This window comes from Rhipicephalus sanguineus, chromosome 7, assembly GCF_013339695.2.
Source record: "Rhipicephalus sanguineus isolate Rsan-2018 chromosome 7, BIME_Rsan_1.4, whole genome shotgun sequence".
NCBI lineage: Eukaryota > Metazoa > Arthropoda > Arachnida > Ixodida > Ixodidae > Rhipicephalus > Rhipicephalus sanguineus.
Window position 1 is genome coordinate 31,780,214 of NC_051182.1, and position 140,882 is coordinate 31,921,095.

At 44.0% G+C, this 140,882-nt stretch overlaps 3 protein-coding genes and 2 long non-coding RNA genes across 5 annotated transcripts; 2 read left to right on the forward strand and 3 right to left on the reverse strand.

Annotated features, from left to right (window-relative positions):
* Nucleotides 1-34,487: 34,487 nt before the first annotated feature.
* On the forward strand, nt 34,488-38,700 carry LOC119399366 (uncharacterized). The gene is made up of 3 exons (XR_005184817.1): nt 34,488-34,839; nt 36,304-36,438; nt 38,539-38,700. It is a non-coding gene; the product is annotated as an uncharacterized LOC119399366 (long non-coding RNA).
* A 10,596-nt stretch (nt 38,701-49,296) lies between these two features.
* On the reverse strand, nt 49,297-93,872 carry LOC119399367 (zinc finger protein 26-like). The gene is made up of 7 exons (XM_049417358.1): nt 92,497-93,872; nt 91,417-91,493; nt 85,047-85,706; nt 82,432-82,523; nt 82,122-82,318; nt 59,400-60,348; nt 49,297-49,477 (listed from the first exon to the last, which is right to left on the reverse strand). Exons 1-6 carry the CDS (start codon nt 92,954-92,956, stop codon nt 59,414-59,416), a joined length of 2,421 nt encoding a protein of 806 aa, XP_049273315.1. The 5' UTR covers nt 92,957-93,872; the 3' UTR covers nt 49,297-49,477; nt 59,400-59,413.
* Nucleotides 61,492-74,598, reverse strand: LOC125759266 (gastrula zinc finger protein XlCGF49.1-like). Its single transcript, XM_049417678.1, has 2 exons — nt 73,592-74,598; nt 61,492-61,956 (listed from the first exon to the last, which is right to left on the reverse strand). The coding sequence occupies exon 1, from the start codon at nt 74,245-74,247 to the stop codon at nt 73,606-73,608; it is 642 nt and encodes a 213-aa protein (XP_049273635.1). The 5' UTR covers nt 74,248-74,598; the 3' UTR covers nt 61,492-61,956; nt 73,592-73,605.
* Nucleotides 91,373-119,679, reverse strand: LOC119399368 (gastrula zinc finger protein XlCGF8.2DB-like). Its single transcript, XM_049417677.1, has 2 exons — nt 118,456-119,679; nt 91,373-91,493 (listed from the first exon to the last, which is right to left on the reverse strand). Exon 1 carries the CDS (start codon nt 119,428-119,430, stop codon nt 118,624-118,626), a length of 807 nt encoding a protein of 268 aa, XP_049273634.1. The 5' UTR covers nt 119,431-119,679; the 3' UTR covers nt 91,373-91,493; nt 118,456-118,623.
* A 15,659-nt stretch (nt 119,680-135,338) lies between these two features.
* On the forward strand, nt 135,339-138,221 carry LOC125759267 (uncharacterized). The gene is made up of 2 exons (XR_007416840.1): nt 135,339-135,502; nt 137,209-138,221. It is a non-coding gene; the product is annotated as an uncharacterized LOC125759267 (long non-coding RNA).
* The last annotated feature ends 2,661 nt before the right edge of the window (nt 138,222-140,882 follow it).

Sequence of the window (140,882 nt, forward strand, 5' to 3'; positions counted from 1 at the left end):
TCCAGCCGAGACTGTCCATATAATTGCTATCGCAATAAAAAAAGTATTTGTCACTCCATTTGGTGAGTCCAGACTCGCCACGCATATGACTCTCCTTCAATACTCTCTTTTGGAATCCACACTTCCGGCGAGAGTATAGTGATGTCCAAAGAGAGTTCGCGTGTCTCCTTAAAGAGAGTCATATACGTGGCAACTGGCAAGTGAGGAGCCACCGAAAAGAGCCGAAGGACTCTTTTCTTAGAGTGGCATCGCCGTTGTCTTGTTTAGCATGTTTATTCTTCCTTGAATACAATATATTGGTACGGACAATATTAATAAAACTAACAGGGTCCCTTATGCATTCACTTAAGACGACTCCAAGGCGAAAGCCATCTTCTGTTTCTTCCCAGTCGATGTATTGATCCTGCCGCGCAAGCCTTCTAAAGCTTTCTGCACCTGAAGTCGTTTTGCACTGCCTCCAAGATCGGAGGCACCTCACCTAGCTGGCTTTGCATTGCCCCCGTGATCGGACCGCCTTTGACCAAGCAACGATATCATGCGATGATGTCATGATGTAACGTTATGCCACGTGACGTCACAAAATCTGGCGATTTGTGACGTCACGATTACGTCATATGGTGACGTCATCACGTCATGACATTTTTGAATCACTCGTACCCGACGCCGCGGGACGCCAACGGTCTAACTTAGCGTTTGATGAGACATTTAAGGCTTTTGTCTTAATAAGGGCAATGAGGTGGCTTGTAAGGATGAGGGCTATCAGTGCTTATTCAAAAAACAATGCTAAGGGTGCTAATTGACCAAGTGACGGCCAAATGTTCCTTTGCTCACTAGGAAAGTGATTGCAGTTCGAAAAAAACTGAACATGTAAAACTTTTTTTCCCGTTTACTTCACGTGTTGGAATACCTCACATCTCACTAGTGTCGCTTGTTTTCTTATATTTGTTCAGCTCTCCAGTGTTTCACTCAACAAGTTCAGCAAAGCAGGCTACAGCGAGCTAGTTGGTACGGCATATGTTGTTGTTTACCGCGAAGCATCTATACGCAGGACGACATAAGACACGAGAACGCAACGGCACTGTGTCCCCGTATTTTTTGTCGTCTCGTCCTGCGTCGTTTCTTTGCGCTAAAACTGAAGATATGCGCGCAATAAGTGCCAGTTCATAGTGGCATTCAATGTTCCGCAAGATTCCAGCAGCACTCTTTGTTCGACGATTCTTTATAGCTTCAAGTCTCCATTGCCGTCTCAATCTCTGCCGTGTCTAGTGTTTATCTCTTCAGCAGACACTAGCGCCAATTATATTGAGTAGCTAAAAAAAGTAAACAACATTTATGAAAGCGTTACGCATTTGTTTGCCGTGTTTGGTTCAAAAACCAAATAAATGGGGTTGTGCATTAGTACACCTTTATTTCAGCGTATTTTGAAAGCGCCCGCCAAAAATGCGGATTAATCAACGAGAAAACAACCTGCATCGATAGCAAAGAATAGATAAGCCGGTGAACGGTTAATCGTTAAGTGATTATGAATGTTAATCGACCATCCCTGGGCCAGAACGTTGCCTCGATGTAGATCGCCGTGCTCGCTCTGCCTTTGGTGTTGTCGAGTTCACAGGCATCTGGTCGATTGCCCGTGAACGTTGGGTTTCGAACGTTGGGTTTTCGAAAAACCACGTGCATGCTCTCGGATAGGGTGCAATTTATGTTGCACTTTTCTGCCACGGATTTCTGACGACAACGGGCTGGAAATAATGTCAATAATTTCCTTGCGTTGAAAACGAGGCGATTCGGGGCACTACGTACACGGGAAAAGTAGTAACCTCTCTGACCGTGTGTGAATCATGTTTAGAAATATTTATTTATCACAGGCGGTTAACAACAATAACAATTTAACATGAAGTTTTCTTGCTAGAAAAAAATTTCATCTCCCGCTAAAGGGGACCATGAGGCGATGCGAAGCCGGAGCACTTGCACGATCGCGTTCCGTTGGCGTTCGTTGGGCATGCTACCGACCTCGCGTCGTGGAACGCGAAGAGGGACGCTACGCGCGTCGTATCTTCCATCTAGCCTGGCCGTTAATTCTCACAGGGCGAGCGGGGAACGCGGTCGACAGGCGGGCGAGAGGGGGGCAGCATAGGAAAGGAAAGAGAAGGGGAGGGGACGCGCATGCGCTCGAGCTCATCGCGGCGCTGCGCAGGAGAGAATTTCGGCATGTCTAGCCCGCGTTTAGAGGAATAGTGGAATGGGGAAGGGGTGAGGGAAAGTGGAGAGGGAAAGCGGAGAGGGGAAGGGGATAGGGTGAGTGGAGAGGGTATGCGCATGCGCAGTAATGGTGGTCACGCCGCACACCACCAACACCACCACCGGATTGAGCTCCGCCTTAAGATACTTCGCATCTAATACGTTAGTAGCGACGGAGTAGACAGCGACTGTCGATGGAGCCAAATGTATAAATACACACTTCGCTTACGTCATACCGAAAAGCCTCCGTGCTCCATCTGGTTACATTGAAGAGTTCGGCCGCCTATCCAAATAGCTTTACTTGTAACCTACGCCATAAAGGGTACTGCCAAAAAGATGTCACGTGTCCATTTTATCCTTTAAGCCAGGGGTCAGCAACCTGTGGCCCGCGGAGCAGTAGTATGCGGCCCCCGGCACTACGTTGGAACCCTCCATCCCTAACTGAAGAACACTTCCACGACTTCCTGCTTCTGTCGGTGAGCAACCTTCATGCACATATTTGCGAAATGGCTAAAAATGTTCAGCACCAGAAGTCACATTTAAAGTGTGTTTTACAGCAAACGCTGTTATGAGATCTCAACAACGGCGGTTTTGGGGCCGAGTTGTCCGCCGCCGCCGGTGTCCGCAACACCGGCGGCGGCGTAATCAGGTGAGGTGCCTCCGATCCTGCAGGCAGCAGTACTTTCTGCACGTAGGTGCAGAAAGCTATCAGAGGGTGGCGGGGCAGAATCAATACATTGACTGGGAAGAAAAAGAAGAAGGCCTTCGCCTTCCAGTCGCCTTAAGCAAGTTCATAAGGGACCCTGTGACTTTTATTTTTTTCGGGGAGGGGTCCGATCGCCTTTATGCATGTTCGTGCGTGTGTTTCTATGTGTGGGCATGTGTACACACATAACAAATATAAACATTTTGGGGGGAGGGCCCCCACAACTACATTCGTGGCTTCGCCACTGCTGATAACCATAGAAATGAATGAATGAATGAATGAATGAATGAATGAATGAATGAATGAATGAATGAATGAATGAATGAAATATACACGCGGAATCTCCTTCACCAGTTGCATAGTGATTCGGGTCAGCAGTCGAGCGCCATAACCACTAGACCACCGTGGCGGGGCAGAGCGCATGCTGGAGAAGAACGTCTATTAAAATTAGCGTCTGCACCCTTGAAAAGGTTAATAGCATTACACCTTCATCACTTACGCAGAACGCATACGGGGGGAGGCGTCGAGAACGTCTATTAAATTTAGAATCCGCATCCTTGAAACGGAGCGTCCGACCACGACGCCGTTTTTTTTTTTTGCCCACGCGTTCTTGTTTTGTTTTTGTTTTTTCTTTCTTCTTTTTTTTTTTGCCCACGGAGACGAAACCGTTGCGGGGCTTCGCTGTAAAAAAGTTTCCGCTTCAGTATCCGATTAACTTGCTTCGCCTAGCTTATCATATGGTAGTTTGCAGCCATCGCGGCGGCTTGTAACAAGGTGACGAATAGGCAGTGAACTCGAGCACAATGGGAAGCCCAGCTTTGAAACTTGCCCCGCAGTTTGATCTACCAGGCCAGCGAGAGGTCAAAGTCCACGGTTTTCTTAACTAAAGAGACTGTATTGACTGACAGCCAGGCTAGTTGGTTTGATTCATCTTGAATTGACTTGTCCACGCGCCGCGCTGTTTATTTGCGGAGAGGCTGCCAGGCATTCTCTCCGCATTACGATCACTAAAATGCGCAAACGCCATTCTCTAATCAATCCCCGGCCCCTTGCCGTCCATTGCGAGAATAACAATATTTTGAATGATACCGCTCCTTGGTGCAGCTGTAAGCTTATCCGCTTCACTCACAGTCGGCATGCACAAATAAGTGGTCCCGAACGTCGTACATAGCACTGTACCTAAACTGTCGTTACACTAACAAGCTTTTAGTCCGTCTTTTTCCTTTACACCCTTCTCTTTTTCTACATTTTTCTCTCCAAAAAAGAGCCAATGCACTTAATGAATATTGACGACGCGGCAACACTCCCGGCCTCTTCAGATCTTACACTCACGCCGACACGTAAAAGCATGCGCTGAAAGCCCTCAGTACCCACCCCACCAATTCCTTTTAAAACGGTAAACGTTGAGGAAGGACGTCAAAAATGCCACCGGAAGGTGCAATACTATAGACGTGCGGGTTCATTACATTGTCCGTTCAGGGGAAGGTGGGGGCGCAGAGACTGTATTGTCAAAATATAGCATCGCTTCCTAAAGTAACACATTGTTCGCGTTAAGCAAAATCATCCTTGCTGACCCTCTTGACATCCTGTTCCTTTCCCCTCTACTCTTGGTATAAGAGGACACACACACACGCTGTAAATATTGTTATGCCTTGAAGAAGAGTAGAAGACGGGGCTCCCGTCGAAACGTCGACAGAATAAACAGTTGTTTTTATGAAGGCGCATCTATGTTTGGTAAATTTAACGTTGCGCAACGTACACGAGGACTACAAAGGAACACTTAAACAGACAAGCGCAACAAGGTATATATAGGTCAAACGGGACGCTGCTACAATGAGAGGGCACGTGAGCATAACTGGACTGTAAATAACAACGCGGGAGGGCATATGTCGGAGCACTGTAAACGCTGCAACTGCCGACCAATTTTGAATCAGACAAAATTCTTAGCACGATCCAGTGATAGATTAGAGAGGGAGATCCTCGAAGCGTTTTACATTGCGCGTGCCGGAGACAACTGCATCAGCTGCGCGTCAGTAGCACTCCAAGAAAAAGAGATTACCTTTATGTCGCGATAGAGCCTGAGCATGTGATGATGTGACGTGTGGTTTTTACATGTATAAGTATCAGTGTTTCCTGAAATAAACTTCAGTTGATAGTTTGCGCTTGTCTGTTTAAGTGTTCCTTTCTAGTCCTCGTGTACGTTGCGCAACGTTAAATTTACCAGTATGATTCACCAACTCGCCCACATCAAGCTCCTTTTGCATCTATGTTTATACTTTATATATATATATATATATATGATACGTCTCGCAAGACGTGTATCAGTATCTGTATTTCCGATACATTGAAGAATGTATCGTATATCTTAAGATACAAGATACTGCGGTCGCACCACCACCGTGCGAAACAATAAACGTCGGCTGAACGCCGCTTTACAAGTTGATACTGCTACCACTAAGTTGCCAGAATGAAACTAATGGCCGCGACATTATTTCATCTTTCTACCAGAGTTTTCCAGCGAGGATAGGCGAAGAGCTTTGAGCGTCCCTATTGGTGGAGCAGTCACGTGGTGGCGCTCGCGTCGTCTCGACAGACAAGCGCGCGAACGTATGCCCAGCCGAGCTTTTGTTTTATCGCTTTTTTTTAATTGTCAGTGCCGCGACACTTGGCACTTAGCAACTGTCCTGTCCCGCGTACTCCTATGCGCGCTGCGTCTTTCGCACACATTCTGATGCCGCTGTAGTTTCATTATCGAATTTTCTCTTGCGTGGTGCCTCGTTACGAAGTCTGAAGAATGCAAGCATGGGGGATTGCTTTGCGTCTAGTGGCTTTCACACATCGGCGATTTCAAAGACCTCGTAATTGTAAGTTTGACTTACATGCGCTAGATTAACTTATATGCAAATAATATTCCAACAGATATAGCACTACCGGTACCGATGCTGGATCTAACAGAACAAGCATTCACATAGCAACCGCTATCTTGGCGTACGTTTCTTTTTTCTTTTACTCAAAGAGTTTTCAAAATCATAATTTGATTATTAGCAGAAGTTCTTTCTTAGCTGTCCTTTTCCATCCCATACATTAGATGTGATTCTATGTAGTTTTTTCTGGTCTGCTTACTGCAATATGCCTTTCACGTACTGCCAAGGTAAGCTCTCTGATTTATTCTTGCTTTTAACTGTCTGCGTCATTTCTGCTACTGTTTACATACTTATAGTCCACTTGCATTTACTGTTATGTAAAGGCGATGTTGAGAGCAAATATATAATAATCCGGGCGCGCCTGGCATATACAGTAACAAAAATTCTGCTCACTACTATGTAAAATAGCGAATTATTAGGAGCCACTTTAAATATGTTAGCAGAGGTGTTCGAGAAACATTGTTATACCAAATGCTCCGTTTTTTTCAGGAGCGTCCCAACGAGCCGTTTTACGCTGAATTATTTCTCATAGCTCTTAGAGGTTACCCGTCGCGGGGTAACCCCTGAGAGCTATGAGAAACAGCGAACCTCTTTGGGGTGCTGCCTGTATCGTGTTTCTACGCTTATTCGCTGTGCTTGATACGCAACCGCTTTTTCTAGTTTACTTAGATATATTTATTTTCCTTGTTTAGGCTTCTCTAAATTTTTTACTGTTACTGATCACCAGGTGGCCGGAGCTATAAGCGGCATTAGTCTGAATAGCTGCGGTGTCCTGTGGCACTTTGTGCCACTGTACAATACGTCTGAATCATTTCTGGGTGGCACATGTTCTTGGCGACGTACACCTGTCCGGTGATTCGTTATTGCGAAAACCGTAATACTTTTACGGGCAAGGTAGAACTCCACAGTCGTATTTGCACTATCGTGCGGAGGATTCTTATTGAAGTTCTGATTAAATGGCAACTTGCTAGCTGGTCGGCAATCAGAGCAGCGACTCCCATCAATTACAAAAGCGACAAGCAAAAACCTCTATCATGGAAGAGTATAAAGTGATTTCATGTTAACAAGCTAAAGCAACGCCAATAAGTTGTTTCGGTATCAAACTAATATAGCTTGAGCAAGAAGTACAAAACACTTGAGATACTAACACACATTCATTCAGATGAAACAAAATTGGTCGCAGTTCATCAATTTTCAAGTGAACATTTCTGTTCATAGGCATTTAGTGCTACATTACATAGATATATAATAACAAATTTTCGAATGTATCGAAGTATCTTAAGATACAATTCGAATGTATCGTATCGGATACAATCAGTGTTGTAGTATTTTGTATCTGTATCTCAAATACTTCTAGCCTGAGTATCTTGTATCGTATCGCGATACAATTTCAAAGTATCTTTGCCCAGCCCTATATATATATATATATTCATGAAGTGAAGTAGCCCACTGCATTTCGATGTTTGACGCATGACCTTCGTTGTCGCCTGTAGCAGCAGGTGTGTTGCGCTGCTAAGCATGTGGTTGAAGGTCGAAATCCCGGCGTGGCAGAAGGAAAAGTCAGGCGGGAACATTGCGCAATGCAATAGAAAGAAAGACACGCACACGCCAACCTTTGCTTGCAGGGAAAGGGCTCCCTTCAAGCTCTTTCAGATCAAGTACTGGCCGTCCAGAAAACCCACGATACGGCGGTAAGGTTAAACCTTACTGTCCCGACGTGGCAGCCGCCTGCGTCAACCTAAGGGTTGATCTTCAGGACCTGACAGGCCCATGGCAAGGAGGGGGGGGGCACCCCCGCCCTTCGAATTTCTGATATAGGGGGGTGTTTTACCGAAAATAAATAATGAAAATAGGTGTTTTTCTAAAATGGTCAAGGCCTTCAGCAAGTGGGCACTCCCCGAAAAAAATTCCTGGCTACGGGTCTGGAACCCGAATAAATTTCATCATACCATACCGTACGGCTCTGTTAAGTTCCAGCGGCGTTTTTCGATTGTACGTCACCACCAAAACAGAAAGAGAGACGCACGAACGTGCACCCTACGATGCACGTGCCGGAGAAATCGCCCAACTGGCCCTAATGATGGCGGAGGAGACCAGCGTTGCCAGAGTGAATTGAGAAAATTTCCCACTGGGCTCAATTATGAACCGCCTGCGTTATCACCACTTTGACCTGTCGTTTCACTTTTTCATTCTTCATGATGACCGAGGGCCCAGAGCTTCTACTCGTAGTTCCTGAAACATTCTCTTACGCTGTTCTTGAACAGCGCTTCACAATGCCCGAGGTCTCGGAGCAACCCACATGCGTTTTTGTGTGTTTCCCACAGGCCCGTAGCCAGGGGGGGGGGTGTTACCCTCCCCAAATTTTGGTGAAGTATGTGTTTTTACAAAAAATAAATCATAAAAATAGGTGTTTTTCTCAAAAAGTCAAGGTTTTCAACAAGTGGGCTCCCCCCCCCCCCCCCCGAAAAAAATTCCTGGCTACGGGCCTGGTTTCCCACGGCCGCATTAACGCCATAGATAGCTCTGAATGACTGTCAGTAAAGTTTTTATACACCATCAATCATGCTGGTACTCGTTTTGTACGGCGCGGGCATGAGCTGGCAGGCATGAGCTTTGCGTGCTTGCAAAAAATACTGCAACGAATCTTGACAGAGAACGGGTGACTTAAAGCTGACTTATATAAATTATAAAGTCTAGAAACGAAGCGTGACTCCTTTTCGAGACTCATCGCGATAACCATTAAGCGAAGGCGTCAAAAGACAAGTGCAAAAGGTGCGACGTTGGAGATTGTGTACGGCCATGTACGGCGAATATGATGATTGCGACCACGTGTAGTGTGAAAACACTTCAGTGGATCAAAAACGATATGGTTTTCCATCTTCACTTGCTCGCGTCCAGGTGGACGCTTATCCGATTTGCAGCACATAATGACGCGGCCGCTAGACTGAGTTGGCCCCATTATCAACCCAAATAATGCAACGTTTCTTTTTTTTTTTTTTAACGGAGTATGGGAGACAACTTCTTTGGCTTCAACTAGAGAGATTTTTTTTAATTACCCTCCAAATGGCCTTTTTTGCAAAAAAAAAAAGCTATTTTGAAAGTTCAGCGTTGTTGGTACATCACATACGTTTAAACACAATTTTGAAGTATAACGACGCGCGTAAAATTCACGAATTTTTTTTAAAAAGAAAGTGCGCATATCGAAGTCAATATGTACCGAGATTTACTATCGTCAGTTTAACTTGCATGCATGTATTCCGGAAACACAGGTATTTTGTTCCGTTTACCATGTTTGCGATTTTTTTCCCTGAAAAAGAACTTCGACGGGAAAAAAATAAAATACTCATAGGATTGCATTTCACTTGTTCTTTGATGGGAATATTGGGACCCAGGCATGTACCGTATTTTCGGTAGGTGCGCTAAAAAGTTAAAGGGGTACTGACACAAAATTTCGCGGCCGAGATAGCCTGCTGGATCGATTTCCGTGTACGTGCGTGTACCATCTGCAAAATATCGACAGCGAATAAAGCATGGAAGGTATTTTATATGAATTTCGAAGTTCGCGTGCGCGATCCAGCATTATAGGCCGCACCTGTTGCATTGACACCCTCGGAGGTGACCCGAGGTGACCGCCCTACTTCCCCTACGTAACCGTTGCAGCCGGTACAAGTTATGATGACGTCGTAGCCGCCATTTGTTTTGACGCGCTCGCCGCAAACGTTGCTCGCCGCTGCGCTGTTGGTGTCTGCTCGGCGGCTGCTCGTGAGTGTGTGGCCGCGGCGCACACGTTGAAAGTTTTGTGTTTGGCGACACTACCGCTTTCCCGTTTCCTGCTCCCAGTGGCTTCTTGATTTCCCTGTGCTGCAGGGGCGTAGCCAAGGGGGGGGGGGGTTCAACCCCCCCCGAAATTTTTCAATTTTGCTTGCGCATACATACACGCACACATACAAACGCACGCACGAACATACATAAAGTATGGTTGAACCCCCCCCCCCCCGAAAAAAATTTCTGGCTACGCCCCTGCTGTGCTGCCTGGGCTGCAGTGACAGGCCACAATGCCGAAATCCTTCTGCGCTGTTTCCTTGACGCGCGGAAATGCGTCACTGTTTTGCGTGCTCACGTGACTGAGCGTTTCACTCGCTAGGTGGTGATAGTTGCACCCGGCGGCTTGTCGTTTTTGGAGCTCTGTCAAACCGAAACTGAGGCTGTGTCGGTAATGAGGAGCTTGTAATTAATTATCTGCCGCGCACTGCAGCAAACGATGTGCCGTGTTATGACTAACAGGCCCCGAGCAACACATTGCAGCAAAAAAAAAAAAACGCGGGGCGAAAATTTTTGTGTCAGGACTCCTTTAAGAAATTGCGAAATTGGCGGTAAGTGTATTTTTGCGGTCAACTCTTTTTTTTTTCAGAGGGCCACTTTTTTTTCGCGATACTAACCTCGAAATCATTGTTCTGCGATTAAACCACCGCCAAAAATAAATTTCATCAAAATCGGGAATGGCGACCAGGACCTGTGTTCGTTCTTATCTGGGCACACTCAACAGTGAATTGCTATCTTCAAAATTGGTGCGCTCATGTGTTGCTTTCTCTCTTCTGATGGCCTAAAGATAATTAGGTTCATTCTATGAGCAACATATGACACAAAAGAAAGCCATTGACATCTAAAGAAAGCTGTCATACGTGCTTCCGATTGTCGAGCAACTCAAACTGCAGTTATTCATCTCGTGCCAGAACACTTGTGTCAGCCGGCTGTGAAAAGAAGTGTGTACAAGTCCTTTGCTTCATTGAAGAACCACTTTTACAATACTGTATTGTTGTGGGTCCGCAGATAGAATATTCAACGCAAGTCGAGCGTTTATCACGATATTATGCGGCTTCGGGCATAACAGCAGGGGAAAAAATACATCCGTGCTGTATTGAAGGCGCTCACTGGGAAATCGCCGGCAGTGTTTTCGTTGCATACTATGACATTTGTTGGCACTTAACGGTCTTTAACTTTCACAGTGATGCATTCCTTATCTCATTCGTTCTCTTAGCGTAGTTTTCACGCGCAAGCGGAGCTTATCCGCCGTCGAAGCGGCACTCATGTAATGTGAGTACTCGCAGCATCGAGCGGCCGCTGCTGCGGGTTTGTCAAGCGGCTGATCGCAAGACAAAGCTTGCTGAACCATGACACCGTGCTGCGCATTTGTTGGTGTGGAGCTGCTGATTTGTGATTATGACACGTACAAGTATTTCTAGCAACTTATATCCGAGTTTCAGCCCATAACGAACGACGCGGCCGCTAGGCTGGCATGGTCATATGTGACGCACTATAACTTGTTAGCAACCAAAATAATGCAACGGTTTTTTCTGCACAATGGTGGATGACGTCCTTGACTTCAATCAGAGGGATTTTAAAAAAAAATTAAAAATGGCCTTTTTGAGAAAATCATTTTCAAAGTTCGGCGTTTTTGGTAAATCACTTACGTTTCAGCCCAATTATCAAGTAAAACGAAGCGCGATAAAACAACGCAAATTATTTTAAAAGAGAGCGAAAGTATCAAAGTTAATTTGTACCGATTTTTATTAGCCTCACTTTAACTTGCTTGCAGCAATAAATTCCTGAAATACAGGTATTTTGCGCGATTTGCCAAGTTTGTGATTTTTTTCTCCAAAAGTGCTTCGACAAGAAAGTAAAATAATAGACTCATAAGATTGTATTTCACTTGTTCTTTAAGGGGAATAAATATTGTGACGAAGAAGTGCACCGTTTTTCCCCTAGGTGCGCTCAAAATTCAGAAATCGCGAAATTGGCGGAAAAGCGTTTTTCGCGGCCAAAATTTGTATTTTTTTTTTCAGGTGAACCAAATTTTTTTTCGCAAGACTAACTGCGAAACCATTGTTCTGGGTGTTGCGCCTAGACCTACAGTAAATTTCATCACAATCGGGAATGGTGACCGGGACCTCGTGTTCGATCTTATCTGGACACACCCTAGAATAGTTCCTAGAGAGAAGAAAATTTTGGGGTCACGAGGGGCCTTCCGAATTTCGGAGAATCATCGTCTGCGTGATGTTTGTCCGAAAAGTTATTCTGAGAGTATCGTTTTCGTTTCAATATCAAATTGGGCTTACATATAAAGCAAACGCGTTCCAAAACGTTCTATGTTTACATTTTTTTTCCTTCTAAGATAGTGTGTGTATAAATATTTGAGCAATCAATACTTACTCTACGGAAGGTATACTTAGCGTTAAAAATATTTTCAGACCACAAAAGTTTGTAAATCTTACGAGAAAAACATTACAAATATGAGGAAATCTTATTTTTGGCCCACATTGCGACGCATAACACCACGTCGTGCTCTACTTAAAAATCAGCTTTGTATCTCAATCGAAAGCAAATGGATAGTCTTTATGGAAAGTTTCATGATTAATTTTTAAGCAAGAAAATAATTTTTGAGTTCATTACTTACGGCAATGGGGAATTTAATGAGGAAGCTGCCGTATGAACAAATGGGAAGATAGCCGTCAATGAGAAATTTAAAAATTATCTCGTCGCTTAAAACAAGAAATGCAATCCTAAAACTTGCCATAGAAGACGCGCCGCGTATTTGCTTTTGAATGAGGTATAAAACTGATTTTTAATTGGAACAGCACGCGTTGCAAATGGCGTCTCAATGTGGACCAAAATGAAGATTTTCTCACACTTTATATTTACAAACTTCAGTGTCTGAGAATATTCTTAACGCAAAAAAGGGTTAAAGTGACCCTAATGCAAGGCTTATGGGTCTAAGAGCGGCACTCGCGCGGACTGTGTACTAAACTTGTGACTTCTGTGTGCCATCTTGTTTTCATTCCCAGTAGTTGTATTGACCCTTGCCTCCCACCCCCCGAGAGCTTTCTGCGCCTCACGTGGTTTTGCACTGCCTCTGGGATAGGCACACCTTCGACCGCGCGATAATTTTATGAGATGACGTCATCATGCGATGTCAGAAACATTGGCTATCAGTTACGTCGTGATGACGCCACATCATAATGTATGTAAGGTAGTATCGTACTGGTACACCGCAGAGCTCAGTTTGAGCATGAAGAAAAGAGGCAACAGCGAAGAAGGAAACGCAGGCAACAGGATGAGCGCTAAACGTCCAGTTTTTGTTTGTTATAATTCCGCAAACTGGTCACGTGTGCTGCGCCACATGCTTAGTTGTTTTTTGGTCAGGTTGCAGCGTCACGTGTGCTGTGAGGTGAGCCATATAATGTGCTGTAGAGTCATGCAATAAACAAGAGTCGGAAGTTTAGCGCTCATCCTGTTGCCTGTGTTTCCTTCTTCGCTGTTGCCTCTTTTCTTCATGCTCAAACTGAGTACGATATTATCATGCACAAACTTGCCCAATCTGCAGTACTTGTCGATTTCATATTTAAGGGGCCCTGCAACACTTTTCCAAGCAGCCATGGAATGGCTTCACTAAAGGAACGTATTGCCTCACGAATCGAACGCCGCAAAATCTTTAGGGATGGCACGGGGGAAGAAGGCACGTCACGCGCTCCTCCTGACCTTGAGCACAGTTTCTTTTTCTTTCTTTTTTCTTCGAACGCGTGGCGTGCTTTCAGTACGATCGCGCGCGCGGGCGAGTGGCGGCCGCAGTAACTACCGAGCGCGCCATGTTAAAATCAGACAATGGCCTGGAACCTGCCTGTGACGCCATAAGCATCATTCTTCGTCAAGAGAAGAAGTGCTTTTTAGCTGAATTTGCGAATTTATTGTAAATCCCAGACCGAGTGCTGCGCTATAATGTTTGGCTCGCGAGTTCTCGGGGGCCTCGACTACCGATCAGCGGCGTTTTCTGACCATGCTGAAAAAGTGTTGCAAGGCCCCTTTAAGAAGGTATGGTACCGTAAATGGGTCGTCGTAGTTTCAACTTTATATCTCAGTAACTGTTCCATATTTCATTTTGAAATTTTACGTGTTCAATAGGAACGCTTTTGGCATTCTCTCTGTGCACTTTTTACCCCGCAGCTTTTCCTACTTTTTGTATTTGAGTGCCAAATTTTAAACTGTGGTATAAAATGAAATGTACTTCTTCTCAGAAACAGTGTGACCATGAAATTTTGCATGCTAATTCCACATAGTGGCATTAATCTCTATCTATAACGGATTCCTACACTTATCTCCCAAGAAAAAAATATTGTCACTTGTCACGTGTTGTACGAAAGACTCTCTAATTAATCTTTTCTTTTAATTTTATTGCACAGATTTCAAAATAATTTGAGGTCCTAACTATTTGGAAGAGATTTAAGTAGAACAGCGGCGTAGCCAGGGGGGGGGGGGTTCAAACCCCTCCGGAAATTTTCAAGTTTGCTTGCGTATATATACAAGCGCACATACAAACGCACGCACGAACATACATAAAGTATGGTTGAACCCCCTCCGAAAAACATTTCTGGCTACGCCTCTGAAGTGTAACCTGATAAAATTTCAGCGGAATCAATCGGAAAGCTTTCCAGAAAAGGCACGTCAAGTCTGGATAATTTTTAAAAACTGATCGTCAGAAAAGGGCATTTTTTGCTTTTAAAAACGCGCGGAAAGTGCTCGCAAGACATCCCTAGTGCGACAATTCACAATTAAAGCTGATAAAAATGGTCGGAAATGAATATACTTAACCGATCTAGCCATTTTTGTTATAAAAAAATACATACACGCAGAAATAATGATGAAAAACATGTCAATAAACCCTCGCAACCTTCAGGATGCGCGGCCTTTGGTGACATTTTCAAATTTCTTCGAGCGCCCCTACGCGCTCGTCAATGCACGGTATTGCTCCACAGTGTGTGTAGTATTTTTTTTTACTAATAAAATAAAAAGTCACTTTTTTGGTCGATTTACCATACCATACCTCATTCAGCCGTAATATCCATGATCACGTGATTTTTTGCATCATTCGTGTTGACGCCGCCGACGAGGGTCACTTTTCTCGTTCGATGAGGCATCTAAGGCTTTCGTTCTAATATATTCATATGAGCCCAAACCATCAATTTCATACCAGTTTGCCGAAGCGCTGATACTGATTCCTTTTTATACTAATTATATGACTCCAATTTTTATTTGTGGCATACCGTAATGCTCACTCTATCACATACAACCCCTTAGCTTAATCCATCCACTCCATATATTTTTGTCTTTATTTTAATCAATGATTTCGAACACCTTAACGCCGGCGCTAGGCAGGGCGGTGAGGAAGCTAGCAAAGGGTGTCCGTCGGTACTCGTTGGTTGCTTGGTCGCAAAACTTTATTAAAGGGATACTGAACAAAAATTTGAAAAAGCTACGAAAACACTTACATTCGACTCGGACGACACGACTGTTCCTGTACGCAGCGTTTATTTCACGTAATTTCGAGCAGTTGGCCGTATTTTTAGTGGATTGTGAGAGCGCGGCGGCTGCATGCCACTGCGCTTGTCGGCGGACGTGACGTCGAGTGCTCCAGCAAGAGGGGGGCAACCGGCACGCTCTCTCCTGCCCTGCCACTTCCCTTTCTCCACCTCTCCTCTCAAGAATCACCCCCCCCCCCCTGGTGTGGCGCTGAGCAACGCTGAGCCTTGTCCTCTTTTCCCCACATAGGAAACAAAATAGCGCTTATTCCTCAAAAACCGCTACAACTACCGAGCGTGTCGCGAGAGCGCAAAGATGCAAGGTGCGAGTGACAGTGGTTCCACGTGCGGTCATTGCGACTCCGAGTTCGACAGGCCTCCAAAACGGATGCGCCGTTCTGCTGTGTCACGCGACAGCAAGGACGACGAGCCAGACGAGCCGCCGTAGCCCAACGTGGGTCGGCAGCCGGGACCAGCAATTTACACAGTAACTCATAATCACTATCCTCGAAGTGTTCGGAGCACAAAAAATCACGCTTTGAAGGCACCCACGTTGGCTGCGATGGGCGCGCAGCGCGAATCCATATCCTTCGAAGCTTCGGCTCTGTTGGAAAGGTATGACAGGCCACACCCTAGCGCAGAACAGCGTTGAGGCACTCTGCGTTGTGTCAGGTGCTTCACCGTTCACATCGTTCACCTTCACCGTGCGCGCGTCAGCGCGCGCCACACAAAAAAAATATGCTTCCGTGCAGCCAGGACGTAAATAAACATTCTAAAAAGACAGGGCGTGCAAACAAGGACACAAGAAAGAAGTCAGGACACCACAAACGTCGACTAACAACTGAAGAGACGCACAACGGCTGAAAAGAAAGAAGGCACGAAAACTTATCTGCGCATGCCCATGCAACAGGCGAACCTATCAATCCGGCACGCGTGGCGGTCTACGTTGAAGATAACTGTTAAGGCATTTGATTTCATCTTTATGCAAGTTAATCGACGGTTGACTCACGCATGCGTTACCACTATTCTCGATATGCCATGCTTCTATCATCAGGCGCGTTTCTTCATTTCTATGACGGTACAACACTGCGCATTCATCGAATTTTGGCGTGCACTTACAATCTCGACAATGTAAAGATAGATTAGAAGGTGAGCCTCCTGTTAGCGATCTCTTATGTTCCAACAATCTCTGGTTTATGCACCGGCCCGTTTGTCCTACGTAGAAGCGACCGCAGCTGAAAGGGACCTTATACACCACACTCGTACGGCAATCAGTGAATTTGTTGGTGTGTTTTACGAAACAAATATCGGCCCGCTTCTTGTCTTTTACTCGCTCATTCTTCCTCTGCACAGCGGCGCAAATCTTACCTAGCTTATTGGCAGCCGTGAAAACAACATTAACGCCGTATCTACTTCCTACTTTCTTTAGCCTGTGAGACACGCAATGAATGTACGGTATACCTACGACACGTTTCTTCTTATCGCTTTCTGCAACCATGCTCGGACTTAACACAATAGACTTCTTTAAACGTTCAGCGACCGTGGCCACTGCATCACGAGGATACCCTACATCTAAAAGACGCGTAACCTGTGCGTTAAAGCTATCACTCATTTTGTGCTCACACGACTTGGTGAGGGCTGATTTAAGGCAAGACATGGCGATACCGTTTTTTACAACCTTCGAGTGCTACGTAAATAAAGTTTTTCCAATCCAATCCAATCCGTGCAGCCAGTATTGGGTACTCAGATATTGGTTAGTGGTATTGGTTCCTCAGACAAAGAACACTTTGGAAAAATTTCTGGAGGCGTACATAGCAGAAAATTGCAGTAATATGGGCTTTTAGTTGGTCCGTATACTTTTTAACGTTACCGTATACCGGATTGCCTTTACCGTGTTACCGAAACGCATGTTTTTGCAAAGTTTTAGCTTTCCATGCGTAAACGTTTACGTACGTACGTAAACGTTTGCGCAAACCACTGAATGATGATGAAACTGCATTCAAACTATATTTAATTTGAGTGACTCAATCACCGCCGCGGCAAAATCGCAATAGAGGTTTTTAAAAAAGCATGTAAAGTGTAGCCGTACCGAATGGGGTTACCGAACGATGGTACCGACGTCCTGGGACGCTCCGTGTAACCACAATCATGGACACGTTTGTTTCCGCTTCGACAAAAAAAAATGCAGTGTATTCAGTTTCTCGCTGACTGCTTGCTTGCTTGTTCCTTTCATTTGGCTCACACCCACAACGGGGGATTGGCCAAGAAGCCGGCGGTTACAGTCATTTGGCACATTGGGTTAAAAAAGATCAGGGAAAGATAAAAGTGGCTTATTTCAAGTAAAATAAGGCGATTCTCGTGATACGAAAAAAGGAAATAAAGAAATAAATCAGATTTTGTTTAGGGGCGGGGGATGAGAAACAAAAGAAATTGATAAGCAATGGATTAGCAAGGTAATCTCATTGTGTCAATCAGGAATTCGCAGAGGGCCCCGCAGACGTTCATTTTACTGTATTCCAATGAAGCAGCCCCAAAGGAGAGGATATTTAGAGTACTTAGTGGTATTCCTAATTTTTTGAATAAAATTTCAAAGCATTTTTTCCTTTGATTTTTTAAACCGTGGCATCTTAGTAGATAATGGTCAATATTTTCGGGTCCGTTACAGTTGGGACACAAAGGGGATGGGACCAGACCAGACCTGTTTAAGTAGAAATTAAGCGGTGGAATACGACATCTTAATTTAGTGATGGATACTTTCAATTTACGCGTGGGACACCATTTACTATCCCATGCGAAGTGCAAGTGCGAATATTCTGAGTTCGGTATTTTAATCTTTTCTGAATCTTCAAAAAGAGAAAATTTTCTGAACCTCGCCGCTGTAATATAAGCTGTAAGAGGCATAACTGACAAAACTGGGCCTTCAAGGGATACTCTTGCGAGTGAGTCAGCCATCTCGTTTACAAATATACCACGATGACCCGGAACCTATATCAACCTCACTAGGCGAATGTTTATGGGGATTAATGATCTGAATGTGTTTAGAATAACTGACTCCGAAGTTGAAGTGAGGGCTGAACACACAGATAATGAATCAGTCACTATAACAGCTGTCGAATAATTTGCTGGAAGTTTTTGAAGGGCTAAAATAACTGCCGTTAACTCCGCTTCAAATATAGGAGTATAATATGGAAGGCATAAAGACCAGGATAATGATTGGGAGAAGATACCCACACCTGCTCTTTTATCATTCATGGATGCATCTGTTGCAATTACATTATTAATTTCTAATTGTAAGAGGTGATCTTAATATTTAGAAGGCAAGAGTTTGGCATTTGCTGGGAATATGTCGTCGAATTCTATTTTTACTTTGGATATGGATTTATCTAATAGAATGATTTCGGATATATTAACGTTTAAGGGTTCCAGTAATGTTTGAACAAACAAAATCTGAGGTTTATGGAGTCGGGACCAGTGCGCCTTGAAAAAAGCACTCGATTCAGCAAAAAATACGAATTGGAACCGTCTTGGAGTAGACTCATATAATTTTAAATATGTTTTAACTGTAAAAATACGGAATCTGCAAGCAAGAGTGGGTACCCGAGCTTCTTGATACAAAACGCTATTAGCTGTAAATTTAGGAACACCAAGACAACTCCGAAGAGCTTCTCGCTCTAAAAGAATCAAAGGATTAATCTTGTATGCTGGCCCACCAGAGAAAAGCACGCAACCAAATTCAAGAGTCGGGCGAACGTACATACGGTAAATCATGATCAGAGTGTCTCTGCGTAGCCCGGAACGGAGCCGACCAAGTTTAGTTATCATTCCAACAGTACGTGTAGCCTTAGCTTTAACATGTTCAATGTGACTACGCCAGCTCAGTTTCTCATCATATATTACTCCCAGGTATTTAATACAGTCCACTTGGGGAATTCTTTCTTGTCGGTAGTGAAGAGAAATATTAACAGGCATATTTAAAGGGAAAACAATTATGGCACTTTTGGTAACGTTTAGTTTTATTCGAATATCTTCAAACCAGGAGTCTAATGTTGCTAAATATGATTGTAACGTTGAATGGAGTAAATGTATGTCATAATCAGATGCGAAGAACGCAATGTCATCTGCGTATACATACACTTGTACCTTATCACACAGTGGAATCGAACTTAACAAGATATTAAATAAAACAGGCGAAACAGAGCCCTGGGGAACACCTCTCGTTTGACTATACTTAGACGTAGAAACGCCTCGTTGGGAGCAATAAAAATTTCTATCTTTTAAAAATTCGTACATCCAATTTGTAATATATTGCGGAAAATTTAATTCGTTTAGGGCATTGAGGAGAATGATATGCTCAACGCTATCATATGCCTTGGCTAAATCTAGGGTTACTACGATAATTGTCGTCTGTGCCGGTAAAGATTTATACGAGCCTCTAAATCGACATGCGCATACCATATCGAGCAACCGGGTCTAAATCCAATCTGGCACGCGCTCAGTATTGCATTATCTGTGATAAACTTCATAATTCTTATGTATAGAATTCTTTCTATTAATTTAACGACATGGGACGTTAGAGCGATTGGTCTAATGTTGTCTATATGCATTCCCGCTCCCTGTTTTTTAAGAAGGGGAACAATTTTTGCAAGTCTCCAGTCAGGAGGAATCCAGCCATTTCTAAGGGAGTGGTTGACGACGTTAAGGAGATCTTCTGGAGAAATATCAAATAATATCTTTAACACTTCTGATGTAATTCCATCTGGGCCTGGAGCTGAATTAGGGAGAAGGCGAATGACATGCGCAAGTTCTTCGATATTTACTTCGATAAAATCATTCACACATGAATGCTTTACAAACTTTAGCTGTAACTGTGATGTAAATCGCTTTTCAAGGCCCGATGCAATTTCAGTTAATAAATCTGCCAATTCCTTAGGCGAAAGAATAACCGAGTCAATGTTGACGGGCGCTGCAATAGCCTTACGACTACGAAGAAATCTAAACAGAGCTTTTTTATTACCACTCTTGGATAGAAAATTATATCGTTTTTCGTCATATTCATCTTTCGCTAATGATACAGTTCTTTTAAACATAGCTTTAGCATACAAATAATTTCGCCAATTAGTAGGACTTTGGTTTATAAGAAGTTTCTTCCAGGCAGCTTTTCGGCGTCTATAATCTCTTGCACAATCCGAATTCCACCATGCACACACTGAATTTCCTTTTGCTGACGATATAGTGAACTGTGATTTTGTTATTGTACGTTTTAAAACTGAACAAAGACTCATAGCTTTAACATTTCTCTCCATGCTAGACAAGGATGACAAAGTTGACTGTAGATTCTTTTTAAATTTGGGGTAGTTTACAAAATTTTGCGCCTGGTAGTCTACCGATAATACTGGGATCTTGACTTCAAATATAAGTGGACGGTGATCACTACTTGTAGCAGTATCGAGCACAGTCCAAGACGAGATTAAAACGTTTGAGCTAGCGAATGTTAAATCTAAGACGGATCTCGAGGTACATCGAACAAAAGTGGCAACTTTGGAATTTATACATATAAAGTTGTTTGTGTTAGTCCAGTCCCATAACCGTTTTCCCGATGTGTCTGTGCGGAAACCCCACGACACATGATGAGAGTTGAAGTCTCCCGCAAACAGAATGTGCTTTTTGCAGAAGCTCAGAGTGACATCAAGAGCGCTTTCATCTTGTATCCCAGCCGGAAAATAGTTATTAACTATGGATAGTGGAGCGCAGCCAGGAAGGTTTAATTCCACTACCAAAACTTCATAGTCAGACGATATTGCTTTATAAGCTATCTTCGCTCTATGGCAAAATTTTGAAGAAATGAAAACAATTAGTCCTCCACCACATGAGTTTCTGTCCAATCGAAAGCATTTATAGTTTTTTAAATAGAAGTTCTGATCAGCTGACAACCAAGTTTCTTGTAAAAGTACAACGTCGGGAGATTGCTGAGAAATAAGGTATAATAAATCTGTAGCTGCAGAGAGAATTGAACGGCAGTTCCACTGAAGCACCCTAAGACAGCCTATGATGATGATAGACGAGCAGCGGAAACTGCCTGCTCTAAAATACTTTCTTTCAACAGGTCAGTCCTACACTCTTATTCAAGTACCGTATAACGTCCGGCACATAAACGGCCCATTTTTATTCCACCACAAGGTACTGCATATAAGCGGCCCTTCAATCGCCATTAAGCGTGACAAGTTCTGCGGTGACGCGCTGGGCCCGCTATATGCGGCCGCGAGCGGACGCAACGCTTATATGGAGCCCGGTGTTTTTTGGCGCGAAAACGCCTCGAGCAGACGCAACGCTTATATAGGGCCCGTTGTTCTTGGCGGGAAATTGAGATCGGCGCCGCGGCGAGAAGCGAGAGAGAAACCCAACGTGCGAAGGAGGTTTTCACCTTTGACCGCGTTCTGGCGTTCTCTCCTTGCTCACGTTCTCTCTCCCATGCGCGTCGAGCGGCGTCTGCTGTCCGTATCATCTGTCTCTCTTGCGCCCGCTCCTTGCGTAGTCTCTTTTGTTTACGTCTAGAATTCGGTCCCGCGATCGTCTTGGCGTGCTCCAGCGTTTCGGCAGCGCCGATCAGGCCCTGTTACGCGGGATGTTCACCTCGACGGACGTCAAAGGCGTGGAGAGAGGCGCGTGCAATTATGATGGCACGTGTGAATGCGATGGTTACATCAGATTGCTCGCGGACAGCCGCCAGCCAGGGGAACCAGGCGTGTCCCATCAAGTGGCCTGGTGCTCTTACTGCGGGCACAGCCCCGTGAACCATGCCCGACTGGGTGAGTTTATTTCGATGCTCCCAATGTTGTGTTGTGCTGTTAGAAACAAACCACCGCTCCTAACGAGCCCTTATAGATCTGTGAAAGGCGCATCGGAAGAGCCTCTTGCTCGGACCTTTTCTTCGAAATGCATGAAGGTCGCACATTGTCAGAAAGCGAAACAATGTTGTTCACTATATTGTGGTTCGCGAATCAAGAACGATATAAATGAAGCAGCGGATCTATCTCTCATATATTGCTCAAAAACTTAATAAACAGTGTAACTATTTATCTGCGTTTAGGTACTGCAACAGATATAGCTTAGATATTTGTTTTCGGTGCAGAGTTGCTAAATTACACTTTTTCCAAATTTTCATTTATTCCATGTGTTTTTATTCTATGTATTATATTTATTGTCCGATTCCAAATTTTCATTTATTCTATTTATTTTTTGCGAGATTGTACTATATATATTGGTCGCAACTATTGTACTCTACCCGACCTTGCATTACTGAACTGTGTTTGCCTTTTTTACATTGTATTTGCATTATGTTTTTCCGTACTTGTTACTTCTTTCATTGTAGGTTTCCTTTGTTCATTGTACAAAGTATTGTATTTCCCCCCTATGTAATGCCCACTCTCGGACCTTTAGGGTCAATAAATGAAATGAAATGAAGTCTATAGCTAGCACATTCTATTGAAGAATTTTCTTTCGCACGACAATTTTGTCACAATTATGCAGCAATGTTCGGTGTAGCATATGTAAAAAAAAAAAGCTCTTCTATGTCTGACCAGACGACGAATACATGTTCGTCAAGACCAAGTTGAAAGGAGATATTCAGGGTAATTTCATGCCCAATTAAGTATGCTATATGCAAACACAAACTACTTTTGAATACAAAAATGTTTTTCTGTAAAAGAGCTTTAATTGCAATGAAAGAAATACTATATTCAATAAGCAGGTGGTGGCACCGCTCTCAGATGTGTGCATTCACAGCAAAAAGGATCTGCTAAGTTGTGATATTAGTCTCTATACAACAGCACCATTCACCGCATGCATCTGTGTCAGGCCCGTAGGCAGGAATTTTTTTTTGGGGGGGGGGGGCTCTTGCTGAAAACCTTGACTTTTTGAGAAAAACACCTATTTTTATTATTTATTTTTGGTAAAAACACATACTTCACCAAAATATCGGCGGGGGCCCGGGCACCCCCCCCCTGGCTACAGGCCTGATCTGTGTACACAAAGTTGGCCCTTTGAGTCTGCTAAAGTACCCTGACATTGACTTTTAATGTAATTTGTGTCATTCACTCAACGAAAGATTAGACGGTCAAATTTCAGTGTTAGAACATCCAAGTAGAATGAAGTTTGTTTCCTTGGTGCTGCAAAGAATATTTATACTAGCCTAATCTGTTTTTCAACTGTGTAGGGCCAAACCAACAGTCATCACGCACAGTAGCTGTGTCAAGCCAAGCGGGAGCTGCAGGTGTGTACAAGCATTGCCAGGTGTATGACTTTTAGTGTAATTTGTATCATTCACTCAACGAAAAATTAGACGGTCAAATTTCAGTATTAGAACATCCATGTAGGTTGAAGTTTGTTTCCTTGGTGCTGCAAAGAATATTTATACTAGCCTAATCTGTTTTTTAACTGTGTAGGGCCAGTCCAACAGTCATCACGCACAGTAGCTGTGTCAAGCCAAGCGGGAGCTGCAGGTGTGTACAAGCATTGCCAGGTGTATGACTTTTAGTGTAATTTGTATCATTCACTCAACGAAAGATTAGACGGTCAAATTTCAGTATTAGAACATCCATGTAGGTTGAAGTTTGTTTCCTTGGTGCTGCAAAGAATATTTATACTAGCCTAACCTGTTTTTCAACTGTGTAGGGCCAATCCAACAGTCATCATGCACAGTAGCTGTGTCAAGCCAAGCGGGAGCTGCAGGTGTGTACAAGCATTGCCAGGCGCATGGTGCATTAACATTTTGCTGGCTCTTGGAAACTCTGACTTATGCTGTGAATGGTTTGCTTCTATGGCACTTCAAATAAGTTTTTACTGTAACCTAATGCTTTTTGTACTTGTGCAGGGCTGAACCAACCACAAGTGCCCCCAGCAGCCCTGATAAACGAATCGGGAGAAGCAGCAGCACATGGTATGACCCTTGTCTGGATGTAAACATGTTGCTCGCTCTCGCAAATTATGACTGTAGGGTAAATGCGCTGCCCCTAGGTCACTGCAAACAACTTTTAGTGCAGCCGGGTGTTAACCCCTTGTTGGGCTGCTCTGGGCCACCAATGTCCAGAATAGTTCCAACTAATCAAAAAGAAGCCACTGCCCATGGTATGAATCGTGTCAGTATATAAATATTTTTCTGGGTCTTGCCAACTATGACTCATGCGGTAAAATGCTCGTTTGTAGGGCATATACGAACTTATTCGAGTCCTCAGGGACTATACTAAAAGAGGCATTGATAGTTAGGGGATACTGTAACAGCTACATGAAGTGTTGCGTTTGCCGAGGGGGAGAGTGTGCCACCGCAGTACTACTAACGATTAAAAAAATCGTTGGACTGGTCAAATAATAAATGGAAACAACTATGCACACAGGCAACTTCAAAGCCACCCATTAGTATCGAAAGACTGATTATTATTGAACATCATTCATCAATTCTATTTAATTACTCAAAAACACTAATGCATTTATGCAGCAGCTGCAGCTATCTTGTTGCAGCATGAGTGCAAAGCCTTCACATCCACCGTTCTTTATTCCTCGCAATTTCAATAAGCATTTATATTGATTATAAGACATTATTCTTATGGTTAACTGAATATTTAAAAATCACTCGTGGTGCGTGTTGCACAATTCTACTTATTGAGCTCATTACCCACAAAGGCAGACAAGTTATTCGGAAAGATACCTTCCATTAATGAAGGTACCTTAATAATTAACAATCTTTTTCTAGTAAGCTTAGAAGTAATTCTTTCATGGCACGTATTGAAATGTACTAATTGTTATCTGTGACTTGGAAAAGTTTACCCACAAGCAGTGTTGTATGCGTTACCGAAAAAAAAGTAGCTAAATACGTTACTCGTTACGCTAAAGAAAAAGCAACACGTTACGGCCCTGCGTTACCCATAAAAAAGTTAACGCGTTACTATTACCGTTACAGAAAAAAGTAACAGATGTTACTTCTGCCGTTACACCATAGTCAGAAATCTTAAAGGAGTCCTGACACAAAAATTTTCGCCCCGCGTTTTTTTGCTGCAATGTGTTGTTGGGAGCCTGTTAGTCATAACACGGCACATCGTTTGCTGCAGCGCGTGACAGATAATTAATTACAAGCTCCTCATTACCGACACAGCCTCAGTTTCGGTTTGAAAGAGCTCCAAAAACAACAAGCCGCTGGGTGCAACTATCACCACCTAGCGAGTGAAACGCTCGGTCACGTGAGCACACACAACAGTGACGCATTTCCGCGCGGTTTGTCGTCGTCGGGCTCATTGTCATCTGACGGCGACGATTTTTTTGCGGCGGGGATGGAAGGAATTTTCGACGTGACGAATCACTTCAGGTTTGACCCGCTGGCGAGGAGCGATTCCTCGGGAAGCGCGTCAAAACAGAAATGGAGGCTACGACGTCATCATAACTTGTACCGGCTGCAACAGTTACGTAGGGAAGTAGGGGGTCACCTCGAGTCACCTCAGAGGGTGCCAATGCACTAGGTGCGGCCTATAATGCTGGATCGCGCTCGCAAACTTCAAAATTCATATAAAATACCTTCCAAGCTTTATTCGCTGTCGGTATTTTGCAGATGGTACACGCACGTACACGGGAATCGACCCTGCAGGCTATCTCGACCGCGAAATTTTGTGTCAGTACCCCTTTAATCAGTGCGTCGTCGCCTCAAGAGCCTACAATAGCAACTTTATAAAACTCATCTTTATATGTCACATTAAGGTTGTCGCCCAGACAAAAAATTTACCCATAATACTGATTAAACGAGAATAATTTGCACAACTCTGCCTTATCTTCGCAGTACTATAGTGGCCTAAAGTAGCCTGTATGTGATGGCTTCTAACTCTGTGGTACATGAGAAAGCTATTTTTCGGAAGGAGTCATTAAACAGAAAAAGATCGATTTCATCATCAATGCTCTCCGCACTGAACAAATTTGCAGTGTGCTTCTACTATCATATGCGCAAATTTTGTAGCAATAAAGGAATGCTTAAATGGCATAAGTGTGGGGAAAATTATTTGCGCTCATAAACAAGTTTTTTTTTTTCAATTTGACCTGTGTAATTGTCGCAAATATTGCGACTGCATATGTGAAAGTGTTCAAGGTCAGCCTCGCTTGCTAAGGAATTCAATTACAAGAAACGTAGGCGCAGTTACAAATAGCAAAAAGCAAACTAATTTTGAATACGAAGTTTATAAACAGTGCTAGAGTGGTGCAGGAACAGTATACAAACCACTGAATATAAACAACAGCTGCGTTTCAAAGCTTTAATCAGACAGCTTGAGTCGCTTATTAGTGAACACGTCCGCACCTAAATAGGAGCTCGACGGACGCACTATATGGTATTCCTGCATTCACTTTTAAGGAAGAGCTGGTGAACGCGCGGAAAGTTTTCCTTGAGCCCGCTCATGGCGATGCCGTGCGGCATCAAAGGTACCGAGACAGTCGCTCATCTTCAGTTGGTGGCAGGGGCGTAGCCAGGGGGGGTTGGGGGCGTTCAACTGCCCCCCCCCAAATTTTTCAGTTTTGCTTGCGTATATATACACGCACACATACAAATGCATGCACAAACATACATAAAATATGGTTGAACCCCCCCCCCCCCCCCCCCCCCCCCCCCCCGGAAAAAATTTCTGGCTACGCCCCTGGTTGGTGGTTACGTTCAGATGGCATTTCTGAAGAAGTCATCCTCCTTTGTGCTGGAGCTCACACCGAGTCTTGATGTCCACAAGCCGGGCAGATCTCGACAGCTCGCTTCTGACGGTTACAAGGAAAGCATTACACTTCGTTTCATTAACAATCAACGGCAACTTGAACCTCGATAGCAAGGTAGCCGAAACTGTAGCAAATCCATTTAATAAATTTCGTGAATTTGTTACCCATTGCAATTTCCCCCTCGCAAAAAAGGACCCCGTGCGGTATCACGTTGTCAACGCTTGGCAGGCCGACAGCAGTTTGCCGCCACGACAAAATAACGTCGGGGCGGGCTCTGAGAAAGGCGCTCCTACAAAACGAATGAATTTTGTGTGAGATTGCGAGGCTAATTGGAATGAAAAGTAGCGAGTAACGTGACACCTCACGTTACCGAAAAATGGTAACGAAAGTACACGTTACAGTTCCGAAATAGTAACGAGTACGTTACTAAGTTACTGAAAAAAGTAACACGTTACCGGTAACGCCGTTACTTCTAACGTGTTACCGCCAACACTGACCACAAGTACCAACTCTCAGTTTCTGAGCCACATCTTTCCAAAGTTGGCTACATAATTATTCATTGGTGTCTTAGTAATTTTTCAGGCTTCAATACACAAAAATAAGTTAGGCTAAAATTTTTGTTGAGAAGTTACAACAGTGCATTGTTACTGCAACTGCAAAGCTCTCCAAGTACTCCAAAGGAAGGTATCTTACATTGATACCTCCTTTCACTGTTTAAAACGTTTGTTGTATGCACTCTTCTATTAAAGATATGTTACCATTAACATCAGAATGAGAGTAGTTGCACAGGTTTTAAAAGATGTTGAATCATAACTAGCTGAGTCAAATGACATATTAGTTCTTATTAATGTGACTTTTGTGCCTCCACAACTCTGAAAAAATGCAGATGTAGATCAAACTGGAAGCGCCACCGCTGTGGAGGAAGCTTCTACCTGCGGAGCAGAGGCCACAAGCAGACAAGAAGAAAAGGTGCGGCATTCTCTGACTGGACAGCATGTGTGTTCCGTTTGTGGCTTCTTTTGCACTGCATTCAGTGTATTTGCCAGCCACACAAAAACTCACCAGGGTGAAAATACAATTTTTGAATGTACATTGTGCAACTCTAAGTTCGCTTTCCTCACACACTACCGAGATCATCAAAGAGTGTGCAAAAGGAAGTGGGCAAGTCACAGCGACTTAAGCCAAGAAATCTTTTCTGATGAAAATGAGGACAACATGCAGATCACTTCTGAAGATTTGGCTGAACCTGAGCAAGGTGCTGTAGTGCATAAAATGTTGACGAGTCTTTGCAGGCGCCTTGAAGGCCATCACAGGTGCCCTAAGACGGTCATTGACAATGTTGTTGAGGAGGTAGACAGCATGTTTAATGCGGTTGGAGTTTCTGTCAACATTGACAACATAAAAAATGACCGCCTTCGGAAAAAACTCTATCAGACTGCAAACATTTTCGTGCCACCCACCGAAGTTATGCTTGCTGGAGGGGAAAAAGCCTGCATTATAAAGCTTCTTGATCTTTTACAAATCCTGCTGAGACATCCAGACATTGTCCCCCATGTCAGAAAAATAAATAGGACACAAGATGATTGTATAATTAGTGACTTCACTGATGGGGCAAGGTTTTGTTCACACCCTGTGTTTCAAAAGCAAAATGAAAATATTATCTTGCTCAGTGTGTACTATGATGATGTTGAACTTTCAAACCCACTTGGTATGAAGAGAGGTAAAAAGGGAAAGCTGAGCATGTTTTATGTGACTCTGTTGAACCTGCCACCTCAGAAGCGCTCCAAGCTAAGCAATATTTTCTTGCTTGGCACTGGTCATACAGCAAGTTTGAAGCAACATAGTGAACGGCTAAAATTTTTTGATGATTTTTTGCACGCATTGAGTTTGCTTGCAAGTGAAGGTGTTGTTTTCGAGACAGACAAAGGCTCTGAAAGATTTTTTGGTGCACTCATGACGGTCACAGGAGATGCACTGGCGACGCACTCATTGGCAGGATTTAAGCAGTCATTTAGCCCTACGGTTTACCGTTCCTGTCGCACATGTCTTGTGCCTACAGCAGAGTATGCACTGTACTCCCGCCATGGCCAGTGCAATCTCCGAACAGAGGGCAGCATCAGGACGCAGATGAAGAAGCTTAATGACTGCGAAAACCCCACAGAAAAACAAAAACTATCCAAAGAATCTGGCATCAACAGCGACTCAGTGCTGACATCCGTTCCTTTTTTCTCCTTGACAAAAGACATATTGCATGATCCAATGCATATTCTGCTAGAAGGTGTTGTGCCAAAAGAGATAGCTCTTTTTCTTCGTGTTGCTATCCGGGAAAAGAAATGGTTCACGAGGAAGCAAATTAACACTGCTCTCGCTAATTTTCAGTTTCACCGTGCAGTCTCCACAAGTGACAGGCCACGGCAGATTGAAAAAGATTTAAATCTAGTTTCTTCTGCAAGTGCCTCCCTTGTAATGATTCTGCATTTCCCACTAATTGTAGAGGAATTTATTCTAGAGGACACATTGCACATGAGATGTCTTATTCAGCTTGCGCAGATTACACAAATAATTTTGTCACCAGTTCTGACTGCAGAGGCTATTGGAGACTTAGAGGAGCTGATTGCCAGCCACCATAAACTGTACATTGAATGCTATGGAAATGAAGCAATCTTTCCCAAAATGCACATGCTAATTCACATTGTTGACCAAGTGAGAAAACATGGCCCAGCACGTCACCACTGGACAATGCGAATGGAAGCGAAAAATGCTTTGCCTAAATAAAAAAAAATTGTTAATTTCAAAAATGTACCTCTTTCTGTCAGTGATTTCATTCAGACCAACACATCTTATGTCCTTTGGAATGATGATGGCACACCAAAAACAGGATATGCAGATAGCAAAACGCCACCTGTATATGGCACACCTGTGGTACTTAGCCAGAAGTTTTGTGATGCAGGATTGGCTCTTTCTGATGTGGGACAATGTGGCCTGTCATTGCAGAAAGCACCAGTTGAAAATGTTGTGATCAGGGTGAATGATGTTGTTGTCACTGGGCGTGTCAGTGAGCAGCCGTGCTTTTGTAAAGTTCTTGACATTGTGTGCTTTAAAGACCGGGTTTTCCTGAACTGTAGACTTCTGACAACAACTTATGTTTCAAAAGTAAATGCCTTTGTAGGAGGCATTACAGGACATGAGGCCATTTTGTCAACTGAAAGCATGCTTCTCCCCTGGCCCGTGTTTACGTATGCAAAAGATGATAATATCTTATGCATTCCTCAGTGTATTTACACTGCATCACATGTTGAAGCTCAGTAAATAATTTGTGTAGCTAGCCAACAAGGAGAGAGAGAGGGAGAATGAAGGGTTTGATCAATTGCAGCTTCTCTGCAGTGTGCTACTGGGCATTAGGTTTGTTGCAGATTTCACAAGCAATGGGCTTCCAGGTGCAACAACAGTTACATTGACTCGTGTTTTCAGTGCATGCAGTATTCCTGTGGTACAGTGAGGCCTAGGCTTGTTGTAGTTTTGTTATTGCAACCATGTTAGACAATGCTGGTTCACTCAGCTACTTTTTTTAGAGTGTGTGGTCTTTTTGATAGTGCTTTTAGCATAAAGTGCCTGCTCACTGGCTGGGCAGCCCAAAGGTGTGAGGTGAGCTATCCCGAGTATTGTGTGCACGGTGGGTCATTTTTTTCCAGTTCGTAGTGCAGGTTCTTCTGTGTAGGTAGACTGCACATTTGAGTTCAGCATGTATGCCTGTAGCAGTGTTGCATACTGTTGCGTACTGTTCTTTTCTTTTCATGCTAATAATGTATTTTGAGGCATTGCATGTTGGAGGTTATTTTAATTATATGTGAGTGAATGCGTCCGTTTGCTGGACAGGAGGTCCCTGAATGTAAACATGAAATAATGTTCGCACCTTTTTTTTTCACTCAATATTGCAATGGCTAGTTGTATATTGACTGTTGTGTAGTATGCTGCAATGTGTTAGTCATATATTGATGTAGCATTGCATTGATGCAGTTGAGCAAATTTCGTGTTGAGTTCGGCTAGTAGGTATCTACGTTATCGAACTTTATGGGAAAACAGCTATAGAAATGGGAGGCAAGCTCCTGTGTTGCGGTGGTATAATTACCCCTGCTAATGCCACAATTACAGCTGTTCATGTATGAATAGGCCTTGTGCTTAGATATTCATTTCAATGTTTGTAGTTGGTGTTGTAGGGTCTATACACGGACATTGGGTCTGTGTAACTGTTGCATTTAGTCGCATTAGTTGTGTCTAGTTGATCATGTTTGGCTAGTTGGTAATATATTTTTTGCCCTGTTAATTTCTTCGTCTGTGTATCTGTGGGTCCATGTGCTAATGGTATGTCAGTGTTGTGAGCCATTCGCCACATTGTCGGTGGAAATGTTATTTTACATGTTTCGTCCGAAAGTAATTCAACATATGTAAACGTCCTGTCACCTTACTGAGAGCATCTGGATTTAATTTGGGATTTTGGGTAGACTAGTAATGAATGCAGCATCTAGAGCTGTTGCTGCACAATCGCAGCGTTTCAAGGAAATAAGACAGTGACAGACCACAAAAGCCACAAAAACTGCGAAGGTTTCTCTCTTTTTGTTTCACTTTAAGAAAGACAAGAATTAATTAAAAGAAATTAACATTTAATACAATGCTGCAGCTGTGATCGTAACATATTTCCTCCAAATTTACCATGTGATACATCAAAATCTTTCCTTCTGCCTCCAGTAGCCACCATAGTTCAATTAGCTGAGAATTTGTTTGAATATTGAGATTCTGATACATGACCAGGAGCACTGCAAGGACCATTTCTAATACCTTATAGATGGCCAGTTAACGTCGCACTGTCCACAGTGTTTAATGTTTTCTTATCCAAATGAAACAGATATACGAATGCAACAGGGGTAGTTTCACCGGTGTAACTTATTTGGTGACAATCAACGGTGCTGAAGTTACTTATATTATTACTATAGTATTTCACCCACAGTGTTGCATTCAACATTCTCTATGTGTACTGCTGTTTCTTTACTGTATTCTGGCCTTTCAAGTTCCCACCAAGCCCTGTCGGGATCTAAATAAAAAGATTGCTTGTTGTTTTGTTATTAGCAAAAAACAGTCCCAGAAAGTATGAGGGATGTGCAAGAAAGAACACTGGGACAGTCATGGGGCACCTTTTGATCATCCTAGTCTCAATCCTCATTTCTCATCCACACTGGCACTGTTTACTGCTGATTTATGTAACTGCTGTATCCCTGAACAGCTGCACTATATATATATATATGTATGTATATTCAGTGTTTGAACTGCTTATTATGTGGCATAATAAAAGAAATACAGAAAGCTACTCAAAGTTATTTTCTCATTTTCTTGAATAATATGATATTAATGTAGCAGTTTCATGTCCCTTTTAGGAGCCGCTCGCAAGCGTCCAGTGGTCAGCAGACAACAGGCTGCCCATTTTTTCTCAGGTTGTGCAACCACTTCTTCATGGTATAGAGATAACAGACAACATTCATCGTCGCCTTATGAAACAACTTCGTCATGAGTTGATTCATTTCCTTGAGTAAGTATAACAATGTTTCTTTAGTTTACACACCGAACAGGTCACTCGTTTACATGAGAATCACAAATGTACATGAGTTTAAAGCCTCACAGCTTTTCAGAATTATTTTTATGTATCAGGCTCCTCTTGTACAAGTGGCATCAAACATGTATTCAGGCATATCCTAGGGAAGGTTCTAAAAAATTTCCTTTTTGAATATCAATGTGGGGGGTTGGCTGCTACAGCTCTTAGTGAGATTTCTAAATGTGCTGCTGATATAATGTTGATGAAGCACAAGTTTGGGAAACGTAGGGCAGGAAGAACCATCCTTTTTTTGTGTGTGATTTCCAGTGAAAACAACCTTATTCAGGAAACAAACACAGCAATAAGGCGATGGAAGTACTATGCACTAGGGGAGACCTTAGCAGCAGCTTACCCAAATATGCTTTGGGAAAAGGCACAGCAAGACAAGCAAGGAAGAGTGAAATCCCCTAAGGTAAATGTAGTGTCATTTTTATCAAGCATTGCTAACAAAATGACTAAAACAACGAGCCTGCTTTACTGCGATGCTCTGCATCTCTGGATACCTTCCCTGTACAATAGCTGAAATAACTTGACCAATGTGATATCTTCAGCATTTCCTCTGAATATAAACACATCATTTCTAACATGTTTCGCAAATTTAAGCAGCAGTTGGTTTCAATTGTCCATTTTACTTGGCCTGAACTGTTATTACTAACTGCCCTTAAGCTTCTCAAGGGAATTGGGAATGTGCACTTTTATTAGCATTACTGATCCTTTGGCTAAAAATCTAGCTTATTTATGTAGCATGCATGAACAAGTGACACATTTAAAGGCTGCTGCAGTGTGACATAATAGAGCTGCACTGGCCAGTCTTGCTTTTGGTTTCGGGGTGCTCCAGCTACCTGCTCCCCTTGCTAGCTGACATTTAACCACTAATTCTTGCAACTTGTGTGCACAGACATGCATGCTGGTTATGTACATGCAAACAGCTGTTATAAGAGAGCAAAATTAGCTTTGCGGTTGTCCAAGGCTCAGAAATGACCTTTTGTTGGATGTGGATTTTCAGCAGTTGCAAACTAATCACAGGTGCTCACAAAATTATGAAGCTTCGAGGCTATATGGTTTTAATGTCATTTTGCTTGGAGTTCATACTTTGTGATTGTCGGACTATCATAAAACCAATTAATACCACCATGGTGGTGAATGCATGTCCTTTTTTGTAAGCACGGATCCTCAGTTCAATATAGCATGAGAGTGTGGGCCTTTACAGCATCATAATATCAGGATTGCCAGAACGGATGTAGGCTATTTGTGGCTGTGTTTGCAGCATTACAGTGAAGCACTCCCACCGCATATGACACATCCTGAGGCAGGACAGTATTTTATGGCATGCAAGGTTCTGAAGTGCACAACCACACGCATTCTCTCATGACACCATAACATATGCTGCGAAATGCTCATCATCCGTAACACTGCTGTCTAGTTGCTGACAGGAGCAGCTATGTTTAATTAATTTTATAGTGTACCGTGCACATAAATTTGATCAGCCCACTGGATTTTCCAGGTGCTGATATTCTGTCCTAAATGTGTATTAGCTATTGTCTACCTATGTGAAGGCTGTGAGCTAAGTGTACCATTTTTGGTTGAACAGGCATGTATTGCCCAGCTGTTCAAAATTTCAGCCTCACGGTCTTGGAGGCTACACAACAGGCCACTGGAAGCCAAACTCGACCAAGCCAACTAAAAATCCAACATGGCGGCTTTCAAAGTCTAGTGGAGTGGCATGGAGCGAGTGATTTAGTCCAAAAAATCTAACTTCACAGCGCAAATTCATCCAAAAATCAGTTGCGAAAGCGCATTAGTTCTATGGGAACCTTTACGGCGCATTTATGAAGTCCGAAATAACCATTAAGTCCGAATTTTTGGAGTCCGTAAAATCTGTCGGCGACTGTACACAGCATAACAGATCAAACTATAACAAGTATTATTTGATAGAGACATTTCACTGCACTTTGTCTCTTAGCGCACAGTTTGCTCTTGTTAAATTTTCAGTCTGACAGGAACCCACGACACGTAGCAGAGCTTTATTTGCACGCATGACAGACAACTTACAAATTCTCTTAATTTTTTACATTTTATCTGCTGTTTCAGAGCGTCTTTCTGTCACGTCTTGCTGAAGCAAGACGTCATAGGCGGCTACGACAGGTGCGGAGGAAGGCTACAAACAAAGAAACAACTGAGGCTTCAGTTGATGTGGTCGTTGCACAAAATGTCGATCCCGAATCTGCATTACAAGAACTGGCAGTAAGTAAAAAACTAAAGTCTTCAACTGCTTGGTTAGCAAATTCTGGCAAGACTGAGGAAGCTGTGGAACGCAAACAACAGGGAAACGGCAGCACTAGTGTTCTGTGATGTTCCATGAATTCTCTCGGTAAAAGCAGCAAACAGTAAATATTTAAGTAGTATCCTGCCTCAAAAGCTTCTCAAGTGTCACGTATATGCACACCAGATGCTATGCTGTTTACTGTCGTCATCATCATCGGCCTGACTGTACCCACTGCAGGGCAAAGGCCACTCCCATGTTCTGCCAATCAACCCGGTCCTGTGCTTTCTGCTGCCACGTTATACCTGCAAACTTAATCTTATCTGCCCACCTAACTTTCTGTCTTGCCCTCGCACGTTTGCCATCACTTGGAATCCAGTCATTTCACGAGCAGTGGTTATCCTGCCTACATGCTACGTGCCCAGCTCATGTCCATTTCTTCGTCTTGATTTCAACTATGATATTCCTAACTCTCTTTACCGTAGTCAATGTAAAGTTTCTTAAGCATCACGTATATGCACACGAGATGCTATACTCTTTATAGTCAGTGTACACATATCTGTAATTAGTATTTCTTGTGAGTTACCAGTTGATTAGCATCAATACTCTTTTAATAAACGAATATTAATGAACACTAACAGACAATAATGCCAAGGAAAGTATAGGGGATGTTATTAGTAGCAAATGTAAGGTAAATGTGAAGAAAGGTCAGCTGTCATCTATTGGTCAGCTGCAAGCTCGTAATAAGTTCACCTGCTACGTGACACCAACAGGCAGAAAAAAGAGTGTTCCACACTCGCCGTCATGGCTACTGGCGGCGCTGACTGACACTCCCACGTTTAAATGTACACATATACCCTATAAGGTGGACGGGGGGATGGCCGCCGCGGTAGCTCAGTTGGTAGAGCATCGGACGCGTTATTCGAAGGTCGCAGGTTCAGTCCCTGCCCACGGCAAGTTATCTTTTTCATCCACTTTTCTTTCTTCACATTTACCTTACATTTACTACTAATAACATCTTCTATACTTTCCTTGACATTATTGTCTGTTAGTGTTCATTAATATTGTGTATAACAAAGAAAAACGAGCCCTTAAAATTAACACTTCTTTCCTTCATTTAATAAACGAAGTGATCCTAGGTCATCTAACCTTAAACGGGTGACAAGCACATCAGCTAATATTCAAAGTATGCAGTGCTTTTTTTCGAGGCTTACTGTGATATTGTGATATCTGAGGTAAAAATAACTTGCAACAATGAAATGCAGGCAAGTTTATTGCTTCCGCCAGTATTTGGCACACATAATGAACATAAACTGCTCCGTTGTGTGCATTATGCAGGCAGCTTTGTAATTCTTTTAGATGTAAAGCGTGTCAGTTTTAATTATGCATTCACGTGTGACAATACTGAAGTCAGGAAATATTTGTTTATCTTTTTTCCCCATCAGGCTATGGAAGAAGTGCTTGGTCCTAACGGGACTTTTGATACCCAAAGAGTTGCAGTTCTTCTGCACAGCACACTGACCCAGCGCAAAAATGACCCTCCACTTACCCTGCCATGCTATTTTCTCAATGAGGATATTGTGAGTGCAAAAATTGTCTTCAAAACCAATATTATGACAAATGTTGAAGTTTAAGCAATGAAGCAGTGTAGCAGCACCTTCATCGCTTAATTTCTCATTTTTGTGTTGCCCGCTTTGTTGATTTTCTGTTGCTGTTGCATTGGTACAGAGGTTACAGTGCCCGGCTGCTGACCCAAAAGACGTAGATTCAAATTCGGTCATGGTGGTGACATTTCAATGGAGGCAAAGTGCTAGAGGCCTGTGCTCTGTACGGTGTCAGTGCACGTTAGAGAACACTAAAGGGTAGAAATTTCTCAACCCTCCATTGCAGGGTGCATCATAATCATATTGTGGTTTTGCCATGTAAGACCCCAGCATTGTGACAAGTTGAACTTAGCACAAATAAAAGCACACACAAAAAGAGACGAGGGTTACAAAGACAGGTGCCACTACAGGTGCGAAAGACACTCACCGATGTGTATATACGTTTTCACACATGCACAGAAGCATTTCTGAAGATCGGTGGGGAACCCACGAGAATGTCGCCCACAAATTGAACAATGATCAGCATGGAAAGAAAGTTCCAGGCCTATTGATTCCACATTAATACAGATTAACTTGTTCATTTTTTATGTCAGATGCTTCTAAAGCTAGTCAAGTTCTGCAGCTCTTACTTTTGCATAGCATTGCTGTCTCCTTGAATGGGGGCCTGCTATCAGAGTTTAGCCAATGGAGACCTTTGCATGTGACAATCGAATAAACGACTCCGACGGAGCATTTATTGAACGGAGACTCATGTTCTACAGTGCATGGCTGTCTTAGGGAGCATGCTTTAAAATAAGAAAGAAGATAACTATGCACATTTTGTTGCGCATGCGATTGTGAGCCGCAATTCAAGAAGACAATAATCCTAGGCAAATGTAAAAGCTGCACAACCTGGTTTGCTTTCAAAGCATTTTACATTAGAAACAATGAGTTAATCTGTATTATTGTGGAATCGATAGGTTTGGACATTCTTTTTGTGCAGACTGTTGTTTGATCTGTGGGTGTCAGTCTCACGGGTTCCCCACCTATCTTCAGGAAGTGTTGCTGCACATGCATGAAAACATATATACATATATATATACATTGGTAAGTGTCGTTCACAGTAAACAGTTGTTTGTGGCGCCTGTCCTTGTCTGCTTAGTCTCTTTTTGTGAGTATATTTCTTTGCACTAAGTTCAACTTTTCACAGTGCAAGATCAACTAGCCCAACAGTCTGGTCTACTCAAGACCCCAGCAGTTACAATAGCTGATTTTGTGTTACCAACAGCTTCTTTCCCCAGTTACTTGCCCTAACACAATGCACATTTTGCCTCATTCTGCTCATTTACTTCTTTCTCCAGATGACTATTTTTTAATCACTTTTTTTTCTTTGTAGCCACCATTTTTTATTTCCTTTTCTCCTGGCATTTCCCATTGCTTCTAATTGTGTTACTGCTATATCTGAGTGCTTACCCCTTCACACATATACCTGTTTTAGAGTAGTGGCTGAAAATGCATACATCAGCATACATCAGTGGCCCGTGGTCTTGCATGCACTAAATAGCATGTGCCCGTGTCTAGTTTGTTGAGTTGTCTATTCCAAAACTGTCTACTCGATGTACACCAAGTGGCCCAATTTGGCTTTAAAGGAGTAGTTTTGAATGTAACATTAACTGGAAAGAACAGAGTTCCCAAATAATGGCAGTTGCTTAAGGTCATATGTGCACTTCAATTGCAGTTAGCATTCTCTGGGTCCCTCATGCATACTTATGGGTCAACGTGTGTTTCAAAAAAATTGCCCGTAACCATTTTCCCATCAACATAGGCCACTGCGAGTGGGCAATCCGCTGTTGGATGGTTAGCACATCAGGCTGCTTTGCTTCTGCAAAAAAAGAATAAATCTCACACGGCAATATGTTCACTGAAATGCAGAGAGGGGAGCATGGCTGCATGCATGAAATATGCATGCTATTTGGGGATTGTGGTGCTCTGTGTTAATGGGTTCCATAATTCCAACTTTATGAACATTAGAATTTATTGCGAGATGAATGCTGCCTCAAATGTTTTCAGACCCTAACGCTGAGCTGCCTTTTATAGCTTACAGTGGAAGCTCAGCTCAGGTTTGCAACGACAATGGATGATGCCATTTACCATCTCAACAAGGCCAAACAAATCATTGGTGAAATGTGCAACCACCCGATGGACTTCTGTGACATTGATAACTACCTGCGTGGGACTCATGCAAAATCTTCATTGATAACTGCAGTGAGTGACGATGCTAGACAGTTCGAATGCTATTTAGTAACCGTGAATCTTTAAAAAAATTCACGTTATTTGGTGACCCGTTTGTTACAGTCCCTAATTGCTCTAGGTTTATAGGATGACATCCTCTGATGGAATTGAAAAAGTAAATGTGTACCTCACTTGCATTTTATGCTGCAAAAGCTACTAAATCTATTTAAGGAGAGAAACACTTTAACGGCAGAAATGCCGAGGGCTTGTCCTGAGTGAAAGTGGGGAAGGCTTCTAGCCTTCTTCTTCATGTTGCGCAATAGCTTTCGGAAAACAGCATGTGGGTGATCTTTTGAACAGAATGCAGAACACTTATAAAAATGTTCCGAGAGTGAGCCACATGTCTTCACAGATGAACTCTTTCTTAAGGTGGCAATAATTCCCGACTGCCAAAGTTGTGTTAAAATATCTAATTAACAAAACATTGTTAATTAGGTTTTCATTGTTTTCTTATGGTATGTGTTTATATGGGAAGGTTTAGGGCATCAGAACTTACGTTGTATTCAGTTTTTTAGAAATGCGAAGAAATTTGTGTAATTTTAGATATTCATCATCAATTCAAGGCCCTGATATTGAATCTGAACGGCCCGGGAACGGAGAAAATCTGGCCTGCTGCCTTACAAACATCAGACTAGAACTACGCTTGATGAAGTGACAAACTTAGAATGAAGGCACGTCCTGGCATTTTCTTGCCTGCCTTGCTTGCACCAGTGGATACTCTTGCATATGATGTTTGGTGCCTGTCTTTTTCTTTCACACTGCATGTTGAAAAGACTGTAGGTGTGCTTAATGTTCCCTTAAGTGAAGCTTTGGCTCTAGCCTGTGACACTATAGGCCTCTGAATGCAGGTATACACCACACGTGATTTTATTGTCGTTAATTGCAACATAATCAATAATCAAGTTGTGTTACTGATGTCATGACCTGTTGATCAGGCTAGTCATACATTTGTACCCTTCAATGGCGATTTTGATATATAACAAACAAACTAGGCGCAAGTTTTAAATATTTTTGCCTCGACTTCCTTGATTTATGTGTCAACCTTCTAACGATAAACTTATGGTTTCAGCTGAAAAACTGCGATTTCCATCCCTTCTTTCACTGCATAGTGCAACACTTGGGGACAGCTACTGCAGTGCTTCTAGTGACAGGAAAAAGAGTGCTTTTACACCTGCTTATTGTTTAAGAGGGAAACAGATCAGCACTACACATAACATGCACAGAAGAAATGGCCCACTGGTGTACCTCAGATCACCTTCCATTTTCCCTCACCACACTCTTCTGTGACATGCCTTCATTACAATTCCCATCACTTATTTGTCGCAGGAAGTTCTAGTCTGGTATAACTGAGCAGCTGCATTTCCCGCATTCCTGTGCCACTCAATTCCTACTCAACGTTATTGATCGCTGGCTTTAATCAACAATTAAAGGTAACAAAACAGATGTTTAGCCACTTATGCGGGTGGCTGCATTAGTAAGATATTTCAAGTACATCTGTACGCACAAAGGCGTACACACATAATAAATCGTGTAAGTAAGTGTAGGCAATCCATTTGGGCCTTTTTGATTGCCCCATGATACTTCCATTTCACAACAGAAACAGAAACCAGGTATTTCAAGGTTTGCACTGTGAGCGTGACACTACAGCACTCAAGTTTAATGCAAAATCACATGCCCAACACCCTATAGCATGCCATCTGTCACCACCTGTGATATGTCATCATTGAGAGGTGGCTTGAGGCCTCCATTTCAGCCTACTATTGAAGCAAGCCAAGGCTCTGCTTTCCATAAACTTATGGTCTCAGTACACTCATCTTGCTGTTGTTTTTACCAATTTTCATGGAACAGATATGCTATGAACATTGCGTGCACAACACAAAGAAATGCTTGCTTATGCACTTGAGAGATCTGACATTGTACTTGTGGCTGCTTTTCAATGCATTAGCAAAGTTTCAAGCAATGGCACCCTGTAGCTGCGTAACGGGGTTGCTGAAAGTGCTTTATTTACTGTGGCATAAACCACGCCCATAACAATCTCAATTTATGCACCATTTTGCATCTAGAGCTTGCAATATTTTAGTGCTGGCATTCATCCATCCGTTATCTCTGAATTGTTAGCGTTTTGTATAAAGATGTGCTATGCAAAACATGAAACATATATTAGTTTTTGTTATTTTTTTCCAGTCTCTTGCAGATGTCCATGGGTCACCAGGACCAATGATTGTTTGGAGCTCGCAGACCAAGGTTATTTGTTGTGCTGAGGACGAGCGTGTCATTCTCAGAGAAGATTGCACGCTTGAGAAGGCACTTTTTTTATGTTTAAGTGTATATTACATAAAGGATGTCACATACCCATCTGCTTTCGCCCAAACATTGGGACTCGTTCAGAGTGTGCTGCACAAGGTAGAGACATTCCCACGTTGCTGGGCAAGCAGTAAGCTGCTGAAGATCCTTGATAAGCTCAAGGACAATGCCTAATTTATGTTCCTTTTTGTGCAGTCTTATTTCGGTTGTGTGTTTTTGTTACATTGTTAGCAGGGGCGTAGCCAGAAATGTTTTTCAGGGGGGGTTCAACCATACTTTTTGTATGTTCGTGCGTGCGTTTGTATGTGTGCGTGTATATATAAGCAAGCAAATTTGAAAATTTTCGAGGGGTTTGAACCCCCCAACCCCCCCCCCCCCCCCCCCTTGGCTACGCCCCTGATTGTTAGGCTAAGTGGATAAGGATGCTGGGTAGATTTTTCTCAAACTTTAGAGACATTTAAGTTTGTTTTATGTTCATGCACTTTTCAAAGCTCTTTTTTTTTGGAATACCTGAGGAGCAGGTACACTACAGTGGAATCTGTGATAGACATCATGTGCAATAATAACTGTGTGTGTGTGTGTTCATATATATATATTCATTGTTCATTTTGTAGTTTTCCTCGGTTATACCATACACAGTCATCGTATTATTTCTGATGCATGTACTATGAAAAGTCCTATTTATTAGGGCATTATATTAGCATATAACTTGTCGTTCATGTACAGCTGATACCCATGTTTTGAAATTTTATTAGCCACTACCTAGAGAAAAGCTGTGTCCTCAAACTTCAGGCCTACTAATCTACAGGGTATCTAGTTTAGTCATACATTTGTGATATATTATAGTACCTGAGTGCACTACATAGCGCATGATATATTTTTTTCGCTGTGTATTCTAGTCATATATTGCAGATTAAGTGCCAGAAACAGGCAGGAAGCACACCTCAAGCACTTCGTCTATTTCCAAGGCTACATATTTGACGTCAATCAAGGCCCACTTACTTGCATTACTTCTTTGTTACTCTAGTCAATTCTGTGTTATGTTATTGTGTATAAGTAAAGTTATTATGATTTAGCAGGAATTTAGGTAGCTGCTGCCATTTATCTGGTGCAATTTTTCATGTATGTATTGACCTGCACTCTGCAAGAAAGTAGAGTTTTTTTCTACGTATAAGTGTGCTGAAATTCAGTCTAGGTCGTTATCAATACTAATCCGATGAGAAGGCCTGAAACCCCTAAAGTGCAGAAAAACAACAATCGTTCTGTTCAATTATTTGATCACCTTTTTCGCGGTTGTTCTTTTTTACCCTGTTTCTATAAAAGTGTAAGATTCATTTATTGGTTTACAAGCTCTGTATTGGTGTATACATTGTTGCACAGTTTTTTTTGTAATTGAAAATAAAATGTGTTAAACTACAAAAGTGTGCACTGTGTGTTCAGGCTTAGAGGTAAGTAGAGGTAAGTCATAGAGTAATAGAGTAATAGAGTCATAGGTAATAGTGGTAAGTCATGCTGTTTGGAAAAAAAGCTAGTTAAGTTATGCAAAACATTTATAGCTGTTGCTGTCTAGAGAAGGACACAGGTGACTTGGGAGATCACAGGGCTAGTGATAAGATGCATGATTAAAGCATTGCAGAATGCATCAATCCGTGCATGCAGATGATGGTACCGAGAGTTGCATAGCAAATGTGGTCATTACTTATAGAGAAACTGGTTAGGAATTAACTGAAGAGTTTGGCATGCATAAACTATATGCCAGAATGATACATCCATTACAATGCTGCATTAGTGAACTTGTAAGACAGTTCATAAAGAAATTTTTTACTGATAACCGATAGGCCACTGACTGTTCTCACCAGATTTAGAATGATGTGTCTTGTAGTTCATATAGTTTGGGACACAATCGCAAGGAAAGTGCACACGTTCAAGGCCACATTGCTAAGGTAGCTTGCTAGAAAACAAGTGGACTGCCCCCTTCTTTGTTTTGAAAGGATAAGTTCATGAGATTCAGTTAGCTTAATCTGATCCAATAACAGCTTTGAAAACCACTTCAGGGAAACTGCTGCCGAGAACCTTTAGGGGGCCATTATGTGCACAGGCGCTGAAGTGGAACATGTGGAAGTTGAGAATTGAGCAATAAGGAATATGGCATATATGTTAGGGTGATCTTATTTTTAAATTCATTATTTTGTTCACACAGTGCCCAATTACTCCAACAATAGAGCATATAGGTGAAGAACCCTTACAATGCATCCTATTGTATGTGTATTGACGCGTGTGCTCTGCAGGTGAGGAACACAATGGGGACATTAAGGAACATCAATGTCTAGTGGGTCTTTAGGATTTTGCCGAAGACAACATGTTTGTCCTTCATGATGGACCAGCAGTGCAACCATATGCGGACTTAGAAAAGAAGGTACACAACGCAGTGCTGTGTTTCGTGTACCTTTCCTCTGCCCGTGTGTGGTTGTGCTGCCAGTTCATCATGAAGGACAACCAACTAGCCCAAGTTTCAGTCTTGTTAGACATGTCTGTGCCTGCTATTTTTCTGTGTCAACAAGCTGTCCTCCTACATTTTTGTAGAACTTCTCGCTGTCTTGTGTTTGCGTTGTACCGTGACAATATTCTCTATATTTTCTCTCGTGGCTCTGCATCTCATTGTTCTGCTCGGTGTGCAGCTGCGCAGCAGCATAACGTGTTCCTTCATTCACTTAAAGCAATAAATACTGGCACGGGTACTCGAAGAAATGGCACAAAATGTAACAACAATTAGCGGTGCAAGATGAAACACCTAAATGCCACAGTTCTACAGTAATGGGTGAATGGAACGGCTTGGAGCAGAGAACAGAAGATCATCGAAATAAGGGAGCCATGCATACATAATTAAGTCCCAGGCTGGCAAAGTGATGGAGTTGTACTCAATGCCTGACTAACTTATTGTAAAGATATGTCTCAACACTGCAAGGGAAAGGTCATGTTTTGAAATGGTGCCATAAAAAGAACAGATACATTTCATGTTTCAACATTTAGTGAAGGACAAATCTAGTACTATATGCGAATATCCTTCATGTGGCACAGTGTCTGACAGATGGTGTGCCGTGGTAAATGCCACGGAAGGGGGCTGCATGTAAAGGATAATATAGAAGAACTGATCGCTGGGCGAGTTGGTAATCCATGATTATGAAGAACTGTGCGAAATAAACTGGCACAAGGAAAACGCTTGGAAAACCTTGTGCCAATTTCTTTCGCGCACTTCTTTGTATCAAAGAGTAATAGCTGCACATTTAGACGTGTATGTCTGCATGCTTTGGTGAGCCACCGCTACATGAGCTGCTAATTCTGAAGAAAAGCAGGAACACTTGCACTTGAGCTACTGTAGAATGTTTTTGTGTATAGCTAGTGTTGGTACTGGCAATAAATTCTGAAGCACACTTTGTATTAGCTGCTCTACTAGCCAAAGCTAAGGATGTTGCATGACAGTTGATATTTAAATAAAGGTGCACGTAAAGCTACATGGTATGGAACATAACGGAGGTTGATTGGGACACGTAATGCTCAACTTTTATGGGTGTGCTATTTGTGTGAAAGCCTGCTTTTAATTCTCAGCTGTTATTTGCAATTTATGACACCTATTGAGTATAAGAATCGTTCCTCTATACGTACTATTTAGTATTATACATTTACATGTCGTGTCCCATGATCTGAATCAAGCAGGATGCTACTGACTGCACATTTTTAAGACAGGCGATTATTTTTTCCTAGAAATCAAGATTACTGCCCGAGTTCAGTCTCTTTTAGCATTTGCTAGTTTAAAGTGTCGTTAAGCTGAAAGCATACTCGACTGGATGGTGAGGAGTGAAGTTATACTGGCCCTTTTCGCTCCGATCACAACTCATAGCCAAGGAAAGAATCACTTTCACTCGTCGACAACGGGTGGAATACGAAAACAACTTTCAACCTGCTATGTTTCCCAACACAGGGCCTCCACCAGATCGCTGTTTGGTGCTGCGATGAGGTCAACTGAGACACATTGTAGAGCTTAACGTTCATGAATCATCAAGGTGCAAAACAAGTGCATATTTATTTTGGGGTTGTTATTTACATTTAACAGCACCCAGTAAATATTAGAATGTTTCAAGTTAACCTTTGCATTATTCAGTATAATTGTTCACATGATCCGTCTGAATCCTTCAGGGCACTTCTGACTTTTAAAGAAATAGCATCGTTTTATCCTTGAAAGCTGGATCATATTGTGACTTCATTCGATTACAAGCATTGCTATAGCTTCTTTTGATGCGACGCCTGGCAGGAAGCATATGTTCTAACGGGTGATGCAAGCGATTTCATGCGTGCTCTTTCCGCGCCAGTCACGCACTACGTTTCATCGCTTGTGGAAGCCAAGGGGAGCATCACTTTCAATATGCTTTCAACTGTCACCAACGAACGAACCACGAGAACGAACAACCTTCGACCCGCCGTCTTCCCCAGCATGACAATTCCACGGCATCGCTCGTCGGCGCGGTCAGCCTCGAGCTCGGGAGACTGCATTTTTTTTCTGCGAAGGCTCGTTGTTATTTCGACTCAACAATAACGTTTGAGCGCGCCCGTTCTGAAGCTGGCCCGTCGCCCCGTACGCGCTGCACTACACCAAACCCATCTGTTGCGCGAATAAGCGATTATGTGTTTTAATCCGATTCCCTGAGATGAACCTCTGCACAATACTGTCCGTATAAACGCACCGACATCAATGCGATGCCCGCGAAGGACGTGGGAGACTGTACTTCGCCAAGTAGAGATGAGATCAGCTGACTTCCACCGCCTGTACTGCGTCAAACATCGCAGAAAACTTTTCTTTGGCGGCTGGTTGCACATCAGGGCACGTTCGGCTGCTGTATGATGCCAGCAAATGGAAATGCACTCGGAAACGCATCGTTCATTGTTCACCTCTGTCTCCGTGCGGGATGCGCAAGCCGTCGGACGAGAAACATAATTCCACACACAAACTGACTGTGACTGCCCGCGAGGGTTCGCTTAAGGTCGTGCACACGTATACACGCGCATTATACGCGAACGATGCCTCTCATATATGCAAAATTATAGCGTTGTAGCCGATCGTAAAATCGTCCAAGATAACGTGAAGTGCATATATAAAGCCGCGAAAGTCCACCCAGATCGTGTGGTGCGGTGGCGTAGTGGTTACAGTGTCTGCTTGTCACGCGGTTGGCCTGGGTTCAAATCCCCGTGGTGGAGTGTGTGTGTGTTGATACATGGTTTGTGACTCTCTGTGCAGTGTTCTTGTGATGTGTAAATGCATATTCATGAGTTGAAAGGCTGAAGAGAACAAAAGAAAAAAAGAGGTACACTGCACGATCAACTACAACGTAGAAGAATTTCTTTTTTTTTTCTAAAAATTTGCGAAAAGTACCGCATATATTTCGACCGCATATTGAGCCGTATATAAGCCGGACAGATTTGACCTGAAATACCGCTTAATCAAATCGACGGTATGCGTTACTTTAAGCGGTCACTTTTAAACGGCCTTCTGGCAACGAGATGGCCTCGCATATGTAAGAGCCGCATAAACTTAGGCCGCATAAGAAAGAGCCGCTTAGTCAGAGGCCGCATAAGGAAGGGCCGCATAATAGAGCCGTATAAGTAGGCCGCTTAGAGAGCCATTTATAAGCGCCGAAAATTTGACCTACTTTCCGCCTTATATGCGTTGTTTTAAGCGGTCGTTTACTAAGAGTGTAGTCACGGATTCCTTCACACACTTCTTTGTTTTTGGATTCGAAGAATTATGGAGCTTGTTAGTAGGCGATCTGGTGCGTTTGAGATTACGGGCATCCATATCAACGTCCCAATTGCCCATTGAATCTGAATCAGAGATGTAATCTTGATCAGTCTTCTGAGAGGAAGACGGCCCTGCTCCATAATTGGTGGGAGCAACAATCTGATGTTCAGCAGGCTTAGTGATTGAAGCGATAGGAGTTTGGAAGCGCTTTGTGATCGCCTCAGAAACACCAGCCAACTGGGAAGATATAACCTGGGTCAATGAGTCGGACAGATTTAGTAGAAATTTTTCGAGAACCTTTTCTGCCGCCTTCTCTACCACAGCTGAAATGGAGTGGAAGAATGTTGCGTCCATGCCGAGAGGCTGACGGGCTGTTACACCGGCATATCCCTGTGTCCTGCTTTGAACTTCTGCTAGAGCTGCGCGACGAGAGCATCGTCTCCTTTCAATAATTTCTAGCACCTGAAGTTCTTTCGATCTCGCAGGGCAGCTAGGATCGTCAGCAGAGTGATTTGCTTTACATAAGCAACATGACTCATTGCCTGACTGGCACTCATCAGCACTATGTTCGGCCCCACAGATGCTTCGCATTACATTGATTCTCACAGTGCGCGAGACGTGCCGTATTTTCTTTTCTCTCAAATGAACATGTGATTGTTAAGAACTCGGTTTGGCTCATTTGTTTGCTTTGACAAGTAGGTGCAGGCGAGTTGCTTTATTAGCAACGGCCAGTGATATAAGAACGCAAATGTCCCGCAGTATGTGACAAAAAGGCAGCAGATGAAAAAATCCGTAAACAGGGGGTGGGTGCTCGAGCCAACGTTTCGGCAAGTGGACTTTTCTTCAAGGCTGGAACTGATTTCCGTGTGTATATGCTTCGTGCCCTCTCCACAAGAAGGGAGAAGGGGTGAGGGAGGGGGGAGAGGCCACCGTGACGACTGGGTGAGTCATAAGGAACGCGAAAAAAAAAAAAAAAACAAATGAACAAAAAGCGGGGGGGGGGGGGGGAGACGGGAGGGTGTACGTTTCGCTGAATGATTGTCAATGGAAGCACGTGGCATTTTAACAAAAGTAGGTTCGAAATGTCTAGAAGAAGGGATTAACTCTAATTCGTTTTCGTTGTGTGTGTACCATACCGAATAGATTCAAGAGCCCCCTTAGAAACGTTAATACCTGCTGGCTGGAGTGTATTGAAATTGTGAATAAGGTATGACTGTATATTTTCTGTCTCTTGGGGACCGGAAGTTTGACTGAGGTATGTAAAGTTTGAGATCTTCGAAGTTGTGACCTGCTACATTAAAATGCTGTGCCACTGCTTTGGGTAACTTCTTCGCTGTGTCCGCGCGACGCCCGTTCAATCTAACATTAACAGGTTGTCCCGTTTCGCCAATGTACCGTTTTTGACAATATAAACATTCGATCATGTAGATAACGTTTGAACTAGTGCAGGTAAAACTAGATTTTATATGATGGACGTAATCACTTCCGGTGCTTTTAACTGTAACGTCATCTTGAAGGTGCTTACAAGTCTTACATCTTGGACGAGAACAAGGTGTTATGTGGGCAGTAGAATGGATGTTTACTTTTGCATGCACTAACATGTCCTTAAAATTCCTATTGCGGCGATACACGACCTTTGGTAGTCCGGGAAATGCTTTTCTAAGGCGCTCGTTGCTTTCCAGTATTGGGTAATACTTACGGAGGATATTTATGTTTGGTAGCGCATTTGAGTATTTGGTTATAAAATGCTGGCGGCTGGTTAGCCTGTGCTACGGGGGCCCTTTGAGCTAGTGATGATTTCCTATTTAGTTGACATGCCTGACAAAACCCCTCCCTCCCCCCGCTTTTTGTTCATTTTTTTTCGCGTTCCTTATGACTCACCCAGTCGTCACGGTGGCCTCTCCCCCCTCCCCCACCCCTTCTCCCTTCTTGTGGAGAGGGCACGAAGCATATACACACGATAGCTAAGGAAATCAGTTCCAGCCTTGAAGAAGACAAGTCCACTTGTCGAAACGTTAGCTCGAGCACCCACCCCCTGTTTACGGATTTTTTCATCGCAACTTCCATCTTCCACATCCTGCCGTAAAAAGGCAGCAGATATTTTCCGGGCATAGCCAAACAAAAAATATGAAATAACCGAATTAATGCATTGAGCAACAGGAAATAAGTGGCTTTAATATACCTTGAAGACAGCCGCTCAATCAAAACTCAGAAATATGTTTGTTTTAACCGATAGTTTCAATGATCAAAAGTTGGATTATCACAAGTGTACCGTATTGTGTTAAAAATATCTTTCGATTAATTAAAAAAAAATTAATCACAAATTTGAGAAAACGTGCATATTGGTCTGCATTCTAACGCAACTTAAACCACGTGGCGCCACATTTAAAACTCACTCTTATACATCAATCAAAAGTAAATAGCTCGTTTTTCTTTTATTTACAAGCTTTAGCATAACTTTTTTTTCTAAAGAAGACCATTTTCGAAGCTCCATTTGTCGACATCCCATTTGGGGATGTCAACGTCAATGGCAATCTTCCCATTTGTCGACATCACAGCTTCACTACATGCTGCATCCAGGTTGGCATGGAATGGGGCACCTCGCATCTCATCCAGCACAGTAAGACAGAGTCATGGAGGATACTATGCCTGAACAGAGAAAACAGCATCCTTCAGAGCTACAGTCACAAGCACATCTTACCTCATAAAAACTTAAATACTGCACTGTATGGTGAAATTCACGAAAGTGAAGTTTGTTTTAAACAACGTTTAACCCTTAACTTAAAGGGGTACGACGCAAAAATTTTGGCTTCGCGTTTTTTTTTTTTTTTTTTTTTTTGCTGCAATGTGTTGCTGAGGGCCTGTTAGTCAACATGGCACATCGTTTGCTGCAGCGCGCGACAGATAATTAATTACAGGCTCCTCATTACCGACCAGTGTCAGTTTCGGTTTCAAAAACAAGCCTCCGGGTTCAACTATCACCACCTAGCGGGTGCAGCGCTCGATAGCACACAGAACTGTGAAGTACTTCCGCGCGGTTCGCGAGCAGCCGCCGAGAAGTAGGCTGCTGGAGTACAGTGCCTAGAATATAATATTCTAGGAACGCCTCCTCTAGAAAGATGCCTGCCGCGTGAGCCAAAAACCACCTGCCCTACCCTTTCCCTCCTTCACCGTTTCTAATGGATGGATGGATGGATGGATGGATGGATGGATGTTATGTGCGTCCCCTTTATAACGGGGCGGTGACAAGTGTGCCACCAGGCTCGACAAAAAAAAATTTTTTTCCTTTTTCTTTTAATGTTCGCCTAATGCCTCTACTTTGATAAAATCTATCTTACTACAGGAAAAAAAAACGTAAATTCTCAGCCCAGTTATCTGCCCTTTACGGCAGACTGTCATTATTTTTTCCCAATATTTATTTTTGTCGTTTCTCTCTAATTTTCTGCCACCAATATTCTAACCGTCTCTTATTTCAATCGCGGGTGTGTTCAGCTTTCCATTGTCGTCTCTAAAACCCAAGGCTTCATGTAGGCTAGTGCCCAAACGTATACACCTGGGTGGATATCTCCACATTCAATCAGAACATGCTCCACCGTTTCCTAATCTTCCCCGCAGCACGTGCATTGTTCTTCTTCTTTACTGAATCTCGCTTTATAACTACGCGTTCCAAGGAAACCCGATCTCGCTTCAAACAGTAAGGTGCTTCCCCTTGAATTATCGTAAAATGAGTCCCTCCTTATTCCATTTTTGCCCTTTCGGCAGTTACTCAAAGCCGGTATTTTCTCCGTAGCTGCCGTCCAGTAAATCCTTTCCGCCTCTCTGACTTTTCGCTTAACGCTCTTTGTTGACATATTGCTTACACTACCAGCCGTATATTTACTAGTGAGCCTCCTAGTTCTTTTTCTCCATTGTGTGTCCACGCTCTTCCTATACAAATAACGGAACACCTTCTCTGCCCATCTACTCTCCTTCATATTCCTTAGCCTTTCTTCGAACCTTATTTTGTTCTGAGCTTCTCTCGCCTCAAATACTGCCCATCCCATATCGCCATTTACAGCCTCATTTGTCGTCTTCCCGTGAGCACCCAACGCGAGGCGTCCCGCAGTGCTTTGATTTATATCCATTCCCGATTGCACTCACCTCTGCCCTCATGCACACCACTGAGTTCCCAAAAGTAAGCCCCGGAACCATTACACCTTTCCACAGACCTCGAAGCACCTCGTACCTATTGTATCCCCACAACGCCCTGTGCTTCATTATATATTGCAGCATTCCTTTCCTTTTGCTGCCGAGGCTTTTTCTTATACCTCCATGTACCTGTCACCCTCATTTATCCATACTCCGAGGTACTTGCATTCGCTCACCCTCGATATTTCTTGGCCCTGTATTGACACCGCCTGATCACAAGGATCACTGAATACCATCAATTCACATTTTGTTACACTAAATCTTAGTCCTAGAGCTTCACCTTCCCTTCCGCATATATCCGCCAGCTGCTGTATATCATCTCGACTTTCAGCAAATAAGACAATATCGTCAGCATGAAATAATCCTGGAAGCTTCCGCTCAATCATCACGCCGCCCTGTTTGTGTGACAGATTAAAACCAAAGTTGCTACCTTCTAGCGCTTTTTCCATATTCACCATGTACAGCATGAATAACAGCGGGGACAAAAGGACATCCCTGTCTCAGCCCCTTGCTAATCTCAACGTTCGCTTTGCTACTCATCCCGTCCCATTCTATGCAAACTGTGTTTTCTCGGTATATCTCCCTCAAAAGCTGTACACAGTCGTCGCCTGTGCCCACTTCTTTCAATATATCCCACAAAATTTCCTGATTAACGTTGTCGTACGCCCCAGTGATGTCTAGAAAAGCCACGTAAAAGGGCCTATTTTCTATTTTTAAAAAACGGGTTATCGTCTAACCGCCTGTCGATTCGAAATCCATTCTGGAGTTCACCCAAAATATCATTGTGTTCTGCCCACGTTTCTATTTTCATTTTTACTGCTTGCATCGCCAACCTGTATAGTACCGATGTAATGGTTAGCAGTCTATACGAGCGAATGTTGTCCTTTTCTCCCTTGCCTTTATAGATTAAGTTCATTCTACTTTTTCGCCAACTATCCGCTATTTGCCTGTCCTTTAAAGGGGCCCTGCACCAGGGGCGTAGCCAGAAATTTTTTTTTGGGGGGGGGGGGGTTCAACCATACTTTATGTATGTTCGTGCGTGAGTTTGTATGTGCGCGTGTATATATACGCAAGCAAAACCGAAAATTTTCGGGGGGGGTTTGAACCCCCCAACCCCCCCCCCCCCTGGCTACGCCCCTGCCCTGCACCCTCAATTACGCACGTTGTTTTTATCGGCCGTTTGCTTTCTATGGGTCTTGATGATTGCTCTGGCACCAACGAAAGCGGCGAGAACGAAGCGTTTGATATTTTAATTTGTTTCCGAAATGGGTTTCCGCGCCGAGTGCAGCGTCGTACAACGACAATTTCTGTTACAGGAAGTGAGGTAGCGTGCGTGACTTATGCTGTTCGTTTTGATTGGTGGGAAATAAATAATATATAGTACACGCTTGCGACACACTCAGTATGTGGAATTTACTCATTTTAATGTGTTTAATGCTCGTTACAGCTGCGAAAAGGACACCAATTTGTGCATCGATTTTAACTTATCAGAAACTGCGACACAGATGGCGCTGCCGAACGGCCTACTCAAGGCGCAGCCTTCATCAATACACTGTGCTTTGCATTTCTGCCTTACACACATTTTCCATGTGCTCGATGTGTCAAGGTGTTTGCGTACCTACCATCAACTGCTGGTGTCGTCTTTGGTATTTATCACCTGCCAGCATTGTGTTGAGTAAACAGCATACATAGATACAGTCATCTGCTAACTTGTGCGGCAGCCGTCAAAAGGAGCGGCGCCCGCTTGCGACCAGAAGACCACCATGTGCTGCGGGGTTCCGGTATGGCAAAATGTAAGTCGCGTTTTGATTGGAAGCAGACAAAACTCCAGTGACACGTCACTGGGCGAGTGAAATACGAAAGGGTGCGCCAATTTTTGTCGTCTGCTTTTATTTTGAATTTGTAAGTTCAATAACTTCCGTTTCCGTGCGTCTATCTCCAAAATTCTCTTGGCATTCATCTCAGGACGATACAAGGAACGCGTTCCGATGTAAAAATTGGAGGGTAAAATCTACGTCTTTCAGCAGTGCTTCTTTACTGTTATGTCCTAGTTCGTTAATGAGGCTAACGGGAATCCCATCTATAAACCCGCGGCAGTGAGCTTTGGAATTTTTCCTTTGGCCTTTTTCCAGTTGAAATTCTCCAGTGCTAACTCTTCCACGGTTGCTCTCTCCGCAACACTTTTACTCACCGGGGAAATCCCCTGGATGCTCTTTTTCGACGAATCGGCTGTTACCTTTCGGATGTAACCTGGCGCTTCGTACCCTTCCAATTGATTTCCTCCTTCATCTACAATATGTTGTTGCGTTGTGACAGACTTCCTACTTAGCGCCTTTATGTGGCTCCAAAATATCCTAGGTGCGGCCTCCTTTTTTTCGTGAATTTCTGTCACCCAGCGTTCACTTTCACCTTTAAAGGGACACTAAAGAGCAAAACGATTTTTCTCGCATTAGTAAAGTAGTCTTCCACGATACCGAAAACACCACGCTTTCTGCGCGAAGACGCTTAATAAGCGAGAAAACGCGCAAAAAGAAAATACAGGTGGCGACGCCACCTTGGAATTCCCGCACCATTTGCCGTGACGTCACATATTTTTGACGGCGCCTGCTTGGGCCTACGTAGTTCCTAATCGGTTAAATCGAAGTACATTGTCCTCTGAGGGGGCCAGAGACTTGACATACCGAGTTTGTGGAAATTTCGTCGAGCCAGTGGCGCCAAAATACGTTAAATGCTCTTTGAAGTCTTTTACGTCACAAATTACAAAGTTCGGCGCGAAATTTAAAAATGAAACTTTGAACTTTGTTTTCTCCTCTAATAATAAACCTATTGTGCTGAAATGAACTACACAAGAGTTCTCCGAGCACACTTTATCAATCTAAACCAATTCAGTGTTTCTCTTTAGTGTCCCTCTAATTTTTGCCTCGACCAATTTCCGTACAATGGATTTTTTCTCTAAATATATTTCCCATATTTTGTTGACTTCGTCCTGCAGCCGCTTCTCCTTTTTTGCTCTTCTATGATCCCGTGATGCTTCATGCCGCTTCTCGATCGCTTCCCGGATTTCCTTGTTTCACCAACTTTTTGGTTTCTTCTTTCCTTTCCAGCAAATAGTTTTCTTCTCTCTCCCTATCTCTTTCGTCATTAGATCTAACATTTACTAGTGAGTCTCCTAGTTCTTTTTCTCCACTGTGTGTCCACACTCTTCCTATACAAATAACGGAACGCCTTCTCTGCCCATCTACTCTCCTTCATATTCCTTAGCCTTTCTTCGAACCTTATTTTGCTCTGAGGCCAGTAGCTGGCGATCCTTGCGGTGGCTGCTTGCAACACACATTTGCGCATGCGCACATTACCCCCCTCGACGTCACACCACGTCAGCCCCATTGAAAACAATAGGGCAGTACGTGGCGCCATCTCTCGACAAGCGACCACAACTCAAGGCAGGACGGCTACAATGGGATAGCCAGCGACGCCGCAGGTATAGACCAGATTTTTCTTAGCCTCGTAGCGCGAGTGTCAGCCGCGCCGCTACTCTCGACACCAGGCGCCGCCTGGTGGTGCAGACGACGGCGGGGGCTGCTGATGGCGGGAGGTGATAGCCGCGCTTGCGTCGCGTGTTCGCTTGTGTCAGTGCTTTCAGAGCTGTTAGAAAGTTGCAGTCTTAGTTGCTTGCTTGCCGCGTACTAGGAACGGCATTGCAATGTATAAAAATTCGTCCGGGTGGCATTGCGCCGTCGGGGTGCCCGAACAACGAGAGAAAAAGGAAACGGCTGATGCAACAGACCTGCGACGTTCACGGGAACACGAGCGGCTTGTGTTTGTGCAGCGTGTATTCCAGACGTTTTCAAGGCCCTTGATTTCGACAAGTAATAAGTGAGCTGGTGCTTTTGCTCAGGAGGCTATATTTTCTATTCAAACGGCTGCACTGCAAGTGTATGGGTTAAAACAGGACCACCTGCTGGATGAAAAAAAAAAAAAACTGAATTACTAGAACGACAACGACGAATCTTGAAATGAGAAAGACAGTATTCATGCACCTCACCAGATATTTTCTCAAACTGCGAAGCCAATTAACAAATGTCTCTTAATTTTGCCTGAAGACTTACAGGGGCCACCGCAGCTGCCGAGAGGAAACAAGCTTCAGTTATTAACATGCACAGAAATTTGAACACGCGGTTGTTTCATCTTGCTTCCGAAATCAAAATGCGGCCACCTTGGTTGTAAATTTGTTCAAAAAGGCGCAGGTAAACCTCGATGTAACGAACTGTTTCACTTTTTACAACTTCATGTGTATAGAACATATGTATTTTGAACCTCACAGCCGCGAGGTATGTCGACCTGTGGTTTCATAACAACGAAGTTTTACTGTGACAGCAAAGGAAGGTCGAGGCGATAAATCCTGATCCGGCTCAATTGTGATCGAAAGTGCCCGTGTGACAGGGATCTTGTCATTGCAGGGGCGATCCTTCAATTGCAGTTAAGTATATCCTGCACGAGGCACCTCGCGACAGAAAGCGCACGCGTGTGCGCCGCTTGGTCAGGATCGAACTAAATCAATATCGGACTCAAACGTAATCTTCGTCTGTTTTGATAGTGATTCAAAGCACCTGTGCGACGGTGTGTTCTTGCAGACTGCTCTTTAAGAACACAGAGGTTGGGGGCCGGCATGCGCGCTGCGTCTAGCTTTGCTACAAGAGGCTTCGGACACTATGCCAGGCCATCCTTTCGCAGTAATTAATGAAGCCGCACGTAATCTCCGCTACAGCGTTCTGCGTTAAAAACTGAAATAATCGCCTAATTAAATTCATCCCGTTGCATTTTGCGAGAGAGCACAAAACAGCCATCGTGCAGCACAAAGTCGGACGGTAGCGTGGCACGAAAATATCTGTCGCTGCTGCCTTTCAGAAAAAAAAAAAAAAGATACAGCTTACTAGGCTTCATCTGGCCGTTATCATACGCAAATGCGTAAGTTTAAAACGTTTCTTGATATGATACAGTTCTAAAAAAAAGAGAGAGTTGACAACTGCACGGCGTTGCAACTATTCAAACTTTCGTGACGATGTTGCTGAACGTTCTCGCGATGTTTGGCAAGCTCCCTGGCACAATTCCACTGTTCGAAAATGTTGTCGCATGAAAGAAGATGCACGTTCCGACATTCAGAGAAGACTGAGCGGCTGCAGCGCTCGCGAATCTGCCATCGCCCGCTACTGAGAGCCACAAACGTGGTGCACCGCGCTGTACGCCAGCGCGTTTCAGCAGCCCCCAAGCAAATGCTCGCACCGCGGCGCCTCGGTCGGCCAAACATGGCGGCCCCCTACGAGCGCTCTCCGGGGAGAGGGTACGTTGCCGCGGCGCAAAAAATGTAAACGAGTTTTCGTTTTCCTGAGTGCCCGCATGGCGGCGCTACCATCGTCAGCAATGGGAGCCTTCGCGCCTTCGCCCCGCTGCTGTAGGGCTGCTGCTGTGTTTCGTCGTCGCTGCAGGTTTTCGGCCGAGCATTGCTTCGTCAATACGTTTCATTTTTCAGTTCCTGTAGTTGTGAATAATGTAGATTGGTAGCAAGGCTTGTTCACGGGCTGCTTTTCATGTGAAGAACTCCATGCAGACAGCATTTTAGATGTGCTGACCATTGTGAAAGCAAGGCTTTGGCAAGAGGTTGGGTGCCGAAGCCATGCCTCATGCTCTCTCAAAAAATAATCCAATTCTATGTTGTTACGCGACTTCATTTTTACATTAAGGGGCTAAACACAGACAGAGCAGGCAAACGCCAAAAAGCAAAGCACTTCAAGATAAGCCGTTGCACTTAAATTTTTTTTCCTTGCTATAGAAGATTTTTTAAGTTTTATTATTGTTCCTGCGTTTAGATTTTACAAGTGTAGGTTAAACTTGAAGTATGAATCTTCTCTGAATATTCTTTTTCTGTTTCACTGACCCAAATACAAGAAAATGCCAGATTTGAAAAACAAGCAAGATAGTATGTTAATTGCCACTCGCCATGCATACTATAGCAATAAACCCTTAATTCAGTTGTGAATGGTGGCTTTGGTCCTTGGCGTACCATCAACAATGCGATTAATATGATCTACCAGAACGTCAGTAGATCTGTATAAAAATGCATATGTTTGAATGGAAATGTGTCTATTAGTTGTCATTTTTTTAGTATTTCTTCTGATTCAGTGTCTTCACTTATTGTGTGAACAATATGTGTTGAGTATTCATGTGCTTTTGTGAACTTTTTAAATTTATGCTATGCTAAGTATGCTATTGAAAATATTTAGCGTCTCTTTGTGAGTATTTTTTTAGCATCTATTGGGCTGTTTTAGAAGACATGCTTTTTGCCGCACACGCTGATAAGTACAAAATGGGGCAAGGCCCTCTTCAAGCTATTTCAGCTTTTTTCCATCTGTTTTCACTTTGAAAAAAAAAATGAAAGTGATTGATACGCATGGCTTTTGTGGAGTATATAAGGTCATTGTGCTGCCCCACCAAATAAACTTTTCACTTATTTCCGCGAACGATTGTTGTCTACATTTTTCCACACCTTCATTACAAATTCATTTTTCTAAATACAGGAGTGCGGACAAATAGTTCTGTAGAAAAGAGTGCATATGAACCTTTTAGGCATATTATAGTGTCAGCAGAATTGCTAACTGAATTTTGCACTCAACTGATAGCGGTGTTTGCATGCAATTTCTTACACAAATATAATTTCCAGCATGTGAGGGGTCTTCAAGAAGCAAAATCTGATTGCATGGTCTACCCTTACTTTCGGTCTTTTATTTCTTGGGCATGGTTAGGATAGGTCTTTCCTGCTGTGCACTCCCACACATTTTCTTGCACTTTTCAGGAGAATATATCAACTGAGAGCGCGTAAGGTGCTTAAGTTTGTAGTAATATTGTTTTATTTAGTGAGAGTATGACCTCACTAAAGAGACTACCGAGTACAAACGCTAGCATGAAAATATTAGTCTCTTTTATCTAAAGGCAATCGATGTCAGTGCACGTTAAAGAACCCCAGGTGGTCGAAATTTCCGCAGTCCTCCACTACGGCGTGCTTCATAATCAGAAAGTGATTCTGGCACGTAAAACCCCATAAATTAATTAATTATCTAAACGCAATAAAACTGCGAGATCTTTTTTTTTTTTAAGCGAGAGCTCGCTACTGCAATACAAAACTGGCGGTTTACAGCATATATTGCATCCGGCGCCCGCTGATGACGCGCTCATGTTTAGCGATACTTCATGCGCCAGAACGACGGCCAAAGCAAGAATATGCTCACGCAAAAGAAAAAAAGCAACGAAAATGGCTATGTACAGGGGTTGCACAAGAGTAGTTTGTGCTTGAAGCGCTGGCAAACTAACCTTCGCGCTAAGGGCAGCAACGCGTCGCTTACATTGCAGGTGGTGGTGGCGCCATCTACCAGGTGAGACATAAAGTGCGTCAGTGCACGGCCTCCAGTCAGCCCACTACCCCTTTCTAGAACACTTTACCGCAGGCATCTTTCTGCAGGAGGCGTTGGCTGAAGCCATAAAGTTTCCCAAAATTAACTATAATAGAGGGGACTCTGGCGCTGCGATCGTTCAGCCACCATGGGAATGACGAGTAGTACACGGTACAGTGTACTAGAAGTACTATAGTGTACTATTCTAGTTCACTGTGGTTAGGGTCAAGCGGGGAGATTTCGGCGCGAAATTTAAAAATGAATCTTTGAACTTGATTTTCTCTGTGGTACACGGATTTGCCTAGTCTTCGCACTTGCGGGCTTCGAACGCACTTGTGGCTTTGTTTATTGCTGTGTCTTGGTTTTCTCTCGCTCTTCTTCCGATTAGGTATCCAGACCAAATGCCATCTTCATGCTTTAAGTCCTGCAAGTGCCGTCTGAGAATAGGCTCCTGAACATCAACAGCACTGCTCATCGTCGACACGCAGAGTCGCATTACGCTGAAAAGCTAACAAGACTCACGCAGCCGGATGAGTGCTTTCGGAATCACTCGCGCCAAACCAGTCAAACTTGGTCGGTCAGGTGGGACACGGCGAGCGCGTGTGCCTCCCCCCGCCCCCCCCAAAAAAAGAACAAAAAAAAAGAAACTGCTGCCTCGCACGTCACACATGACGTCGCGGAGCAAAAGACCCGCCCTAGACGGGCGAGTGGTGAAAACAACATCTCCCGCCTTTGTCATCACCTCACAGCTATATGGATGTCACTCAACATTTATGAAATTTTCATTAACACTGACATATTTCTCACTAAGCAATATACTGTAATAACTATATTTCTGAGGCATTTGAAACAAACTGTTTCACGCACTTAAGCAGATACCTTCAATTTCATCAATTAACCGTTCTTACCCCCTCAACAAGCAAAGTCTGTATGCTACTCACCTTTAGGGCTTTTTCTACAAATGGAGACGGGAGATGTGGTCGCGTAGGTTGGCTTTCTTCGAAAAGCATGCATTGCAGTGGACACAGGAAAAGGGACGTTCTCCTGTGTGGGTCAGCAAGTGGTTCACGAGGGTGCCTCGGTGCGAAAATGATGCATCGCAGTGGTCACAGGAGAAGGGACGCTCTCCTGTGTGGGTGTTAAGATGCTGCATGAGGCTGGTCTTGTGTGGAAAGGATGCACTGCAGTAGTCACAGGAGTAGGGACGCTCTCCTGTGTGGATGCGCAAGTGGCTCGTGAGGTTGCTCTTCTTTATAAACGTTGCACTGCAGTGGTCACAGGAAAAGGGGCGCTCTCCTGTGTGTATGCGCAAGTGCTGTGTCAGGGAAGCCTTCTGCGAAAAGGATTTATTGCAATAGTCACAGGAAAAGGGACGCTCTCCCGTGTGGGTGTGCAAGTGGTCATTCAGCGTGGCCTTCTGCGAAAAGGATGCACTGCAGTGGTTGCACGAAAAGGGACGTTCTCCTGTGTGGAGGCGCAAGTGCTGTATCAGGGTGGTCTTTTGTGAAAAGGATTTATTGCACTGGTCGCAAGTGTAGGGACGCTCTCCTGTGTGGGTGCGCAAGTGGATCTTGAGCAGGGCCTTCTTCGTAAACGTTGCATTGCAGTGGTCACAGGAAAAGGGACGCTCTCCTGTGTGGGTGCGTATGTGGTGCACGAGGGAGCAGTTCTGAGTGAACACAGCAGGACATAAGTGGCACTGGTAGAGGGGTTTTCCCGCATGTTTGTTAAGGTGGCTTTCCATTTTCGTCCTTTCCTTCGTCATATAGGTGCACTGCCGACAGGTATGCCATCCGCTCTCTACGGTCACTAGTGAACTGTACTGCTCTGGAAACTCAGATGAGAAGAAACCTGCAAAGCCACACGATGACAAGGATGCAATGCAAATTATTTGTCACACACTACATAACAGTGGATTCCAGCACCAGGTAGTCAAGAAGCGTTGCTGTACTTCTATGTATGTCATAACCTTGGCCTACCCAAACCACATTTCACAGAAGTGTGAGAGTCCAGTCACACAGTACATATCCCACACAAGCTCCCAATTCTCTCTACATAGATACTATTCTTAAATCATCCTAACACCTTCTGCCAATAGATAGAGGTCTGATTTGTATGCAATTCTGGTACTACACTTAGAACCAATATTCTTTATGGACATGTCCCACTAATCATTGCACTGCTTTTTTGCACACATGTATCTATACAGTGCAGGACAGCAAAAGCATCATTTGATTTTTGAACACACAAAGCATGTGAAATGAAATGCAAGTGAGAAATGTCAAATTAAAACAATCTGCAAAATATGAAAAAAAAACATTTACATGGCTTGAAGTAGCACCAGTGCTTCTGGCTGTCAAAAATACAGGCACACTTTTCAGCATAACACAGACAATTATTGCTACATATATGTATTGGCAGAGTTTACACGTATCCATCTAATGTTTAATACTTCAATGAAAGAATGATGATACAATGAATTACTACAGGAAACTCATTCACTAACACGATCACCCACACGAGAAGATATTCCACTTTACCCCTGTATGGAACTGATTGTCCTTAATGAGTACGGTGGCTAAACATTGAAGCCACAATCGGAAAGTCATCTCACCATGCGTAATTCTTAAAGCTCTTTCAGTGTCTTACACTGAACAATGCACAGCATGAGCTTGAACCATTACATGCAAATTAGGCATCAACATATTCACAATATGAGCACACCAAATGGACCTAGCAATATACAAACATAAGAAACTGAATGAAAAAGTTCGTGCATGTATAAAAAAAATAGTGTCATGTTTAGAGGAGGACGAAAATGCAGCCACATTTCAGTGCATTCAGGTTCATCAGTTAGTGCCACAGTAGAAAGAAAGTAGACCGAGTTAGATGGTCAATCTAACTTTGGATATCCTGGTGATCTAAAAGTAAAACACAAAAACACAAACACGAAGAATGACAGGGCTGAGTGTATATTTAAAGTAACACAATATTTCCACTGTAAACTTTCGAAATCATAGTTCACAGACGGCAGTGCAAGCCAAAGTGCCACTCCACAGCGTTGTGGTAACTTGCCTAAAAACTCCTTCCCATAAGCTACAGTTTCATGAACATTTTCATTGTTGAACAGACTTGTAAGACGAGAATACGCATTACCCCGTTCCTAGCCGGAACCAATGCTTTGTAAAGACAGGCACAATTTGTTTACACTGATGACTGAAACTTACAACACCATAATGACAGCCATTCTTTTCTTCCCAATTTTATGAGACTAACAGTGCAAAAAGCAAATTTCCAATTTTACCCCATTCCAATACAACCAATCAAAGACAGCAGACAGTGGTCAGGTTCACACAACCATCCCAATCTGAAGGACATAACAAATCAAACTGCTACAGAATGGCCAACAAAGTTCTGTGAAGAGGCTCGTGTCGTGCACTTATGGCAATGTCCGAAACACGCAACTTCTTGGGTGCTCCATAGAGGGAACTAACACATCTGCAATAGGACAGAGATCCCTATTAAAGCCAGCACACACACACTCACAGTACACTAACACAAACATTTACCCTTGTCATAAACCAGACTTGCACGTAACAATTTACTTGTAATAAGTGACTCTTACATGTTGCCGGAATAAGTAGAGACGACACCCGAGCTCTACGAGAACACAACATGAACTGTCTATTCCTTTCACACTGCCGCAGCCCTGTTCTCCTCACTCCCACTTCCGCGTGCAGTAGTAGATGGCGCTAGTAGCCGGCGGCGCTACAGCTGGTGCAGCACACAGGATCAATTGGCACAGTGACATCTCTTGGTAGTTTTCTGATCAAGTTATTACCTTTTGGCAACCAAGAACATGCAATTATTGTCGGATACAACTTCAGAAGTATTCAGCATTGCCTCCTCAAAAGGCGGGTGCACACAAGCTTTCACCAATGGGCACGCACTTCAAATTGAAGTTAGAAGCCGGATGGTCGATGACACGGCCTTTGGAAAACATTGCGGGACTATTTCTTGAGTCACAGAGGTGATCAACAGCTGCACTTCGGTTATATGGGTGGGGCCTCTTCAGACTTCCAAAACTATCTCAGACTACACTTACATTTATCGAAGAAACAGACACGCTAGGCAGTACGATATTGAAAGCTTGAATATGGTGGGAAATATAGATTGCTCATGTGGGGTGCAGCAACATGTACAGTGGAAACTCAAGTATATGTTCCCCAGTTATGTGACAACCCACATTTTACAGCAAATCGGTTCAGTCCTGGCAAGAACTCTGTAGAAATAACCAGTTAAAAACCACCATTAAACAAAGCAGTTTTAAGCCAACCAGCCTCATAGGTCGCCTCTCTGCTACCGCGCCAAAAAAAAATTTATGGTATTTACTCGAATCTCACGCACACCCAACTTTCACCGGTTCAATATTAAAATTTACCTGAATGTAAAGATACCAGCTTTTTAATATCAAACTGTGATGGGCCCATGTTTACAATCACAAAGACAGAGGGAGAAAAGTACAATTTCCCTTGATAGAATCAGGAATTTGTTCTTGTGGAAGTTCACTTTCTGCACTGGTGCAGGTTCCCTGACCTTAAGGATTGCTTCTGAATACGCCTCTATCACGTGCGTATTCAAGGGTCGTTACCTATAGTCGGATACAACTTAAGAAGTCAGGTGAGGCCCCACCATGGTTACAGAAGCGCGAAAGCCGATGGCCCTCTGCGACTAAAGAAATAGTTCCACTCATCCACTCGGCAATTTTCTGTTCCAAAGGTGGGCTCACTGACTGTCCACGACGTCAATCTGTAATGATATCGGTCAGTCTGGACATCGGCGACATCAGTCTGTAATGCGCGCTCATTGGCGCAGGCTTGTGCGTGCCTGCCTTCGAGGAGGAAATGTTGCACACTTCTAAAGATGTATGATCTACACAGAGTTCTTTTAAATTGTCAGCAAGCTAGCCTTTGAGGTCTGGATATTTTCCGTTTTCGGCCAGTAAAATATTTTCCTGGTCGACATGCAGGTAAAAATCTCCTACCTTTCTTTGCGCTACCCACGCTCACGGGCCTCGAGCAAGCAAAAATGGCGCGCGCAGTAAGCTCAGTGTGTAGAATAACACTCTCTTAATGTGAGCTTTCATAATGAAAGCGTCTCATTACCAAATGCACTTAAACTGAGAACAGATAGACGCACACAGACTGCAATCGCGCACGAAATGAACGGACGTAAACGATATTCTAGGGACCGTAGCTAAATTACCACAGAACATTTATACTTGAAATTAATATGTGCTCCGTTAGCTATGGCGATCTGGCCCTTTGGATCAGCTCGCCTGCGCTCAAGGCACAGCGTAGCCTGAAAAATATTTTAAAAAGAGACAAAAAACAGTGAAACACCTAACACACAACCACACACTCAAAACGGAAATGATTTCACATTGTTCGATGAATCGTTCCAGTACGTCACTTCTCAGAGCACCGCTGGCACCGCCAAGGAATCACTGGAATCACCGCAGCACCCCACACCGCCACCAGTGTCACAACCATTGTTTGGTAATTTCCTCGTGTTCTGGTGCTTTCACGCTAGTCCTCACTTTTGACAAAACCAAGTGCAGTCCGTAGTGATGTTGTCTTGGAGGGCGGGTGAATACCCGGACACTGGATAACTACATGCTCCATTGTCTCCTCTGCTGCATTGCAAAGGATGCATTACGTCTGCAGCCCATCAACATAGCGTGCCCTCCAGTATCGAGTATGTAGTGCACCAAATCATGCCTCCACCAACAAAGCACTTCCTCAGTGAATTGTCGAAGAAACCTTCCTTGGCAGTGTCCCTCTTCCCCCTCATATACACAGTCATAAACGACTTCTTCTCGGCTGCTTCCACCCACTCTTTCGTTTCCTGCGGCTGCACCAGCTGCCATGTACTGACTGTTGGCGCTGCAGCCTTCACATCACCCTGCATGGGTTCTAAACAGCCAGTGGGGAGGTGATATCGGTCCCACAGGCTCCGTTTGCGACGTGCCCACGTTGTTCAGCGACTGGCAAAGATGGTGTGCACCCAGACCTGTCACGTGAGATTGGCACTGGGGAGGCGCATGAAACGCCTTTCGTACGTTGCCTTAGCCACCGCGTCATGAGCCATGAAGGAGGACCACCCCATACCTCCATGTACCGCTTCCATACGTGTCTGTCAGTCCACACCCAGGGCTATTTGCCTGGCCTCTCTTTGGCATACCGTAAAATGCCGAGCAAGCGCCCCCCTCCCTTTTTCGGGAGATCCAAAATAAGCACCAATGACCAAGCGCACCAATGACCAAGCGCACCAATGACCAAGCAAGCGCCCCCCTCTCTTTTTCGGGAGATCCGAAATAAGCACCAATGACTAAGCAAGCGCCCCCTCCCCTTTCCCCTTCTTCCCTGCGGCCACTTTTTTTTTTTTCAAGACTAGCATCGCCTGCATAAAAAGAACCATAAGAATGAGTACACTGAATGTGCATCTAATGTTTATAAAATTCCGTTGTCATGTGGCTGGTCATATATTGGTCAAACTGGTCGCTGCTTCGATGGTTTGACAGTGACGAGGACGAATAAAAGCAGTAATAAAGCATTTCATTAGAAACATGGATGGGCACTTTTTACTTTTAGCGGCTCTCCTGCCGTCATCTAGAATTTCGGTCCGGAACCGAGCAAGCGCCCCGCCCCCCTCCAAATTTGGTCGGATTATCCTTCACCGTAGGAGGGGGGAGGGGCGCTTGCTCGGCATTTTACACTATTTCCAGATATTGCCTTGTGCTGAATGAGATGCACAGCATCGTATTCCCATATGTCAGCTCTGCTACCACTACCATCTTCCATAGCCCCCTCATCACTCCATACCTGTTGAAAGCTCACAATGTCTGCTTACTCAAGATCCCCAGGCATATTGTTTCCTTCATCCTCATTGCGTGCTCATGCTGCTCAAGATGTCTGGGCCCCGTGTTCAAGTACACTCCAAGGTACTTCACACTGTCTGTGCACTGAAGGGTGCTTCGTTGTAGAACCCATGTTTCTCCAGAGTACCTTTCCGTCCCCCATACCACTGCACCACACTTTTGTGGATTGCACCGCAGATGGAGCGTGACCACCATGTCCCCATGTATGTCCAGTAGGGTCTCGAGCTCGTCCGGTGAGTGCACCAGTAACGCAACGTCAGCTGCATACATCAGCGCTGGGACCCGCTTCGTCACTGCCTGCCCCTACCCCTTGTTCTGCAATGAGTACCTGCCCTGATGCTTCCAGCCTTTGGGACACACCTACAATGACCTACAATGTACAGCATGAAGAGCAGCGGCAACAAAGGACACCCCTGCTGAAGTCTGCACTCAACATTCACGGATGCTGTCACGCGGACCCCAAGTCCGTCCTGGCTGTTACACCTTCATACAGTGACCTAAGGAGATCCAGATCATCTTTCTCAAGACCCAGCCGTTGCAGGATATCCCAGAGCAATGGAAGATGCACACAGTCATACACTTTCAATATGTCCAGGAAAGCCACCAATAATGGGCGCTGACTTTGTTCAGCGATTTCAATGCATTGTGTTAGAATAAATCAATTATCTTCTATGCGTCTACTTGTGCGAAAGCCCATCTGGGAACTCTCCCAGCACACCTGTTAGCTCTGCCCATCGTTGTAACCTTGCCCTGAGCACCTGTGTAAACATTCTGAAAAAAATTGGTGTCACTCCAGTGGGTCTGTAGTTCTTGAAGTCTCTTTTGTCACCTGACCCAAAGGGATCACCGTGCTCTGCTTCCATGATTCAGGGATTTCAGAGTTCACCATAATTTGCTTGAGGAGCTCTCAAATGGTCTGACGTGTTTCCTCACCTGCGGCCTTCACTAGACTCATTGGGATGTCGTCCCAGCCTGCTGAAGTCCCACTATCCGTGCTAGCTGCAGCACGGTCAAGCTCTCTATCTGTGGGTGCTATTCTGAGTTCCGCCTACCGTTCTCTCTCCCCGGTAGGTACTATGAATGACTGAGCCTCCTCAGCATCTCTGCTATCTTGAGTTTTGCCCTGTATATTGCACAGCTATTCCTCCAGCAGGGCAGGCATGCCATTCCTTCCATATTACTTCCCTTCCGATGTTGCACGTAGTACATGCTGCTGCTGCTCCCTGATTTGCCCTGCCTTATTGCATAACCAGAATCTTTGCGATGCTTGTGGACCTGTGGCCTTCAGTTCTTGCATGAACTCTCGGTATAAGCTTTGTTGCACAAGCTCGGCTGGATCCTTTTTCAGGGACAAGTAAGTGTCCCATGCCTGGAGAATAATCTTCTCATCCCCACCTTTGTTTGTTTGTCGATGGATTCGTTTCGCCTGGCCTTTATAGCTGCTGCTATTTCATGTGTCCACCATGGTTTTGCCCTCCATCGTTTTACAGATTTTTAAAGTTTGTGGTTCAGCACCCGTTTCATTTCCTCTGTAAGGGCCTCACAGGTGTCCACCTCCTGTACCATCGTTTCTAATTCTGCTGCCATCTCTTGCAAGTCCTGATCCGTTGGTCTTCGCCTCATTGCTCTATGTTGTCGTTCACAGTACCGAGGATCACTACCAAAGAACAAGCGTATTCTATTGTAGTCACTGCCGATGCTGCCCAATTCGTCCACATCCACTTACATTCTTCGCAAGGCCTGGAAAATTCTGGGCGATGCCAATGCATAATCTATGCACGTGTGTTGGTTCCGCCTCGCCCAAGTAATCTGTCCATGGCACTTCTCTGAGGTCTTCACGAATACTAATCCCTCTGTTGCAGCAAGTGTGAGCAAACGAGCAAACACTCTTTATTTGCACCTGTCCGAACGCTGCCATATTGTGATGGCGATGACACTGTATCAGAGAACATTCCTCCCACTGAATGCTCCTATGAAAGGCTGTTTCGACGTGGTTTCGGTTTCGTACTCGATCCAAACCAAAGCTCTATCCTGATGTGCGGGCATTTTTGGACTCGTTTTAGCAGAAAGGCTATTCGCGTAAAATTCAAATTTTTTTAAGCGTGAAACTTAAAATAGGCTGTTTTTTCCTAACCTAACTGAATCTACCTTCCTCGGAGCAGTGCAGGTTCGCGCCTCGGGTGCCTCGGGCTTATTCACGCGGTCTGTACTCATAGAGTTTTCTGCACCCGTTTATTTACAAAACTGAGTAATGCTTAAATTTTAGTTCTTCAATTACACGGCGCTAATATTATACGACCGTTTCATGTGGTCCCCTCAGAGCCGTACATAATCGGGGTTCGTCTGAATGATGCAATTGTTCTGCAATGTTAAGCTTTAGCGCAAAAAGGTGCACAGCAGAACAAGTAACGACGAGGACAGCGCTTGCCCTCGTCGCTTCTTTGTCCGCTCCTACTAGCCTGCTCCCACACCTTCCTTCAATGATGGTTCAGACCATTAGCGTAGCCAGAGAATTTTGGGGGGGGGGGAGGGTGAGGGGGAAGGGTCAACCATATCTTTTGTATGTTCGTGCATACATGCACATTCAAAATTGAAACATTACGGAGGAGGGGCGCGTTTGACCCCCCTCCCCCCGCGCCAACCCCTCTGGTTCCGCCAGTGGTTGAGACAAGCAAATCAACGCGATACTAGTATTTGTTTCCTGATCTATAGCACCCCATTTTTGACTATTTCACCGGCACTGCTTTGCCTTGTGGATGTTGATCCCAGGAAAAAAAGTGCAGACTTTTCACACTTTTCGCTGGAAATGCATTTAAAGGTACACTACGTAGGTTGTTGAAATAGCATTCCAGAAATCTTGTAGAGCGTGTCTCGTGCCACGAAAATACTTTGGAAAAAGTGGTGGCAGGTATACACACTGCAGTAGTACAAAGACTAAGGTATCAGCGGAGCGGGTGGCATTCCTTCCTCTTTTCCCTTCTCCTCATTCTGACTTCCCTTTCCCACCTCCTTGCTTTACCATGCACGGCTATGGTATGCTTTCTCTCTCCATCTTTCTGTTTCTATCTTGCTCGCTGTTTTCTTGACACCTTTTTGTGCATGTTTCCTTCTTTCTCTTCCTCTATGCAGTTATTTCTCTATCTTTCTACTTTTTTATGTCTTCCTTCACCTCTTTCTTTCTCTCTGTACTCATTCTCTCGCCGAACAGTTATTGCATCCCACGGTAGGCAAACATATATTCACCCAAGACCCACACAGCAACACTTGCCAATATATGATCATGCCAAAGCTACTTCATAAAGCTGGAGTACTTTTTTTTTTCTGCACCACCACCTGACAGTTGCAAACAGATATTTCTATCTGTTCACTGCCTCACACACAATGGGCCCTCCTTGAAACGCACATCTCTCAACAACCCTCTCCCACTCTCATTCAGTAGATTCAAGGTGCAGCGGTGCTTCTAGGTTGCCGAATAAGACATTCCACAGTAAATATGTCACCTGTTGGTAGATAACGAAAAACAACCCTTGAACGAGAATAGTGTCAGTTGCTGATCTTGGAGTGTGAACAAAGCCTTCCCTTGTTGCTGCTGTACGCATTTATTTAAACTACGACTTCTCTCATTCCTCATAAACAGTAAAAGAACAAAGCGAACTTGCAATGCCGTGATGGTGGGACACTGCAATGCGAGATGCTCCTTATGAAAAGGCTTCACATTGCTTCCACACAATGCTTGCAGAGTAGCATTCATTATCGAATGCAGATTTGGATTATTCCTCGTTTTTCAGAGTATAGTATTGTGGAAACCACAGCATATTCAAGGGGTAAAAAAAAAGCTAGGTGTGCTTGTCACCAGGCGACAAAAAGCAACAAATATTGCAAATGTGTGAACCTAACGCATATGTCAGTGCTATCCACTCTGTGTGCCTTTTTAGTGCTACAAGTCTACGAACAAATAGTATTAGACCGTATTTGATTCGGTAAAACACGAAATCAGATGTCGGGTAATACATGGTGAAGAGTGTAAATATGTCCTTCACAAATGCACTGCTTTCACGAGATTATACAGCAGGCAGTATAATCACACCAATTTCAGCTAGATACCGAGCTGTTCTGCTAACACCTCTTAGGACAAAGAGCCAGTCAATATTCAAATGAGTAAGGAGTCTGTCCACTGTGTGCTGCCTGTTTCTCATAAATTATGATTAAACCATTCCGTTTCATTTCGGCAACTGCAAAATTTGAATTTTACGAGCAACTGTGGTAATATGTTCTGAACTAAGGAAAAAGAGAGAATATTTTAAATGAAGCGTATTATGTCAAAGGAACTTCCATAAGACTACGAAGAGCACATGTGCATTATGTACTCTGACTGCATAAGGGGTGAAGGCACATCTAGAGTCTAAGTTAGGATTACAAACTTGGCAAGCCCCATTAGGCACTGACGAAACCATAAAGGTACACAGATATTTGAGTCTATAGCCCAATGAAAATGCAGAATGATAAAGAATGTGCAGGCCTAGACAGGAAATCATCATCACCATGAACCAACACGTGCTCTCTTCTTCCTCTTCTGCTCCGCCCCCAGAACACGTGTGCCGATTTGTCCGGCGTGGATGAGATAACTCTGATGAGCGAGAGAATTAATACACAGAGAGAGAAAGAAAGTTAGAGAAAGGAAATTGGACAAGAATTCTTCGCGGAAAAGTATTTTTTGAGGGGTAGCGGCTTGGGCTAGTTGGTAGGTCATGACAATTATTATAGCGCAAAGCAAGACGAAGACAAAAAAGGTTCACAAAGACGAGCGCTAACTTCCAACTGGGTTTATTGTGCAGAACACGAAAATATATAAGGTGGCAGAACCACGTGACAGAAGATGAGCAATGCAAAGAATACCAAAGACATACAAAGAAACCAAAGAAAACATCAAGGAAAAGCAAAAAGACCAAGAAACTGTACCTAGAAAAGGCAGTCACAGCTATAAGCTCCGTTTTTAATTGTTGTACTGACATTCGTCTAGCTAAAGTTAAGACGCAAGCGAGGGAAATGTGTCGCAAGCTTGAGTTACAGAACTTAGCGCAGCGAATTAGTAAAAGCGAGAAAAATGGGCTCAGTATGTTCTTTTCCGCAAAAACGCATAAAGTGAACATGCCCTTCCGAGTCATTGTATTGGAAAGAGAAACGTGGCAAAAACAACTTGGCTTGTTTATTCAGGACCATCTGAAGTGTCTAACAATTGATGACCCATTCCTAATCCAGAACTTGCAGCCATTGATTGAATTTTTTAAACAGTCAAATCAAACTGATGTGCACTTTTTTTCAATAGACGTAAAAGACCTATATTACTCACTGCCTCACGATGAATTATTAGAATGTATAAGGGATAATATAGATGCCTTTGGCGAATTGAATTTCCAATTAAAAACGGGTATCAGTGCACGCGATTTCCTTGACCTTGTTTTGATGTACCTTACCTCCACGTTTGTCGAATGGAACGATTGCATTTATCTGCAGAAAAAAGGGGTTTCAATCGGCTCGTGCATAGCACCTTTACTGAGCGATTTGCTGTTGGCTAAAATGGGCACTTTACTGCTCAAAAAGCTAGAAGGTACGCATGTCATCAAAGTATTTAGATACGTGGATGACTTTTTGGTTGTCCTGAAGTGTAATTCTTCCATGTTCCACTCGCTGTCCGCCCAAACGTTAAGCATGTTTGAAGATTGTTTCAAGCCTCTTTTGCTGACACACGAGATGCCCGAGAATGACAGTTTAAGATTTTTAGACTTAAGGCTGTTTTTTAGTGCACATCATATTTGTTGGCGTTACGAACCACGTGCGCAGAAACCATTGCTTCCATTTTCCTCCGCCCACAGCAAGCTAGTGAAGCGAGGCATAGCATGTACCTGCCTTGTGAATGCTTTGAACAGGTCGTGCCATCACAGTATTTATGAGAGTTTCAAAGCTCAAGTGTCCCGACTTATGGCTTCAGGATTTCCAGAGGTGTTCATCGCGTCTGTCGCAGAGTCCATCTTCCGGACTAGTAAGGCAAAGCAGAAGAAAGGACAAGCTCCGGGCAACACAGCAAAAGAGCGTGAAAAGATAGCCGTCACTCCGTACAAACACTGTATATCTCACAGACTCAAGAAAATCGCGAAACGAGCCGGCGTTCGAGTGCTATTTTCTGCACCGTGCAAATTAATAAGTCTCGCTAAAACAACAAGTCCCCTCAAGAAGCAGTCATCTGCTGAATGTAACATTAAACATAGGACTAGGTATGTGCAATGCTCGCGGGAAGTTGTGTATAGGGTTCCCCTTTCCTGTGGTGCATGTTATGTCGGACAGACCGGACGGTGTCTAAACGACCGACTAAGGGAACATGCTAATAATGTTAGAAACGGGAAAGATGGGTTCCTCGCACAGCATTGTGCTGCTTGCAACTGTGCGCCTCTTTTCGAAGACACAGTGACGCTGTATAAACACAGAGATGACCGTACCCGAATCATCGTCGAGGCTGCGCAGATGGCACGTGAGCAAGACTTATGCGTGAGCAGGCCTTCCTTGTCTCTCTCAGAGAAGGAATTAAGGTTTCTGGAAAGTGTCAGCGCGCGCAACTAGTGATAGTTTTTTGTTTTCTTGGTCTTTTTGCTTTTCCTTGATGTTTTCTTTGGTTTCTTTGTATGTCTTTGGTATTCTTTGCATTGCTCATCTTCTGTCACGTGGTTCTGCCACCTATATATTTTCGTGTTCTGCACAATAAAACCAGTTGGAAGTTAGCGCTCGTCTTTGTGAACCTTTTTTGTCTTCGTCTTGCTTTGCGCTATAATAATTGTAATTGTTATTTTTTGCGGACGCGATTCGAACCCACGTCCCCACGATCCGAAGGCAAGCGTCGTTACAAGTCGGCTATCCAGGCATGCTAATAGAGCAAAGAACGGCCTTTTATAGTATAGCATAGCAAGTGGGTGGGAAAGGGAGGTGAGGGTGAAGAGGAGGGGAGGACGAATACTGAGAGATAGAGGAAGAGAGAAATAAAAAGAAAGAGGAAAAAAGATAGATGAAAGAACGACAACAGCGAGAGAGAAAGAAACAGAAAGAAAAAGATAGAGAAAGAAAGGGAAGAAAGTTAGAAATACAGAGAACGAAATAGACATTAAGAAAAAGAATAGGCATACAGATACAAAAAAAATATACAGCAAATAAAAGGGGAGCACACATAGCCATGTATAGTATAGAATAGCAAGGGATGGAAAAAAGAGAGGTGACGGGATAAAAGCCTAGCCAAGCCAGGACCAGCTAGGTGCCCACTAGCTCTGCTGTGATCCAGCCTTGTGCAACTTGCCACAAGCTGCGAAAGCTTTCTGCCACGATATTGGACGCCCTTATTAGTTCTATGATTAAAGTTTGCTGTCTTTCACTCTCTTAGAGTAATGCTTATCATTTTTCACTCCATCATACACTGTGTGGCCCCTTTAGAGTTTCTTTGCTATCCTCAAGGCTTCTGCACCATGTGTTAGATATGGCAAAATACAGTGGTTGTACAATTCCCGCTTTAGTGACAGCGGCAAATTGACACTCATGAGCTGAGAACAGTATCTGTTGCAAGTACAGTGGCAAGTTGATAGTCGTGAGTTGAGAACAGTATCTGCTGTATGTACACTAGAGCCCCCTTATTCTGAAGGCTACTCCCTTTACATGAAGAAGACTCTCAAGTTAGTTCGATATACATACCTTTCTACCGATTCTATGGTCCAAGTGTCTATCACTGTGTGTCCAAATGTCTATCACTCACGCAGCCGGATGAGTAGTTTCGGAATCACTCGCGCCAAACCAGTCAAACTTTGTCTGACAGGTGGGACAGGGAGCGGTCAGCGAGCGCGTGTGCCTCCCCCCCCTCCAATAAAGGAAAAAAAAAGAAAGAAAGAAACTGCCGCCTCGCACGTGACGTCGCGGAGCAGAAGCCCCGCCCTAGACATACTAGTTGTGAAAACGTCTCCCGCCTTTGTCATCACCTCACAGCTACTATATGGATGTCACGCAACATTTATGAAATTTTCATTAACACTGATATATTTTTCACTAAGCAATATACCGTAATAACTATATTTTCTGAGGCATTTGAAACAACCTGTAAGCAGATACCTTCAATTTAACCCTTCTTCCCCCCTCAACAAGCAAAGTCTGTATGCTACTCACCTTTAGGGCTCTTGCTACAAATGGAGACGGGAGATGTGGTCGCGGAGGTTGCCTTTCCTCGAAAAGGATGCATTGCAATGGACACAGGAATAGGGACGTTCTCCTGTGTGGGTGAGCAAGTGGTGCCCGAGGTTGCTTCGGTGCGAAAATGATGCATCGCAGTGGTCACAGGAAAAGGGACGTTCTCCTGTGTGGGTGTTAAGATGCTGCATGAGGCTGGTCTTGTGTCGAAAGGATGCACTGCAGTGGTCACAGGAGTAGGGACGCTCTCCCGTGTGGGTGCGCAAGTGGTCATTCAGTGTGGATTTCTGCGAAAAGGATGCACTGCAGTGGGTGCAGGAATAGGGACGTTCTCCTGTATGGAGGCGCAAGTGTTGCGTCAGGGTGAACTTCTCCGAAAAGGATTTATTGCACTGGTAACAAGTGTAGGGACGCTCTCCTGTGTGGGTGCGCAAGTGGCTCGTGAGCAGGGCCTTCTTCCTAAACGTTGCACTGCAGTGGTCACAGGAAAAGGGACGCTCTCCTGTGTGGGTGCGTATGTGGTGCACGAGGGAGCAGTTATGAGTGAACACAGCAGGACATAAGTGGCACTGGTAGAGGGGTTTTCCCGCATATTTGCGAAGGTGACTTTCCATTTTCGTCCTTTCCTTCGTCATATAGGTGCACTGTCGACAGGTATGCCATCCGCTTTCTACGGTCACAAGTGAACTATACAGCTCTGGAGACTCAGATGAGAAGAAACCTGCAAAGCCACACGATGACAAGGATGCAATGCAAATTATTTGTCACACACTACATAAAAGTGGATTCCAGCACCAGGTAGTCAACAAGCATTGCTGTACTTCTATGTATGTCATAACCTTGGCCTACCCAAACCACATTTCACAGAAGTGTCAGAGTCCAGTCACACAGTACATATCCCACACAAGCTCCCAATTCTCTCTACATAGTAAATACTATTCTTAAACCATCCTAACACCTTCTGTGAATAGATAGAGGTCTGATTTGTATGCAATTCTGGTACTACACTTAGAACCAAAATTTTTTATGGACATGTCCCACTAATCATTGCAATGCTTTTTTGCACTCAAGTATCTATACAGTGCAGGACAGCAAAAGCATCATTTGATTTTTGAACACACAAAGCATGTGAAATGAAATGCAAGTGAGAAATGTCAAATTAAAACAATCTGCAAAATATGAAAAAAGAAACATTTACATGGCTTGAAGTAGCACCAGTGCTTCTGGCTGTCAAAAATACAGACACACTTTTCTGCATAACACAGACAATTACTGCTACATATATGTATTGGCAGAGTTTACCAATAACCAATTAATGTTTTATGCTTCAGTAAAAGAATGATGATGCAATGAATTACTACAAGTAACTTATTCCCTCACACGATCACTCACACGAGAAGAAATTCCACTTTACCCCTGTATGCAACTGATTGTCCTGAATGAGTACAATGGCTAAACATTGAAGCCGCAATTGGAAAGCCACCTCAGCATGCGTAAATTCTTAAAGCTCTTTCGGTGCCTTACACTGAGCAATGCACACATGAGCTTGAACCATTACATGCAAATTAGGCATCAACATATTCACATTATGAGTACACCAAATGCACCTAGCAATATACAAACATAAGAAAATGAATTAAAAAGTTTTTGCATGTATTAAAAAAATGGTGTCATGTTTTGAGGAGGAAGAAAATGCAGCCACATTTCAGTGCATTCAGGTTCATCGGTTAGTAACACAGTAGAAAGAAATTAGATCGAGTTAGATGGTCAATGTAACTTTGGATATCCTGGTGATCTAAAAGTAAAACACAAAAACACAAACACGAAGAATGACAGGGCTAAGTGTATAATAAAGTAACACAATATTTCCCCTGTAAACTTTCGAAATAATTGTTCACAGACTACAGTCGCCGACCGTTTATTCGGACTCGGCGGGAACCGCCGAAAAGTCCGAATAATCGGGAGTCCGAAAAAACGGATTCACCCAAAAAAAGCACTTTTATTGGCCCAGCGGCTGGAAAAAAACTTGTCAGTGCGCGTCTGTACACATGTACGCTTACGCGCGACCAAGTCGGCCTGTATTTCAGCCAATGTTTGGCCACCCGTGATGGTCGGCAGTAGCACTGTAACGGCCTATGCTAAATCCGCATTTGATGACTGGTGTCGGAGGTGCGTCATCACGGCAGTCACTGTCCACATGCGCTGGTTCGAGTAGCTGACGGATATCTCATTGCCCAACTCGGCGAAAACTCCCAAGCAACTTCCACCTGGTGAATAATCGCCGCTTTTTTCGCCATCGTCACGGCCTTGTAGTTGCCGCGTTTCTTTAGTTCCGACGGCGCACATGGAACGGGCAGCGTCGGAGCAATTTCAGCAGATCAGGCCTCGCACGCCAAGCAACAAACAAGGGAGCGGGACACTAAGCTCGGGATGCAGATCAGGCCTAGCCACAGAAACATCTGACAACGCAAACCCTCACACGCCAAAAGGAAACGACGTTGGGCTAACTGATGTTGCAGCGCTTCTGTTGTCGTACTCTCTTTGTCCGAATTAGGATCCGCGTCGTACTCGTACGCGCTTTCATTCTCCTCAAACGCCGCACCAGAGTCATGGCCGCACCGAGCCGATTCTAATCTTGGCTTGGCTTGGCCTGCTGTTCGGCCGTGGTAGCCGTTCAGTGGATACTTGACTGGCTAAAGCCAAAAGGCAACCGTTACGTGTAGCGAACAAACATAGCCTTCGAGATCGGTAATTTCTGTGGCTAAAGCCAAAAAACCGTTACGTGTACGAACAAACATAGCCTTCGAGATCGGTAATTTCTGCGTGGATTTTTGACACTGGCACGATCTCCAGTTATAGCCAGTGCAACATTTCAGTGCTGGCAACCTATCAAAATTTTGTAAACATTGCTGACAGCTTGTCATGGCGGTCAACGTCGCACTCGATCAGCCAGCCGGAGTCCGAAAAATCGAACGGCGGGCTGTGGGGCGTCCGAATTTTCGGTCGTGAGTTTACATTACTTCAATGGGACGAGTGGCGGTGCCGCGAAGGTGTCCGAATAAACGAGCATGTCCGAATTTTCGGCGTCCGAATAAACGGTCGGCGACTGTATAGTGCAAAACCAAAGTGCCACTCTAAAGTGTTACGGTATCTTGCCTACAAATTGTTTTCTTTCAGCTACAGTTTCATGAATAATTCCATTGGTAAACAGACATGTAAGACATGAATATGCATTAGCCCCTACCTAGCCTGAACCAATGCTTTGTGAAGACAAGCACAATTTGTTTACGCTGATGACTGAACCTTAAACACTATAACGACGGCCATTTTTTTCTTCCCAATTTTATGAGACTAACAGTGGAAAAAGCAAATTTTCAATTTTCCCCCATTCCAATACAACCAATCCAAGGCAGCAGACAGTGGTCAGAGTCACACAACCATCCCAATCTGAAGGACATAACAAATCAAACTGCTACATAATGGCCAACAAAGTTCTGTGAAGAGGCTCGTGTGGTGCACTTATGGCAATGTCCGAAACACGCAACTTCTTGGGTGCTCCATAAAGGGAACTAACACATCTGCAATAGGAAAGAGATCCCTATTAAAGCCAGCACACCCACACTCACAGTACACTAACACAAACATTTACCCTTGTCATAAACCAGACTTGCACGTAACAATTTACTTGTAATAAGTGACTGTTACATGTTGCCGGAATAAGTGGAGCCGAGACCCGAGCTCTACGAGAACACAACATGAACTGTCTATTCTTTTCACACTGCCGCAGCCCTGTTCTCCTCACTCCCACTTCCGCGTGCAGCAGTAGGTGGCGCTAGTAGCCGGCGGCGCTACAGCTGGTGCAGCACACAGGATCAATTGTCACAGTGACATCTCTTGGTAGTTTTCTGATCAAGCTATTACCTTTTGGCAACCAAGTACATGCAACTATTGTCGGATACAACTTCAGAAGTATTCAGCATTCCCTCCTCAAAAGGCGGGTGCACACAAGCTTTCACCAATGGGCACGCACTTCAAATTGAAGTTATAAGCCGGATGCAAGGTATATGTAAACTGGTAGCGTAACTTCCGTAGAAGCCCACGTGTCAAGCCGGTGGCTAGTTGTTGCAACAGTCGCCATCTATGTGAGGAGGGGACAAACAGAATAAAAAAAAAAGAAAAAAGATGACGTCACAACCGGAAGCGGAAATGACGTCACGTTTTAACGCGATGGGCGCGAAATTATGAAATTTTTTGACACGGCGCCGCTTCTTGCTTTTTTTTATAGCTGCATGTTCTTTTTTCTTATCACTATGACGGCTCCATAATGGAAGCCTGCAAGATAACGGGAAGACGAAAAAGACAGATTTGATAAATAAGGTGTATTTTATTGGCGAAATATTGCAGTTGAACAGGATATTACCCCAAAATATATAACACAGAAATCAGAAGTAGCATAACAATTCAACGTGCACACTGTGATGATGTAATGTGGGCCCAGGATCCGAAATAATTCAACCAGCAGTCAGGTGATTCTGTACACACAACACAGACTTTAACACAACCGATAACTCTGACGATTCACACACAACACACTACAGCATTCCTTATTTACATCCTAAACGTCCTACGCGCCTCGACACAAACTGTCCTACTCGCCGTTATGAACTGTTGCCGCTGCGGCGAGGTCGGTCGTCACCGGTACTCCTTGGGCAGTCAACAGTCACGCTGCCTTGACCGTGGCGAGGTGGTAGTGGTGGTGATGATGGCACTGCAGGCCGGTAGATCACCAGGCCACTGCAGCGCAGGTTAGCTGCCCGTCGCCAACATGAGCCGCGGCCACCTCGTGACACCACTCGGGCCCCAGGACCTCAGGCCAGGAACAGACTAGGCTGCCGGTCTCTGTGTCAGCACCGGGCACAGAGCGGGAATCAGGCTCACCAGGTCCACATAGCTGCCGGACGCCTGGTTAAGCGATGTCGCGACCCGAACCGCCGACCAGCGGCTGCCGTTCCAACCGTGTCGCGCTCCAACTCCTCGAGCCGCACGCTCCGCTCGCGCTTCCTTTTCGTCGTCTTCCCCTCCAAGCCGTACCGCAGAGCAGAACTGTCGTTCCCTCTTCGCCCCGTCATGGGCCACACAATCCACATCATCACACACACAAACCTTGCACACGTGTTGCTCTTGCATCCGTAGACAGCGCAGCGTTTCTTCGCGTAGCGTGGCGGACTCATCGTCCCGAAGGACGACAGCACGCCGGCCGTGCGCTGGCAAAACACAGTCACTGAAACGGTTCCCGACGGCTGCGATGGGCTATATTACCTTCTGCCAAGTACCACGACTAGAAAACAACGGTTATGCGAGGAAATATCTACGGACGACAGGCACAAACCTACTGCGCAAAAACGAGCCACGCCATTTGCACCTCAAAATGCGCAAAACCGTTGGCCCATGTTACCAGACTGCCTGCATGTGCCCGCTGTTTCTGAAAATACACGAAAAAAATTGGCCACTCAACCACATACCCAAGACTAAAGTTTGATTAAAGTATTCTACTAATTTAATGCGTGAGAAATAAAATTAATACGAATGAAAATAAACGTTTAATTATTTTCTTGTTTTCATTGTTTGTCCCCCCCTCACCTAGTAGCGCTTTAATCGTCACGCGGGTGTTGATGTTTGTCGCAATAGGTTTCCGACCACTTTTCGTTCCGACTTTCGCGACCTATTTAGATTGACCTTGCCGGATGGTCGATGACACTGCCTTTGGATAACATTGCGGGACTATTTCTTGAGTCACAGAGGTGATCGACAGCCGCACTTCTGTTATCTGGGTGGGGCCTCTTCACACTTCTAAAACTATCTCAGACTACACTTACATTTATCGAAGAGACAAACACCACTAGGCAGTACGATATTGAAAGCTTGAATATGGTGGGAAATATAGATTGCTCATGTGGGGTGCAGCAACATGTACAGTAGAAACTCAAGTATATGTTCCCCAGTTATGCGACAACCCACATTTTACAGCAAATCGGTTCAGTCCTGGCAAGAACTCCGTAGAAATAACCAGTTAAAAACCACCATTAAACAAAGCAGTTTTAAGCCAACCAGCCTCATAGGTCGCCTCTCTGCTACCGTGCCAAAAAAAAATTTATGGTATTTACTCGAATCTCACGCACACCCAACTTTCACCGGTTCAATATTAAAATTTACCTGAATGTAAAGATACCAGCTTTTTAATATCAAACTGTGATCGGCCCATGTTTACAATCACAAAGACAGGGAGAGAAAAGTACAATTTCCCTTGATAGAATCAGGAATTTGTTCTTTTGGAAGTTCATTTTCTGCACTGGTGCAGGTTCCCTGACCTTAAGGATTGCTTCTGAATACGCCTCTATCAGGTGCGTATTCAAGGGTCGTTACCAATAGTCGGATACAACTTAAGAAGTCAGGTGAGGCCCCACCATGATTACAGAAGCCAGACAGCCGATGGCCTCTGCGACTAAAGAAATAGTCCCACTCATCCATTCGGCAATGTTCTGTTCCAAAGGTGAGCTCACTGACCTTCCAAAGGTGAGCTCACAGAGTTCTTTTAAATTGTCAGCAAGCTAGCCTTTGAGGTCTGGATATTTTCCTGTTTTCGGCCAGTAAAATATTTTCCTGGTCGACATGCAGGTAAAAATCTCCTACCTTTCTTTGCGCTACTCACGATCACGGGCCTCGAACAAGCAAAAATGGCGCGAGGCAGTAAGCTCAGTGTGTAGAATAACACTCTCTTAATGTGAGCTTTCATAATGAAAGCGGCTCATTACCAATTGCACTTAAACTGAGAACAGATAGATGCACACAGACTGCAATCGCGCATGAAATGAACGGACGTAAACGATATTTTAGGGACCGTAGGTAAATTACCACAGAACATTTATACTTGAAATTAATATGCACTCCGTTAGCTATGGTGATCTGGCTACGGTGATCTGGCCCTTTGGATTGGGTTGCCTGCACTCAAGGCACAGCATAGCCTGAAAAATATTTTGAAGAGAGACAAAAAAAAGTGAAACACCTAACACACAGCCACACACTCAAAATGGAAATGATTTCACATTGTTCGATGAATCGTTCCAGTACGTCACTTCTCAGAGCACCGCTGGCCCCGCCAAGGAATCACTGGAATCACCACGGCACCCCACACCGCCACCAGTGTTACAACCATTGTTTGGTAATTTCCTCGTGTTCTGGTGCTTTCACGCTGGCTCTCACTTTCGACAAAACCAAGTGCAGTCCATAGCGATGTTGTCTCAGAGGGCGGGTGAATACCTGGACACTGAATGACTACGTGCTCCATTGTCTCCTCTCCTGCATTGCAAAGGATGCATTACGTCTGCAGCCCATCAACATAGCGTGCCTTCCAGTATCGAGTATGTAGCGCACCAGATCATGCCTCCACCAACAAAGCACTTCCTCATGAATTGTCGAAGAAATTTTCTTTGGCGGTGTCCCTCTTCCCCCTCATATACACAGTCATAAACGACTTCTTCTCGGCTGCTTTCACCCACTGTTTCGTTTCCTGCGGCTGCACCAGACCAGCTGCCACGTACCGACTGCTGGCACTGCAGCCTTCACATCACCCTGCTCGGGTTCTAAACAGCCAGTGGGGAGGTGATATCGGTTTCACAGGCTCCGTTTGCAACGTGCCCACGTTGTTCAGCGACTGGCAAAGATGGTGTGCATCCAGACCTGTCACGTGAGATTGGCACTGGGGAGGCGCATGAAACGCTTTTCATACGTTACCTTAGCCACCGCATCATGAGCCATGAAGGAGGACCACCCCATGTCTCCATGTACCCCTTCTATACGTGTCTGTCAGTGCACACCCAGGGCTGTTTGGCTGGCCTCTCTTTGGCATACCATAAAATGCCGAGCAAGCGCCCCCCTCCCTTTTTCGGGAGATCTGAAATAAGCACCAATGACCAAGTAAGTGCCCCCCCTCCCCCTCCTCCCCTGCGTCCACTTTTTTTTGTCCAAGACGAGCATCGCCTGCATAAAAAGAACCATAAGAATGAGTACACTGAATGTGCATCTAATGTTTATAAAATTCCGTTGTCATGTGGCTGGTCATATATTGGTCAAACCGGTCGCTGCTTCGATGGTTTGACGGTGATGAGGACGAATAAAAGCAGTAAATAAATAAAGCATTTCATTAGAAACATGGATGGGCACTTTTTACTTTTAGCGGCTCTCCCGCCGTCATCTAGAATTTCGGTCCGGAACCGAGCAAGCAACCCCCCCCTCCAAATTTGGCCGGATTATCCTTCACCGTGGTGGGGGGTGGGGGGGGTGGGGGGGGTGGGGGGGGCTTGCTCGGCATTTTACAGTATTTCCAGATATTGCCTTGTGCTGAATGAGATGCACAGCACCGCATTCCCATATGTCAGTTCTGCTACCACTACCATCTTCCATAGCCCCCTCATCACTTCATACCTGTTGAAAGCTCACAATGTCTGCTTACTCAAGATGCCCACGTATCTTGTTGCCTTCATCCTCATTGCGTGCTCGTGCTGCTCAAGATGTCTGGGCCCCTTGTTCATGCGCACTCCAAGGTACTTCACACTGTCTGCACTGAAGGGTGCTTCCTTGTAGAAGACATGTTTCTCCTGAGTACCTCTCCGTCCCCCATACCACTGCACCACATTTTTGTGGATCGCACTGCAGATGGAGTGTGGCCACCATGTCCCCACGTATGTCCAGTAGGGTCTGAAACTCGTCCGGTGAGTGGCTTTACTGGTGAGTGCACCAGTAAAGCAATGTCATCTGCATACATCAGTGCTGGGACCCGCGTCGTCACTGCCTGCCCCTGCTCCTTGTTCTGCAATGAGTACCAGCCCTGATGCTTCCAGCCTTTGGGACACACCTACATGTACCACATGAAGAGCAGTGGCGACAAAGGACACCCCTGCTGAAGTCCACACTCAACATTCACGGATGCTGTCACGCGGACCCCAAGTCCACCCTGGCTGTTACACCTTTATACATTCACCTAAGGAGCTCCAGATCATCTTCAAGACCCAGCCGTTGCATGATGTCCCAGAGCAATGGAAGATGCACACATACACTTTCAGTATGTCCAGGAAAGCCACCAATAATGGGCTCTTTGTTCAGTGATTTCGATACATTGTGTTAGAATAAATCAATTATCTTCTATGCATCTACCTGTGCGAAAGCCCATCTGGAACTCTCCCAGCACACCTGTTAGCTCTGCCCATCGCTTTAACCTTACCCTGAGCACCTGTGTAAACATTCTGTACAAAACTGGTGTCACTGCAGTGTGGCTGTAGCTCTTGAAGTCTCTTTTGTCACCTGACCCCTTGTACAAAGGGATCACACTGCTCTGCTTCCATGATTTAGGGATTTCAGAGTTCACCATAATTTGCTTGAGGAGCTCTCAAATAGTCCTCACCTGCGGCCTTCACTAGACTCATTGGGATATCGTCCCAGCCTGCTGAAATCCCGCTATCCATGCTAGTTGCTGCACGGTCAAGCTCTCGATCTGTGGGTGCTATTCGGAGTTCTGCCTTTCGTTCTGTCTACCCGGTAGGTACTATGAATGACTGAGTCTCCTCAGCATCTCTGCTATCTTGAGTTTTGCCCTGTATATTGCACAGCTATTCCTCCAGCAGGGGCAGGCATGCCATTCCTTCCATATTACTTCCCTTCCGATGTTGCACGTAGTACATGCTGCTGCTGCTCCCTGATTTGCCCTGCCTTATTGTATCACCAGAATCTTTGCGATGCCTGTGGACTTGCGGCCTTCAGTTCTTGCATGAACTCTCGGTGTAAGCTTTGTTGCACAAGCTTGGCTGGATCCTTTTTCAGGGACAAGTGTCCCATGCCTGGAGAATGATATTCTCATCCCCATCTTTATTTGCTTGTCGATGGATTCGGTTCGCCTCACGCCTGACCTTTATAGCTGCTGCTATTTCATGTGTCCACCATGGTTTTGCCCTCCATCGTTTTACAGATTTCTTCTTAAAAGTTTGTGGTTCAGCACCCATTTCATTTCCTCTGTAAGGGCCTCACAGGTGCCCACCTCCTGTACCCTCATTTCTGATTCTGCTACCATCTCTTGCAATTCCTGATCCGTTAGTCTTCGCCTCATTGCTCTATGTTGTCGTTCACAGTACCGAGGACCACTACCAAAGGACAAGCGTATTCTATCGTGGTTACTGCCGAGGCTGCCCAATCCGTCCACATCCACTTACATTCTTCGCAAGGCCTGGAAAATTCTGGGCGATACCAATGCATAATCTATGCACGTGTGTTGGTTCCGCCTCGCCCAAGTAATCTGTCCCTGGCACTTCTCTGAGGTCTTCACCAATACTAATCCCTCTGTTGCAGCAAGTGTGAGCTAACGAGCAAGCACACTCTATTCGCGCCTGTCCGAACGCTGCCATTTTGTGATGGCGATGACACTAGAACATGTGAACGCTCCCATGAAAGACATGGTTTCGGTTTCGTACTCGATCCAAACCAAAGCTCAGTCCTGATGTGCAGGCATTTTTGGACTCGTTTTATCAGAAAGGCTATTCGCGTAAAATTCAAATTATTTTAAACGTGAAACTTAAAATACGCTCACACCTCTTCCAATTCAAGGATTGGTTTTTTCCTAACATAGCTTACCTTCCTCGGGGCAGTGCAGGTTCGCACCTCTGTACTGATTGATTTTGTGCACCTATTTATTTGCAAGACTGAGTAATGCTTAAAATTTTAGTTTTTCGATTACACTTTCTTCTTTCACGAACGACTCTCTGGATGATGCAATTGTTCTGCAATGTTAAAGCGCAAAAGGGTGCACAGCAGAACAAGTAACCACGAGGACAGCGCTTGCCCTCGTCGCTTCTTTGTCCGCTCCTACTAGCCTGCTTCCACACCTTCCTTCAATGATCAGACCAGTAGCGTAGCCAGCAAATTTTGGGGGGGAGGGTGAGGGGTCAACCATACCTTTTGTATGTAATAATAATAATAATAATAATAATAATAATAATAATAATAATAATTTTTATTTGCACAACAATGTGAGCCCTCCGGTGGCGTGCGAGGCTAGACAGAAAGGAAAGACCCTTACGCGCGTGCGTCTGCTAGCCCGTCACCGGAAGGCAAGAAAGAGAGAGAGAAAAAAAAAGAAAAAAAACGAAAGAAAGAAGGAAGAAAAAAAAAGGGGGGGGGGGTGGAAGGTGAGGTCATCACGAATCGCTGGACAAATGGCGACTGTACATAGAGCAGAGATGTTTGGAGTCTTCGCTGGTGCGAGGGGGAGGTGCGCGAACACTCATGGGAAGAGTGAGGAACTCGAGTACGGCGGCTGGGATGGCGGAGGAGCCGTGACGCTTAGTTCGTGTATGCAGAGGCTCCGGCTGACCCGAGCGTTTATTCACACGTACTGCTGACGATAAGGGGGTGTCCGCCAGGGAGCAGTCGAGCCATCGAGTAGACGACACAGCAGGCACATTTGGGTCACAGCACGACGTTGTCGCTGAGGACGCCACTTGGCCATCTTCAGGCGGGTAACGTAGTCCGCCGGCGGAGACTTTATGGAGCGTGCGTAGAGGATGCGCGAGGCTCTTCTTTGTACGCTTTCGATGCGGGCGATAAGGTGCTGTTGGTTGGGTGACCATACGGCGAAGCCATATTCAAGGATAGGCAGCACGAGTGATGTGTACAGAAGGGCAAATGTAGCGGGACCGCATGGTTTAGAGAATCTGGACACGAAGCTGAGGACGCGGCGAGCCTTAGCAACGACGCTTGCAACCTGAAGGCTGAAGTCCAGAGTGCTGGTGAACGTCACACCTAAGATTTTCAGTGAATCCTCCGTGGGAAGAGGGATACCGCGCATAGTGTATGAGGGCTTGGCAGGCAGGCGAGCACTCAAGAACTTCATTACACTGCATTTATCGGGGGACAGCTTCAGGTGGTTGGAGATGATCCAGGAGTCGATCACCATTAGGTACTCCTGGAGATCCTCACTTGTGGAGGGACAAAGGATAGGGGCAAGGATGGACGTGTCATCCGCGTACTGCACAAGGGGGAAGCAGTTGTCCTGGGGCATGTTGTTGACGTATATCAGGACGTTCAAAATTGAAAAGTTACGGGTGAGGGGCGTGTTTGACCCCCTCCCCCCGCGCCAAGCCCTGTGGTTACGCCAGTGATTGAGACAAGGAAATCAACGTGATTACCTAGTATTTGTTTCCTGATCTAGAGCACCCCATTTTTGACTATTTCAAACGGCACTGCTTTGCCCCCACGATCCCCACGATCTGAAGGTAAGCGTCGTTACAAGTCGGCTATCCAGGCATGCTAATAGAGCAAAGAACGAAAGAACGGCCTTTTATAGTATAGCATAGCAAGGGGGCGGGAAAGGAAAGTGAGGAGGAGGGGAGAACGAATACTGAGAAAGAGAGGAAGAGAAAAATAGAAAGAAAGAGGAAAAAAGACAGGAGACGAGAGAACAACAGGGAGAAAGAAAGGGAAGAAAGTTAGAAATACAGAGAACGAAATAGACATTAAGAAAAAGAATAGGCATACAGATACAAAAAAAAAATTTACAGCAAATAAAAGGGGAGCACATATAGCCATGTATAGTATAGAATAGCAAGGGATGGAAAAAAGAGAGGTGACGGGATAAAAGCCTAGCCAAGCCAGGACCAGCTAGGTGCCCACTAGCTCTGCTGTGATCCAGCCTTGTGCAACTTGCCACAAGCTGCGAAAGCTTTCTGCCACGATATTGGACGCCCTTATTAGTTCTATGATTAAAGTTTGCTGTCTTTCACTCTCTTAGAGTAATGCTTATCATTTTTCACTCCATCATACACTGTGTGGCCCCTTTAGAGTTTCTTTGCTATCCTCAAGGCTTCTGCACCATGTGTTAGATATGGCAAAATACAGTGGTTGTACAATTCCCGCTTTAGTGACAGCGGCAAATTGACAGTCATGAGCTGAGAACAGTATCTGTTGCATGTACAGTGGCAAGTTGATAGTCGTGAGTTGAGAACAGTATCTGCTGTATGTACACTACAGCACCCTTATTCTGAAGAGAACTCCCTATACATGAGAAGGCTCTCAAGTTAGTTCGATATACATACCTTTCTACCGATTCTATGGTCGAAGTGTCTATCACTAACTTTCACTCTCTCGCCAGACCACCTAGCATTATCTTTGTCTTCTGCATATTCGTCTTCAACCCAACTTTGACACTTTCTTGGTTTCGATAACTTTTTGCAATTTGTTGCCGTCACTGCCAAGTAGCACAATGTCACCTCCAAACTGTAAGTTGCTGAGATATTATCCTTCGTTCCAATTTCTTCGCAACCCAGTCATTTAAATCCTTCTAGTCACGCAGTGAATGATAATGGAGAGATTGTATCTTCTTCTTGGACTTTTTTCTCGATCAAAATTTTCCACCTTTCCTGAAGAGGATCATAGCAGCTGTGGAATCTCTGCATTGGGCATTCATGTATGTTCTGCGTGCTCTTTGCCAATGCAATGCCTCCAGAACTAATGTTATATGTGACGAGTCGAATGCATTTTCATATTCTATAAAAGTCATATAAACGGGCTTCTTGTACTGAGCAGATTTCTAAATTATATTGACTGCATGAAGGTGATCTATGGTAGAGTACTCTTTCCTGAAGCCAGCTCCTGTCCAGCTTTATTAAATTCAAGTATGGCTCTTATCATACCCGAAATCATCGTCGTGAATATTTCACACAATGTTAAAATAAGGTTGATCCATCTGTACCTTGAGTCTTTCATGTCTCCCTTTTTGTGTATTAGTGAAATAATGACGCGTGTTTCCAATTTACTGAAACAATTGAAGTTTTAAGGCACAATGTATAGTGTCGCAACCTTTCTAAATATAAATCTCCTCCATCTTTGCAAACAGCGTAACATTGATCTAATAGGGATCAAAATAAATAAACAGAGAATAAAATAAATATAAACAGAGAATGAAAGTAGAAAGTGTTTTATGTCCATACTAAGTTCACTGTGGTTTTTTCCACAGCAAAGGACAAGCTTGCCCAAGCTCCCAAACTTACCGGACAGACTTGAATCTTGGGACAGATACCTACTGTTATTTAAATATGTTGCAACAGTACTAATATGCTCGGGCGAAAAACATTTCCTGAAGTGGTTTATAGAAAATAGTCCAAGTTACCTTCGAATTCCCACTGATGTGAACTTTATGACAACACACTATCTAAGCACAACAATGTTGCCGACACGGAGAGAGGAGACTGTTGTGGTGACCACGGCTGCAACTGCTGCTCGGTAGGCTGCAGTAGGAATGTTCTTAACAGCATAGGCTTCTGGGCTGGATACGCCATGCTAGCTGTATATACCCTGGATACGGCTTTGGCTGTGCTCTTCGCTGCAGCTTTTACTGAAACTGGGCAGGCAGCTCGTGGAGGATTTGTAAGCATATGCTTGCAATCTTTGAAGCTGCCCAACTGTTCGGACCAACTTTTTGAAGCTGCAGACACTGGCTTCATCTGCATGAAAAGTGAGATAGGAGTGTTTCATCTATCCCAAGAACCATAGCACCAGTACTGCATGGAAGGGCCAGGAAAACAAAGGTAACTTTTCCAGCACCTGCCGTGACTTTCATTTTTGTGGCATCAGAACAGGTGCCATTACAACACCCTTCAGACTGGAAAACGTACCCACCCATTGTCTTTTAATAATGCTGCACAATTATTCGTAATTTCAAAAACAATTTACATGCAGACATAACTTGAGCCGGGACTTTAAAAGTGAAAGGCACATTGGAAGTGAACTGAAGCATGGGCATACCATTTGGGCAAGCCTATAGTTACTCAGGCTACATTTTTTACTTTCCCCTTAGTTGACTCATAAATTGTGTTTATATACCCAACTTTTTAATTATTGGCTGAAGAGTCAATTATGCACACACAGTTGTAGAGCACCTTCTGAGACCAGTGACTGAATTGTTTCCTATTTGACATGCCTCACGATAGTCCTCTTTTCTACCTTACAAAGGAAGCCCGCGAAATATGAAAAAAGGCATGTGACGGACCACTTGCGCACTGTTGTCGAGCTGCTCTTAAAGGCCAACTCCGGCGATTTTTTCACCATGTTAGGCTAATGGTGCTTTTATGTTCCTGAGACACTCTAGTCACGCACCCGATAGCAGAAATGCTCAGCAAATTCGAAAATAATTTTTAATAAGCAAAAAGGCGCAATACTGAAACCGAAACCCAACCGAGTGTACTGTCTCTGTATGACGTAGTAGTTGTTACGAACCGGAAGTCGTGCAAGGTATGCCGGTCACGCCGGCGCGGAGTATGAAAACTGTGACAGCCGGGACGAGCAGGCGCACAGTGGAGAGGTGAGGACGCCGCGCATTAGCTGTAATGTCTGCGACCGACAGTGCCGCGTCTGATATTGACAGTTAGCGGTGCCCTCGGCTGCGTCACTTCCGTCGCCTTAACAATATTGACGTCACAGACGCAATGTTGCCAATAATTGTGGGAAACCGGGAGGGCGTTTGCAGACAATCTTTAAAATTCATTTGCAAACAATCTGCGCGTGTCTCAAGCCTGTAATTTGGCATAGATGACGGAAACTTTCAAAGGAACGTACCCAGCGAATTTCATTGAGATCCATCGACCTCGAAAAATCACCGGAGTTGGCCTTTAAGCATGCAATCAGAGAACAAGGTCACCTGCAGCGCTTTACGTACGCTTTATCACCTAGGCAGCCCTCGGCTAGCAGCACGCACTTGCGCCGTCACTCGACAAAAGCTGCTGGCCACCATCAAAACACTCTGCCACCTCCCCGTGGCCATAGTCATGCTGCAGGTGAACTTGTGTTGGCGAAAGTTATGTGGGACGACCTTCATATTTAACCCTTTGCGGTCCGTTGCTGTGCCCCTCCCGACAACGCCACACTGCTGCAGTGGTCTGTGGTCGGGCACTGTTCGACAAGTTCCTTCACGGCTGCTTCACATATGCATTTTCGCATTGCATTATGCACCATCTCTAAATGAGTAAGTAAACTACTTTTACTTGAGCTTTGATTTCTTTAGTTTAGGACTGGAATGGATGGAAGGTGGCTAAAGGTGTCGGACCCTGAAAGCTTATTGTAGGAGTTTGCTCATATGTTCATACCTGAAGGTTTCCAGGTGGGGATTACAATAGGGTTGGACAAATAAGACAATGCTTCTTGGGTAACACATCATGCCATAATTAACAGGCTGTTTTAAACTACATATGTGCCAATGTGGATGGGAAGACTGTTCCAGATGTGTGTAGTAATTAGAAAGAGATATAGTTCCCTTTGGGGTCGTTATCTATAGCTATAAGACATTTCAATAGTTATGGCAAGGCGATTGTTGAGTTAATCTGGTGAATAAAATGCCTGCTGGCAAGGAGCATAAAAGTTTAGTATAGAGACAAAAACAAGCAAAATTTTAGAAAGGAAAATGAGGCATGAAAGGTTAAGCTGAGATTTGATTTTTGTTGGAGTAATTATAGATGATGAATCTGCAAGCATGGTTCTATAATAATTCAAGCACATTAATAAGGTTTCCATTTTATACGAAGATTTACAAATTAGATATCATATCCCTTTCCTTAAAAAAATACCAGCACATAAAATACCCTCATGAGGACTCAACTGGAACAGGCAAGCATAGCACATAATATACTAAGCTGCCACAAATAAAAAAAAAACAAGGCATAATGCATACACTACTGTTATGTATCTATGTACATGTGCTATAAAAATTAATGCAGCTTCACACTAGTGCTTCCAAGCCTAGAGGAAGTGCGGAGCTAGGCAGTCTTCTTTGATTCTATTTAGTTTTATCTTTTTTTTTCTTTATGTAATTCGCTCTATATTTTTCCCTTTTTTCTGTCTATTTCTATTTATCTCTCTTTCCCCATTTCCTTGTCTTTCTTTCCTTTCTTTCTCCCTCTATTCCTATGCTCTTTCTATCTCTCTATTCTCATCACTAGTTTTCTCCTTCTTTTTATCTTTTATTTCTCTCCCTCTACTTTTGCTCATGACAGTACATGCATGCACGCATGGCCAGGATGTGATAGTGAACGACATGTCATGACATTAATGCCTTGGTTTCTGTTAAATGCAAACAATGTGGTGTATGCAGTACCTCATTCACTGCTTCGCATTACATTGATTCTCACAGTGCGCGAGACGTGCCATATTTTCTTTCCTCTACAATCAACACAGCATTGTTAGCACATTGGGTTTGGCTAATTTGTTTGCCTTGACAAGTGTAGGCAGGCGAGTTGCTTTATTTGCGACTGCCAGTGATATGAGAATGCAAATGTTTTGCAATGTGTGACCAAGGCAGTAGAAATTCTCCGGGCATGGGCAAGCAAAAAATATTAAATAACCGCATTAACGCAATGGAGCTGTATGAAATAAACGGTTTTAATATACCTCATCAACAAAAACTCTGATATACGTTTCAATGAACCAAAAGTTTCAATTATCTAATGTTGAATTATCGTGGGTCTACTGTAGTGTATTCAAAATATTCTTCAATCACTGACGCCTGCAAGCTCAATGAAATTTTTTTAAATCCCAAATTTGAGAAAATGTGCATATTGGTTCCACATTTAAAAGACATCTTCATACCTCAATCAAAAGTAAATGGCTTGTTCTTTTTAATTGACAAGTTTTACCATTACATTTTCCTTTTTCAAGAAAGAAGACCATTTTCGAAGCTGATCCATGACGGCAATCTTCCCATTTGTAAGCATCACAGCTTCAATACATGCTGCATCCAGGTTGGGATGGAATGGGGCTCCTCGCATCTCATCCAGCACGGAGGATACTATGCCTAAACAGAGAAAACGGCATCCTTCAGAGCTCCAGACACAAGCACATCTTATCTGTCATTGAACTTTGTCAATGACAGATAATAATACAGTCTTAAAAGCTTAAATACATCAGTGTATGGTGAATTTCATGAAAGTGAAGTTTGTTTCAAACAAGATTATATAGTTAATATCATGAACTAAAGTTTGTTTCAAACAAGATTTAACCGTTACCTTATATAAAACGTAAACCAAGCAACTTGTGTGCTGACTTAGTTGGAGACAAGACCGAAACACATGCTGCTGAGCCCTGGCTTCAATTGCACACCTCTCTATTTTTCTCTTTCTGCTTAAATAGGTACAGTACTCACAGAGCGAAACAGGACAATTTAGGACTAAGGAATGCACATATTTTCGTTTTCACCGTTTTCAGTTTGAGTCATATCGGCGTCATTTCGACTCGCGTGTGTAGATCACAGCTAACATTATCTTTAGTGACGATATTTATTACGACATGACGTGGTTTTCTCAAGCAACTGCACATACCAGTCGTTATACTAAAAAATTTGATGTCTTGTTTGAATCCGTGAGTACTGCACATATGTATATAATGAATAACATCAAGAAAGTTCTCTCAAAGGGTGACCGCTTGTTTATCTCTCATTTATTCCTCCCCGGGGTGCAATTTCATCTGTTTCTGTGTGGCGCTAAATTACACAAACAATGCCGCCCTGGTTGCGTTTCTCTGTTTTGGGGACTCGGAAAAACTAACTCCATCTCGTTGACGATAAGACGAAGGATTATTATAGCTTTTTCACTCGTTTTGCAGAAAAGGCAGAAAAAGAGTGTTCATCTTCTTTCCTACATTTCTTAGTGCATTTCGCGAAAAAATTCGATTCTCGAAGGGTGTAAGCAGTTACCTTTTCTCACACTTAATTTCATCAATTAACCCTTCTCTCCCCCCCCCCCTTGACAAGCAAAGTCTGTATGCTACTCACCTTTAAGGCTTTTCCTATGAATGGTGACGGGAGATGTGGTCACTGAGCTTGCCTTTTTGAGCAAAGGATGCACTGCAATAGACACAGGAAAAGGAACACTCTCTGCTGTGGGTGCTCAAGTGCCTCTTCAGTGTGGTCCGGTGCGAAAAGGATGCATTGCAGTGGACACAGCAAAAGGGACGCTCTCCCGTGTGGGTGAGCAAGTGCTGCGTGAGGGTTTTTCGGTGCGAAAAAGATGCACTGCAGTGGTCACAGGAGTAGGGACGCTCTCCTGTGTGGCTGTGCAAGTGATCATTCAGTGTGGCTTTCCGCAAAAAGGATGCACTGCAGTGGTCACAGGAAAAGGGACGCTCTCCTGTGTGGGTGCGTATGTGGTGCACGAGGGAGCAGTTGTGAGTGAACACAGCAGGACATAAGTGGCACTGGTAGAGGGGTTTTCCCGCATATTTGCGAAGGTGACTTTCCATATTCGTCCTTTCCTTCGTCATATAGGTGCACTGCCGACAGGTATGCCATCCGCTCTCTACGGTCACTAGTGAACTGTACTGCTCTGGAGACTCCAATGAGAAGAAACCTGCAAAGCCACAGGAAGACAGGAATGCAATGCAAATTATGTGTCACACACTACGTAAACCACAACTGCAGCAGTCAAGAAGTGTTGCTATACTTCTAAGTATGTCATAACCGTGGCCTACCCAAACCACATCCCACTGACTGGTAAGGGTCCAGTGACACAGTACTCCCAACTCTCTCTACATAAATACTATGCTTAAAACACCCAAACACCTGCTGCCAATAGATAGAGGTCTGATCTGTGTGCAATTTTAAAACTACATGGAGAGACAAAGTTTCTTATGGACGTTTGCCACTAGAGCTAATCCAGGCACTGCTTCTTTTGCACACAAGTATCTATACAGTGCAGGACAGCAAAAGCATCATTCCATTTTTGAACACACAAAGCATGTGAAATGAAATGCAAGTGAGAAATATCAAATTAAAACAATCTGCAAAATATGAAAAAAGAAACATTTACGTGGTTTGAAATAGCACCAGTGCTTCTGGTGGTGAAAAATACAGGGATACTTTTCTGCATAACACAAACAATTACTGCTACATATATGTATTAGCAGAGTTCACACGTATCACATTAATGTTTTATACTTCAATGAAAGAATGATGATACAATGAATTACTACAAGTAACTTTTTCACTCCCACGATCACCCACGTGAGATGATATTCCACATTATCCTTCTATGCAACTACTAATTAACCTGAATGAATACAATGGCTGAACATTCAAGCCGCAATCGGAAAGCCATCTCAGCATGCCTAAATTATTAAAGCTCTTTTAGTGTCTTACATTGAACAATGCACACATGAGCTTGAACCATTACATGCAAATTAGGCATCAACATAGTCACAATATGAGCACACCAAATGCACCTAGCAATATACAAACATAAGAAAATGAATGAAAGAAGTTTATGCATATATTTAAAGAAATGGTGTCATCTTTAGAGGAGGACGAAAATGCAGCCACATTTCAGTGCATTCAGGTTCATCGGTTAGTGCCACAGTAGAAAGTAAGTCGACCAAGTTAGATGGTCGTTGTTGCTTTTGATATCCTGCCTTTCTAAAAGTACAACACAAAAACACAAACACGAAGGATGACAGGGCTGAGTGTATAATAAAGTAACACAATATTTCCACTGTAAACTTTCGAAATCATAGTTCACAGACTGCAGTGCAAAGCCAAAGTGCCACTCCACAGCGTTGTGGTGACTTGCCTAAAAACTCTTTCCTATAAGCTACAGTTTTAAGAACATTTCCATTGTTAGAGAGACTTGTAAGACAATAATACGCATTACCCCCTTTCTAGCCGGAACCAATGCTTTGTAAAGACAGGCACAATTTGTTTACTCTGATGACTGTACCAAACACCATAATGACAGCCATTCTTTTCTTCCCAATTTCATAAGACTAACAGTGCAAAAAGCAAATTTCCAATTTTCCCCCATTCCAATACAACCAATCCATAGCAGCAAACAGTGGTCAGAGTCACACAACCATCCCAATCTGAAGGACATAACAAATCAAACTGCTACAGAATGGCCAACAAAGGTCTGTGAAGAGGCTCGTGTGGTGCACTTATGGCAACGTCCAAAGCACGCAACTTCTTGGGTGCTCCATAGAGGGAACTAACACATCTGCAATAGGACAGAGATCCCTATTAAAGCCAGCACACACATACAGTACACTCAGACAAACATTCACCCTTTGCATCAACCAGACTTGCATGTAACAATTTACTTGTAATAAGTGACATCTCTTCACACTTTTGTGATCGACTGATTACTTTTTGGCAACCTATTACATGCAACTGCTTACATTTATCAAAGAGACAAGCACTTATAATATTGTAGACTTTAATATGGCGGGAAATAGAGAATACTAATGCGCGGTTGTGACATGGAGCAGCAAATGCTATAGAACCTTAATTATACGTCCCCCGATTATGCTACAGCTCACATTTTAGGACAAATTGGCTTGCTCCCGGCAAGATCCCCGTAGAAATAACCGACTAAAAACCACCATTAAACAATGAAATTTTAAGCCAGTCTGCCTTGTAGGACACCTCTCAACTACTGCCCGAGAAAAAAATTATTATATCGCAGTACAATATTGAAAGCTTGAATATTGGGGCGGTTCAAACCCCCCCCCCCCCCCCCCCGATATTTTTCAATTTTGCTAGCGTATATAGGCACGCACACATACAAATGCACGCACAAACATATATAAAGTATGGTTGAACCCCCCCCGAAAAAAATTTCTGGCTACGCCCCTGGCGGGAAATATCGATTGCTCAAGTGTGGTCGTGCCATCAACAGAATATACAGTGGAAACTCATTTATACGTCCCCCGCTTATGCGACGACCCGCATTTTACAGCATATCGTTTTAGTCCGGGCAACCAAGCAGAAGTAACTAATTAAGAACCACCATTAAATGAAGCAGTTTTAAGCCAACCCGCCACATGGCTCGCCTCTCTCCTACCGTGCCAAAAAAAAAAAAGAAAAAAAAAACCTATTTACTGGTATCTGATGCACACCCAACTTTCGCCTGTTCAAAATTAAAATTTACCCGACTGTAATGACACCAGCTTTCTCATCTAAAACTGACATGGCCCCATGTTCACGATTAGAAAGAGAGAGAGAGAAGAGTACAATTTGTCTTTAAAGAATCGGAAATTTATATTATGGCAATCCATCCTGCAGTGGCTAGTTTGCCTGACCTTAAGGATTGCTTCTGGATATGCCAATATCGCGTGCGTATTCAAGGGTCGCTACCTATAGTTGGATAGAACGTAAAAAGTCAGGAGAGACCCCGCTCAGATGACCAAAGCGCGCGAGCCGATGGCCTCCGCGACTAAAGTAATAGTCCCGGTCATGCACTCGGCAATGTTCTCCAAAGGCGGGGTCACTGCCCGTCCGGCTCGTAATGTCGTCAAGGTCAGTCTGGAGTGGCGCCCACTGGCGCAGGCTTGTTCGCGTCCGCCTTCGAAGTAGAAATACCGCAGACTTCTAAAGTTGTATGATCGACATGGAGTTGCTTGTGATTGTCAGCAAGCTAGCCTTTCTGGTCCGGATATTTTCCCATTTTCGGCCGGTAAAATTTTTTCCTGGTCGACATGCAGGTGAAGACCTCCTGTCTTTGTTCGCGCTACTCGCGCTCACAGGCCTCGCGCAAGCAACACTCTTGAAGTGAGCTTTCACAATGAAAGCGGCTCATCACCGATCACACTTAAACCGAGAACAGCTAAACGCACACCGGCCGGCCGCATCCGCGCACAAAATGAACGGACATAAACGAGCTAAATTATATTCTAGCGACCATAGCTAAAATGCAGCAGAACACTTATAGTTGAATACGCGCTCCATTGCGATAGTGTGATGGCGATGACGCTTCGATGAAAGAATGCTGCTACCTGGTTTCGGTTTCGTACTCGATGCAAACCATAGCTTTGTGCTTACGCGCAGGGACTCTCGGACTCCTTTTATCAGAAAGGCTATTCGCATAAAATCCAAATTTTTTTTTAATCGTGAAATTCAAGATATGATCTGCAGGTTCGCGTCGGGCTTATTCGCGCCGTCTGTACTCGTAGCAGAGTTTTCTGCACCCGTTTATTTGCAAGACTGAGTAATGCTTACATTCTTAGTTTTTCGATTATACGACGCTAATATTATACGACGGTTTTGCGTGGGATTCCTCTGAATGATGCGATTGTTCAGCAATAATGTTAAAGGTTTAGCGCAAAAAGGTGCACAGCAGAGCAAGTAACGACGAGGACAGCGCTTGTCCTCTTCCTTGTCCGCTCCTCCTAGCCCGCTCCTCCTAGCCCGCTCCCACACCTTCCTTCAGTGATTGATCAGACCAGTAGCTGTTCCTAGATCAAGAAATATTACCGTCGCACGAATCTTGGAGTGTGAACAAAGCCTTCCACGGTTGCTGCTGTACGCATTTATTTAAACTACGACTTTTTTCAGTCCTTATAAACAGCAAAAGAACAAACCGAACTTGCAATGTCGTGATGGCGGGAGACTGCAACATGAGGTGCTCCTTATGGAAAGTAACGCTTCAAATTGCTTCCACACAATGCTTGCTGATTAGCAAGTTCATACGGTAAAACACGAGATTTCTTCTTTCTCCATATAACCTTAAACGGCTGCTATTTCAAGAAATCGTGTGTTAGCTAATACATGGTGAACAGTGCAAACATTTCCTTTAGAAATACACTGCTTTCACGAGATTATACAGCGGGTAGTATAATCACCCCAATTTCAGCTAGATACCGAGTTGTTCTGCTAACGCCTCTTAGGACAAAGAGCCAGGCAATATTCAAATGAGTAAGGAGTCTGTGCATTCTCAGTGCTTCCTGTTTCTCGTGAATTTTGATTAAACGATCCTGTTCCATTTTAGGCAACTGCAAAATTGTATTTGACGAGCAAGTATGGTAGTGTCTGAACTAAAGAAACAGAAGGTATCGTTTAACAGAAGCTCATCATATCAAATGAACTTCCATAAAACTATGAAGAGCACATGTGCATTACGTACTATGAGTGCATAAGGGGTAAAAGCACATCTAGAGTCCAAGTTAGGATTACAGACTGGGCAAACCCCATTAGGCATTGACAAAACTAAGAAAGTACACAGATATTTGAGTCTATAGCCCAATGAAACTGCAGAATGAGGAAGAGTATGTAGGCCTCTGTGTACAGGTACAAACAAATCATCACCATCAGCCTGTCTTATGTGCACTGCCAGGATGAAGGCCTCTGCCAATGATATCCAACCCACACTATCTTGTGCTAGCTCATTTCCCTTTTATGCCTTCAAATTTCTTAAATTCATACCCTTTGCTATCCACAGCCATGCTCCCCATCTCTTGGTATCCATTCTGACACTCTGATCAATAATTGGTTATCTGTCCTGCTCATGATGTGACCTGCCTAGGTCCATGTTATAGCTCATAATATCACAGCAGAGCTGTTATGTTCGAGACCTGTACACATTACAGAAAATAAGGAACCATTCACAATGAAAGTTACTTCCTTTAAAATGTAATTGATTACAGTGGTCAATCACAGCCCCAGGAAAGTAATTGAGCAATTGCACAAATGTACACAAATACTTTTGCATTGCTTTCTTTCAAAATTTTATTGCCCTAACACAATAACACAAGTTTACAACAACAAACTACGGTGGCTTGCATGGTAAAGATAAGGCTGAATGAAGGCTTGCGTGATGGCTGGGAGGCTTGCTGTGGTTTTTGTAATATGGTGTTCCACGTTGTTAACTTGTTGTTGTTGCTGATTCTTCCACGTTTCCTCGTTAAGAGGTCAGCTGCTACACTGAACACTCGCTCAATGCATGCGCTGAAGGGAAGGGCGGTATTATAACGTAAGAACACCTTGTGCACCAGCACGTAGTTCCGCAGGGTTTCGATGCTAGTCTCCATGTCCTCTATGAAGCGTTACGCTTCGCTGGTGCTGGCGCTCAGGAAAGGCGTTGCAGGTAAGGCCAAGGAAAAGGTGAAAAAATGGGCTCTGTACAAGAACTGCCGTAGAAGACTGGTTACAAATTGATTTTGGAAAAAAAGAGTAATTGATTACCAGTAACAAATAAAATAAAATGTAATTGATTACAAGTAACCGATTACTTCTAACGCGTTACGTACAACTCTGTTATGGTCGAGGTTCGCCGTGTGTTGTAGAGAGAAAATTATCATCGCCATGAACCAGCACATGCTCTCTTCTTCCTCTTCTGCTCCACTTCCACAACACATGCGCCAATTTGTCCGGGGTGGATGCAAGAATTCTGATGGGCGAGAGAACGAGTACACAGAGAGAGAGAGAAAGAGAAAAAGTCTTGGCGAAACAATTTTGTTTGACGAGGCGAGATTGGAACTCGCTTGCCCACTCGGCTATCCAGGCACACTAGTAGAGCATAGCAAGGGGGTGGGAAAGGGAAGTGCGGGTGAAGAGGAGGGAAAGGAGAAGAGGAGGACAAGTACAGAGAGAGAGAGAGGAAGATAAAAATAGAAAGAAAGTGGAAAGAAATGGATAGGAGTATGGAATAGCCAGGGGTGGAAAAAAGAGACGTGAGCGGGTAAAAGCCTAGCCAAGCCAGGACCAGCTAGCTGCCCACCGGCTCTGCTGTGACCCAGCCTTGTGCAACTTAGCACAAGCTGCGCTAGTTTTCTGCTAGGATATTGGACGCCTCCCTTACTTCTCTGATTCACTTTGCTGTCTCTCACTCTCTTAGAGTAACGCTTATCCTTTTTCACTCAATCATACACTGTGTGGCCCCTTTCTTTTAGAGTTTCTTTGTTACTCTCAAGGTTTCTGTGCCACGTGTTAAAAATGGCAAAATACACTGGTTGTAAAATTACCACTTTATTGACGGTGGCAAATTCACAGCCATGAGTTGAGAACAGTATCTGCTGTATGTACACTAGAGCACCCTTATTCTTAAGGGAACTCCCTTTGCATGAGAAGGCTACCCAGTTAGATGTACATACCTTTCTCCTGATCGTACATTCTAATTGTCTTTCACTAACTTTCGCTCTCTCGCCATGTTACCTAGCATTGTCTTTGTCTTCTGCACAAGTCTCAAGGCACAATGTGTAGTGTCGCAAACTATCTAAATATAATTCTCCTCCATCTTTGCAAACAGCATAACATTGATCTAATAGTGATATAAATCAATTAATAAATAGAGTATGAATTAAATAAACAGGAAATTAAAGTAGAAAGTGTTTTATGCCCCTAGTGAGCTCACGGTGGTTTCTTCCACAGCAAAGGACAAGCTTGCCTAAGCTTTCAAACTTACTAGACTGACTTGAACCTTGGGAGAGATACCTACTTTGCTTTAAGTATGTCCCAGTAGTATTACAATGCTTGTGCCAGAGACATTTCCTAAAGTGGTTTAGAAAAAATATTCCATGCTACATTCGAATTCCCACTGATGTGAACTTTATGACAACACACAATCTAAGCACTACAATGTTGCCACCACGGAGAGAGGAGACTGTTGCGGTGACCACGGCTGCAAGTGCTGCTCCGTGGGCTAAGGTAAGAATGTCCATAACAGTCTATGCTTCCAGGCTGGATATGCCATGCTAGCTGTATATACTCAGGATACGGCTTCAGCTGTGGTCTTTAATGCAGCTTTTACTAAAACTGGGCAGGCAGCTCGTGGTGGATTTGTGAACATACGCTTGCAATCTTCGAAGCTGCCCAACTGTTCTGACAAAGTTTTGGAAGCTGCATGACACTGGCTTCACCTGCGTGAAAAGTGAGATAGGAGTGTTTCATGCATCCCAGAACCATAACACCAGTACTGCATGGAAGTGTCAGGAGAACACACGCTTCTTTTCCAGCACCTGCCGTGATTTTAATTTTTGTGGCATCAGAACAGGTGCCATTACAACACCCTTCAGACTGGAAAACGTACACACGTATGCGTTGTCTTTTAATAATGCTCTACAATTATTCATAATTTCAAACGGAATTTACATGCAGACATAACTTCAGCCAGGACTTTAAAGTGAAAGGTGCATTAAAAGCGAACTGAAGCATGGGCATACCATTTGGGCAAGCCTATAGTTACTCAGGCTACATTTTTTACTTTCCCCTTAGTTGACTCATAAATTGTGTTTATATACCCAACTTTTTAATTATTGGCTGAAGAGTCAATTATGCACACACAGTTGTAGAGCACCTTCTGAGACCAGTGACTGAATTGTTTCCTATTTGACATGCCTCACGATAGTCCTCTTTTCTACCTTACAAAGGAAGCCCGCGAAATATGAAAAAAGGCATGTGACGGACCACTTGCGCACTGTTGTCGAGCTGCTCTTAAGCATGCAATCAGAGAACAAGGTCACCTGCAGCGCTTTACGTACGCTTTATCACCTAGGCAGCCCTCGGCTAGCAGCACGCACTTGCGCCGTCACTCGACAAAAGCTGCTGGCCACCATCAAAACACTCTGCCACCTCCCCGTGGCCATAGTCATGCTGCAGGTGAACTTGTGTTGGCGAAAGTTATGTGGGACGACCTTCATATTTAACCCTTTGCGGTCCGTTGCTGTGCCCCTCCCGACAACGCCACACTGCTGCAGTGGTCTGTGGTCGGGCACTGTTCGACAAGTTCCTTCATAGCTGCTTCACGCGTGCATTGTCGCATTGCATTATGCACCATCTCTAAATGAGTAAGTAAACTACTTTTACTTGAGCTTTGATTTCTTTAGTTTAGGACTGGAATGGATGGAAGGTGGCTAAAGGTTTCGGACCCTGAAAGCTTATTGTAGGAGTTTGCTCATACGTTCATAACTGAAGGTTTCCAGGTGGGGATTACAATAGGGTTGTATAAATAAGACAATGCTTCTTGGGTAACACATCATGCCATAATTACCAGGATGTTTTAAACTACATATTTGCCAATGTGGATGGGAAGACTGTTCCAGATGTGTGTAGTAATTAGAAAGAAATATAGTTCCCTTTGGAGTCGTTATCTATAGCTATAAGACATTTCAATAGTTATGGCAAGGCGATTGTTGAGTTAATCTGGTGAATAAAATGCCTGCTGGCAAGGAGCATAAAAGTTTAGTATAGAGACAAAAACAAGCAAAATTTTAGAAAGGAAAATGAGGCATGAAAGGTTAAGCTGAGATTTGATTTTTGTTGGAGTAATTATAGATGATGAATCTGCAAGCATGGTTCTATAATAATTCAAGCACATTAATAAGGTTTCCATTTTATACGAAGATTTACAAATTAGATATCATCCTTTCTCTTAAAAAAATACCAGCACAATAAATACCCTCACGAGGACTCAACTAGAACAGGCAAGCATAGCACATAATATACTACGCTGCCACAAATAAAAAGAAACAAGGCATAATGCATACACTACTGTAGCATATGTATCTATGTACATGTGCTACAATAATTAAGGCAGCTTCACATTAGTGGTTCCAAGCCTAAAGGAAGTGCGGAGCTAGGCAGCCTTCTTTGATTCTATTTAGTTTTATCTTTTTTTTTCTTTATGTAATTCGCTCTATATTTTTTCCCTTTTTTCTGTCTATTTCTATTTATCTCTTTTTCCCCAATTCCTTGTCTTTCTTTCCTTTCTTTCTCCCTCTATTCCTATGCTCTTTCTATCTCTCTATTCTCACTAGCTTTCTCCTTCTTTTTGTCTTTTATTTCTCTCCCTCTACTTTTCATTATTAATATGCTATGCTTTACTACTTCCTCTCCTGCTTTTCCCTTTCCTACCTCATTGTTATACCATACTATAAAAGGCTATGCTATGTTCTGCTAGCGTGCCTGGACAGCCAAGTGGTTGCGATACTCGCCTTCGGATCATGGATACGCGATTTCAAGTCCCGGCGCGCAAAGAATTTCTCTGTTTCTCTTTCTATCAGTTTTTTTTTCTTTCCCTCTCTCTTCCTTTCTCTCCCTCTGCACTCGTTATCTCGCCCATCAGAATTATTGCATCCCATGCTGAGGAAATGGGAACACGTGCTCTGGGAGCGAAGCAGTAGGTCAAAAGGATGAAGAGAGCGCATGTCGTTTCAAGACGATGGCAATTTCTGTTCAGCCGTTCCAGCCAATGCTAGGCTTAACCCCTTAAAGGCTTATGACGAGCTGAGCTCATCATGAGAAATTGTCACTTTTTCTGGCTACGGGCCTGGGTATTACATGACGGTGCGAAATATGATGAATAAAGCATTTCTTTAAGCTGTAAAACGTTTTCGCAAGTTCTTTTCTGTTTTGAACATGTTACTGAAGCATTTCATGCTGTAAAAATTTGGCGATTTCGGAACACTTTCTTGTAATTCAATCGGCACTTAAGGGCAGCTCCGCTGTCGAAACATTTCAGAAAGTGTTATTCAGCGCGGCTACTCCAGACCTGAGTCAGGTTTGGAACATCCTTTCAAGTGCTGATGTAAGATGGCACATGAACTTCTTTGGTTAATTTGAACTGATTGAAGGGGCCATAACGACATGTTCACCCAACAACGTGAGGTTTTCAGCGAAAAATAGTAGGAGAGCAGTAAAGCTTTCGTTTGGGCTAGTTGGTGCAATCTTCAACACATAATTAGGTTGCGCCCGTCCTGTGTACTCCTCTTTGTCCGTGTTTTTTCGCGCAACCTAATTGTGTGTTCTAGAAGGAGAGGGTCTATTATGCCGATACATAAGTGGACTGTAAATAATATTTGTGCAAAACACGCAATAGAAGTCACTAGGCATAAACCGCGCCCACCACCGGCAACTGCCGTTTTGCCATGGCATGTGTGGCGTGATGGGCTGCATGTATCGGAGCCATCGTCTTTTACCAAAATTTCAGCTGCGGCAAATCGTTCAGTTTCAGTGCCAAGCTAAAGAAAGCTAAAATATCCCAATTTCACACGCAGCTGACCAGGGAACAATATTGTTCGCCGGAATGCAGACACTCGCGCTGCAAGCTGCTCGTTACGTCAAGGCTCGTCAGCAAGCTACATCACGGCTCGCAAGTGCACCAGTGTTGCCTGAGTGAAAGGCAGCTCGCGTGTTTATAAAGATATTCAGTTACAAATTAAGTGCTTGCCCGAATGCGCTAAGACTTTGCCAGCTTATTTGTACATGCACGAGGATTAACCCAAATAACACAAATTATGATCAAAAATTGGGTGTCATGGCCCCTTTAATAAATCCTCGCATGCTACCTGGAGGTGTAAAATCTGACAAAAGTCAAGGCCTTAACTTTTATGATTCAGAAGAGGGACCGATCCACCTGAATGCACTTTCTTCATCTTACTTCCAGTTTCTTTCTTAATGATTCATTTGCATTCCATCACGTAAAAATTATGCGATCTTCTTCACAGTTTCCTTGGCTCTCACTGTCTATTGGCTTCGTTAAATTATGAATTCCAGAAATCGACCTCCTCAGCTTCCATTTTCTTTCATTTCAAACATATATATTACCTTCCAAACAATGACAGAGACTGCCCCAGAGCGGCATGCCTAAGGTCAGGACCACCTTTAGGAACAACGTTCACACTGCGTTTTGCAATGATATGCCACCAAAACATTTGAGATACCACGATTGGCTAAACATAGCATGTGGTAAGACAGGGCACAGCTAGTGACCAGTCATCTCAGCTCACCCTGCCTTTGTAATCATGGCTGATGAGCTAAAGATAAGAAGCACCAGCCTCCAAGTGGCCAGCAGCTGCGACCTTTGCCACATGCAGCACGGACACACATGATGTGCATGTCCTGTGTGCCTTGGTTTACACGACACGGTCTTGGTGCCCTAGTGGCCACTTCGTTAACTTGATATACACTTACACTGAAATTGGCATGCCATGGCATGAGTCTTTCCAAAATAAATGACAGATCATAATATGAATATCATGGCATGCATATTATGTACATCATGATTTACATGACACGGTACACGAAAATTCGCATGACATGGCATGAGTGTATAAGGAACATACATGAAATATCACAACATGAATATCATGTCATCTACACCATGATTTACATGGCACAGTTCTGGTGATCTTTGGACCGTTTCATTAACTTGATGTACACCAACGGTGGAATGCCATGACATAAGTGTACAAGCAACATATACGACTGGGCATAACATGAAATTCATGTATTCATGAGTGCTCATGGCAATAAATACTCAAAGCGGAAAAGTATCTGTGGAAACTCGTCACATCAATACAAGTAAATTACAATTAATTGCTAAATAAGCATGAATGCAGTGGTCCACCTCACATTGCTCAATATTGCTCACGACAGTGCATGCATGCACGCATGGCCACCATGTTCATAGTGAACAACATGTCATGACATGAATGCCTTGGTTTGTGTCAAAGGCAAACAATGTGGTGTATGCAGTACCTCATTCACTGCTTCGCATTACATTGATTCTCACAGTGCGCGAGATGTGCCGTATTTTCTTTCCTCTACAATCAACACGCCATTGTTAGCGCACTAGGTTTGGCTAATTTGTTTGCCTTGACAAGTATAGGCAGGCAAGTTGCTTTATTTGTAACTGCCAATGATATGACAATGCAAATGTTTCGCAATATGTGACCAAGGCAGTAGACATTCTCCAGGCATGGGCAAGCAAAAAATATGAAATAACCATATTAACGCAATGGAGCTGTATGAAATAAACGGTTTTAATATACCTCATTAACAAAAACTCTGATATATGTTTCAATGAACCAAAAGTTTCAATTATCTAATGTTGAATAATCGTGGGTCTCCTGTATTGTATTAAAAATATTCTTCAATCAATGACGCCTGCAAGTTCAATGAAATTTTTTTTTAAATCCCGAATTTGAGAAAATGTGCATATTGGTTCACATTGAGATGCAACTTCAACCATGTGGTGCCACATTTAACACACATCTTCATACCTCAATCAAAAGTAAATGGCTCGTTCCTTTTAATTGACAACTTTTACCATTACATTTTCCTTTTTCAAGAAAGAAGACCATTTTTGAAAGTTCATCCATGACGGCAATCTTCCCATTTGTTAACATCACAGGTTCAATACATGCTGCATCCAGGTCGGGATGGAATGGTTGCGTTTCCCTGTTTTGGGGACTCGGAAAAACTAACTCCATGTTGTTGGCGATAAGACGAAAGATAATTACAGCTTTTTCACTCGTTTTGCTTCCCGGACGGGCGTATAACCACACAGTTTTCTTCCATGCGCTCACTCACACAGTTTGCTTACGCTACGAAAGTGCGCGCCAGTTGCTCTGCTGCTAGTGTGTCGAGCGGCGATTCTTCCGATGTGGACTATTCCCCAAGCATACTTGTGTATGTCTGTGAGCTATGTTTAATACAATGCATAATCTTTATTCATGAAAACAGTATATGTTTTGTTAGGATTTTGCTTGATGTCACTCATGAATAAACCATGTGTAACAAAAAAAATTATTTCTTTGTCACATTACGGTCACGCAAAAAAAATTTAGACAATTTTTTCTTAAATAGAATTGTCTGAGAATTTAATTCAGCAATAAAAGAATTACACATCTTTGGAGTGCATCTCGCGAAAAGATTCGATCCTCAAAGGGTGTAAGCAGTTACCTTTTCTCATACTTAATTTCATCAATTAACCCTTCTCCCCCCCCTCCCCTTGACAAGTCCGTATGCTACTCACCTTTAAAGCTTTTTCTATGAATGGTGACGGGAGATGTGGTCGCTGAGCTTGCCTTTTTGAGCAAAGGATGCATTGCAATAGACACAGGAAAAGGAACACTCTCTGCTGTGGGTGCTCAAGTGCCTCTTCAGTGTGGTCCGGTGTGAAAAAGATGCATCACAGCGGTCACAGGAAAAGGGACGCTCTCCCGTGTGGGTGCGCAAATGCTGCGTGAGGGTTGTTCGGTGCGAAAAAGACGCATTGCAGTGGTCACAGGAGTAGGGACGCTCTCCTGTGTGCCTGTGCAAGTGATCATTCAGTGTGGCTTTCTGCGAAAAAGATGCACTGCAGTGGTCACAGGAAAAGGGACGCTCTCCTGTGTGAGTGCGTATGTGGTTTACGAGGGAGCGGTTATAAGTGAACTCAGCAGGACATAAGTGGCACTGGTGGAGGGGCTTCCCCGAATGTTTGCGAAGGTGGCTTTCCATTTTCATCCTTTCCTTCGTCATATAGGTGCAATGCCGACAGGTATTCCATCCGCTTTCTACAGTCTCTAGTGAACTGTACTGCTCTGGAGACTCCAATGAGACGAAACCTGCAAAGCCACAGGAAGACAGGAATGCAATGTAAATTATGCGTCACACACTACGTAAACCACAACTGCAGCAATCAAGAAGTGTTGCTATACTTCTAAGTATGTCATAACCTTGGCCTACCCAAGCCACATCCCACCGAAGGGCAAAAGTCCAGTGACACAGTACCCCCAACTCTCTCTACATAAATACTATGCTTAAAACATCCGAACACCTGCTGCCAATAGATAGAGGTCTGATCTGTGTGCAATTTTGAAACTACATGTAGAGACACAATTTTTTATGGACGTTTGCCACTACAGCTAATCTTGGCACTGCTTTTTTTGCACACAAGTATCTATACAGTGTAGGACAGCAAAAGCATCATTCCATTTTTGAACACACAAAGCATGTGAAATGAAATGCAAGTGAGAAATGTCAAATTCAATCAAGCTGGAAAATATGAAAAAAGAAACATTTACGTAGGTTGAAATAGCACCAGTGCTTCTGGTGGTGAAAAATACAGGGATACTTTTCTGCATAACACAAACAATTACTGCTACATATATGTATTAGCAGAGTTCACACGTATCACATTAATGTTTTATACTTCAATGAAAGAATGACGATACAATGAATTACTACAAGTAACTTATTCACTAACACGATCACCCACACAAGAAGATATTCCACTTTACCCCTGTATGGAACTGATTGTCCTGAATGATTATGATGGCTAAACATTGAAGCCGCAATCGGAAAGCCATCTCAGCATGCGTAAATTATTAAAGCTCTTTCAGTGTCTCACACTGAACAATGCACACATGAGCTTGAACCATTACATGCAAATTAGGCATCAACATATTCACAATATGAGCACACCAAATGCACCTAGCAATATACAAACATAAGAAAATGAATGAAAAAAAGCTTGTGCATGTATTAAAAAATGGTGTCATTTTTAGAGGACGAAAATGCAGCCACATTTCAGTGCATTCAGGTTCATCGGTTAGTGCCACAGTAGAAAGAAAGTAGATCGAGTTAGATGGTTGATGTTACTTCTGATATCCTGCCTATCTAAAAGTACAACACAAAAACACAAACATGAAGAATGACAGGGCTGTGTGTATATTTAAAGTAACACAATATTTCCACTGTAAACTTTCAAAATCATAGTTCACAGACTGCAGTACAAAGCCAAAGTGCCACTCCACAGTGTTGTGGTAACTTGCCTAAAAACTTTTTCCTATAAGCTACAGTTTCAAGAACATTTCCATTGTTAGACAGACTTGTAAGACAAGAATACGCATTACCCTCTTTCTAGCCGGAACCAATTCTTTGTAAAGACAGGCACAATTTGTTTACACTGATGTCTGAACCAAATACCATAATGACAGCCATTTTTTTCTTCCAAATTTCATAAGACTAACAGTGCAAAAAGCAAATTTCCAATTTTCCCCCATTCCAATACAACCAATCCATAGCAGCAAACAGTGGTCAGAGTCACACAACCATCCCAATCTGAAGGACATAACAAATCAAACTGCTATATAATGGCCAACAAAGGTCTGTGAAGAGGCTCGTGTGGTGCACTTATGGCAATGTCCGAAACACGCAACTTCTTGGGTGCTCCATAGAGGGAACTAACACATCTGCAATAGGACAGAGATCCCTATTAAAGCCAGCACACACACAAAGTACACTCAGACAAACATTCACCCTTTGGATCAACCAGACTTGCACGTAACAAGTTACTTGTAATAAGTGACATCTCTTGGTAGTTTTCTGATAAAGTTGTTACTTTTTGGCAACCAAGTACATGCAACTATTGTTGGATACAACTATAGAAGTATTCGGTATTGCCTCCTCAAATGAGGGTGCACGCAAGCCTTCACCAACGGGTGCGAACTTCAGTTTGATGTCAAAAGCCGAACAGCTGGTGACACCGCCTTCGGAAAACATTGCGGGACTATTTCTTGAGATGCAGAGGTGATCGTCTAGCGTGCTTCTGTCACCTGGACGGGGCCTCTCCAGACTTCTTAAGCTATATCTGACTGTATTACATTTATCCAAGAGACAAGTGCTACTGGGCAGTGCAATATTGAAAGCTTGAATATTGCAAGAAATATCGATTGCTCAAGTGTGGTCGCGCCATCCAACAGAATATACAGTGGAAACTCAATTATACGTCCCCCGCTCATGCGATGACTCGCATTTAACAGCATATCGTTTTAGTCCGGGCAAGAACCCAGCATAAGTAACTAATTAAGAACCACCATTAAATGAAGCAGTTTTAAGCCAACCCACCACATAGCTCGCCTCTCTGCTACCGTGCCAAAAAAAAATTATCCTATTTACTCGAATCTGACGCACAGCCAACTTTCGCCTGTTCAAAATCAAAATTTACCCGGCTGTAATGATACCAGCTTTCTACTCTAAAATCGACATGGCCCCATGTTCACGATTACAAAGAGAGAGAGAAGAGCGCAATTTGTCTTTAAAGAATTGGAAAATTATATTTTGGCAATCCATCCTGCAGTCGTTAGTTTGCCTGACCTTAAGGATCGCTTCTGGATATGCCAATATCGCGTGCGTATTCAAGGGCCGCTACCTATAGTTGGATAGGACTTAAGAAGTCAGAAGCACGAGAGGTCGTGGTCAGAAGAGACCCCGCTCAGATGACCAAAGCACGCGAGCCGATGGCCTTCGCGACTAAAGTAATAGTCCCGGTCATGCACTCGGCAATGTTCTCCAAAGGCCACTGCCCGTCCGGCTCGTAATGTCGTCAAGGTCAGTCTGGAGTGGCGCCCACTGGCGCAGCTTGTTCGCGTCCGCCTTCGAGGAGGAAATGCCGCAGACTTCTAAAGTTGTATTATAGTGCCTAGTTGTATGATCGACATGGAGTTGCTTGTGATTGTCAGCAAGCTAGCCTTTCAGGTCCGGATATTTTCCCATCTTCGGCCGGTAAAACATTTTCCTGGTCAACACGCTCACAGGCCTCGCGCAAGCAAAAACGACGCGACGCAGTAAGCTCAGCGCGTAAAATAACACTCTTGAAGTGAGCTTTCATAATGAAAGCGGCTCATCACCGATTACACTTAAACCGAGAACAGATAGACGCACACAGGCCTCCCGCAATCGCGCACGAAATGAACGGACATAAACGAGCTAAATTATATTCCAGCGACCATAGCTAAAATACCGCAGAGCATTTATAGTTAAAGGTTCATCTTGAATATGCGCTCCATTGCGATTTAGTGATGGCGATGACACTGCATCTGAACACTCCCGTGAAAGGCTGTTGCTACGGGGTTTCGGTTTCGTACTTCATCCAAACCAAAGCTTTGTCCTAACGTGGAGGGATTTTCGGACTCGTTTTGTGAGAAAGGCTATTCGCGTAAAATTCAATTTTTTAAAACGTGAAATTCAAGATACGCTCACGCCTTTTCTTAATCCACTTTCCTCGGAGCAGTTCGTGCCTCAAGCACGCGGTCTGTACTCATAGAGCTCTCTGCACCCGTTTATTTGCAAGATTGAGTAATGCTTAAATTCTTCGTTTTTCGATTATACGACGGTTTTGCGTCGTTCCCTCAAAGTCGTATAATCGGGGTTCCTCTGAATGATGCAACTGTTCTGCTATGTTAAAGCTTTAGCGCGAGAAGGTGCACAAAACGACGAGGACAGCGCTTCACCTCGTCGCTTCTTTGTGCGCTCCTACTAGCCCGCACCCACACCTTCCTACAGTGATGGTTCAGACCAGTAGCGTAGCCAGAAAATAATTCTCGGGAGGGTGATCAGGGAGGGAAGTTGAATAACCATACTTTTTGTATGTTCCCGCATAAATACACATGCAAAATTACAAGGGAGGGGCATGTTTGACCGCCTCCCGCAACCCCCTCTGGCTACGCCAGTGGTTGAGACAAGCAAATCAACGTGATTAGTATTTGTTTGCACTCCATGTTCGACTATTTCAACCGGCACTGTTTTGCCTTGTTGATGTTGATGCCGGGAAATAAAGTGCGGACTTTTTACACTTTTTCCTTAAAGGTACACTATGCAGATTGTTGAAATAGCGTTCCAGATATCTTGTAGTGCTTGTTTCATGCCAAGAAAATACTTTGAAAAAAAAAATGGTGGTAAGTACCTAGTGCAAAGACTAAGGAATCATCAGAAATGGTGGCGTTCCTTCCTCCTCTACCTCCTCACTTCCCCTTCCCACCCCTTGCACGGCTATTCATCACTATGCTATGCTTCACCCTTTTCACTCTTCTTCACTTCCCTTTCCCACCTCCTTGCTTCACTATGTGCGCCTATGGTATGTTTTCTCTCTATTTCTATCTGCTCTCTGTTTATTCAATCACAAAAAAACTTTTGTGTATGTTTCCGTCTATGTTGTTACTCTGTCTTTTTTTTATTCTATCTGTTTATGTATTTCTTCCACCCCTTTCTTTCTCTATGTACTCGTACTCTCGCCGATCAGAGTTACTGCATCCAACACTGGGCAAAACATACATTTATCCAAAAAACACACAGCAACACTTACCAATGAGTGATCATGCCAAAGCTACTTCACAAGGCTGGAGTACTTTTTTTTTTTGTACACCACCACCTGGCAGTTGCAGAGAGTAATTTCTATCTGTCCACTGCCTCACTCACAATGGACCCTCCTTGAAAAGCACATCTCCCAACAACCTTCTGCCACACTCATTCAGTGGACAGTGCTTCTAATATGTTGCTGAATAAGACATTCCACAATAAACATGTCACCCGTTCCTAGATCAAGAAATATCACTGTCGCACAAATCTTGGAATGTGAAGAAAGTCTTCCACGGTTGCTGCTGTACACATTTATTCAAATTACGACTTCTTTCATTCCTCATAAACAGCAAAAGAACAAAGCGAACTTGTAATGACGTGATGGTGGGAGACTGCAACACGAGGTGCTCCTTATTGAAAGACTTAACATTGCTTCCAGACAATGTTTGCCGAGATATATAGCATGCATTATCAAATGCAGATTTGGATTATTCCTTGTTTTTCAGAGAATACTATTGTGGAAACCACAGCACATTCAAGAGTATAAAAAGCTAGGTGTGTGTGTCACCAGGCCACAAAGAGCAACCAATATTGCAAATGTGTGAACCTAATGCATATGTCAGTGCTATCCAGTCTGTGTGCCTTTTTAGTTCTACGAGTCTACGAACAATTAGTGTTAGAATAAAGTTCCTATGGTAAAACATGAGATTTCTTTAGTGAAAACTTGAAAGCACGAACGACGAAGACGAAACACATACAACAGGACTTGCGCTTAACTTGCAACTGGCGTTTATTGGACATGAACATCGTGATATACCCCTGCATCAAGCTCATGCATATGCACTCGTCATCCCACAAAAGATAGCGTGGGTTTATTTTGAAAACAAATCTACGGTGTATCAATGTACGTCGAAAGAAAAGCCACTTCATTTTCTTTTAACAGCAAAGAGGGGCTGCTGACACACTTATCACCTGCTTTCTTTATCAAGTAAGCCTCGACGATTTCGCGTTCTGTTTTTGAACTGCTTTTTTTCAGAAAAGTGGTGTTGCAAAATAAAGGGGTACAAGCACATTGTTTGCAATGTTCTGCCAAGTGGCTACCAAATCCCTTTCTGACATCGTTATTGTGCTGTCTCGCCCTGTCATTGAAGCATTGACTAGTCTGTCCAATGTAGACACGTCCACAACTCAAAGGAATATGGTACACTACGTTTGCAGTACACACAGTGTAGACAGTCTTATGATTGGTGTGACACTGCATGTGTTTCTTGGTCCTTTGAAGGTTGCAGACAGCTGATAGTCTGCAAGGCGCTGAAAAAACTAGATTGATATTATGTCGGTTAGCTATCTTCTTGTGTGCAGCAGCCCCTCTTTGCTGTTAAAAGAAAATGAAGTGGCTTTTCTTTCGACGTACATTGATACACCGTAGATTTGTTTTCAAATATCATGTTTTCAAAATAAACCCACGCTATCTTTTGTGGGATGACGAGTGCATATGCATGAGCTTGATGCAGGGGTATATCACGATGTTCGTTTCCAATAAACGCCAGTTGCAAGTTAAGCGCAAGTCCTGTTGTATGTGTTTCGTCTTCGTCGTTCGCGCTTTCAAGTTTTCACTAATGATGGACCAACTCGCCCAAACCAAGGTATTGTTGAGATTTCTTTCTTTCTTCACCATAGAACGTCAACCAGCTGCTATTTCAAGAAATCATACGTAAGCTAATACATCATGGTGAAGAGTGTAAATATGTCCTTCACAAATGCACTGCTTTCACGAGATTATACAGCAGGCAGTATAATCACCCCTATTTCAGCTAGATACCGAGTTGTTCTGCTAACACCTCTTAGGACAAAGAGCCGGTCAATAATCAAATGAGTAAGGAGTCCGCGCATTGTGTACTGCCTGTTTCTCGTGAATTAAGAATAAACGATTCTGTTCCATTTTGGTAACTGCAAAATTGGAATTTTACGAGCAACTATGGTTATATGTTCTCAACTATGGTAAAGTAAATTTTAACGGAAGCTTAGTATGTCAAATGAGCTTTCATAAGACTACGAAGAGCACATGTGCATTGTGTATACTATGATTGCATAAAGGGTGAACACATCTAGGTATAAAGTTTGTCAATGTTGCTTTTTGGGCTAGTTGGTTAAATGCATCAAAAGGCACCATAGCGCTAGCCGACAGGGACAAGGAAGACAAAACGGGACAAGCGCTAACTTTCAAATGAATGTTTATTCTCAGAAGTAACGGTATATGTAGATCCATACACAGAAGATGGCCCAAACACCGCACATAAAAACCTGCCGCGTCCAGAAAGGCAAATTCATTTGCAGTCAGTGCCAACGAAGGGCAGCTGACACAGCTGTTACCAGCCTTCGCTATTAGGGCGGCTTCCACAATCTCTCGCGTATTTTTATTGGCATTCCTATACACAACGATGCACTCTTTAAACAAGGCTTCGCATCCATAATCATTACAATGTACAGACACGTGACCATCCCGATATCGACCCACCTTCTGTTTGTGTTCTCTTAGCCTATCGTTTAGGCATCTCCCCGACTGTCCGATGTAAACTTTCCCACAAGAGAATGGGAAGCAGTACACCACATTGTTTATACATGAGAGAAACGGAGGCTGATATTTCTTTACACATCCTGTACGTTTCTTTGCTAACGGGTCTGTGGCCTTGCAAATGCCGATTAGTTTCTGTGGAGTGGAAAATAGCACATCTACCTTCACCTTTCGGCCAATTTTCTTTAAAGCATGTGAAGCGTTGTGCATGTACGGCACGACAACCTTTTTCATTCCATCAGCACTGCTCGCACATGTTCCATTCTGTCTATTTAAAGTGCACTAAAAAAGTAAGCGAACTTCTATTGCTTGAGCTTTGATTTCGTTAGTTTAGGAGTGGAATGGATGGAAGGTGGGTAAAGGTTTCGGACTGCGAAATCTTATTGTAGGAGTTTGCTCATACACATAGGCATGCACAGGGTTGCCCATCAGGGGGGGCAAAGGTTCATCGCAGCATCCCCCCCCCACCCTACTAAGTCAATGTATGGGGCATATTTTGCCCCCCCCCCCCCCTCTTAGGTGATTAGAGGGGGCGACCGCCCCCCCTGCCCCCCCTGTGCGCACGCCTATGGTCATATATTCATACCTGAAGGTTTCCAGGAGGGGATTACAAAAGGGTTGGACAAATAAAACAATGCTTGTTGGATTTGAGAAATATCTTGCTTTTCAAAACTTGTCTAATATCAAGGAAGAAGGTGCACAAACAGATTGTGTAAGCTGGGCTGCCCTATACCGCGACAACACAGCAGCATTTCATAACATTATGGAAAAATTATCGTCAATTTTAAAAAGTACAGCCACAGTTAAGCTGTTCTTAATCTGTGCATTCTGTCTGCAAAAATCACAGACTCGGTTTGGCGTCGTAAATACAATGAATATGAAGAACCTGCTATGACTGTTAAACAAAAAGTCCACCACGGTGGTGTAGTCGTTACAGTGCTAGCTCGCCTGCTGACCTGAAGGTCGCGGGTTCGATCCCGGCCTCAGCGGTCGCATTTTGTTGAAGGCGAAATGGCAGAGGCCCAAGTACTGTGCAATGTCAATGCACGTTAACGAACACAAGACAGTCAAAATTTCTGGAGCCCTCCACTACGGCATGCCTCATAATCATATCGTGGTGTTGGCACGTAAAACGCCATATATTATTATTAAACAAAACATGCGGCTTTAAAAGCAAGGTACTTCGAGAAATCTTCAGAATAAGCCGAGTGCAAATTTTTTTACAGTATATATGAGGGCCCTATAATGTCAAGGCTTTCTGAAGAAAAAGACCAAGTTCTTTCAATTAATTTTTATGGAAACCACATTGAACTGGTTGTGTATATGAGATTATGAATGACTACGAATTTATATAGTAGGTGTCGTTCCTTGCCCTGCTCTTCCCAGCTTGGGCGGTGTGTGGAGAGAAAAGAGGTTAAGTGGCCCTTTACTCGTCCGCTCCGGCGCTCCCAAGTACGCCTATGTAAATTGTGTAAGCTCAAATTTTCTTTGAAAAAGTGTGGGCGATTAAAACGTTAGACTACCCTGCACTGTTTCCTTCCATCCGTATATGTCGTCAGCTGTTAATTATTGGCCGAAACTTTCTGGGTCATGCTCACAGCACCTGCTCGTAACACGATGCAACAAATGAAGCGTAAGGGATCCACTGCGTAATGATCACTTACGCACAACTACGTAAAAAATAAAAACTATTTTCAATACAGCATATTGTTGGTTATTTGTTCTTCGCTATTCGTCAAAAATTTTTCGTGTGCCATAAAATCGCCTCCTTCAAGAATCAAGAAAGTTTATTTCCAACATAATAGCTGGGGGCACCCCAGGCGAAAAGTGGCGAAATGCAGCTTGAAGGTGCCTGGGGGCCCACATACAAGGCAGCATACACACACATTTCTAGGCAGCATAAGCGTACAAAGTGAAGAAAGGATATTTAAAGTAGAAAAAAAACAAAGTAAGCATATAGAGTATTGGTAGACATATGACACACATATATACACTGTATACACGCGCATACATAAACGGAAAGAGAAGTACAGTATACTAAAAGGTAAGGACATCTGATCATGATACGTAATTTAAACATGCTGGCTTTAAACAGGTTTACATCAATATATTGTTACAGCACAAATATTTCAAAAATTTACTACATTGTACTATGAAAGAAGTGTGTAGCGGTAAGAACAGATAGCACTGTTTAGTACAGTTCAGACAAAATATTCGCGCAACTCTTTTTTACAGACATTGTTAAAATCAATACCCTCCTTCTGATATTTGTTTAACCCACTGAGACATTTGTACACAATTGTGTACATCACTTAATTTTGCTAGTTGTGTTGACTAATGGCTAAGAAAGAAAAATATCCTTTGGGGTTTGAATGAATTGAACATCCTGCTTCTTAAAGGTGTCTTCATTTAACTACATTTTGTAGTGTACTATTTCATGCAATCACTTTGCTGAAGGGACTACCATGTTTGATGAGCCGTTTGACTTGCCGCTTTCCGCGAGCCACGTCAAAAGTACCATTTTTCTTTGCTTGAAATAAACATAACCGAAAAGAAATTTGAACTATATTTGTAGCATGAAATTTGGTTCTATTTATGCAAAAACGGAACACGAACAAGTTATGGATAAATATATATATTTAATTAGAAAAAAATTAATATTAATTACTGTAAAACGGATAAATCAATGTATTATGACACTATTTTTGTAGCAATAGAATATATCGAGTGCCCTGAGATAACGTTGTGTAAATTTGACACATTTAGAGACAGTTCTTCATGGGTGGCGTCTGAAAGGGTTAAAAGATACAGTACTTATAGCAGCTGGTGAGACGAATTCATATGCGCATAATAGATACTTTCAGACGATTACAGCGCGTGATCATGAAACATGGAGGACAGTCATCACAGCAGATTCATAGAACAAGTTTTATTACATAATAACGTGATTGCTGTGTTCAAGTAAAACTTTGTCTCACTTGTTAGTTTCCCAATCTGCAGCCGACAATGACCATTGTCGAAAGAGGGGGGGGGCTAGCGTCCCCCCTTGGCCCCCCGGTAGATACGCCTATGAACACAGTCATAAAAAAAATTAGCCTAGGTTGCACAAAGTCACCCAAGGCTTGAGTCACAGCAGAGATGGTGGACTATAAGCAAAAGAGGAAGAAGAGGGTGAAGATAAAGAGGTTAACGAAGAAAGCACCTGGCTGGTTCATGGAGATAATTTTTCCAGGTCACACGGCAAACTATACCTGCTATACTGTACTGTACATGGCTATGCTTTCTTTTTTTTAAAACTTTTTTTGTGTATTTTTATCTCTTTCACCATCTATTTTTTGTCTCTCTTGTTCTCTCTTTCTTCCCTTTCTTTTCTTTTTTTTCTCGTTCTCTTTCTTTCCATGCCTTTGTTTCTCTCTCTCTCTGTGTAGACAGCCTCCCGCCTTCAATCTTTTTATCTGTTTCTTCCATTTATTTCTTTCTCTATCTCTCTGTGGTCGGTCTCTTGCCTTCTATCTTTTTCGGTGTTTATCTCTTGCTTTCTAACACCTCTTCTCTTTCTTCCCTTGCTTCCTCTTTTTCTGTTTCTATGTTTTTGTTTCTCTATCTTTCTGTCTAGATGGGCTCTGGCCTTCTGTCCTTTTCTCTGTTTCTTTCTTTCTCTCTCTCCCTCTTTAGTCAGACTCTCGCCTTTCTTCCATCCTCATTTCCCTCCTCCTCACCTTCACTTCCTTCTCCCACCACCTTGCTCCATTAGACTATACTACAAGGCTATGCTCTGCCCTGCCGGCGTGCCTTGATGGCCGAATAGTCAGGATGCTCGCATTCGGATCGTGGGTACGCAAGTTCGAATTCCGCCTCGGAAAAAAAGAATTTTCCGCCACAAATTTTTTTTTCTTTCTTTCTCTCTCTGTACTTGTTCTCTCACCTATCAAGTTATTGCATCCCTAGGCGGAAAAACCGGCGCACATGTTCTGGTAGGGAAGCAGAAGAGGAAAGCGATGAAGAAGAGGACGAAGATGCCACGTGCCGGTTCATAATAACGATAATTTTCTATCTACAATGCACGGCCAACCTCGACCTAAACGGCCCTGTTGTAAATCAGATACATCGTTGCATAATGAATTTCACAAAACTTAAGTTCATTTGAAACAACATTTAGCCATTAATTTTTATAAAACGTAAGCCAAGCATATTTTGTGTTTGGAGGAAAGACTGAAACACACGCTGCTAAGCCCTGGCTTCAACTGTACACCTCTCATTTCCACCTTAAATAGGTACATAAGTATATAATGAGTAACGTCAAGAATGTTCCATGCAGACGCATTTTTATTCAATTCACATTAAAGGCAAGTCAAGCCTTTGTCATTATGTCATAGCTATCTATATGTCACTCAGCACATATGAAATTTTCATCCAATGAAAGATTTCTCAACAAGCCATATACTGTAATAACTATATTTCTGAGGCATTTGAAGCTTTTTCATGCACTTAAGCAGTTACCTTCCCCCATACTTAATTCCATCAATTAATTTATTCATCAATTAACCCTTCTTCCGCCCTCAACAAGCAAAGTATGTATGCTACTCACCTTTAGGGCTTTTTCTACAAATGGAGACGGGAGATGTGGTCGCGGAGGTTGGCTTTCTTCGAAAAGCATGCATTGCAGTGGACACAGGAAAAGGGACGTTCTCCTGTGTGGGTCAGCAAGTGGTTCACGAGGGTGCCTCGGTGCGAAAATGATGCATCGCAGTGCTAACAGGAGAAGGGACGCTCCCCTGTGTGGGTGTTAAGATGCTGCATGAGGCTGGTCTTGTGTGAAAAGGATGCATTGCAGTAGTCACAGGAGTAGGGACGCTCTCCTGTGTGAGTGCGCAAGTGGTTCGTGAGGTTGCTCTTCTTTATAAACGTTGCACTGCAGTGGTCACAGGAAAAGGGATGCTCTCCTGAGTGTACGCGCAAGTGCTGTGTCAGGGTAGTCTTCTGCGAAAAGGATGCATCGCAGTGGTCACAGGAGTAGGGACGCTCTCCTGTGTGGGTGCGCAAGTGGCTCGTGAGGTTGCTCTTCTTTATAAACGTTGCACTGCAGTGGTCACAGGAAAAGGGACGCTCTCCTGTGTGTATGCGCAAGTGCTCTGTCAGGGAAGTCCTCTGCGAAAAGGATGCATCGCAGTGGTCACAGGAGTAGGGACGCTCACCTGTGTGGGTGCGCAAGTGGTTCGTTAGGTGGGTCTTCTTCACAAAGGTTGCACTGCAGTAGTCACAGGAAAAGGGACGTTCTCCAGTGTGGAGGCGCAAGTGGTGTTTCAGGGTGGCCTTTTGTGAAAAGGATTTATTGCAGTGATCACAGGAAAAGGGTCGCTCTCCTGTGTGGGTGTACAAGTGCTGTGTGAGGTTAGCCTTCCGGAAAAAAGCTGCACTACAGTGATCACAGGAAAAGGGACGCTCTCCTGTGTGGGTGCGTATGTGGTACTTTAAGGTGCGTCTCTGAGTGAACTCAGCAGGACATAAGTGGCACTGGTAGAGGAGCTTGTCCGCATGTTTGCGAAGGTGGCTTTCCATTTTAGTCCTTTCCTTGGTCACATAGATGCACTGCCGACAGGTATGCCGTCCGCTTTCTACGGTCACTAGTGAACTGTACTGCTCTGGAGTTTCCGAGAACAAGGAACCTGCAAAGCCATAGGCAGAAAGGAGAAATTATAAGTCACACACTACAAAAAACTGGATTGCAGCAGCAGGTAGTCAAGAAGCGTGTACATCTAAGTATGTCATAACCTTGGCCTACCCAAACCACATGTCACAAAAGTGTAAGAGTCCAGTGACACAGTACAAGTCCCACACAAGCTCCCAATTGTCTCTACATAGATACTATTCTTAAACCATCCTAACACCTTCTGCGAATCGATAGAGGTCTGATTTGTATGCAATTCTGGTACTACACTTAGAGCCACAATTTGTTTATGGACGTGCCACTACATCTGATTATTGCACTGCTTTTTCAGACAGAAATATCTATGCAGTGAAAGCAGCAAGAGCATCATTCAATTTTTGAACACACAAAGCATTTGAAATAAAATGCAAAAATGAAACAAATTAAATTGAAACAAGCTGAAAAATATGAATGAAGAAACATTTACATGGGTTGAAATAACATCAGCGTTTCCGATGGTGGAAGATACAGGCACACTTTTCTGCATAAAACACACAATCACAGCTACATATATGCATTGGCAGACCACGCATTTCCCCTTAAAAGTTTTTTTACCACTTCAATGAAAAATAATGATACAATGGATTACAAGTAACTTATTCACTCACACGATCACCCACATGAGAAGATATTCCACTTTACCCCTGTATGAAACCGATTGTCCTGAATGAATACCACGGCTAAACATCGAAGCCACATTTACACAACCATCTCGGCATGCCTAAATGATCAAAGCTCTTTCAATGCATTACACTGAACAATGCACACATATTCTTAAACCATTACATGCAAATTAGGCATCAACGTATTCATATTATGAGCACGCCAAATGCACCTGGCAATATATAAACATAAAACATGAATGAAATTAACTTGACATACTAAAAAGGTATAAATAAATTTATTCGTGTATCCAAAAAATTGTGTCATGTTTCAAGGAAGAAGATAATGCAGCCACAGCCACATTTCAGTGCAGTCAGGTTCCTCCGTTAGTGCCTTAGTAGAAATAAGAGAGATCCAGTTTCTTTGTCGATGTTGCTTGTGATAGCTTAGTGATTTGAAAGCAGAAGATAAAAACACAAAGAGAAACACAAAGACACAAAACAAGCAATTTTCAAGGGCTAAAATAGGATCACTGTTAGGGGTCACATAAAATACGGGCACACTTTTCTGCACAACACGAACAATTATTGCTCCACATATGTATTGGCAGCCTAAAGGAATCCGTGCAAGTCAAGCATCAAAATATTCAGATAATGAGCACACCAAATGCCCCAAGTGTTGCATAAAAGTAAGAACATGAATTAAATGAACTCTACATACAAGATATCACAAAACAAATTGATACAAAAAAAAATGGTGCCACATTTCATTGTGGAAGAGAATATACCCATATATTAAGAGTATTTAGGTTTTTTAGTTAGTGCCACAGTAGAAAAAAAAAAAGAGAGTTCATTGGTCGATGTTATTTTCGATATTCTGCTGATCTGAAAGTACAAGACAAAAACACAAACACAAAGGATGACAGGCTAAGTGCATAATGAAGTAACACAATATTTTCACTATAAACTTTCATATCATGGATAACAAAGTGCAGTGCAAAACAAAAGTGCCGCTACAATGTGTTGGGGTAACTTGCCTACAAACTGTTTTCTTTCAGCTAGATTCATGAACATTTCCATTGTTAGACAGACTTGTAAGAAGAGAGTATTCATTACCCCTTACCTAGCCGGAACCAATGCTTTGTAAAGACAGGCACAATTTGTTTATGCTGATGACTGAAACTTACAACACCATAATGACAGCCATTCTTTTCTCCCCAATTTTATGAGACTAAATGTGCAAAAAGCAAATTTCCCATTTTCCCCCATTCCAATATAGCCAATCCGAGTCAGCAGACAGTGGTCAGGGTCACACAACCATTCCAATCTGAAGGACATAGCAAATCAAACTGCTACAGAGTGGCCAACAAAGTTTTGTGAAGAGGCTCGTGTGGTGCACTTATGGCAACGTCCAAAGCACGCAACTTCTTGGGTGCTCCATAGAGGGAACTAACACATCTGCAATAGGACAGAGGTCCCTATTAAAGCCAGCACACACACACTCACAGTACACTAACACAAACATTTACCCTTGTCATAAACCAGACTTGCACGTAACAATTTACTTCTAATAAGTGACGTCCCTTGGTAGTTTTGTGATCGACTGATTACTTTTTGGCAACCTATTACATGCAACTGCTTGCATTTATCAAAGAGACAAGCACTCATAATATTGTAGACTTTAATATGGCGGGAAATAGAGAATTGCTAATGCACTGTGGTGACATGGAGCAGCAAATGCTATAGAACCTTGATTATACATCCCCCAATTATGCTACAGCTCACATTTTAGGACAAATTGGCTTGCTCCCGGCAAGATCCCCGTAGAAATAACCAACTAAAAAGCGTCATTAAACAATGCAATTTTAAGCCAGTCAGCCTTGTAGGACACCTCTCTACAACTGCCACAGAAAAAAATTATCGTATTTGCTCAAATGTTATGCGTGCTTAACTTTTGTTGGTTTAAAATAAAATTCACCTGACAGTAACGATATCAGCTTTTTAATATTGAACTGACATGGCTCCATGGTTAAGATTACAAAGAGAGAGAGAGAGAAGTACAATTTGCCTTCATAGAATTGGAAATTTATTCTTTTGGCAATTCATTTTCTGCAGTGAGACAATTCACCTGGCCTTTAGGATGGCCTCTGGATCGCTTCTATTCAAGGGTTGTTACCGATACGCAGTGTTCATGTAACATCACTTTTGCCACTTTTTCCTTTTCCTCATGGGTACTTAAGCTGCCTTTCACGCATTACAGTGCAGGGTGTTGAGGGGTGGTCACTTGTTGCATTGCGCGATGTCGAATATCAAGCTGTGCATTCTTTTGCTGTCATACTTCAACGAGCTCAGCGAACCGTGCAAGAGCTACGCTTCTGGCTCAATACGAATCAAGACGTCAGCCCGTACCGGCTTTCCACGGGAGGTGATGCTACCGCAGACATCGACTTGTTGCCCGCCACGACCTACGTGGACATATACAATTACCTCGTCTTCACCACAAATTATGTGACCCAAGTACAAACGAAAGCATAAGGTCCATCGAAGCACACTATATTATATGAGTGGATGGGGTGGGTCTCGTAGGGAAGCAGGTCACATGGAAACTAGGGGTGTGCAAATAGCGAAATTTCATCTCAAATCCAATAGTGCCGAATAGTGTCCAAAAATATTGAATACAAAAGATTTTCTTCAAAATTGAAAGAAATAAAGAAATGAAATCTGCTCATGTCTTCGAGCACATGGCGCGATGAGTGACAGCTACTGAAAGGGTGTCATGCATAAACACAAGCTGTTCCACATGACCTGGCTTCAGGCTCTCTCGTTATGATGTTACGGTGTTTCCTGCAGTTGAAAACATGCGCTCACTGGGCATCTCGGTAGCAGGGGTGGGAAGGTATTGGCTCCAACTTTGGTGACGCCTAGGTAAAGTGCCGTATTATGCTCTTATCAGTATTTCAAAGGATCATGCTTTCTTGGGATCAGGGGCTAACTGAAGCATTTTCAAACCTCTTGACTATAATGTCTGAGCTCAGTGTGCTTGTTACATTTTGACGCTAGCAGTTTGGCAGTCTCCCAGACTGTTCCCTGGCCTTGTTTGCTGGAACCATGGTGTGCGGAAATGACAATCTTTAATATAAACATGCGCTAGCTTTTGAACCATGATATCGGTGAAAGTTTTAACGAAAGGCCTACTGCAACGATGTTAGTGTTAGTTTTAGCCACTTCACCCTAACAAAGTTGCACCATTGGCCTTCGTAGCGCTTTAGATATTCGCCCTGTCGAATTATTCGAAACTTCGATACTAGCTATTCGAATCTCGAATATTCGCACACCCCTAATGGGAATAGCTGGGTCGTTGTGAGCAGCGAGGTAACTTTACGCGAAATGTGGCCGCAGCAAAAAAGTGTGATGGGCTGTTTCTGAGGCTGTTTTCTCTGCATTCGCAAAAACAGGCTGAAAAGGAAATTGTGCAAATCCAAAGTGGTGACTTCGAGTGGTCGCAGAACGTAGTGGTACAAGAAATGCCTGTTACTTTTTTTGTCCCGTATAAAATGTTCTATTGCTTTTTGCCTTGTATAATTTAGTCCACTACTTTGCAATACTGTGCAGTGACATACTTACAATTGACGGACGGTTCAAAAAAAAAGAAAGAGGACGGTTTAAAAAATAAAAAAGACCTGGCGAGGTTTGCCTGACCTTCAACTAGAACCAGTCGGAAGGTTAACCTTATTTACGCTGTACTTCAAGCTGTCACTGAATGAAACTTGTTCGTTTCAAAGCTTAGCGCAACAAGAAATCATGAACGGGCCTTGAGCAAGCAAGAACAACGCGACGCAGTATGCTCAGTGTGTAGAATAACTCTCTTGATGTGAGCTTTCATAAGGAAAGCGGCTCATCACCGATTACACTTAAACCAAGAACAGACGCACACGGGCTGCAATCATGAACAAATGAACGGATGTAAACTATAGAGGGTGCTACGCGCCATGCTTTCTATATATGGTTGAGGGGAATAAAGCAATGGGCATTCGTTTGGTCATCAAGGATAGATGATGACTCTTAAGGGCTCGTTTTCTTTGTTAGACACAATAATAACGAGAACTAACAGACAATAACGCCAAGGAAAGTATAGGGGGTGTTATCTGTAGTATTTAGAATATAAATGTGAAGAAAGTAAAGTGGATGAAAAGATAACTTGCCGCCGGCAGGGACCGAACCTGCGACCTTCGAATAACGCGTCCGATGCTCTACCACTGAGCTACGGCGGCGGTCATCGTCCCGTCCACTTTATGGGGTATATATGTGCATTTAAACCTTGGAGTGTTAGTCAGCACCATTCGCAGCCATGGCGGCGAGTGTGGAACACTCTTTTTCTGCCTTTCTGGCATCACGTAGCACGTGATCTTTTTACGAGCTGGCAGCTGACCAATAATCCCTCGCATACTACCTGAAGGCATCAAGTCTGCCAGAACGAGACCCTCGCTATGAATGAATGGCTCGGAGTCACTTGTGTAGACGCGCCTAGCGTCTGTCAGCTACCGGTATCGTACTTGGTGTCAGAAGTGGCCGCCGTTCGCTCTCTGTAATGACGGACAAGCCCGACGCTGCGTTTGCCGGGGTACCTGGACTCCAACAGCCACCGAACTTCGACTTCAACGACCCAAGTGCGTGGTCCACCTGGATTGAGCAGTTCGAGGACTATGCCTACGGTACAGGAATGCACCGAGCTACCGACGAGGTTCGGGTACAAACGCTTACTGCATGAATGTTCAAGCTCGACGCGTGCTAGCGTCTTTCAACTTGACGGCCGAAGAAGCTCTGCCGTACAGCGTTATGAAAAGCAAGTTCACCTCGTATTTTGTTCACCCACTAAATGAAGTTCACGAGAGTTATCGTTTTCACAAGCGGACGCAGCAAGCAGACGAAAGCGTCGATGCTTTCCATTCTGCGTTGAGAAACATCGTCAAAAGATGCAACTATGGCTCAGCGTCCGTAGAGGACAGGCTCATTCGAGACCGATTTATCGTCGGCTTGTTGGACAGCAGGTTATCAGAACAACTCTGCTGCACCTCTGACTTGACGCTGGACAAAGCGCTCCTGCATGCACGGCTGCACGAAGATGCCGAAAGAGAGAAATGTGAACGCGCAAACCAGTTATCTGGACCAGTCGCCGTTGATGCAGCGAAGCACAAGCCAGTGAAAAGACAATCTCATAAGCGAACGTCAGCATCAAGAGAAACCCCTTTTTCCGATGCGACGCACGGATCGTGTCACTTCTGTGGACGAGAAGTGCATCAGCGGGAATTTTGTCCTGCCAAGAAAGCCGTTTGCAATTTTTGCAAAAAGAAAGGGCACTTTGAAGCAGTTAGCTTAGCCAAGCAGCGTTCGCACTGCCGACAGTCACATGCCATCGAGATGCATGCTGTCAAGGCAAGTCGTGAAGCAAACGCTAAGTTCGTTTGGGTTCACGTGAACGGCGTCCCGCTCAAGTTCAAGGTCGGCTCAGGAGCGGAAGTTACCGTCGTTGCAAGCACTTTTCCAGGAGTACCACCTCAACTCGAAAAACCGGAGGGTCATCTAACAGGTCCTGGAAATTATCCTTTGAATGTGTCTGGCCAATTCAAAGCTACGTTGGAGTGGAAAAGCCGCACCTGCGTACAGCCAATGTATGTCATGCCTTCACAGTCTACGCCTCTGCTAGGCTACCCTGCTATACTCGCATTGGGAGTGGTGGAATTCATCCACGCCGCACAGCGACCTGAAAAGCCAGCCAGCTCTTCAAGCGACGCCACCCTTAGCCAGGATATCTTCGATGGACTTGGTACCGTAGGGGAGGAATACACTATTAGGCTCAAGCCAAACGCCAAGCCATTTGCGCTCAGTGTACCTCTCAGAATTCCCATTCCTCTGTACAACCAGGTGAAGCAAGAGCTGGACCAGATGGCAAAACAAGGGGTCATCAGGTGCATTACGAAGCCAACGCTATGGTGTGCAGGTCTGGTCGCAGTACCAAAGGGATCAGGCGGCATCCGAATATGTGTGGACTTAGCAAAACTCAACAAGGAAGTTCTCCGTGAAAGGCACGTGCTTCCAACGGTCGAATGGGTTCTCGGGCAAATGGGCAACGCAAAGGTGTTCTCCAAACTCGACGCGACAGCAGGATTTCACCAAGTGCGACTGTCCCAAGAATGCCAAGAGTACACCACATTCATCACACCATTTGGACGCTACTGCTACTGTCATCTACCTTTCGGCCTGACCTCGGCACCAGAGTATTTTCAGCGAGAAATGGCTCGCATTCTAGAAGGACAACCGAACATCGTCAACATGATAGACAACATCCTGGTTTTTGGAAAAGACCGAGAAGACCATGACAAGCGACTTGTGGAGGTTCTTGAACGTCTGAGGAGAGCCGGAATTAAACTCAACAAGCTGAAGTGCTGCTTCAGTCAAGACAAAGTAGAGTTTCTCGGTGTAATCATCGATGCCAACGGTATCTCGCTGAGTCCCAGTAAACTCGAAGCCCTACGCAACTTGGAGCCACCCCAGGATGTTGCTGGTGTTAGACGCTTCCTCAGCATGGTTAATCATATTGGTCGCTTCCTGCCCAACCTTTCGCAGGCAACCGCCCCTATTCGCGCCTTGCTGGGCGAGCAGAATGCATGCCAGTGGGGACCGCTTCAAGAGAACGCTTTTAATCGGGTCAAGGAGATGCTCACCTCAGACCTCTGCGCCGCAAAGTATCATCCCGGTCATAATACCATTGTCCCATGCGACGCGAGCTCATTTGGATTGGGAACTGTTCTTCTGCAAGAACAACCATCGGGGGAGCGACGCGCGGTAGCGTTTGCATCACGGTTGTTAAGCGATGCAGAACAACGCTACAGCCAAACAGAAAAAGAAGCGTTGGCGGTAGCATGGGCAGTGCACCGTTTTGACCAGTACGTGCGGGGCCTCAACTTCACGGTGGAAACCGACCACCAGCCGCTGGTGACACTACTTGGAAACGCTGACTTGGACACGATGCCTCCACGTATTCAACGGTTCCGTATCAAACTTATGCGATACCAATTCAACGTGGTCTACGTTCCAGGCAAACAGCTAGCCACTGCGGATACTCTTTCAAGGGCTCCGGACGAGAAGCCGTCGATCAGCCTAGTAGATGTGGTAGAAGAGTTCGTGGAATTCCAAGTTGCAGCGATCACTGACACGAAGCTGGTTACTGCAGATGATGTCCGCAGGCACCAAGAACAGGATGGTGAATGCAACCAGCTCGTCAAGTACTGCACCCAGGGCTGGCCTCGTCGAGACAGGCTTCTGGAGCACACGAAGAAATACTGGAACCATCGAGGTGATCTCTCTTTGTGCAACGGCATCCTGCTAAAAGGCAATCGATTTGTCATCCCGACTTCGCTGCAAAAGGATACGCTCGAACTTATTCATGAAGGCCACCAGGGAATTAACCGATGCCGGCTGAGAGCACAGGATTCTGTGTGGTGGTACGGACTTTCGCAGCAAATATGGGACAGAGTCAGTCGCTGCAGGCAGTGCGCAGCCACGTGAGCACAACGAAGTGAGCTATTGGTTGTAACGAAAACTCCAGCGCAACCATGGCAAGAAGTAGGAATGGACTTATTTAGTCACAGAGGACACAGCTACCTGCTAGTAGTTGATTATCGTTCTCGCTACCCTGAAGTCATCGACATGCGAAGCACGAACTCTGAGGCGGTCATCAATGCTGTCAAAAGCATTTTCACTCGTTTCGGCATCCCCGAAGTTGTACGAAGCGACAATGGACGGCAGTTCGCTTCACACGCATTTGCAGCTTTTGCGAAGCATTATGGCTTCCAACACATCACCTCAAGTCCCAACTACCCGCAGTCTAACGGGGAAGTTGAAATGATGGTTCGCACGGTCAAAGACTTGTTCGAGAGAGCAGAGGATCCTTTTCTGGCAGTTCTGTCTTACAGAGACACTGCAGGTGTCACAGGGTTCAGCCCAGCGCAGCTACTGATGGGCCGCAGCTTGCAAATCAGGCTTCCCAAGCCAGCGGAGTGCCTGGAACCGAAGTGGCCTGCCCCTGACATTGTCAAGTGCCAAGACGAGGAGGTAAGAAGGCGGCAGAAGAAAGATTATGATCGCTGTCGTGCTGCGACCGTCCTTCCTCCGCTGGAGCCGGGGGACACGGTGTGGGTTCGAGACATCAAGGAAACGGCGTGCATTCTCAGCCCAGCCTCGAAGGTCCGCTCGTACGTCGTGGAAACGACAACCGCGGTGCTTGAGCGTAATAGGGTGCATCTAGTGCCCTATTCGGACCCAACAACGAGCCAACTCAATGAGCCAGCATCGAGGGAAAACATCGAGGGGCACGAAGAGCAAGCCACCGTTACAGACGCCACAAGTCTCAAATGAATGCGGAGCGCGAGTCACCAGATTTGGTCGCCGAGTTAAGACTCCGAAAAGACTTGACTTGTGACGTGTCGTGTTTTTGTTGTGTGCATATCTCGGGGGAGAGATGCAGAGGGCGCTACGCGCCATGCTTTATATATGATTGAGGGGAATAAAGCAATGGGCATTCGTTCGGTCATCATGGCTCGGAGTCACTTGTGTAGACACGCCTAGCGTCTGTCAGCTACTGGTATCGTACAACGGGGTTGTAACGAGTTAACCACAAATATATTCTAGGGACCGTACATGTGTTCTCTGACCGTACCACAACGCCAACAACACTGCCATTTTGTGACGGCAATAACACTGTACCTGACCCCTCTGACGGGAGGTTTTGGTTTTGCTTTCGTAGTGGGTCCTAACGCGCAGGTGTTTTTGGATTGGCACTGACTACAATGACGGGGCCCGTCAGCGCAGTACCGTCGTAAAAGTGAGGGGGCCCGTCATCGTAGTGTAAATCGTAGTGTAAACCGTCATAATAGCGATGCCACTATAGTGATGGGCCCATCACCGTGAAGCAGTGACTACGGTGACGGTGCCCGTCAGCGCAGTACTGTTGTAAAAGTGAGGGGGCCTGTCATCGTTGTGTAAATCGTAGTGTAAACTGTCATAATAGCGATGCCACTATAGTGACGGGCCCGTCACCGCGAAGCAGTAACTACAGTGACGGGGCCCGTCGGCGTAGTGATAACGTAAAAGTGAGGGGACCCATCAGCGCAGTAAAATTGTAAGAATGAGGGGGCCCGTCACCATAGTCTAATGGTAAAAATGAGGGGGGCCGTTACCGTAAACTTGTAGTCGCTAAAGACACTTTCGTCGTACGGTCGTACGGCTTCGGTGGCGTAGTGGGTCAGCGCGCTTTTCAGAAGCGGTTGTGCTGCAGTTTGTCAGATCAGTCCCTGTTTTGTGAACGTGCCGCTGCATAGACAACTTTGTCAACATTAATTTTTGTGTCGCTGCATGTGTCGCTGCATAGGCAGACGTATGGCCTGATGCCAAATGTAGTGCAGGTCAAAAATGTGTTCCAATTAACCTTGAGGGCTGTGTAGTTGGACAGTACATCTCAATAAGTTTCAAAACTGCAATAGATATGTAACTAATTTCGGAACTGCTTCGCCTGAAATCATACGCACAGACTTCGTGTGATCAAATTGGCTCCTTTAAACAAGGGGATAGGCACGTCGCTTTCGTCGATCATCAATGTGTACTACTGCAATACAAACGTCGTTAGACATGCGAACTCTCCACGGTGCGGTACATATATGGTGCGCTCTCTGTAGCTCATCTTCCAATCCTGAGATGGCGCTTTTCTCACGGTATCGAGGTGTGTTCCGTATGGTTCTCGTCGATTCAAATGCGAACGCGCCGAAGATGCGGGCGTGACCGGTCGTCTGGCGGCAAGTGCAAGTGCAAGCCGATGCAGCTGCGGGCTTGGGTAAACCACAAGGTGTGACCGAGTCAATGAACCGAATACGCAAGAGTGAACGTGCGTCTAGCAGCGTGGCTATATCCTACGCTGAGCGGAGGGAGCCGTAGCGAGCTTTAACGCCGTCACCTCGCGCCGCAGTAAATAATAAAAACTATCAAAACTGCTCCAATCACTTCAGTAAGAGCACCAACAGCACCGCTATGAGCTCGGTTATGACGGGTCACCTCACTATTACGACATCAATACGGCTGTACTGACTCAATGTGGTAGTGCCTGCGCGTTTTTAATTATATGCAGCATTGCTGCAGAGCTTGCGATAGGGGGAGCTCAGACCAGGGCTTCGCTGCGGCTGCCACTCTGCGAGCCCGTTCAGTCAGCTGGACTCAGCTGATCGTCCAGGTTCTCGCTGGCCAGCAGCTCCTCCCATCGCTCCTCTGTGGAATGCTGCCCGACGCGATTACCTTTTAAAAATAAGTAACATTACTTAAACAATATTGAAAACAGAATAAAAAAAAAGAAAAATTTACTTGGTGACTGCGATTCGAACCGAGGTCGCACACCAACATCGCATCATGCATTGTCCACTGCGCCTCAAAATCCAAACCACCGCAGACAGCAACATGATTTTCTTTTAAAAATAGGAAAAATTACGGCTCCTTCAGAACACTAACGTCAATGTTGACGCATTACACTGAAAAAATAAATTGACAAAACAGAGATTGATCTGATGAACTGCAGCACTACCGCTTTTTGAACAGCGCGCTGACCCACTACACCACTAAAGCCGCAGCACAGTAGCGTCTAAAACGATTACAGGTTTCCAGTAACGGGCCCCCTCATTTTTACCATTACACTGCAGTGACGGGACCCCCAATTTTTACCGTTTTACTGCGCTGACGGGTCCCCTCACATTTACGATATCACTACGCTGATGGGCCCCGTCACCGTAGTCACTGCTTCACGGTGACAGGGCACATGACTATTATGACGGGCCCCCTCACTATTACGATTTACACTACGATGACGGGCCCCCTCACTCTTACGACGGTACTGCGCTGACGGGCCCAGTCACTGTAGTCAGTGCCTTCTAAGTATGTCATAACCTTGGCCTACCCAAGCCACATCCCACCGAAGGGCAAAAGTCCAGTGACACAGTACCCCCAACTCTCTCTACATAAATACTATGCTTAAAACATCCGAACACCTGCTGCCAATAGATAGAGGTCTGATCTGTGTGCAATTTTGAAACTACATGTAGAGACATTTTTTATGGACGTTTGCCACTACAGCTAATCTTGGCACTGCTTTTTTTGCACACAGGTATATATACAGTGCCGGACAGCAAAAGCATCATTCCATTTTTGAACACACAAAGCATATGCAATAAAATACTAGTGAGAAATATCAAACTGAAACACGCTGGAAAATATGAAAAAAGGAACATTTACGTGGGTTGAAATAGCACCAGTGCTTCTGGTGGTGAAAAATACAGGGACACCTTTCTGCATAACGCAAACAATATGTATTGGCAGAGTTCACATGTATCCCATTAATGTTTTATACTTCAGTGAAAGAATGATGATACAATGAATTACTACAAGTAACTTATTCCCTCACACGATCACCCACACGAGAAGATATTCCACTTTACCCCTGTATGGAACTGATTGTCCTGAATGAATATGATGGATAAACGTTGAAGCCGCAATCGGAAAGCCATCTCACCATGCGTAAATTCTTAAAGCTCTTTCAGTGTCTTACACTGAGCAATGCACACATGAGCTTGAACCATTGCATGCAAATTAGGCATCAACATATTCACAATATGAGTATACCAAATGCACCTAGCAATATACAAACATAAGAAAACGAATGAAAGAAGTTTATGCATGTATTTAAAAAAATGGTGTCATGTTTTGAGGAGGAAGAAAATGCAGCCACATTTCAGTGCATTCAGGTTCATCGGTTAGTGCCACAGTAGAAAGAAAGTAGATCGAGTTAGATGGTTGATGTTACTTTTGATATCCTGCCTATCTAAAAGTACAACACAAAAACACAAACATGAAGAATGACAGGGCTGTGTGTATATTTAAAGTAACACAATATTTCCACTGTAAACGTTCGAAATCATAGTTCACAGACTGCAGTGCAAAGCCAAAGTGCCACTCCACAGTGTTCTGGTAACTTGCCTAAAAACTTTTTCCTATAAGCTACAGTTTCAAGAACATTTCCATTGTTAGACAGACTTGTAAGACAAGAATACGCATTACCCTCTTTCTAGCCGGAACCAATTCTTTGTAAAGACAGGCACAATTTGTTTACACTGATGTCTGAACCAAATACCATAATGACAGCCATTTTTTTCTTCCAAATTTCATAAGACTAACAGTGCAAAAAGCAAATTTCCAATTTTCCCCCATTCCAATACAACCAATCCATAGCAGCAAACAGTGGTCAGAGTCACACAACCATCCCAATCTGAAGGACATAACAAATCAAACTGCTATATAATGGCCAACAAAGGTCTGTGAAGAGGCTCGTGTGGTGCACTTATGGCAATGTCCGAAACACGCAACTTCTTGGGTGCTCCATAGAGGGAACTAACACATCTGCAATAGGACAGAGATCCCTATTAAAGCCAGCACACACACAAAGTACACTCAGACAAACATTCACCCTTTGGATCAACCAGACTTGCACGTAACAAGTTACTTGTAATAAGTGACATCTCTTGGTAGTTTTCTGATAAAGTTGTTACTTTTTGGCAACCAAGTACATGCAACTATTGTTGGATACAACTATAGAAGTATTCGGTATTGCCTCCTCAAATGAGGGTGCACGCAAGCCTTCACCAACGGGTGCGAACTTCAGTTTGATGTCAAAAGCCGAACAGCTGGTGACACCGCCTTCGGAAAACATTGCGGGACTATTTCTTGAGATGCAGAGGTGATCGTCTAGCGTGCTTCTGTCACCTGGACGGGGCCTCTCCAGACTTCTTAAGCTATATCTGACTGTATTACATTTATCCAAGAGACAAGTGCTACTGGGCAGTGCAATATTGAAAGCTTGAATATTGCAAGAAATATCGATTGCTCAAGTGTGGTCGCGCCATCCAACAGAATATACAGTGGAAACTCAATTATACGTCCCCCGCTCATGCGATGACCCGCATTTTACAGCAAATAGTTTTAGTCTGGACAAGAACCCAGCAGAAGTAACTAATTAAGAACCACCATTAAATGAAGCAGTTTTAAGCCAACCTGCCTCATAGCTCGCGCCTCTCTGCTACCGTGTCAAAAAAAAAAAAAATTATCCTGTTTACTCGAATCTGACGCACACCGAACTTTCGCTGGTTCAAAATTAAAATTTACCTGAATGTAACGATACCAGCTTTCTCATCTAAAACTGACCTATAGTTGCATACAACTTAAGAAGTCAGGAGAGGCCCCGCTCTACCGAAGCGCGCGAGCCGACGGCCTCCGCGACTAAAGAAATAGTCCCGGTCATGCACTCGGCAATGTTCTCCAAAGGCACCAGGCGCATTACTCTATGCCAGGGGGTCACCGCCCGTCCGGCTCGTGATGTCGCCAATGTCAGTCTGGAGTGGTGCCCATTGGCGCAGGCTTGTTCGCGTCCGCCTTCGAGGAGGAAATACCGCAGACTACTAAAGTTGTATGATCGACATGGAGTTGCTTGAGATGGTCAGCAAGCTAGCCTTTGAGGTCCGGATATTTTCCCATTTTCGGCCAGTAAAATCTTCTCCCGGTCGACATGCAGGTGACGACCTCCTTCCTTTTTTTGCGCTACTCACGCTCACAGGCCTCGCGCAAGCAAAAAAGACGCGACGCAGTATGCTCAGCGTGTAGGATAACACACTCTGGAGGCGAGCTTTCATAATGAAAGCGGCTCATCACCGATTACACTTGCTTAAACCGAGAACAGATAGATGCACACAGGTCGCCCGCCCGCAATCGCGCACGAAATAAACGGACGTAAACAAGCTAAATTATATTCTAGCGACCATAGCTAAAATACCGCAGAACATTTATATGCGCTCCATTGCGATATGATTGCGATTTAGTGATGGCGATGATGACACCAACACGCCAACACTGCATCTGAACTTCTGAACACTCCGATGAAATACGGGGTTTCGGTTTCGTACTTCATCCAAACCAAAGCTTTGTCCTAACGTGGAGGGATTTTCGGACTCGTTTGATGAGACAGGCTATTCGCGTAAAATTCAAATTTTTTTAAACGTAAAATTCAAGCAGTTCGTTCGTGCCTCATTAAGAGTTTTCTGCACCCGTTTATTTGCAAGACTGAGTAATGCATATATATTCTTAGTTTTTCGATTATACGACGCTAATATTACACGACGGTTTTGCGTTTGAATGATGCATTTGTTCTGCTATGCCTTGCTAAAGCAATGCTTTGTTAAAGCTTTAGCGCAAGAAGTTGCGCGAAACTCCTCGTCGCTTCTTTGTCCACTCACGGCCACCTGGATCGGGGCCGCCGCGCGCCCCGATCCAGGTGGCCGTGGTCCACTCCGCTCCCACACCTTCAGTGATGGTTCAGACCAGGAGGTTAAAAAATTTAAACCTCCTTGGTTCAGACCAGAAAATTTTTCTCGGGAGGGTGATGGGGAAGGGAAGTTGAACCATACTTTTTGTATGTTCGTGCATGCAAAATTACAAGGGAGGGGGATGTTTGACCGCTCCCCCCAACCCCTCTGGCTACGCCAGTGGTTGAGACAAGCAAATCAACGTGATCAACCGGCACTCTTTTGCTCCATACTTTTGCCTTGTTGGTGTTTATGCCGGGAAATAAAGTGCTGACTTTTCACAGCTTCTGCTACACCTTTCCAACAATTCTTGCGTTGGTTGTAGATGGCTGAACGAAGTCCATAAAAGTTGACGCTCTTCTTTCGCCGTAACCTTCGCGAACTGAGGCAGAGAACATCCACATGCACCGAGAGTCCGAGAGAGCTTCACAAAGTGGCCAGGATCATGGCCGACGAAAGCGGAAGCACGCCCTTCCCATCAGCCCGCGTGCCAGTGACATGCGTTTCGCCGGAGTCTGGGCTCTCTCGCGAACAATAGATGACGTCACTGCTACGTCACTCACGTGTGACGTCACTTGAAGACTTTTTTTCCCTAAGTTAGTTTTGACTTTTCCCCTTGTCGCCACGGAGTGCCTAGTATGTCACGTGCTTGATGAATTTCGTCCCTAGTGTCCTAGTGTCGTCTTCACCTCCGCCGGCGCTGTCTCCGCGCACGTGTCGTCGTCGGTGTCGTCAAGTAGCCGCAAAAGTCAATACTCCCATGAAATGCGACGTTTGTGGCGTTGGCCTGTCTTCACTGGAAAAATATGTGGAGCACCACATCGCAGCGCACAAATTCGCCGCCGACTACGTGCAGCAGGCGTTCCACAAAGATAAAGGTGAGTACCCATCCTGTTTTCAGTTTATAGTTGTTGGAAAAGACAGTGTCAGTGCATTTTTATCATTTTTTGTGGTGAGGCTGTACAGCACATGACCGCTTCCACGTGCATTCACTGTGCCAGCTAGTTATAATTCGCATGTGCTTGTCGCGTAGAAAAAAAAAAAAGAAAACAAGTATGCACAGAGGCACTAATTTTCACAATTTTGCTCGATCACACTGAAAGTACTGCCGCTTGCGTCGCTTTTTTGTTTTCCCTCTAAAAACAAAGCAGAGCAAATATGTCCGGTGGATACATGATGTGTTGAAACAGGTGAGCGCACAAGACAGGGACAGTGAAAAGGACACATAGAGCGCTACTTCCAACTAACATTTAATGCACTACACTCATCACGTGGTAACATCGAGTGCTTCAGAACAAGACTATCAAAAAAAAAAATTAATTTTTTTTCTTCCTTACGCTTTTTTTTTCTCGCTAAAGATTACAGGCGGTAACGTGCCCATGGGAACAGGGCGACAAAGCGAAAAAACCCTTGATACCATACAGAAGTTTTTGACCGAGCTCATGAATGCGTTATCAACGGCAAAAACGGCTGTGTGATAAATGCGACATGAGATGAACATGGGTTTTAACAAAAAGCGGGTCATCCAAATGAAGAAACAATGATGCGGCTGAACAAAGGAGGCTGTAAAAAGGTATTAAAAATGGCCTTGAAAAGGTTAACACTTTAAAAGTGAGAATAACAATAAACGTTTTGCAAAAACGCAGACTCTTTCTTCGAGAGTGACACAGAGGGCATGCTGACACAGCTGGGTCCGAGCTGTTCTGCACATGATGCATCATATATTTCTCGAGCTATGACAGCCTGGTCAAGAAAGTGGGCACAACCGCAAGCTGCATAGTGTAAGGCCATGTTGCCGTCAGACTTTTAAATTGTTGGCGTGTTCACGCAAGCGATCGTTAATACATTGGCCAGTTTGGCCTATGTAAACACATCCACAAGAGAGCGGAATCTTATACACGATGCCGCATTTGCAAGACAAAAACCGCGTGGTGTCCTTCTTGCAGCATGTCAGGCCTTTCACTGTTCACGTTTACACGCTTGCACAGGCCTCCAAAGTTTGTTGGGGGCGGTAAGCACTACACTGACTCCTGCGCACCCTGCAGCCTTCTTAATCCTATGTGACACTTGGTGCACGTATGGGATAACAGCAGTTTTTGTCCCGTCTCTGTTTTTTGGAGGCACATCACTGGTTTTCTTGAGTCTGTGCAACAAGGTCTCCGCAAGGTCACACAAAACTCTGGAAAACGTGTGCTCTCGAAGAAAGATTTTGTGTTTTTGCAAAACCTGTTGACTTTTATTGTTCTTACTTTTTAAGTTTTAACCTTTTAAAGGCTTTTTTTAATACCTTTTGATGACCTCCGCTGTTAAGCCGTATACTTTGTTTCTTCATTTGTATGACCCATTTTTGTTAAAACCCATGTTCATCTCATGTCACATTTATCACCCAGTCGTTTTTGCCGTTGATAGCACATTCGTAAGCTCGGTCAAAAACTTATGCTTCAGAAGTTTTTCAGAAAGAATATCAGTGCACTGAATGAGATCCCCCCCTTGGCTACGCCCCTGTAATCTATGTCTAAGGCCTTTGAACTATTTTCGTTGGTTTAATGTCTCTCTCTGATACTATGTTGTATTTGTATTACAGAATTCAGTGAATGGAAAGCTCAGGAAGAGGCGAACTGTTGGTTTGTTCTTCACACGGCTCCCAAAAAGCTGGCCAGTGGGGAAACGAGGAGCCACTACTACTCTAATAGGTCAGGAGTGGCTAGGCCAAAGGAAGGTCATGGTAATCGTCGAGAAAAAAGTCAGGGTACCTGCAAGTCCGGTAAGATATGTCTTTCATTTATTACTGTGACGAAGAAGGAGAACACTCAGAGCCCGGCACCTGAAGATATCACCATAAATGTAAGGTACCAAAGAAAGCATTATGGCCATAAAGCAGAAATTCAGCACTTGAGGATGAGTGACAAAGAAAAGGCCAACGGGGTTAACCAACGTAGCAGAGGACCTGGAGCGTGGTGTGCCCATGAAAACCATATTGAATAATATAAGAACATCTGTTGGGGGCATGTAAGCTGAGGCCAGCACATTTGGCAGAACGCATAACATCAAACGGCAGTTTCACATTGCTGCTCCTGAACAGTGTCACACCAATGATGCTGTCAGTGTAGATATGTGGGTGAAAGCAATGTAAGACAAAGGTGAAACACTTTTCTGTCTGTATAAGGCACAAGGTGCAGTGGACCCAACTGGTACTTTTGGTGCAACAGATTTTGCCCTTGCTTTGATGACAGAGCCACAAAAAGAGCTGTTAGAAGAATTGGGCACGGCCACTGTGTGTCTTGACTCAACACATGGAACTACAGGGTAACAGTTTGAGCTGACCACTCTTCTAGTGCTAGATGAAGTGGGATAAGGTATACCTATAGCCTATTTCATCTGCAACAGAATGAATGAGGAAAACTTGGCAGCTTTTTCAGGTCTCTTGAGTGTGCCATCAACGAAAAAGTGGCTGCTAAGACATTTATGTCTGATGACGCCTCACAATTTTACAAGGCATGGTCGTCAGTTATGGGTGTCCCTCAGCAGAAACTTCTCTGCACCTGGCATGTGGATAGGAATTGGCAGAAGAAGATACATGAGTTTGTAGAAAAACAACTGAGGCCAGACGTGTACCACAACGTGCGACTCCTTTTAGAGTTCCTTGACCAGCAAGAATTTGAAAAGTATCTTCAATCATTCCTTGACACTGAGGAAGAAAAACTGAGGGATTTTCTGAAGTACTTCAAGGACAACTATGCAGTTAGACCTCAAGAGCGGGCCTAGTGCTTCAGGACGAGGGCAGGTATCAACACCAACATGCACCTTGAGAGCATGCACAGGACGATGAAGCACAGCATGCTGGAGGGAAAGAAGAATAAGCGTGTTGATAAACTAATTTCTGCACTCATGGACTTGACATATCATTTTTTGATGAAGAGGGCAATCCAGATGATCAAAGGGCAAGAAGTTGAGTGCAGTTGAAAGGTACCACAGATCTGGCACTGAAATGGCAGGTTGTGCCAAATTAAACAAAGACGGCACGTGGACTGTGCCATCTCAGTCTACTAAAGGGCACTCTTATACAGTGACAAAAGTCGGGGATGCTGCTTGCTGTCCCTTGAGATGCAATGAATGTGCAGTGTGTGCGCACCTGATACACTTCAAAGTGTGCAAGCACATTCACTGTGTGGTCATTGCTAACACATTGTCAAGCACTGACAATAACGACTATGAGAGCCCACCTGAAACAGTAACTGAAATGAGTCGGGCATTGCACATAGTGCAAAGCATTGCAAAGCTGGAGGCGGCCACAACAGTGCCGAGCCAAAAGTCATGGATCGATCTCGGCCGTGGCGGTCACATTTCGATGGAGGCGAAATGGTAGAAGCCCGTGTACGTACGATGGCAGTGCACGTTAAAGGACACCAGATGGTCTATAGAACACCAGATGGTCAAAATTTCCGGAGCCCTCGACTACAGCGTTCCTTTACCTACCTCGTGGTTTTGGCACGTAAAACCCCAGAAATTATTATTATTATTGCCAATGATGACCACATGCCTCAACAAATATGAAAAGTACTATGTGTTGATGTTGGCACTGGACCGAGGTTTCCACTAAATATAAAATTTAAGTCACTCATATGTCTCATCTGCTCTATCTGACACAACTGCTGCTGTAATTAATAATTGACTGGAATGCAAAGTGTTCGATTGGTGAATGTGCTGACCTGCCCATTTCTCACTTATGATTTCTCATTTCAGATATTGTATTACTGATTGTAGAGGTGTTAAATGACATTGATTTCCCAAAGCTATGGAGGAACCAAACCAGCATTTTAATAAAGCCTTATTGTCAAAGCTTAACCTGGTTTGTGTCTTCCTGTGTTGATAATGCATACTTGTGCATGCGGTTTCTGCACTACATTCATTACAGTAATGCAATGCAGTTTCATTTCAAGCCACGAGGACAGAGTCAGAATCGATTTAGATCTGTTTCTTTCTTTATGAATGCTTAGATTATTATTGTTATTATTATTATATTATTATTATTATTATATTATTATTATTATATTATTATTATTATTGCAGCGGTATTGCACACGTTTTCTGGCTACGGCGCGAATCCTTATACAGAGGAGAGCTCGATCAACATCGACATCGTCTGCAATGGCGGATTGTTTATTTGCAATTTGCAGCGTTTGCGCGATGTAAATTGTTCTTTCGCCAGTTTCTTGTACGCGGTAATGTTAACATTAACGCTCGCTATCGAGTTTAGGGTATGTCTTCTCACACGTGAAGGTGTGGTGCCTTTTTCACCCGTGGATATTCGTACTCGACTCCGCTCGCCCCACCATAGCAGGTGAGGTCATTGGTTAAGATACACGTTCCGATGCAACTTCCAATTCAACATTGTGCTTTGTATGAGTGTCATGCTCTGTGCTTTTGATAGGTATCGAGCTCTTTGATAGTTAACTTGCGCTAGATGTGGTATCGAGCCAGTCGAGCTCTGAAAAATCATTTCCGATGATCGGGACACGATCGTGAACGTGCATGAACGCGCGGGTACCACACAAAATATAAGCTAAAGCTGTGCAGCAAATTCAGATGTACAAGGTATTGCCGCAAACAAATATTGCTTTGCTAATGGGCGTCGATGACTGCCCAGCCCCCCCCCCCTTTTTTTGTACATACATGTAAACCGTGATTTCAATTTGACAGCTTTGCTTTGAAGGCGCTTTTAGTGCTATAATGGAAGCGATAGCTTGCTTTTGATGACCTCTGCGCTTGTCAGTGCATCAGGACATTGCATTATTGATAAGACAATTGTTCACGTCCAACAACCCTCGCAACGTAAAGCTTTTGAAAATTCTTGCGTACACTTGCTCGTTTTCACGAAAGGGGGGTGTTTTTGGAAGAGTTCAAGCACCCTTGACCTAAAGACGCTGATTTCTTCTTATCAGTGCTAGAGTTACTGACTACGCTACCTAAAGGTAGCATATGCAGTAACTAATCAGTGCCTGCCAGCAGCGCACCAATTTGAGGGTGTGTTCTGTATAACTTCGTGCAAAAAAAAGGAAAAAAATAGAACTCACAGTAGAAACTTGCTACAACTGAGCTGCAGGTCGGGTTGAAACTTTCGATTCAAGTGCGAGCTTCATTCGACTACATTAAACCCTTTCAGGACGCGATCTATGAAGAACTGCCTGTAATTCGTCAGAGTTGCACATTATCTCAAGGGACTCGACGTTGCAACAAAAATATTGTCATGTATGTGCT

What these genes read in the sequence shown, in the direction of transcription:
- LOC119399367 (XM_049417358.1), bottom strand. Translation starts at nt 92,956, where the DNA reads ATGACGAAGGAAAGGACGAATATGGAAAGTCACCTTCGCAAATATGCG. An exon ending in CCCCTTATCGTCAGCAGTAC is followed by an intron (nt 82,524 to 85,046) that starts GTGTGAATAAAC and finishes TGGTACATGTAG; the next exon opens with GTGTGTCCCAAAGGCTGGAA. An exon ending in AAGATACGTGGGCATCTTGA is followed by an intron (nt 60,349 to 82,121) that starts GTAAGCAGACAT and finishes GTGTGTGACAAA; the next exon opens with TAATTTGCATTGCATCCTTG.
- LOC119399368 (XM_049417677.1), bottom strand. Translation starts at nt 119,430, where the DNA reads ATGGAAAGCCACCTTCGCAAACATGCGGACAAGCTCCTCTACCAGTGC.
- LOC125759266 (XM_049417678.1), bottom strand. Translation starts at nt 74,247, where the DNA reads ATGACGAAGGAAAGGACGAAAATGGAAAGTCACCTTCGCAAATATGCG.